We start from the raw sequence: 144179 nt of genomic DNA on the forward strand, positions 1-144179 counted from the left end.
TATAATCGATGGAGTAGGCAGGATCAGAAGCCAGCGCCTGAGTGTGATGGCAGTCTGTTGTGATGTAGGTTAATGAGTATGCAAGTGTAGAAGGATTGTGTTAATGCTGTGTGTGTGTCTGTCTGTGTGTGTGGGGGGGGAGGGATTGAGAGAAAGAGAGAGAGAGAGAGCGCATGCTGGCATTGTGTGGATCCTTGGGCATCTTGAAGAAACGTTTTGGGCCTTTGGGCATGGCTACCTGGAGAATTTGGGAATGTCTTGAGGACGGATGGTGTGGCTAGGTAGAGGCTGATGTGCTCCGCTGGCTCAGCCAGTCCTTCGACTCCCCGGATCCCGACCCTGAGTCAGCCCTGGCAGATGTGATATCATATGTATCAGCACCGTTTTGAGCCTCAAGGTGTTTCTGCCCGAGGGTAGACTGTACCCAGAACAGCGCAGGCAGGTCCGGGACCGGAGATGAGTCTGTGTCACCCATGCTGGGGACAAGCAGTAAATGGTGCCCCAGTGGCCATCAACCTGGGAACAATCCAAAAGGAATGCGGGGCTGGGGCACGTGGGCACAACCACACTCACATTCTTCTTAGTTTATTAGTTTTCAACACAGCTAATTCCTTCTACAACAAGAGTTTGTATTCATTTTACATTTGTGGTCATCTCAAAGTCTGATGGCATCAATGCAGATATTAGCATCAGCCACCATAATGCACAAAAATAGGTTTTTCACCTTGTACAGAGAAGTAGGAAGTCCATTAAATTTTACCTTAACCAAGGGGTGGGGGGAGAAAGCAAACTAACAGATATAATTAGACCACCTCCAACAGAAAGCCACACATAGAGACCCAATATATATATATATATGTATATATAATATGTATAGATATTTATAGATATCTCATCTTAAAGAACACACCAAAAAACCCAAGAAAAGTTGCAGCAACTATCTACAGTAAAAAGGATTATTTCTATTAGCTTTTCAAACATTCACATTTAATGTTCAAAGGAAGCACACGGGAGAAGACAGCGGGGAACAAAGCATACTGGCAATCTCTAGCACGGTTATGAAGATGGCTTAACGTTATTTAAACCAGACTGTGTGTAAAGTGGAACTGTGTAAAGTGTGTGCTTGCTAACGCACACACATGTGCACACAAACCTTGGCTCTCCTAAAACACTGGGAGAGGCCAGGGATCCGAGGCCCTTCCATTTTCACTACCGTCTCCTGTCTCCCCTAACTCTTGGTGGTTTGTGCGATCTGATCTTCCCTGTAACTTCCTTGGGCTTGAGCTCAAGGTTTTATCTCCTGTTTCTGCTTCCCTCCTGCTAAGGGAGGCCTCAGGCCGCCAGCTTCAGCATCTGGGAAAGAATCTGCTCGCAACTGTGCCCAAGGGTGGCAGCTCCATCAGAAACCACTCGTTTGCCATTCCTGTGTCCGTGGCACAAGCCATCCACCGGGACCAACTCTAGGAGTTTGGGATGACATGTGGGGTCATGACCTCAGGAGCTTGGGCCAGCTGTAGACAGATGTCACAGATCTCCCTATCTCTAGCTGGGAAAAATTACTATCTTGTGCAAGATATCTGGTCAGCATATCCCTCCTGATGCCTTTCTAGGAGAGGACAAACTTTAGGAGGATCCACTTGGTTTAAGAAGGAGTCTCTCTACTGTACACCAATGCTGGCCTCTTTGCTTCCTGGACCCCATCTCCTACCCCCGTGGAATCCTAGTCAGTGCCTTTTCAATCTCTGGATAATATAGGGAAGGCGAGCCTTCCAGATTGGGAAAAGAATGTGGTACATACTCAGCAAAGACTGAATGGCATTTCCCTTAGGGACACCTGACCCAAAGCTGATCATCAGGCAGGTGATGGAAGACTGTTCATGGGGAATCCTTCCCTCAAGACTCTTTCCCCCTAATCATGGTATGTCCTAGGCAAAAGAATGATCTTTTCAGAGCTTGATGTTCTCTGACATTACAACCCCTCTACATATGACCTTATGCCCATTTCAACAAAGGGACTCACATGGGAATGAGCTTTCCTACTAGAACTAAGGGGAATCAGACATGATGATTGATGGATGCGGCAGCACCAACCTAGCCCAAAAGAAAACTAGGGGAAAGGGAAGGCAAGAGACAGAGAAGGCTCAAGGGAGAAAGACCCCCTCAGGGGGAGGATCTGTCTGGTCTCTGTAGGTAGAGCTGCCTCCAGCCCACTTCCTCCTCCTCCTCCTGGCATTGGAAGCACTCCCATCAGTCCTGAAACTCTTGGCACCCTTCCCACAGACAAGCCAGGCCTCTGAAGACTGTTTCTTATCCGATTAATTGCTACAGGTCTACTGATCCCAATCCCCTTTTGGGGCAGAAATGAAACTTCCATGTCTTATCCTGGGACCCATCTGTCCAGGTCATAAACTACTGCTGTGCTAGCAAAGCACCAAGTCCACAGTGGAGCCTGCCAACAGAGCCCAGCAACCTCTAGGGAGAGGGTCCTGGGGCCACCCTTCCCATGGTGCCCTTAGGTGGAAAGAGGGTGGGGAGGTGCAATTCAAACTTTGGGTTGTTATTGATTGTCATATATGCAACGACTTAAAAATATATCTATCTATGTATCTAGAAGTGTATGGGAGAGACGTAAATGCTCCTGGGCTCTTTGCTGATGACTTTGGGTGACGGATCAGTAACTGTCTCCTCTCAGAACACCTCTCTGCTGCTGATTCATTCCAGGCTCTTTGGGCCAGTGCCTTTCCCAAGTAGGGAGAGATTTCCCCTTTTCTGCTCAGCACCTTGGAGACCCCTAACACTGCCCCGGGGTGGGCTAACAGTTCAACAATCTCACTTCCAGTTGAGAAAAAGTCTAGGATTGGGGGCAGTGGGGGGAGGGGAAAGGGAACAAAGGGGCAAAAGGAAGTGACTTTGCTAAGCTTTCTCCCACATCTACAGACCCTTCGTGAAAAGTTTTACTGATGTGTGACCAGAACCTGGCCAGGGAAATGGATCTTAGCATAGCTCAGCAAACCAGGGCTGTGGGATGTTTCCCTAAACTCCTGGATCCAATGTCCAAGCAGATTGGGGAGGAAGGCCCCCCATCTTGTGCCTGACTTCCTCACCTGGGGGGCGGACATTTGTGGGCTGGGTGAAGGGGCAAAGTCCTCAGGTGGGACCATCTCCACCCAAAGAATGGGTCTGGCTTCCCCCAGGGGGAGGAAGGAGAGGTTCCCTACCTGGGAGGGGATGACAAATAGGGTCACTAAACTCCCTGAACACTTTGGAGACTGCTGGGCTGTGGTTTTTTCTAAGGTGGTTCTCCTCCTTCTTGGAATATTTATCTTTTCTCTTTTTTTTCCTTTTTTTTTTTAAAAAAATGAAACAAAACAAAAGAAGTAAATCCCTCTTCCCTCCCCCCCCAAATAAAACCAAGAAAGTGTGGGCAGGCGCACAGGTACGGCAGTTGGATGGTGATTCGATGATGATGGGGAAGTGTGAGGTGTCTCCAGGGTGGTAGTGGGGCCTCAGCAGGATACCTCCATGGTGGGGTTGATCTGCCCCAGGGTCTCGCTGCTCTCCGAGTGGGTGCAGGCCCGGGGCCGAGAGCCATCTACAGAGCTGGCGCTGGTCAGGGAGGCAGTACGGGACCGGGCCAGACGGGTCATGCTGGCTGATGGCACTGTGGAAAATGGGTGAACAGAGGCAGGGGAGAGAGAGAGGAGGGTGGGGGAAGGGGGAGAGAGAGAGGGAAAGAGAGAGAGAGAGAGAGGGAGGAGAGAGACAGAGACAATGGGAATGAGAGAAAAGAGGGAGGAGAGAAAGAGGAAAGGGGGATAAAGAGGAGAAGGTAGGGGAGAGAGAAAGGGAGAAACAGAAAAAAGGAGGGAGAGGAGGGAGGCGGGGAGAGAGAGAGAGAGAGAAACAGGGCAGCATTAGGCCTGGGAGGCAGGGGCCAGGAGACCAGTGGGTGGGAGCACACAGCACACAAGCAAAGCAGCCAGCAGCAAGTTCCTGCTTCATCAGCTGTCTGAGGAGCCAGGTCCTTCTCCAGGCCACTGGACCCCGTTGGAGGGCAGTGTTCTCAGCTCACTCACTAGGCTGGGAGCATGCGGTAAGAGGGAGGGAGGACTGCCAAGCTAATGTAGCTGAGGGGGGGCACGGTGCTCGGGCACAGCGTGGCCAGCTCACACAGGGGCTCACCTCAGCATCGACGTTGATGCCCTTCAAGGGCGGCTAGTGGAGTAGAGAACGGTCTGGGGATAAATTGGGGGAGGAAGTCCAATGTAGGGGATCAGGGATGGTCTAGTCATGCATTGATGAGTCTCAGTGTACCAGATTAGCTCAGAACCCCACTAGGACGTGCTGGATTCAAGACCATGTCTGTACAAGGAGGGGAGGTGGTGCTTTCTCGGACCCTGCCTTTAGAGGAGCTCATCCAAAGCTCTTCTGTTTGAAGACTACAGGAGCAGACAGTGGAGGGTGCAGAGTAGGGAGGACCCCCACCTCAAAAGCCCCAAAGGGAGAACCTGAGATCTTGAGAATTCAGACTGCATTGACTGCTAACCCATCCAGAGCTCGGAGGCCTGAGAAGCACGAACAGACTCAGACCGTCTTGTACCTCATCTATCCATAGAAAATTTCTGCTTAAAGAGCGTCTGGGCTGGACGGCATGTACAGGGGTCAAGACCCTCTATACCCAACCAGGTGCAGCCCCTCCTGCCTTCACTGACTACGCTCCCTGGTTTTGAATTCTCAGGCTCTAGAACACGAATTACTCCAGAGGTAGAAATCGGGTGACCGAGCTCAGGCTTTCCCCTGATTCCCGGCGTCAGGGGTCACTCCTTGGGGCAGGTGGACAGCGAGCTACCAAGCAGCTAAGGATCCAAACCAGAGCGAATAGAACTTTCCTGCAATGATGCATATAGAAAGGGGATGGAGGAAAGGGTGGGGGAGGGGGGGTCCATGCAGCAGGTGGGTGGGGGCGAGAAGAGGTGACAAACGTGAAGGGGATACCTGCGCCTCCACTCAGCCTTCGGTCCTTCAAGTATGCAACTAAGAGAGAAGATAAGAGAGCAAGAGAAGGGGCGGGGGGAAGGGGGATAGAAAACATGGGTTGAAGAATTCTGTCTCCCCAGGGCAGGGGGAGTCAATGTCACAGCAAAGACACAGAGACAGAGAGAGGAAGGCACGGATGGAGAGCAGCTTAGGACATGCAGGAGATTCTGCCCTTCCCCCAAGCCCTGGGGGCTGAGACCACTCAGACACAGCCAGCCCCTGGAAGGGCCAGGCCTTCAGCAGGAAAGTCTCTGGCCACAGAACCCTGGTGAAAGCCAGTGACTATACATCCTAGCCAGCAAACATCATTCAACTCCCATCCAGAGCAGGGCAGGGGACACTGCCCATCCAGCCTCCTAGACCCTCCCTGGCCAGATTCAACGGGAGCTCCTTGTTCATCCTCTCGTTCCTTCAGCAAACACTGTGAGCCCTCAGTGGTACCCGGCCCGTCCAGCGGGCTATGTTTCTCCTTTCCCCTTGGCCCCATCTCTTTGCTTTTTTGTGACCAATGCAGTTCATCTTGAACAAAGCAGCCTGGTCAAGTGGGCAGGTGGGGAACTCAGACACCTGAATTCTAGATCCCTGTATTGTGATCTCATTAGTCACTTTCCATCTGCCGGCTGGTCTCTGAGGATACAGGCACCAAGCTAGCAGATTACTGGGGCCTGGTTTCAACATGGGTGTTCTCCTGAGGGAAAACGTTTGGGCAGAAGTCTGGAGGGCTCTGGCTGGACTGAGGTACATGAGCACCTTGGAGGAGATGGGCTTGTGTGTGAATGCAGAGGGGCCTCCATGTAGGGCATCCCTAGGACAGGGGGTGAAGGTGGGGCATAGATTCCATGATTCTGAGTTTCTGTCATAGTAAACTCCAGAGCATGCTGGCATGCTGACATGCTGGTGTGTGTGTGTGTGTGTGCGCGTGCATCTGCGCACACATGCCAAGGGGCACATTGTATGCTATGTGGTGGTGATAGAGGTTTGAGGGGAAAGACTGCATGTCCCAGTAGGTATGTCACTAGGACTACCACACTTCTTTCCTACCTTGTAGTGGGAGCCAGGGACAGGTAGGCAGGAAGAGGGCAGCATGGGACCACTGCCTTCCAATCTGGGCTTCTGAATAAGCTAAACCACTGCCATGATTATTTCTCCAATGGACACAATACCGAAACCATCCTACTGCCTTTCCCCTCACTTCCAGCCCTGCCCCCTTGGTACATTTGGTCACAGGCAACAAACCAGGAATAGGTCAAGGACCCTAGGATCCCTCCACAGCCTTTTTCTGGTTTCCTGAACAACATTGACATAACCCACCTGGGAGCAGGACCTGCCTTCAAGGGTCTGATTCAGTCAATCCACAGTTGTTCACCCAGGAAATGGATCATTTAATGCCATGGGCCCAGACCTAGGACCTGGATGGCAAAGACTGTTGCATTAGGACTATCTTTATCAAGTCCTGCCCACTTGTCTGGTTCCTTCCCCAGAACAGAAAGGAACAAACTTTGGGGTTGTACACCCTACGGAAAACAAGGCAGATAATCGCCTGGGCTGCCAAGGTCACCACGTGGTTTCCAAGAGCTTGGGACCCAACTGTTTCCAGTTCTTCACCCTACAATGCAGCGTACCAAAGGTAAATGGTCCCCTCTTCTCCCTCCACCCCCAGGCCATGGGATGCACACCTCCCTAGGGGTGTCTCACCCTTCAAAGCCTATACACCTTGCTGTGCAATGGAAACATGGCTGTTGTCTCGTGATGTACAAATGCATTCTGGGTAATCATGATGGGCTCTTTCAGCCGAGGCTAATGGTGAGGTCGCCAAAGACCTGCTTCCTGTGAGGGAGCCATTGAGATGGCCCACCAGGCTCACTTACGCTTGTCCACATGCATGTCCCTTCTAACACGGCACAGATTTGCACGATTAACTATGGCACAGAGCTTCTCCAAAGTCAGACACCTGCATGGACCCCTGCCCTTCATTCTGTCACTCCATGGACCCCTATGCTTCCTCTCCCCCAACTTGGCTCTCGGGTATCGCTGTTGCCCACCTCAGCCTTACTGGCTGAGCTGTCTCTATGGGGTTGGTACTTACTGTAGCCCATGCCTTGAAGGAAGTACTTAAAGGCTTCAGTCAGTTTCCCAGGCTGTAGGAGAGGAAGAGAGGAATGCATCAGCCAAAAGCCAGGAGAGGATCCATTTCATGGGGTCCCTGCCCTGACCCTTCCGCCAAAGGAGGGACAGACCGGCCACCTTCGGCTGTGCTGACTGATGGCTTAGGGAGGGGAAGGTGCCCTGGGAAAGGACTTGACATGTGCATCTTCTGGAGGAAGGAACTCACCTGTGTGACCTGGGGAAGTCCACCAGAGTCAGCCATCTGTAGAGGGAAGCAGCAGAAAATGAGATAAGGGTCTCCTGTTCCACTGAGTGCCAAGGCTTTGGCATCCTTGTTTCAATGGCAAACTACCTTCTACCTCTCTATGATAATAATAGCTGAACTTATATAGCATTCTAAAGTTTAAAAACCCCTTTATATATATTATCTCACTTGATCCTAATCCCTTTGTAAGGTAGGTGGGGCAAATATTATAAATCCTCTTAATTAGGGGGGACCTGGGGCCCAGAGCAGTCTTAAGATCATGGCTTTAGGGTCGGGAGGGATTTCAAAGGTCACAGAATCCAGTCCTCTCATTTAGCATGGGCCCATACTGCTAGTAAACCTCAGAGGCCAGATTCGAACCCAAGTCCAACTTTCACATTTCAAGTGATTTGAACGCAAGCTCTGCACTTTCCATAATAAGTGTGCGTGCGTCCATATATGCACGGGCACACACATGTGTAGGGGCTCAAGTCTTACGGTTCTGTCCGTGTGTTTTTGAGTTAGTGCTAAGACACCATCCAAACCATTCAGATGAGATCCCTATGTGTGTCCCTGAGACCTGAAAAGAGGAGCCATCAGAGAAGTGTTACCTTCAGGAAGGTGGTATTGGTTGGGTCCAGCTTGGAGTTACACTCGACCTGGGGAGAAGAGCAACAGTTTCAGGCTGTTAGAAAGTCTAATGAGACGTCCAGCTGGATGTCAGCCCCAGGTAGCCTCCTCCTGCTCTCTAGGAATGACACAACAGCTGGCATTTATATGAGGTTTGCCACATGCTTTCTTTACATATGTTATTGCATTTGAATCTCCTATATTTCTGTGAGGCAGGTGCTATGGTTATCCCCATTTTATTGATGGGGAAACTGAGGTAAACAGAGGTTAAGTGACTTGCCCAGGACCATACTTGGGACAAGTTTCTGAGGTGGGATTTGAACTCAGGTGTTCTGGTCTCCACTGGGTCACCTAGCTGTGTCAGGTTAACCCCTGAGGCTGGCTATGGTGAATTACCTCTGGGGAGGAGGGGAGAGGAGTACCAGCCTTGGTTTCCCTAGGGCTGTAAAGTTCACAGGTTCTCTTCCTTTCAATATGCCTCTGAAGGAAGTTGAGAAAGGCTCACCAAGCTTTATTTTTCAGAAGAGCCAGAATCTGAACCTGGGTCTCTCTGTCTTCCACGTACAGCATTCTACCCACTGTAACACACTGCTGTTCTGGGGATGGGAGGCGGTGCCCTCCTTCAAGGGTCACTTGGGTTGGGAGCAGGGTCACTCTCCCAACATGCCCCACCAAGAAGCAGGTGGGAAAGGAGGCCATTTAAGCTCTGAGAGGACCTTTTGACAAATTCTGATATCTATCCCTGAACCAGCTTCAGCTAACACACATTCACTTCCAGTTAACCTATTACCAGGATGCGTTGATGGCCAGCTAGAAGCAAAAGTGAGACCCCAGGCCTGAGAAAAGGAAGGAAGGAAGGAAGGAAGGAAAGAAGGGAGGGAGAGAGGGAGGAAGGAAGGAGGGAGGGAGGGAAGGAAGGAAGGAAAGAAGGAAGGAAGAAAGAAGGAAGGGAAGGAGGACAGAGGGAGGGAGGGAGGAAGGGAAGAAGGAAGGAAGGATGGAAGGAAGGAAGGAAGGAGGGAGGAAAGGAGGGAAGGAAGGAAGGAAGGAAGGAAGGAAGGAAGGAAGGAAGGAAGGAAGGAAGGAAGGAGGGAAGGAAGGAGGTGGAAGAGCATCAGAGACTACACACAGGAGCCACAGTCTGGCTTTTTGCCTGGCCTAGAGATACCTGGGTACACCTGAGGCTGAGGGGGGATGGGAGTGGGAAGGGTAGAAGCTTGATACCAAGTTGCCACACTGGACAACAAAGGTGCTGTTGTCTGGGCCAGAGAGAGACACAGGGTGGGGAACAATGACCCAAGAAGTGAGGGTGGGGAAGGGCTCTTGGGGCTTGGCCCTCAAGGGGGAACAGGCAGAAAGAAAGGTCAGGGGTGGCAGGGGTACACAGTGCTCAGGATGACAGGGCGGGGTCTCAGGAATATTTACAGGAGAAGCCTCTGAAAATGTCTGAACATGACATGGGCCAGACAGTGCCTCCTATCCCAGCCTCTCCCAAGTGGATCCAGGCCTCAGTGTGCCCCAGAGAGATGAGCTGCAGACCATAACTGTACGACCTGTGTTCAGAGGCAGGTGGTATGTTTCCTTAGGACTCATTAGCCTAAAAAGCCCACAGTTGAACACAGGGTTCAAACCTTGGGATGCAGGATGCATCCTCCTTGCTGGCCTTGTGCCAGGGCCTGATCTGATTTCTCTGGGTCCCTCCCACTAGGTGGGTTTGACGTTAGTGCCATACTCACCACCCCATCCTCTGCAGGTGCATTGTCCCCGACCACAAGCATCACTGGGCAGCTGAAACACAAAAGGGAGGGAAAAAAGAGTAGTAGAAGGCCTTCGAGGACTGGGTAGGGGCTGGAGCTGGGCACAGGGAGCAGAGGCAGGGCCACTCACCGAAGGGTCTTGGCATTGGGGACTGTCCCGGGGCGGTTTATGTCCAGATCTCTGCGGCTAAGCAAGGAGAGAATAAATGGAAGAAAAGGGTGAAAGGGATGCTCCTAAGGCCATAGGCAGGGCATTGCTGAGCCTGCCCCAGGACTGCGTTTCTGAACATGGCACACAGCCATCCCCATGGCTTTGGTTGGGGAGGGGTCAGATTCCTACAGTTTAGAGCTAGACGAGTTCACAGGGACCTCCAGGACTGTACCTGGGGCCCCCAGAACAAGTATCCGCTCCCTAAGAACTCACCTAACAATTAGGTTCTTCTGTGTGAAGACCTCCAGGGACAGCCAACCAACCAATCCCCAAAGCCGTTTGTTCTCCAGTTGTTAGCAAGTTTTGTCCTAAGCTTAAATTCCCTCCTTTTCAGTATCTACCCATTGCTCCTGCTTCTACACTCTGGGCAATTAACAAGTCCAGTCCCCTCCCCCACATTGGCCCTTCAGATCCTTGACTCAAGTCCTCCCCAAAGCCTCTTCTCCAGGCTTCTAGCCATTAGCCAGTCCCTTCAATCAGAGCTCACAGAACACAGTCTCGAGGACATTGGCCATCCTGCTTGAACCCTTCCAGACAATCCCTGCTGTTATTGACATCCATTCTAAAATTCAGTGGCCAGAACCGGACACAACAGGGCAGAATGTTGTGGGTCCATCACTGCCCTAGACTTGAACATCATGCTTCTCTTGACACCACCAAAGATAGTCCTAGCTCCTGGGGGCTGCTACATCACACTGTTGTGTTGAGCTTTACAGGCCACTAACACCCCCACATCTTTCTCCATACTTGAACCAAAGTGTAAGACTTTGCATTTGTTCCTATTAAATTTCATCTTATCAGACTCAGCCTGCCGTTTTAGCTTTTCTAGCTCTCTTTGGACCCAGACTGCTATCAACATATTTGCTATCTCCCCTAGCATTTTGCTTAGAACCTGCAAATTTGATAAACATGCTATCTGTATCTGAGTCACCGATGGGAAATGTCAATGGGGGAAGAGCCAATGAACAGATTTCTAGAGTGCTCCACTGGAGACCCCTTTTCCCAAGCTGACATTGGGCCATTAATCTGTGGCTACTCCTTGGGTGCTGACATTCAGCCAGTTTCAAATGCGCCAAACTGTGAAATGGACTAGTCTCCATATCACCCGCCATCTTACTTCCAAGTTTATCTAGTCCAACACCACCATTTCATAGAGAAAGAAAGTGACTTATCCTATGAACTGGCTCCAGTGCTCGTTCCATTAAATTTCATTGCCTTTTAGGGAGGTGAGACAGAAGCAGATGATTGGGGCTAGCCACATTTTAAACAGCTTTCAACTGAGCCACGGAAATCTCAGAAGAAACCCTTCAGTACATTGCAAAACTTCCAGCCTTTGGGGCCAGCGTTCCTGCACCCAGCCAGGGGACACCATCAAGCTGATCATGTTTGCCCCTTAACTTAGTGTGTCCAAGTGGGGCAGGGCAGAGCAGGGGACACCAAGTTTCAAGCTAAGAAATAGGCTAGCCCATGACATGGGCAAGGTAAGTACTCCATCTCTCTATCCAAGCAGGGGCAGCTCTGTTCTGTCCTTAGATGAGACCTGACTTCAGGGGGGGTCCTGCCCTGACTCTAAAGTTGGGGGGTAGAGAGCCCAGCAGCAGCCCTGGTGGGGTAGGATCGACCACATGGCCAAGCTGTACCAACCCCAGCTCCTTCTGAGTCTGAAGAGTCAGAACAGAGCTCAGTGGGGGAGGGAATGTGTTGGGATGGGGGTAGAGATGGATGGGGATGAGCACAGGGGTTGGGGTGTGGATGGGAGCAGAGGATAGGCATGGGGAAGGATAGGGATAGTGGTAGGGATGGGGTAGGAGGTGAGGAAAGGGCTGAGGTGGGGGAGGGGAGTGGGTAGAAGAACCCCCACATGCGGCCTCAGTCCCACTCCCATCACACCTGTTGTACATGTTCCAGAAGAGCTGAAGGTTGAACTGATTCACCGTGCTGCTGATCTGTTGCCGGTAGCTTTGCACCAACTCTGTGTTGTTCACCAGCTCCTCCTGGGCCCCCGGAGAAATGGACAAGAGTGATTGGGGGTGGCGGCTGGAGAGGCATGTGGCTCTAGCCTCAAGGTCCCCAAATGGAGAGTTCCAGCTCTGGCTCTCAGAGCCATTTGTGTGTGTGTGTGTGTGTGTGTGTGTGTGTGTGTGTGTGTGTGTGTGTGTGTTATTGGTGTTTATAAAACACTAGCCTACAGAAATTGTTTTTAAAGAAAAAATAAAGCTCCAGCCCTCTGCCAACTGTCTTCTGGATGTTCCTGGGTTCCTAGAAAAGGGGTTTAGTTCAGGGATGAGAGGGAGGAGCAGGAGAGAGAGCTCAGAGAAGCAAGGGGCCATGAGAACTCTTCACACACACACAGACCCCGAGGTCAGTCCATCCTTCACCCTGCCCCCCTCCATGCCCCATCCAAGCAGTACAGCCAAGTAGAGAATGCCAAGTTCCCCAGAGCAGAACTCGGGCAAAGGGCTCGGCACACAGGAGGTACTTAACCGGTGTCTGCTAAATTGGACCCAGCAATTTAAGGCTCATTCCTCGTAATTCCCACTTGTAGGTGCACTTGAGACTTCTCATCTAAGATCTCCCAAGACCTTCTCCCTTCTGCCTCTGCTTCCCTAGCTTCCTGCAAGTCTCGCTAAAGTCCCACCTCCTACTCCTTAATCTTAGTGCCTTTCCTCAGAGGTTCCCTCAGTTCAGCCTGTATTTATCTTCTCTGAATAGGGGGTGTCTGCAGGCTGTCTTCCTGGTCAGACTGTGGGCTCAAGAGCAGGGATAAGATGGTTTGTTTTTTGTCATTTTTTTTTTTGTATCCCCAGCACTTAGCAAATGCCTGGCATATAGTAGGTACTTAATAAATGCTCGCTCTCATGGCTTGACTCAGAGCACTGTTTATAAAGTGCCATAACTTTCTCTTGGATGATATGGAAACCTTGGGCAGGTCTTAGTGAGGTTGGTGGGCAACTTGGCGGTGAGGAGAGGAGGTGAAATCTGGCCTTGGGAAGATCTGAGTGTAAGACTTGGGGGTCCTGGCTCACAGTCTAGCAACACACCTGTCAGTCAGTGCGGGGCTAGGTGGTGCCATGGGTAGAACGCTAGGCCTGGAGTCAGGAAGCCTGAGTTTAAATCCAGCCTAGCTCTGAGACTCTGGGTAAGTTACTCAGCCTCAGTCTGCTGTGGTTTCCTCACCTGTAAAGCCACGATAACAACAGCACCTACTTCCCAGGGCTGTCGTGACGATCAATTGACATCCTATTTGTAAAGTGCCTGGCACACAGTAGGTGCTTAATAAATGCTTGTTTCTTTTCTTTCCTTCCTTCCTCCTTCCCTTCCCTTGGAGGATGGCTGGGTGCCAGAGTAGGCCCTGTTTCCAGGCCCTGGAATTCCCCCAGATCCCTACAAAATCCCTGATCCCAGCCCTGAGGGGAGCAAATGGACATTAGACCTTTCCCTTACCTGGCTGAACAGGTGAGAAAGAACGGTGTCGGGTAAAGTGCTTGTCAAGCCTGAGAGCTGAAAGTCAAGAGAGGCAGCAGGAGGGTGAGTAGCCAAGGGAGAGGACAATGCCCACCTCGTTCTTTGCCCTCCTCCTCCTCCTCCACCGTCCCAACCCCACTTCTCACCTTGGTGGCTGCCCAGTCAATCCATCCTTTGCCATTGGGGTCAATGTTCATGAGCACCAGGCCCTCTACAAGGTCAGGGAAGATCAGCTGTAGACAGAAAAGGGAGGGATGGGTGGTGGTGGTTAGGGGCCCCCTTCAAGAAGGGGCAGCTGGGGGTTGAGGTCTCTAATGAATACATGAGGGTGAATGCCAGGGTATGCCCAGTTCCAGTCTGTTCCCAGTCAATATTGACCGTGGAGGGACCAGTCAGGAGATACAAGGTCCCTCTTGGATCTTGCCACTGCCTGGCTGTGACTGATTTCTTCAAACCTCAGTTTCCCCATTCATAGAACTGGGTTAAAAATCTTTTTCCCACTACACTAGGTTGTGATAAGGTGAAATGACAGATGTGAAAAGGGCAGTGTAAACAGAAGGTGTGATTAGTGTGAAGAAGAAGGTGGTGATAATGACGGTAGGTAGCAACATCAGGAGGCGTCAGGAGAGCAAAACGGGCTGCCTCACTCTGGGAGGGGAGGATAGCCAGGAGGTTCTGCTCTACCCGCTCCTTCCCAAGGGTCTCAGGTACTCACAGCAAACTTGGCCAGGACATAGGCTCCAGCTCCAACCCCAATGCCAATCACGTACTTGAACCTGAAGGGGACCATGGCAGTAAGTGTCCAAATGAGACCAGGGAGTACTTCCATAGCACTCTGGGACTAGGGGCCCCTGGAGCTGCAGCTGGGGGCCCATCCCTCAGGCTCTGACAGCGAAGCCCACACCCTCCCCTCCCTGCACCCCCAGGCGTACGCAGCAGCAACAGCTGCCTGAGACAGAGGGACTCACCCAAAGTGTTGGATCACGCTGGGGACCATAGCGGCCAGCTGCTCCATCGAGGGAAACTGATACCTGGGGGATACAGAGCAAAAGCAGACATCAGTGGGGGGAATGTGGAGGGAGACTGGGATGGAAGGTGGGACCTGGCTAGGCAGGGTGGGCCTCCTCACACCCTCCCACCCCTCAGCTTGATGGTGGAGGTCATACATTTTATACCCACTGGGAGGAGGGGGAGGGGGGAGGAGAGGGAAGAGGAGGGGAAGGAGAAGGGGGAGGAGGAGGAAGAGGAAGAGGAGAAGGAGGAAGAAGATGAGGAGGAGGAGAAAGAGGAGAGGGAGGAGAAGGAGGAGGGGGAGGAAGCAGAGGGGGAAGAGGAAGAGAAGGAGGAAGAAGATGAGGAGAAACAGGAAGGGGAGGAGGAAGAGGTTGGTGCTCCTGAAGTCTGGCCCACTGGGAAGCTGCCCTTGAGGGCTTTGGGTGGGTGGGGGAATCTCTTTACACTGATTTACAATTTCTACCCCGACTACCTCCAGGTGTCTGTCTAGGCAGCACGTGGCAGGCTGAAGGGCACTAGATCTGCTGAACTCCCCCTCCCACCTGAATGCTCACCCCTTGCTTGGACCAGGCAGATGGGAAGGTGCCGCTCACATTGGGGGGTGAGGTGGGCAGGAGGAGTACATACCCCTGAGGGAACTGCGATGCCCCTGCCTGCTGCCCGGGGGCATCCACGTGGCACACCACAAAGTGCTTGGTGATCTCCTGCATGTCTTCAAAGTTGAAGAAAGCATTGAAGCAGAGTTTGTCTGGAAAGAGGCAGGGAGGTTCTTGGTGGGATGAAGTGGGGGGGGGGGGCCTCTAGGAGGTTACTAAGGCCCCTCCCTGCCCCTTCAGTTCAATAAACATTTATTATGTGCCAGGGGTGACAGCTAGACTGTGGTGGGTGTTTGCAGAGTCATCCCAGCCCAGGAGGCCCTGCCACCAGAGTCCTGGCCCTGGTCTCACCTTCCCAATCCTCCTTTATCCTCTCTGACTTTACCTGCCAAATCTACCCCCCTTCCCCGCCCCCATTCCTAGTCTCATACCCAGGATCGAAGGTTTGGACCTGAAATGGTCATCAGCGGTCTGGGGCCAACTCCAGTTGAGGAAACAGATCCAAGGCCCCACAGGTAGTAAGTGTCAGGGTCAGGATTTGAACCAAGAGTCTCTGACTCTAAGGGTTGGAAGTGACCTCAGGGGCTCAGCTAGTCCAACTCACACCTGAATAACAACCCTTCTATAACGTAATCAACAAGGTCTCCCCCTTGAAGACCTCAGGTGGAGGGGAGCTCCCTCCCTCCCAAGGCAGCCAATGCCCCTCCTGGACAGGGCAGACCGTGGCTTCATGATGGGGAGGAGGCGTCCAGGCTCCTCTCCTCCTCACTTCTGGCCCCTCTCAGCTTTCTCTTATCTGCTTTGACTGTTCCCCAAACTTCCTTACTCCTACCATTGCCTCCTCCTCAGACTTGAACCTCAGAATAATCCTATGCTGGTCTGAACTTTGAATGCAAGGAAATGAATAATAAAAACCATGAAAGCTCCTAGTATTTTATGTGGTTGTCAGGCCGTTTCAGTCTGACCCTTCGTCACCCTGCTTGGGGTTTTCTTGGCAAAGATCCTGGAGTGCTTCGCCATTTCCTTCTCCAGCTCATTTTACAGATGATGAAACTGAGGCAAACAGGGTGCACTGATTTGTCCAGGGTCATGCAGCTAGTAAGTGTCTGAGGCTAGATTTGAACTCAGATCTTTCTGAAGTCCAGCACTATCCGCTGAACTGCCTAGCTGACTCAGCGAGAAGCCAGAGTCCTTTACCAAGGCTACCAGCGGCAAAGCAACAGGACCCAGAAAAGTCCAAAGTCTGGGAAAAAAACTCAGTGTGAGGTGGGGGGTGGGGTGAGGGAAGAAGAGATGATGGGCTATTGAAGGGTCTCAGAAGATGATGAAGAAAGGACATTGAAGGGTAGAGAAGGAAAAATGGCGTGGCTGGTAGGGAAAGCACATAGGGGAGAATGAGGAGATGCCTCAGGAATTGTGAGCTGATCCTCAGTAAAGACACCTTATCAAGAAAGAGCCCAATTGGAAGATTTGTATTAACTGATGTGGAGCCAAGAGGTAGGAAGTCCTCTCCCACCCTCCTCCCATGCTGAAGATCTTGAAACTTCAGAAGGGCACTTTTTGCATTTGTTGGGGCAAGTCCTGTGAAGGTCCAAGTTGGCCCAGGGAAGGCGGGAGGTGGGAGGTGGGAGGTCCCTCCAACTCTGAGATTCCGGCGGCATTTTGATGAAAAGGCAGCATTGTGGAGAGAGCACTGTGGAGCTGGAGCCACTGAGAGACCAGGGTTCAGCTTCAACTTTTAGCATGAGCTGTGAGACTATGGACAAATCACTAACCTCTCGCCTCAGTTCCTTCATCTGTTTGAGTGGGGATAAGAATCCCTGTAGTACCCTGCCTTGTTGGGTCAGTGTGATGGTTAAATGAGGTCATGGGTAAAAAGTGCTTTGCAAACCTGAAAGCACTGTATAAGTGTCAGGGATTAGCATAAGTTTTAATTAATCTTTGGGAAACAAAAGGAGCTCAATGTCCTTCAGAATATGATATACTCAAGCTCAACCACCCACTTCCAGAGATGTTATGAAGGTGAAAGGGAACACTGTAGATGTCCCTTCCTGGTTTTATTTCCCTCCAACCGATTGTAAAGCTGGGAAAGAACTCCGAGATCATCTGGCCTAACACTCTCATTTTGCAGATGGGTAAACTGAGGCCCAGGAGAGAGATGAAACTGAACCAAAGCCAGAGACTTTTACTGCAGGGGCAGAAGACAGCTTCTACTTACGGTTGAGCCCCACATCATGGTAGGTGAGGATGGCAGGGCGATTTCCCTTAGGAGAGCCCCGAATCACCACATGGAGAAGGCCATATGGGGTCTCTATGTCATGTTCCTAGAAAACAAAGAGACAGTTACAATTCATCCAAGCATCACACTGCACCCAAATGACTAACCTTAACCCTGTTCTTCAAGTCTTTATATTTTTCCTAAACTTTTCTTAAATTAGGTTAATAAGTAACTATTTATTAACCCAAACCAGTTTCCCAATGTACAAATTTTTCAATTTAAAAACAATATTTTTATATCTGTACATGTACATATGTGTGTGTGCATATGTACACCATTATCTATAATCATACATGTTATTGTTGCTCTCAATGCTATCCTCAGGGATCCATCTTAGGGAGGGGATCACTGGGTCAAAGGGCACAAATGGCTGCCTAGCTCTCCCCTCACAATGCCAGATTGCTTTCAAATTTGCACCAATCTGCAGCCCTGTTGACAATGCTTGTGTCTTCATAGGCAGCAATGAATCTTAGAATTTTAAATTGAAATCAGTGGGCAGAGGGTGGAATCTCAAAGTTGTTGTTTTCTACTTCTCTGATGATCAGCATTTTTTTAAAAGTAGTTACTGATGACTTGTGCTCTTTTTTTGAGAACTGCCTGCTTGTGACTTTTGACCACTCAATCCGCTGGGGAATGGATCTGACCCTTATAAATCTACACCAGTTCCTTATAGCCACAGGTTTTAGAATCTCATCAGAAATAGTTATGGAAAACCCTTTTCTTCCCAATCCTTTTCTCTCCTTTTTATGTCGATGCATTGTTTGTTTTTTTTTTTGTTGCATAAAAACTTGAAGGCAGCTAGGTGGTCCAGCCTGGCCTGAAATCAAGAAGACCAGAGTTCAAATCTAGACTCAGATACTTCCTAATTGTGTGCTCCCAGGTAAGTCATTTAACCTGTTTGCCTCAGTTTCCTCAATTGGAAAGTGGGGACAGCAATAGCACCCAACTCTCAGGGTTGTTGTGAGGGTTAAATGAGGTAACATTGGTAGGAGTGCTCGCCGCAGTGCTTGGCACATGCTAAGTGCCGTACAACTACCTATTCCCTTCCCTATTAGAAAAAATAACCAGATTCATCTATTTTACTCATCTACAGTTCCCTGCCCCAACTCGAGGTGTGAGCGTGGCCCCAAGCAGAAAGAGGAAAAGCCTCCCATTCCAGACCACAGCTTGCAGTCGTGGAAGAAAACACCGTCTACCTGGCCACGGATCCGAGTGCCAAGCGAAGTTTTCCATTTCTCATCCAAATAGCGTCAGACCCTGCCGGAGCAGCAGCTTCTAGGGACCCAGAAGGCAAATGAGCCATAAACTCAGGGAAGCCGGCCAGAGCAGGATTGTTCCAGGAGGAGCAAACGCATTTGGAAGAAAAAGACCCTCTTCCCTCGGCTGTGACTGCACTAAGGGCTGGGTCATCTCCTCCTCCCCTGGTCCTTTGCCCATCCTTCATGCTTCATTTCCTCTCCACTCCTCTCTCCAGTATCACTACCATCGATATAAGCCAAGGCTCCACCACCCATCCCTGTGTCTACCGGACCAGCTTCTTGACCAGCTTCCCTTTGTCTCTAGCCCTCCAGTCTGTGCCCCTGTAGTTGTTGGGTTGGTTTTCTTGAAGTTTCACTCACACCAAATTACTTCCCTGCTCAGAAATCTTCACCATCTCTTAATCGCCTGCCAAATAAAGCCCAGACTTCTTAGATAAGAGTTTGAACCCGGGGGCTGCGAACTTGGTTTAAAAAATGTTTTGGTAACTAGATCTCAATACAACTGGTTTTGTTTATAATCCCACATATGTGATTTTGTGCATTTAAATACACGATTCTGAGAAGGGGTCCCTGGGCTTCATCAGACTGACTACCCAAGGGAGTCCATGGCACAAACAAGGGGAAGACCCTCTGTATTTACACTGACACTCAACACTGTCTACAACGATCCTAATCTAACTTTCTCTCATTATCTCCTGTCTCCTTTCACACATCTGTACTCCAGCCAAATGGAACTACTCATAATTTCCCCCAACTGGTCCCATGCTGGGTGGTCTCTGTATAGATTCCTGTGCCTAGAATGTGCCCCCTCCCCTATATCTGATTGTCAATGTATTCTTCAAGGTTCAATTCCAAAAGCCACCTCCTCCAGGAAGGTTCCTCCCTCTCACCACCGCTTATAAACATTTATTAAGTTTCTTTCATGGTCCCTTCTTCCAGGTGTGGGAGCTTCCTCTGTCAACGTTTCCAGGCCCAGTCCCCAGATCGATCCGTGTGAACAATGGCCACAGCCGACCTTGGCAGCGGCTCCAGCTTGGGCAGTGACGTCAATGAGAGCACATCAGGCTGCAGCTGCCGCACCAGGGCACCTGGGCAGAAAACAGGCCGGAGCAGCACCCCGCCAGAGCATCTTCCCCTGGAGCCGGTACAAAGCTTGCAGACAAACAGATGACACCCGAGGACTCAGGCCCCCTCCTGGCACCGCAGGGAAGTGTCAATGAGGCCACCGCCTGAGTCACCACATCCCCCCTCCTCCCTCCTCCTGCCTGCTCCATGGACTGCAGGGTCTGGGGGGCTCAGGAGTTAGAACATCCAGCCCAGCCGACTCATCCTACAGATGATGGAGCTGCAACCCAGAGAGGCCAGACCTTGCCCACGGCCACACGGCTAGACCCCCTATATCCACATCAAGGGTTCTCTCCACTGTGCCGTTTCTCATTCCATAGAGGAAGAAAGGGGGGCTGAGAGCACACATCAGACCCAGGTGTCTGGGTTGCCAGGCTCTGAGCCTGGGGGGAGGAGGCCAGGGGGAGGTGCTCCAGGCCTGGGGCTCGGGGTACTTGATGCCCTGGGTATGAGGCTGGGCAGGACTAAGTTGCTACAGTCCTCTGCCCCAGAAGTCTTTCTTACTCACAAACAAAGGTTGTTCTAAGATGCCCTTGGGGGTCCCAGCCTTTGTGTGAGAGAACGAAGCTCTTAGGAGCAAGGGTCCCAGGCTATGGCAGGGGAGGACCTGGTGGGACTTACCAAAGAGGAGACTTCATATTCCCTTTCTCAACATTGCCTATGGGGCAATGCTAAGAGGGCACATTTCCCCCAAACATCCCGTCTGAAGGGGAATATAGAGGTCATGCGTCTCTAACTCATATTACAGATGAGGAAGCCCAGGCTCATAAAGGGCAGGTGACTTTTCCAAAGTCACACAGCTCACATGGGGCAGAATCAGGGCTTAAACCTAAATCCTCTGATTTCAAATCATGAGCACCAAGCATTCCTGGGAGGGAAGGGAGGGGGCGAGTTAGTGGGAGGATGGGATGAGGGTTCTGTGAACCTCCTTTGTCACATGGGAGAGGAATCAAGGAGGCTGGATCCTGCCTGGGACCATCAATCAGGTCCTGGGCTCCCTCCGTCCAGTCCAGCCCAACTCCTTCTCTTCTCCCCAGTCCTGTCGCTCCCATACCTTCTGCTGTCTCCCCCTCCTTCCTAGGTTTTTCCAAAGACCTTACCCCTGCCCCCAGCCTCCAAAAAATGCCAAGGTTAGCTATTATCTTTCCACTCTTCTAAGTCATCTCTCTTGATACTGCCTGGTTCTTTAGTGCTAACCTTGTCCCCGGGGCATCCTGTCTAGACTGCCTCCAAGGTGTTGCCTGAGGTTGGAACACCACTGTCCCACAAGGGAGCAAAGCACATATCAGGGCACTGAGGGGTGGGGAGGCCTTTCCTATGGAGCTACACGAGAGCCAGCCCCATGTAGCCAGAGCCTTTCTCAATGACCTTGGCTGGCTATGTCAGCTCTCTCTTTGTCCGGTGGCTTCTCTGCCAAGTACTTCCTGCCTCCTCTTTCCTTCCCAAGATGGCGGTGCAGGATGGGGTCATGGCCCTCTTCTGACTCAGAGCAGAAGGACCGAATCTCAGAGTTAGAAGGTCCACCAGAGGTCATTTTGTACATTCCAGGCGTGTTGCCCCTCAGGCCTCAGAGCATTAGGGACCTACCTCTGTCCTCTCATAGACACCAGAGGTCCCATCCAGGCCACAGCCCCAAGGAAAGCAGGAGCAGAAGTAACCATATTGTCCACAGTGACCAGGATGAGGACTCTGGGCTCCCTCTAGCCTCCCCTCTTCACTCAGGCCCCTCCCTGTCCCTGACATCTGGCTTACAGCACACCTCTGAACCTGGATGAAGAAAATATTTCTTTATTCCACACAACTGGACTCCTTTGCAAGCCTTTATACCTTGAAGAATGTGGTTCTGAGAAAGGGTCCTTGGGCTTCACCCCAGAGGAAGAAAGAGGACAGTGGAGTGAAAAAGGGCAACTTGGTATAGTGGAAAGCCCTAAGTTCAAATCCCACCCTGCTCCTGGGTGTGCGGCCTCAGGAAAATCACTTCTCATTTATCAAAGGAAGGGAGTGGGCGCCTGTGATGACTCCACTGGGCTCACTCCTCATCAGCATCTCAGAACTGGAAAGGATCTCCTGGCCATTCCGTCCAACCACCTAGTACTTGCCTGGGAGCTCCCTCAGACTCTCCCTGACAAGTGGTCACAGCCTTGCCTTGGAGGCTCCCACCGCGGCTCCCTAGCTGCAGCCTGCCCAGGGCCCCAGGCACTCAGGGGGCAGAATGCTCTCCTTTTGCTAGGGGTGAGGACAGTTGGTGGAAACAATCGCCGCCCTGCCCCAGCAGCTGCCCGCACAGGCTCCAGTGGCCGGGCTGCTCCCATTGGCTCCTGGTGATGTCAGAGCCCTGCCTCCTCCCCAGTGACTGCCTGTCCTCCTCCTGGCGGGCAAATGATTCTGTTGTGTTCTGCACTGAAACTATGGTGGGCGTGACATCTTCTCTCCCAGGCTTTTGACAGCCCCTGCCAGGCTCTGGGATTCCTGTCTAGAGTCTGGGGGAGGAGGGAAGGCTGGGTGAGGTCCCTCCCCTTGCTTTCCCAGCTGGCCCAGTCTCTCCTCTCCTCTCCTCTGGCTCTTGACCTTGAGAGGCGTCCTAGCCTCCCGGGCTCCGTGAGTGAGCCTGCCCCTCTCTAAGCGAGCGTCCTGGAGGACAGACACATCTTGTGCTCTTTACATCCCCAAGTGATGAAGAAGAGGTGGGAGAAGATACATGTGGTTTAGGCAGCCAGGCCAACCAGGCCTAAGGGGAACAGAAGGGAGGAGAGGTGAGGTCAGAGCCATTGCCATTAATAATTCAAGCCAACCCCACCCAGCTGCAGACAGGGAGGGAGCATCTCTGCAGCTGGCACAGACGTCTATCCCTTGAGACATCCAATGTCTCCCCTTCAGGCTGCAAAGAACTGATGAGGCCTGGGCAGGGAGTAGTAGAAGCCCTCTCCCCGAAGGACAGCCACAGTGGCTGTGTGGGGGAAGGGGCACAAACATCCTCCCCCCATGATGTACCCACAGAATACAGCCAGTCTAGCACATGCCACACTGTGAGGTTCCAGCCTTTCCACCTAGGGCTGAGGGTTCTCTATGTCCTTCTCTGCCCTTGTCCTCTAGGTGCTTAATGGCAAAAGGGATGCGCCTGTTCCTTGCTTTCTGCAGACCCCACTGTACCACCCTCTGCCTCATATACCCACCAACCCCTCAACCCCTATGGTCCCAAGACCCCACATCCTGAAGAGGGGACAGAGAACTCTTGCTCCTGGCCAGAAGGCAAGGGTGGTGGTGGAGACCCAGCCTGGTGCCCTTCACACATACACATACATACACATACACATACATACACACACACACACACACACACACACACACACACACACCAGAAAGCTGTTTTCCACATCACCTTACAGGGAAACATCAGCCACAATTTGCCAGTCATCTACCCTGGGATGTCAGGAGGCCACCAGGCAGACTGCCAGTTGGCGAGCCCCGCTACCCATGCCAGTGTCCCATGCCCTCTGGTTTCACCTCCAGACAATGCACATGGATGGGTAGATGTACCCCCTTCCCACCATAGCAGCAGGAGTGGCTTCTTACAGCAAAACAGACAGCTGGGCTTTCCTGCCCACTGCAGTGTCTGCAGCCCCTGCTTGGGGGGTGGGGTGGGAGACAGACTGGAGGGCAGAGTAACATGCAAAGAATTCATGAAAAGAGGAAATTGGCAACACCTCCCCCTTTTCCCCCAATACACACACACACACACACCCCTGCATCATCTATTCAGGGCCTTGTGATCTGAGAGACAAATTACATACAGCTGTGGGGACAAACATGGGCAGACTTCTGTCTCTGTCTCACACAAACACACAGATCGAGGATTTCTCTGGGGACGCTTCCTTCACCCTCACCCCCTAACAACTCTTTTCCCTGGGGTTGATCATACCGAGCATCCTGCCCTCCCACCCTATGCCACGATTGCTTGGGGTGTCTCTGGCTCAGACCGCTCTACTGCTTGGGTGGAGAATGGCCCGTCCATCCCAGACAGTAAACTGCCCTGGGCGATTGGGACCCGACTGGCGTTGGCTGCTGGCTGCATCAGCCCCCCTCACCCCCCGCCCCAACCTCATCTCCAAGAGGTTTGCTCAGCTCTGGGTGGGCGGCCGATGTACCTACCCCATCCCAACACTCCGGCATCTTGCAGAGTCTGTGCTGGGGCCGGTCCCTCGGGAGGACCCTGAGAAGAGGTGATGCTAAATGCCTTAGTCACTGGCAGCCCCAGCAGGAGTGCTCGGCTCAGATGGGGCAGGATTGGCAGCTCTGCAGTACAGGGCCGTCCTCTCTGCGTGTGATTTATACACCAGCTCCAGCCCCCGACTTAACCCCTCCCCCTTCTCGGCCTGGCAGAGATGGGGGGATGCAGTCACTTGCTGAGATGGAGGCCGAGAGCTCCCTGATTGGCTGGTTAGAGAATTATTCACACTCCTATTGGCTCAAACCATCCTCTCTTTCCAAGGTCTTTTTTTTTTCCTTCTTTCGTTGAAAAAAAAAATAATCATTGCTGATATTTTCTTCCTCCTCCATCTTTCTTCCTCCCACAACACATATGAACCAACTCAGCCATCCCTAGGGCATCGACGCAGATGGACATGCATGTGCTCACTGCCTCCCTATTCACCAGAACACATACTGAACACAGACATATCCCACATAGAAAGAAGCAGAGCAAGCCTAGGCACCTAGAGGAAAACTCCCCAGAGCCAGCCCGGTACCCACGGAGCAGCAGAGGAGACCCGCTCTGTACCTGGGTCTTGGACATACAAAGTCCATCCGGACCAAGGCTGCTTTCCCTTGCTACCTCCCTACCATGCCCAAGCCAGCCTCTGCCTCCCCAGAAAAGGGAACATCCTGCGGGCCTAAAGAGATGGGCATCCTGCATCACAGAGGCCATCCCAGAATCACGAGGGTTTTTTTCCCCACTTAAATTCAACAAACATTTACTAAGGGCAGACTAAATAGAAAGACCTCTGTGATAAACTGAGGGCACAAAGATGAGACGAGATATAGCCCCTGCCCGTAACGAGCCTCCATAGTAGGAGAGGGAGGATCTGATGAGACAGATCATCAGAGAGGGTAAAATAGAGGCATTAAGAGAGGAGAGCCAGGAAGGCTTCCTGGAAAGGGGGCCCTGGAAAGAGAGGAAGGATTTCAGGGCATTAAAAACCTTGCTGAGCTTGATTTTGGAGTGAGTCAAGGACCACAGAAAGGTCGGCCACACCTGTATCTCAGGCTCCCACTTGGGAGGGGGCAGGATCGGGAGTAGGGGCAGAGAACGCCTTTCCCATGTTCTAATGGCCACAGACTGGGCATGGCTGGTGTGGCCCCAGCTGATGCTCTGGGCCTGGGCATCCTGTCCTTCCAAATGAAGGGCTTCTACGGGCCAAGACAACTGGTTACCACGAAACCTCCCTCTGCCCTAGTCCACCCACAAAGTGGGTGAAGGCGGCCCAGGGTCAAGAGGGATCAGGCAGGAGAGAAGAAAACCACCGCCCTTTCTCCTTTGGCCTTCTTGAGAAGAAACCTAGAATCAGAGGAAGGAACTTTCAACCAGAACAGGGTCAGCCCCAGAGGGCTCAAAGGATAGCACGGGGAAATCAAGGAAGGCTTCCTGGAAAAGGGAGCCCTGAAGGAGAGGACAGATTTCAAGGGGAATGATGTGGGGCTCCATCCTTGTCACTCACTACCTGTGGGACCTAGGGCCTCAGCTTCCTCATCCATAAAACGGGAGGAGAGGGTTAGAGTGGGTGGCCTCTAAGGTCCCTTCCAGCTTCAGGCCCCTGAGCTCATTTCCCAGGTAACTGGGCTCTTCCTGGGGAGGCAGCAAGTCTGGGAGCCCAGCTCACAATGCGGCTGTGAGAACTGGACAAGCCACTCCTGTTTCTGTGCCTCAGCTTCCCTCTTTGTTCCATTTACACTGTATATGTCTTGTACATACGTAGTTATTCGCATGCTCTCACCCTCTTAGAACACAAGGTCGTCACTGGGTAGGGACCATTCTTTTTCCTTTCTTTCTATCGCCAGCCCTTAGAATGGTGCCTGGCACATAGTAGGCACTTAATAGATGCTTGTTGACTTGTAAATAAGGAGGTTGGACAAGATATGGGGTTCTTCACCCGGAGGCCATGAACTTCTTTTTAAAAAACATTTGGATAATATAATTCCATAGAATTGGCTTCCTTCGTACTCCTCTGTATTTGACTTTATGCATTTAAAAGCATGATTCTGAGCAGGAGCTCAGGAGCTTCACCAGTCAAACGAGTCTGTGACCCAGACAAGGTTACGGACCCATAGACTGGAGGTCTCTGGGGCACTTTCCAGCTCTGCCATTCGGGGCACCTGGGATGGGTGGCGTGGGCCATCTCTGGTTCTCACCCTTCTTTCTCTTCTATCAGGCAGCCCAGGGGTCTTGGGGAGGCCGGGGGTGAGGAGGTCCAAAGAAGCCCTGCTAAAGGCTTAAGACCACTAAGGATGATTCCTAGACACCCAAGGACCAGGTGAGGGGATGCCAGAGGATGAGGGGGATTCAGTGCGTGCAGGGGAGAGAAGGAGGGGATCCGGAGCGGGGTGGAGGGGCAGAGACCTGATGAAGGGAGGGGAGGAAGGGGAGGGGAGGAGCGAAGAGGCTGAGCCCTGGCTAGTGCTCATCCCTGGAGAGGCGCCACCCTCCCTTCCACCTGATTGCACTGCCGCATTGGCTCCCAGGTTCTCAGGTGCCCTTCCTCCAGGAATCCCCCCCTCCCATCCCGGGCTGCAGACAAGCTCCGCGGTAGCCATCCACCCAGTGTGTCTGCTGACGTCTGGACCGCTCCTCCGGCAGGGAATGCAGATCTCCCAGCTGCCAGCCGCCAGGACGCAGTTCAGAGGCGCCTGGGGCTTCCGGCTCACCCCCATTTCGGAAGCGCAGGGCGTTAAGTTGGGGCAGATTGGTGGGGCTCAGATGCTGCCTGCTCAGCTTTGGGGAGAATCCAGACCCTTTCCTGTCTTCTGCTCTTCCACAGAGCTGGGAAGGGTTGGCACACAGGCAGGTGCCAGGTAGAAGGAAAATCCGTGGGATCCATTTTCTCCCTCCCTTGTCTTCTCCTCCTTCCTACCCTGAAGGGATCAGGTCCGGGCTTCCCCAAAGCCCAGCCTGCCCCTGGCACCCACGCCCACCACTTACAGAAAACTCTGCAATGCCCGCTGCACCCTCCAGCCTAGATCTGAGGTTGCTCCTATGTCCTGCCTGCAAGGACACGCTCCCTAGGACCAAGACTGGAAATGCAGTGGAGCAGAGAGGAAACAACCTGAACTCAGGGGAGACCTGGGTTCCAACCTTGGCTCTGACACTGGCTGTGTGACCCTAGGCAAGTCACTTTCCCACTTGAGGCCTCAGTTTCCCTACCTGTAAAATGGGCACACTAGAACGAAACTAAGATGTCTCGCAGGGTCCTGGAAACAGCGCCTGTGGCTGGGGGAGCCGGGTCAGCCTGAATTCTAGCAGCTGGACCGACCTGCCTAAACGGCAGAAATGTCCTCATCCAGGGCTGCCACGGGGGATCCCACCATGGAGAAAGCCCCGCAAGACACTAAGCTGTAACAATGAGGACTGCCTTGGTCTCTGCCATGAAGAAAGGTTCGTGGTGAGGATCCCTTTCTGGTGGACAAGGGAAAGGAGTAAGCAGTCATTAAGCACCTACTGTGTACCAGGCATTGTGCTAAGCGCTTTATAAATAGTTTCTGATCTTGTAAGGTGGGTGCCATTGTCATCCCTATTTTTACAGGTGAGTAAACTGAGGCACACAGGTGTGGTGACTCACTCAGGGTCACACAGCCGGGAAGGATCTGAGGTTGGATGTGGTCCTTCCTCCTTGGCTCCAGCTGCAGATTTGGTTCTCATTCAGGCCATGGCCTCCCTTGAGGTCATGCCAGGACCATGAATCAGAAATCTGAAGAGCTAGCTGGAAGGCAAAGCATCTGGAAAGGCCCTGATTCGGAGCCCGAGGTCCTGGGTTTGAATCTTGCCTGGGCATCTTACCACCTGCATGGCAGTCTTTGTCCCTATTCTGGGCCTCAGTTTCTCTTCTCAGTTTTAGATAAATGGGTTGGACTGGACAACCTCCAAGGTCCCTGACAGCACCACGACCCTTAGTGCTGGGGAACGACATCAAGGATCATTCTCTCCAGTGCACACATGAGCGCACACACACGCACGCGCACACACACACACACACACACACACCACGACACTCTCACTATTTTGTGTCCTGCTCTAGCTCTAAACAACCATGAGCATGGAACCAGGGGGATAAATAACTACCTTCCCATATCCTGCCCCCTCCCCACCACCACCAAGCACAGACAAGCACTGCTAGGTCTTAGCTTAGCAGATAGAAAGGCAGGCTTGGAGTCAGGAACTCCTGAGTTCGAATCCAGCCTCAGACACTTGCTAGCAGTGTGGCCCTGGGTCAGTCATTTCAGCTTCAGCTTCCTCATTTGTAAAGTGGGGATAACAATAGAACCTCTCTCCCAAGGTTGGATTAGCCCTAACGTGACCCCAACTCACCAAATTCATCTGGGACCAAGGTGACCACCTTTCTGGCACAGGGTTGGCCTTCCCTCTGTGGCTTCTCCCCAATTTACCCTATCTGCGGCTTGTTTGTATAGAGGAGTTGGCTTGTTATCTCCCCCATGAAACCATAAGCCCCTTGAGAACAGGATCTGTCTTTTCCCTTTCTCTGTATCCCTGGTGCTCAGTACAGTGCTTGGCACACAGTAGGCCCTTCATAAATGTGTGATGACCGGCTGACCAGAGGGTGGTGAGCCCTTGGCCACAATCCTTTTTTTTTTTGGAGGGGGGGGGCAGGGCAATTGGGGTTAAGTGCCTTGCCCAAGGTCACATAGCTAGTAAGTGTGTCAAGTGTCTGAGGCTGAATTTGAACTCAGGTCCTCCTGACTCCAGGACCAGTGCTCTACTCACTGCGCCACCTAGCTGTTCTCCTGGCCTCAATCCTAAGGCTGGGTGAGCTACACTAGTTATTGGCATCCAGGTCCCCCCTGGAGGCCCTTGTCTCTGGGCCAGAGGTCCTCAGTCTCAAGGAGGCCGGATGCGGAAGAACAGGGCTCTTGCTGCTGGGCCGCCATGTTATCTGTGACTCAAGGCTTTTATGACGGTGGAAGGAGCCCATGGTTGCTGAGTCTTTCCTAGGGAAGGTAAAGGACTGGCCCAGCTCTACACCTTCTGCAGCAACTCCCCCTGAGGTTGCGGCCACCCGCACACTCTGCTTTGGTTTACCCTTTTCTGAAATGGACCACGGTGATGGGTCAAAGGCACTCGAGACTTCAGAAGGCAGAGTGGATTAATTGCTGAGCCCCCAGTTTCTACCTTCAGCCAGGAGTCATTAGTACAAAGCTCAGTCTGTGTGCCCACCCCAGCCAGAGATGCAGAAGACGACTCAGACTTGGCCCACTGCCTGGCTTGACATCTCTGGGTGGAGCTGAGGAGCCACTCAGTGGAGGGAGAAATCCCTGACACCATGCCAACGTGACTCACCGTGCCAGGGCCAGTGGGTCCCCTGGGCCCCTCTGGCTGCACATCACCTGTTCCCGACAGGTCTCTGAGGTCAGAGTTGTATCCTTATGCTTGTCCTGGGGCTCCTACCCTCCTCTGATGCTGGCCCAGGCCTGGGCCCTTGGATCCCAGAGGCTAGAACAGGCCAGGGGAGGAGGTCTTTGGGCCATGGCATCCCTCCTTCCTGAGGACCGGGAGTCCATGGTTTGGTAGAACAGGCAGCATCGCCCTAAGCTTTTAGTGGCTCCAGGGGCAGAAATCCAAATACCATCTCTATCTCCTAGACTAATTTTCAGAAACCTGCTTTTGGGGTGTGTGTGTGTGTGTGTGTGTGTGTGTGTGTGTGTATCTCCCCCAAGGGTGGAAAAAAGAGCCTTAGATTTGGAGTCGAAAGAGAATTGACTGCTAATTCTGCTCCTTAGGCAAATACTCAAAACTCTCCAGGCCTTGGTTTTCCCATCTGGGGTCCCTTCTACCTCATGAATCTATGGTTGGTTTTCACACAGTAGATTCAACCTATTGTCAGGAGCTCTATCCCCCCAGTTCTCCAACCAGTGATGGAAAAAGACCCTCTTGGTCACCTTACTGCTGAGCCACAAGAAAGTGGCTTCTTCTCGTGACCTCAAGGGCACAGCCAAAAAACCCATCTCACCTCCAAGATGGCAGCTCATGGACCCACCAAATAAGCTTCAAGCATCCTAGGATGAACTGCTGCACTCATTCTATCCATCTACCTTAGAAATCTACAGCACTGAACTGGAGTGTGCTTCACAGTAATAATCCTTAAAAATTTTGGCCTTCTTCAGGTCCTCAGAACCACCTCTCAGAGGCACTGTTTGCTCCCCCTTTTCTCTGGGGAAAAAAAGTTAGCCATGGCCTGGGTAACCAGTTACTCTTATGTCTATGTTTTTTTTCCCCCAAAAGTTCCCTTTCATGTTTTTCAGGACAGATTGAACTCTATGGGGAGGTGCATTAAAATACTCACCATGAGTTGCTGTCTGACTTTCCTTTAGACCACCTGGAAGACTTTCAGGAACCCTAGACCCACTGCTTTAGAAAACACCATTCCTACGCTCCCAAGTCCCATGAAGCTGCATCGGCTTCTCTGGTCCACGGTGACCTCACACTAAGAACCTTTCTCATCCTGCTTTTGGTGTACAGAGAAGACACGTGGCCAGGGCATATGGGGAAGGAGGCCATCAGGAATGACGGGGCTGAAATTGCTGAGCTGGCAGGAAGGATCTTTCTCCAAATGCTTAAATAATACATCTTATTAGTCAGAATGTTCATGCCAGGTTGGGCTCACAGCCAGCTCCTTTCAAACTCCCGAGCTCTGTAGGCAGGAGGTCCAGGTGGGCTGTGCTTAGAAACTGATGGAATCAGCAGTGTTTGCATTAAAGGCATCCATCACGGGGCCTGGGCTTCCGAGCTGGGGGTGGTGGGAGGGAGGTCAGAGTGTGCCTGTCACTTTTCTGAATCTAAGTCCCTCAGGATGGGGGCTTTCTCCCTTTTGTACTGGTGTCTCTGGTACCCAACCCAGTGCCTGGCACATGCTTGCTGAATGACTGATGACTGATTTTTCACTAACCCAACTTTCTTCAGAAGCCACCTGCTTTCCCTTCCTTTTTACCAAGGACATACTCTCCTAGTACACACCCCAACAGTATCTCACGTGCCTCAAGTATGGATACAACAGCACTCTCCTCTGAGTGCTACTTATTATAGACAAAAAATCACAGCATCTCTACCATCTCTTCCTGACATCTGACCAAGTCCTCTCCTCCCCCCACCCCCAGCCCCCTGCCCCACTCTCTTGTGGCTGCCACTAACTTTTTACTAATTTCCAATTCCCCCTTTGGTTATGATAGTGTTTATATGTCAGCTTCAGGTTTGCAAAGCCCGGTACATATAGCATCTCATTTGATCCTGATAGCAACCCTGGGAGGTCAGTGCTAGCATCATTCCCATTTTCTATTGGATAAAACTGAGGCAAACAGGTTAAGGGACTTCCCCAAGGTCACACAGCCAGTCAGGGCCTGAGGCAGGATTCGAGGCGAGGACTTTCTGACTCCTGGTCCAACATTCTATCTTGTGACTCTGTATATACATGTATAGGCTTGGCCTTAAAACATGCAGAACACTTACACATGTGATCTCATCTCATCCTTCCGACGACCCAGGGAACGGGGGCTGTTATTTATGCATTTTACAGACGAGGCACGGTGAGTGAACAGTTAAGTGACGCGCCCAAGGTCACAGAGCCGGGAAGTGTCTGAGCCCTGCCCTATGATCGATCTGCGTGTGTTTAGAACGGACTGAAAAGATCAGCACAAGGGGAGGTGGGGGCCGGGCTGGGGGTCAGTGGAGAGGTGACATGGAGGCCCACATACTTCTTGGGTCATCCTAGGCAAGCTGCTCCCTCTCTGGGACTCAGATCTGTAAACTAAGGGGTTCCCACTGTTCTAACAGTCTGTGGATCTGCATCCCCTGCCAGCCTTGATCCACCATGAACATGCAGCAAGGTCTATAATCTTTTAAGCCACCAAGCCTTGAGATAGCTTGTTGCCTGGGTACAGGGCTCATTGGTCCTTCAGGAGCACAGGTGCCTGACAGTCCCTGTTCCCCTGGGGCCCACACCCCCACTGTACCCCAGCAAATCCCTGGGACAAGCCCAGTGCCAAATCAAGGACGTGCAGGTCTGGCCTAGGTGTGTGAAATCATGCTAGTGCTAATCCACAAAGCTGGGAAGAAAATGTCAAGGTATATGGGCTCCCTCTTCCCCCTCCCCTTTCCCTTATCCAAATCTGGGCTTGCTTAACCCTTTGGGGTGGTGATATTTGGGTGTTTCTCTCCCCTTGGCATCCCTCAGATGGAGGAGCCCAGGAAGAGCCTCACCCTAATTTAAGGACTCCTTTGGCAGCTTGGGTCAGGGCACCCCAAGCTGGGAGCCCCTCATGCCCATGGTGGGCAGGGTCACTGGAGTGGGGGGATGCACCAGGTAGATTGCAGGCCTCCTTTGTGGACAGAGGCTGGGCAAATACAGAGCAAACGTGCAGAGGCCCAGAGATGAATCATGGGTGTACTCCGGACTGGAGGTCGTCCCTGTCCAGTGGAGAACCAGACTGGGGAGAAGGGTAGAATCATATTGTGAAGGAGGGGGAAAAATCCCCTAAATCTTTTCAGGGTTAGCAGATAATCTGTCATCAAACTAAGGAGGCCAGGGTTGCCAAGACAACAGCTGCCATAGAAACAGCAGCTATTTCTGAAAGTCAGCCTGGTTTTCATTGGTGCTTCAGACAACAGCAGGGCTCCCCCACCTCTCAGTGTGCCATCTCTCTCCCCTCCACCGGAGGCATCCACACCTCTCTCTCCTTGCCTCCTCCTGCCCTTCTCTGTCTGAGAAAGACTAATGGCCTAGCTACCTGACAAGGGCATCCTTCCCCACTCCTCCTGTGGAAGAGAGGGCCCAAAGGGCTGAGCTACCTCCCAATCTGGGCAGCTTGGATCAGAGTCTGCCACCTTAGGCTCTACCACTCTTAGCTAGGAGCCCCCTGCTCCTCCATCCCTAAGCCCACAGTGGGTAGGGTCCTCAGGAAGGCCGTAGCCCTCCTTTGTGGACAGAGCCCGGACCACTTGCCCATCCCTTCCCTTCCTCTTGACATTCCCAGGCTTTGCTTGAGAAGTCTATGCCACCCCACCAACCTGGAATGAGAGCAATATTAAGAGATGCCTCCCTCTGGGTGGCCCTACCTTCCAGTCCGTGTCCACAGCTGAGAGGAAGGCATCAGAGTTCTCCTGGAGAGATAACAAACAGAAGGATAGGACATTAAGGCTCATGCTGACCTGGGTCACCCAAAGAGGGGTGGGTCCCTTCCCTCAAACTTGGGGTGATACTGAGGCCCCTAGGTGGCCTAGTAGATAGAGCCCGAGTTCAAATCCTGCAATGTGCCCCCAGACGAGCCCATTAAACTCTGTCAGCCAGTTTCCTCACCTATAAAGTGGGGATAATATTAGCATCGACCTCACAAAGCTGCTCGGAAGATGGTGTGGGTTAACCTATATTGAGCTCTCAGAAAACCTTAAAGCACCGTATAAACGCTAGCCAAGGGAACCTCCTTCTGGCTCGAATGGGGCCGATTCCATCCCTTGTCCCAGGCTGTGTGCCAAGGCAAGCTAACTCAGAGGGCTCCTTCCCCGGTGCCTTCTGGGGACAATGGGGCCCTCACGGAACGTGGGAACTGACATTAGAAAGTCTTGAGGTTGAATCCAGACTCACTATGTGACTCTGAATAAATTATTTAACCTCTGTTTGCCTCAATTTACTCATCTGTGAAATGCGGACTTTCCTCCCAGAATGGTTGTGAGGATCAGATGTCTAACGCTAGCTATCCTCTTCATTATTATCCATGGTATCCTTCCTTCCCTTCCTCAGTTTACCCTCTAGAACTAGACATTCAGCTCTGGGGCTAGGTTGGGGAGGAAAGAAGTCCAGCCTGGAAGCCCTGTAAGTCACCTCAGAAAAACATGTTTCTTCAATTGATTTGAGAGGGAAGGGGGAATGGAGAATCATTAGGAGGGAGGATAAGACCAGCCATGGCCCTGAAACCCTGCGGAGCTGACTCAGAGGGAGAGGCCTCTGCCATGTGTGCGAGCTCCCAAGAGCCAAAGAGACAACACGGGCAAAGCTCTCTGTAAACCTTGGTGGGTACATGACTCTAGAAATTCTAGGAACCTTCATTCTGGCCTTGGGGCCCTGTATTGGGATGTGCTCTGGGCTGGAACTGGCCTCCAGAAAGGGGAACATGTGTACAAAGGATTCAGCACCTCGGACAGTGGAAAACCTGGGGAGGGAAGTGGGGAAGGGGCACAGGGCAAACGTGAGCATGGGGCCTAAGGGCCAGGGATGGCAGAGCTCCACGGCCAGCCCTAGAGACCTAGACCATGAAGGACAAAGATGGTGGCTCCTCTGGGATCCCCAGTAATAGGGAGCTGAGGCCTCAGCACAGAGATGCTTTGGTGAGTGTCCTTTCCAGACTGACAGGGTGACCCCCCACTGGGAGGGATGGTTACCACCCTAGATGAGAGTCAGGTACCGAGGGTAGGTCAATGGGCTGCTGGAGCAGAGGGGAGCCTAACAGAACTCTAGGAGGGAGAGATGTCAAGTCTGGCACTTGGGCACAAAAACAGAATTGCCCTCACTGGTACAGGGGAGGCGGAGTCTGAAAAGGGCTGGGGGCTTTAGGCATGTCAGGCTGCGCTAAGACTGGCAGAGCTTCCAGGAGGATGGAGGTGGGAACTCCCCTGGCCTCTGCCCTCATCAGACCCCACTGTGCTCACTTTGGGGTGCCCCAGTTTAAGAAGGATGCAGCTGGGCTGGAGGTCCAGAGGAAGTCCAGAGTCCAGAGGAAGTCCAAAGGATGGCAAGAGGCCTTGAATGCATGTCACCTGAGGACTGGCTGAAGAAAAGGGTCTGTTTATCCTAGAGAAGACTTGGGGGTGTGGGGGGCATAGTAGCAGTCTTCTAAGGCTGCCCCGCGGAAGAGGAATCAGTCTTGCCCTGAACTAGGCCAGAGCAATGGGTGGACATTGCATTTAGGATTGACAAGATACTTCTTAACCATCTGGGTGGGCCCAAAGTAGAATAGGTTGCCTAGAGTGGTGACAGGGTCCCTCTCCTGGGAGATCCCTCAGGCAGGCAGGCTGGAGGGGCACTTGTTCTCCATCCTCACCTCCCCCTCTTGGCTTCCCTGGTTCACTTTGAGACTTGGCCCAAAGCCCATCTCAGCGCTCTCTCAGCCTGCCTCTCCATCAGCTGTCTCTTGTATGTACCTAGTTCTTTACATACTGTCTCCCCTATTATAGGGTGAGGGCAGGGGTCACTTTCACATCTTTGTATCTCTAGCACTTTGCATAGTGCTTGGCACATAGAAAGTGCTTAATGTGTGCTTGCTGGCTGACTGAGTGCTGCTCTGCAACCTCTGCAAGATGCTGTCAGGCTTGCCAGGCCTTGGACTCTAAAGGGGAGAGATGGACCGAGTGACTTAGCTGTTGGGAGAGAGGATCTCTGCCCCCCTGCTTCCTGACCCAGAAGTGCCCTTGCCCCCCAACACCCCAGGACCCAAAGGAACTATGTTGGTGATGGCTGGTGGCCCAAGTGCCACCCCAAAAGCAGCCCTGCCCATGGCCAGCTGGGAGAGAACAGGGCGGTGGCACCGGTATCAACAGTCACAAAAACTCAGCTTCAAACACTACCTCAAACACGTACTAGCTGTGTGACCCTGGAGGACCAAGTCACTTCACCTCCCTGGGCCTCTGTTTTCTTATCTGTAAGACGGAGGGGTTGGCTTGGACAGCCCCTAAGGTCTCTTCGTGGGATGCCATGATCCTTCACACTGGTATCAAGATCTTTGCTCAGATGAGGGCTGTGAGGATCGGGGGAGGATTCAGTTAGTTAAGGATGAGCCGACCATCTGAGACAACTCAGACATCCTGCCTGCTCTAACCAGGGACCTGGGTTATACACAATGAAAAACAACCACTAGCCCTCACGCATTTATTAAGCACCAATTAGGTGTCCCATTTCCTGATTTGTCAAATGAGAGGGTTGAACTAGGAGGTTTCTCCACCTGAGAAAGAAGAAATAAAGGAGAGTGCAGCACTTTGGCTTAGGGTAGGAGGAGGGGGAAGGTGGCTCATAGGACTTCAGCAAAATCCATGAACATGACCGGCACCCAGCTGGGTTCCCTTTGATCCGCTAGGCCAGAGAAGAGGGAAGCAAAGTCGAAACATCTAGAAACTTCAGGCACAAGAATGCAAACAACAGCAAAGTTAGGATGAAAAATCCTGCCCACAGAGTACAGCTGGCCATGGCCTCCGAGCACAGGGCAGTGACGGCCAAAAGCAGTCTGAGGGGGACTGTCTTAGGTCAGCAAAGATGATCAAGGAGCTGGAGGGGTCTCAAAGAGGAAAAACTGGGAGGAAGAGAGAAACCGAGAAAGAGAAGGGGGAAAGAGGAGGAGGAGGAGAGAGAGAGGTTAGATAAAGAGAGGAGGGGGCAGAAAATGAGAGAAGAGAGATGAAGAGGAGGAAGAGGGGGACAGACAAAGAGAGGGTAAAGAGATGGGAGGGAAGAGAGAGAGAAAGAGAAGGGGAGAGAGAGAGGGAGGGAGACAGAGAGAGAGAGGGTGGATAAAGAGGAGGGGGCAGAAAACGAGAGAAGAGAGAGGAAGAGGAGGAAGAGGGGGACAGACAAAGAGAGGGTAAAGAGATGAGAGGGGAGGGAAAAGAGAGAGAGAAAGAGAAGGGGAGAGAGAGAGGGAGGGAGAGAGAGAGAGAGAGGGTGGATAAAGAGGAGGGGGCAGAAAATGAGAGAAGAGAGAGGAAGAGGAGGAAGAGGGGGACAGACAAAGAGAGGGTAAAGAGATGGGAGGGAAGAGAGAGAGAAAGAGAAGGGGAGAGAGAGAGGCAGGGAGAGAGAGAGGAGGAGGGAGGAGAGAGAGAGAAGGAGGAGGAAGAGAGAGAGAGAGGGTGGATAAAGAGGAGGGGGCAGAAAATGAGAGAAGAGAGATGAAGAGGAGGAAGAGGGGGACAGACAAAGAGAGGGTAAAGAGATGGGAGGGAAGAGAGAGAGAAAGAGAAGGGGAGAGAGAGAGGGAGGGAGACAGAGAGAGAGGGTGGATAAAGAGGAGGGGGCAGAAAACGAGAGAAGAGAAAGGAAGAGGAGGAAGAGGGGGACAGACAAAGAGAGGGTAAAGAGATGAGAGGGGAGGGAAAAGAGAGAGAAAGAGAAGGGGAGAGAGAGAGGGAGGGAGAGAGAGAGAGAGAGGGTGGATAAAGAGGAGGGGGCAGAAAATGAGAGAAGAGAGATGAAGAAGAGGAGGAAGAGGGGGACAGACAAAGAGAGGGTAAAGAGATGGGAGGGAAGAGAGAGAGAAAGAGAAGGGGAGAGAGAGAGGGAGGGAGAGAGAGAAGAAGGAGGAGGAAGAGAGAGAGAGAGGGTGGATAAAGAGAGGAGGGGGCAGAAAAAGAGAGAAGAGAGATGAAGAAGAGGAAGAGAGGAAGAGACAAAGAGAGGCTAAAGAGATGAGGGGAGGGGAGAGAGAAAGAGAAGGGGAGAGAGGGAGGGGGAGAGAGAGACAAGGAGGGAGGGAGAGAGGGAGAGAGAGAGAAAAGAAGAAGGAGGAGGAGGAGGAGATAAAGAGAAGGTGAAAGGAGGAAGGGACAGAAAAAGAGAGAAGAGAGATGAAGAGGAGAGGACAGAGAGAGGGAGCAAAGAGAGGAGAGGGGAGTGAGAGAGAGAAAAGTGGGGAGGGGAGGGGGTCCTTTTCTTTTGAAACTTGGAGAGGTCTAAAACATTCAATATTCTCCCTAGGATAAGTGCACTGTCAAGATGAGTAGGAATGATTAGGCTCAGAAAACATGGCATTGCCCTGGGCACAAAAATTCCTGGTGATAGCTCTTAACTCCCAGGTCCAGGGTGCTGTGAGTGGCCAGCTGTGCAACCATGTAGAAAGTACTTAACTTCTCTGAGAACCAGTCTTCTCTTTAAATCAGGGAGCTGGGACTGAGGGCCTCTGAGGTTCCTTCTAGCACTAAATCTATCAACCTGAGCTATTTAAAAGAAAAAAAAGAGGAAATTAAAAGAAGAGTAGGCCCATAAGATACAGAGCTGTAGGGGGTATTGATGATCAATACCCCCTAGCCTAGCCCCACTCCATGTAACAGAGGAGGTAGCTGAGGTCTAGAGAGGGAAGTGAATTGTCTAATGGAACTTAAACAGGATTTGAACCCAAGTCCTCTGACTCCAAATCTAGTGTTGTTTCTGAGACATCACCAAGTGACAGAATCTAAGAGTTGGAAGGAACCTTCAGAGCCTCCTAGAGGCTCCTTACCTAATGGACTCTGAGGCCCACCCATCTGGACCCTTTATGTAATGAGGCTCCTCACCACCTGTGCTGTCTCCTCCCCCAGAGCTTCCCTAAGAGTTAGGCATTCTCTCATGAGTGGTGCTCTCCCTCAGGTGACAGTCTTTCAAATATCTGAAGATGCCCCTACTGCATCTCCCTCCCCTCAATCCTTTCTTCCTAAAATGTTGTTCCCAAACTGAGCACAAAATTCTAGGTGTTGTCTGACTATGACAGAATACACAGGGCTGTGTGGCACATAGTAGGTACTTTAAAAATGCTTGTTGACTGATTGTTCCCTTTATCCTTCTGGACACTACGCTCCTCTTAATTCGGTCTAAGAGCCTGTTGGTATTGTTGGCCACCATTTTCCTCTGCTGACTCATTGAGTTGGCAGCCATTAAAATCTCAACATCTTTTTCCACATCACTATTTTTTTGCATACCTCCTGTGCCCCATGCTGGCCTTAGCCATACGAATGGGCTATTACTGTGTTAGAAGAGCAATGAGACTCACAGAGGCAGCAAAGTAATGGGGTGTGGGGTAGAAGGAACCCTAGAAGGGGGTGGGGGTGGGGGCGGGGGCAGGAGACCTGGACTCTAGTCCCAACTCGACCACCAAGTAAATCCCATGTGTGGCCTCAGGTAAATCACTTGCCATCTCTAGTTCTCTGTTTTTTCACCTGTTAAATAAAGGAATTGGACCGGATTCTTTCCAAGGTCTCTTTTGGCTCTAAGATCCAAGGCTAGCCCGTTTGGATCTTTTATGTAAGAAGGCATGGATGAAAGATGTGGATTGAATGATACATCCCAATGTTGAAAAGTTTGTTCATTTTTGGATGAAGAGGCTAGATACCCTCCATAAATAAATGTCCTCTGCTTCCTTACTGTGGCATGGACATGTTCCTGGCTCCTCAGAGGCCATGTGCCACTGATGCATTCCAGGATGCTATTGGTATGCAAAAGGAAATATCTTTTAAGAACAAAGAACCCTGGTAGGTCTTACCAAGCTACATCAGTCTCAAGTCCACACCTGGAGGCAGATTAGGCCAGAGAAACGTGACAGCATTGTCTAGTGGCAAGGACCCTGGATTTGAAGTCAAGACCCGAGTTCAGACCCTGTGTCTGCTATTTCCTAATCACATGACCTTGGGAATCATCATTTCCATGCTCTCCGTTTCAGCTTCCTCTTCTGTAAAAGGAAGAGGCTGTGGTGGCCTGAACAGGCTTCCTTCTTGGTCTCAGTTCTATGACAGACGATCTCACACTCCAAGAAATATGGAGATCTGGGCCGGCGGAGGGAGTGCAATCTCCACACCAATGGAACTGCAGACCTCTCAATGTGTCAAGTATCTAGAAAGCTGTCAAGGTTCCCTGACCTTTAGCTTCTCACCAAGTACATTTGAGGAATGGAAAGAAGGGAGAAGAAGCGAGCCGAACTGGTGTGATCCATTTACCAGAAAAGTTTGCTATTATGGGATATCAAAGAAGTGAGACGCAATTCTTTTTCATCTGATGTGAAGGGTCACCGTGAACTCTGAAGGATGGGAGGAGACAAACAGAGGCCCGGGGTTTGATCTAACCCAGAAATAGCCCAACGTGGGGAAGAACGCTGATAAGAAGAGTAACCAAGACGTGAAGAGATTCCCCCTTTGGGGGATATTCGGGATTGGAGGAAGATGCCAGGGGAAAAAAACACAGAAAGGGGCAGCTAGGTGGCCCAGTGGATAGAGCACTAGCCCTGGACTCAGGAGGACCTGAGTTCAAATGCTGCTTACTAGCTGTGTGACCCTGGGCAAGTCACTTAACCCTTATTGCCTTGCCAAAAAAGAAAAAGAAAAAAAACCCACAAAAAAATCAAAAAGGAATGAAAGAAATAAGAACTAGTTTAGGCGAACCGAGCTGGCATTTAGGATAGATCAGAGATTTAAGAGCTGGCAGGAGCCTGAGACAAAGGTTGAAGTGACTTGCTCAGGGTCACACAAGCTAGTAAGCATCTCAAGCAGGATTGGAACCCAGCCCAGCATTCTGTCCACTAGACCATGTTGCTAGGAGCACGCTTAGGGGAATATATTACCTAAAGGAAGAGAGATGAAGACAGTTGAGAGGGGGACAGTGGGAGGGGAGAGAACTAAGGTCTGGAAAAGAAAGGAGAGACAAGCAAGAAAGACGAATTAACTGTTAACACATTATGAGTCAGCAAATGACTTATTATGGCATCAACCCCTCCTCCATCCAAGGAAGAATGATAACAACAGGTTTTAGGGGATAGGAGGTTATTTCCCAGGTTTGTTGAAAGAAAATTAAGACTGGAGAGAAATAAGGTGAGACTTTGGGTTACCTCCTAGAAGGCCACGCTACTGAGCAGCAAACTCCAGAATGTGCAGGAAAATCAGCCCCTTGCTGCAGTTAAACAGGCCCTGGGCTAAGATCCGGAGCACCCGTACTCTGCCACGAATTTACTGTGTGATCTTGGGCAAGTCATGTTCTTCCCCCCAGCCCAAGTTTACTCCTGTGGGATACGAGGGGATTGGACCAAGAGATCTTCAAGGTCGGGTCGCAGGATTCTAACCGCTCAAGAAACAGTCTTTGGCTCTTGGAGAAGTGTTCCTAGATCACATGGGCTCAGCCCTGAATTTTATACTGAAGGCCACTAGAGGGAGGAGGAATGGAAAATAACTGAGCTTGGGGAAAAGCAGTCGCTTCCTAGGCCCCATGGGCTTCTGAGTTTAGCAGAAAGGGAAGAGGGTGAGTCTCAGGAACGAAAGGACCCAAGTGCCAGGCTGCAAAAATGCTTGTGTGGGTGGTGATGGGGGTGGCTGGCCCAATAACGCGTGCAGGGGACCCCAACTTTACCACAAAAGAAGGAGAAAGCGGGGCAGCAGAACCAAAGAGGAAGAAGGGAAGGGGTCCAGTTGTTCAGCAAGTTTGGCTCAAGGGTAGGTAACTGACAGGGGAGAGCCTAATCCTTGGTCTGAGACAATGCAGCGGAGTGGACCGCCGTAGACCTTGCAGAAACCATCCTCAGGCTTGGCCCAGCCGTGCCTCCAATCCATCAGGGGACCGAAGGGATGGAGGACACACGGAGGGTGAAGCAAAGATGTCACCCAGCCTTCTGCCCCTGCGCACTGATGACAGAAACCAGGATAAATCGGAAACTAGAGATTTAAGGCCAATGTAGTTAGTAGTGCTGTCAACGCTAAAGAAGGAACAGCCAGCCACAGCAGGAAAGGACAAACTAGGAGCTAATCGAAGACTTGGGATCCCTCTAATAAAGGAGCTCGTTATATATTTACCTAAGGGGCAGAGCCTTGATTATAAGCTAGGCCAGGGGTGGGGAACCTTCATTCTGGAGGCCACATGTGGCTTTCTAGGTCCTTGGGTGTAGCCTTTTCACTGCGTCCAAATTTTACAGAACAAATCCTTTTATTAAGGGGATTTGTTCTGTGAAGTTTAGATTCAGTTGAAGGGCTGCACTTGAGGACCTAGAGGGCCACATGTGGCCTTGACGCTGTAGATTCCCCACCCCTTGGCTGGGCAATACTATTAGCAACTGAATTTGGGTTTTCATTTCACTTCCTGTTTGGATTCCTGGCATTTTACTGCTTTCTTGGAGCTACCCCCTTGCCCTCCAAACACTCTTTTTTTGCTTCCTCATACATAATTATCCTCCCCGGAGAAACCACAAGCTCAAGGTAACCAGAGCACCGATTTACCCCAAAGCCAAGCTAGTCTTTCAAGAGGTAGGCAGGGAGGTTGACAGGGACCCTCAATACAAAAAAAAGTCTCTGGCTCCTCACCCCTGGACCACGAATCAATGTCAAAATTGCTCGTTTGTGATTCATTCCTTTGGGTTCTATGTGCTAAGCCCTGAGCAAGAGAGGTGTGAATGTCCAGGCTGGAGTCCAGTTCTAGAGACCACATCTTAGCTAAGGGGGCCCGTGACAAGCTAGAGCCAGTCTGTGAGACAGAAGCCAGGATGGTGAGCAACAAGAAATCATGCCAAAAAAGGATCACCAAAGGATGGGGAGGCTTGACTCCAGATTTAGGGGGCTGGACACGATCCCTATTCTTTGGAGCATTTGAAGGAAGATCATATGGAAGAGAGAGAGCAGATATTCTCCTTGGCCCCAGAAGGATCACAGGGTCGAAGTTGTAGGGGGATGGATTTCAGCTTAAAAAGTGGAATGGTCTGACTCAGGAGGACATGAGGTTCAGATCATAGGAGATCATCAATGGAGACTATACATAGATTTAGGGCTGGGGTTGGGGCAAAGGGGTACCTTAGAGGCCATCAAGTCCACCCCCTTCGTTTTTACAGATGAAGAAACTAAGATGCAGAGAAATTAAGTGACTTGCCCAGGGCCACACAACTATCAGGTGTCTCAGGATTTATACTGGCTCAGTTGGGCCTGAAGTCAGGAAGACCTGAGTTCAAATCTGACCTCAGACACTTACTAGTTGTGTGACTCTGGGCAAGTCACTTCACCCTGTTTGCCTCAGTTTCCTCATCTATAAAATGAGCTGGAGAAAGAAATGGCGAAGCATTCTAGCATCTTTCCCAAGAAAACTCCCAGTGGGGTCAGATATGACTGAAATGACTGAATAACAATAATTCCATGGCTCGAGGTCCAATGCCTACATGCTTCAGGCTGGGGTTGGACTAGCTGACTTCTCCCACTTCTTCTGAGGTTCAATCATTCTACACGTTAAACAATGTCTCTCCAGGTGTCTTTAAAAAAAAACAAACAACCCAACAACCCACCGAAAACCTTTAAAGTGTTATAACACACTATCTCACAAAGACCCACAGAATGTAAGATCTGGGAAGGGACCTCATAAATGAGGATAGCAGAAAGAGCATTAGCCCTAGAATCAAAGAAACTGGTTCAAATTTTGCCTCTGATGCTTGGGGACCATGGACAAGGCTTTTAGCTTTTGTAAGCCTTATATGCAGAAAATGAGGCATGGACACCACATCTATCAGATTGGCTAACATGACAAAACAGGAAAATGATAAATGTTGGAGAAGATGTGGGAAAATTGGAAGACTAATGCCTTGTTGGTGGAGTTGTGAACTGATCCAACCATTCTGGAGAGTAATTTGGAACTATGCCCAAAGAGCTATAAAACTGCGCAGACTCTTTGACCCAGCAATACCACTTCTAGGTCTGTATCCCAAAGAGATCATAAAAATGGGAAAAGGACCCACATGTACAAAAATATTTATAGCAGTTCCTTTTGTGGTGGCAAAGAGTTGGAACTTGAGGGGATGCCCACCAATTAGGGAAAGGCTGAACAAGTTATGGTATATGAATGTAATGGAACACTATTATGCTATAAGAAATGATGAACAGGCAGACTTCAGAGAAACTTGGAAAGACTTATATGAACTGATGCTGAGTGAGGGGAAAAGAACCGCAGAACCAGGAGAACATTGTACACAGTAACAGCCACGGTGTGCGATGACTAACTTTCATAGACTTGGCTCTTCTCAGCAATTCAAGGACCTAAGACAACTCCAAAAGACTCATGATGGCAAATGCTTTTCACATCCAGAGAAAGAACTATGGCATCTGAATGCAGATGGAAGCATACTATTCGCCCTCTTTTGTCTTTTGTTGTTTTGTTTTGTTTCTTCTTTCTTGTGGTTCCTCCCATTGGTTTTAATTCTTTACAACATGACTAATGTAAAATATGTTTAATACGAATGTATACGTAGAGCCTATGTCAGATAGCACTCCATCTTGGTGAAGGTGGAAGGGAGGGAGGGGGAGAAAATTGAAAACTCAAAAGCTTATGGAAGTGAATGTTGAAAACTAAAATTAAATATATTTTTTAAATGAGGCACAGGAGGTGGGTGGGCTCTGAGGGCCCCTCTAGATCAGTGAGTCTAATATATACATATCAGCTAGTCTAACCAGATGTGGAAGGTAAAGTCCAGATTTGGCAAATGACTTGTTAACTTAGCATGAATGAATTATTGGGTCATTTTCCTTCTTGAAAGGAGGGATTTAGGAGTACTTGGGTAAAGACAGAAGGACAATTTTTGAAAGGGGGATGTGGGGGGCCATGGAGGGGTTGGAGAAGGGGGTAGGGACCTGAATCTTCTTTCCTTAACTAAGCAGGTGAAGGGGAGCTGGAGTTTCTTTCTCTGGCCACATGATGTCACTAGCGCTGCTTGGGAGCTCACCCAGGGGAGGTGGGGAGTGGGTGGGGCCTAAGTGGCAGCCCCTAGGAGGAACTCACCAGCTCAGTGTCTTGACCTCGGAGCAGCGGCTTCTCTTCAGTGAATCGCAGCTCATGGAGCCCAGCCATGGTCACCTCCTGGAGCAGCAGCCCTGAGAGAGGACAGAGAAGCATCTTGGTTAGGAAACAGAGAAGAGCCAGAGAGGGAGACCAAAGGGAAAACTGTTGGGTCAAGAACTCATGGAAGGGACCAGCCCTGGCTTTGGGCCTCTTTACCCAGAATCAGCTGGGAAACTGGGATCCAGTGTCCCCAGGGCTTTCTCCATTAGCTACTTTCTCTTGCATTCTAATGAGGGAGATGAGGTGTGAATCACATACATGAGATGCAGATTTCTTTAGAGGAGAAAGTTCCTGTGGCTAAGGGACTAGGAAAGACCTTTCAATGCTTAACTCAGACATTGAGCCCCACCTGGAGCTCCCCGAGACCTTCCTGAACCCTTTCCTTCTTGGGTTCACAGATCTGCTGCACCCTGTCAATAATCTCTACCTCTTCCCTGAATCTCTGGAGCTAATCCTGGTGCTCACCCTTCTGCCCCTCCAGAATGGGTCTTCTGGATTTTGTTTTTCATTAGTGAAAAGATAACACGCAAAGCCTGTATCAAAGAAAACTGACTCCTAAGCTGGTTGGCACCTGAACGCTTCTGCATAATCTCTAAGGTTCCCCAGCCAGGCCCAGCCCAGCTCATGATCCTCTCTGGGCTTGGAGCCCTGGGACAGCCTGTGATGTAGAGGGGAGGAGGGAAAAAGCCAGCAGGACGGTTTATATATTCAGTCACTAAACATTTATTAAGCACATACTATGTGCCAGGCGCTGGGATAAATGCATTCATTCAGGTGGAAATTTAAGGAGCTGGGATGGTCATGCTACAGGCCCAGAGTCAACATAAAGGGTTGTGGGATGGTCCCAGAACCTACAAATAGGTATTTATTGAGTATTTACTATGTGGTACCAAGGGCTGGGGTTGGGGTCGGGGATGATACAGGAGTGCAAAGCCTTCATGCCTGCCCTCAATGAGGGAATTATGCACGTAGAAAGACGAGGTTAACCCATGTAAACAGAGCAATGAGAGAGGATAGTTAATGCTAGACTGTGTGTCCCTGTTACAGACGTTGGGAGCCAGTCAGGAACAGTCAGGGAAGGCCGAAGGAAGAAAGCAGGGCACTGCAGCTGGGGTGTGAGGGAGTGAGGATCGTCAGAGTGGCCCAGGGGCCAGGGGAGAAGGCATTCCAGGAGCAGGGAGCTGGGGCAAAGGTGAGGAGGAGGGAAGGGGAACGAGAGGGAAGCATTCGGCTTCGATGGAATACAGTCTGTCAGTCAGTCAGTCATTCAACAAACTTTAGTAACCACTTATTATGCACCAGAAACAGAGCTGAGCACTGAGGATACCAGGAAGGGCAAAAAACAGTCTCTGCCTGTCTTCAGGGAACTCACAGTCTAACGGGGAAGACAACATGTACATAAATAGGTACCTAGAAAATAAATGCAGAGTAGATAGAAAGTCACTGTAGATAGGAAGGCCTAGGAGCTGGGGAGCCTACGGAAGGCCTCTTGGAGGTGCTGGCACTGGTTCTATGAATATGGAGTTCTTAATCCAGGTCTGCTCAATCTTATCTTATCTTTCCTTCCTTCCTCTTTCCTTCTTCCTTCCTTCCTTCCTTTTTTCCTTCCTTCCTTTCTCTCTCTTTCTTTCCCTTTCTTCTTCCTCTCTCCCTTTTCTTTCTTTCCTTCTTTCTTTCTTCCTTCCTCTTTCTTTCTTTCCTTCCTTCCTTCTTTCTTTCTTTTCTTTCTTTCCTGTCCTCCCTCCCTTCCTTCCCTTCCATTTCCTTTCTTTCCCTCCCTTCCTCCCTCATTTGCTTTTCTTTGTTTTTCTTCCTTCCTTTTTCTTCTTCCCTCCTTCATTTTTCTTATTTGATCAATCAATAAACATTTATTAAGTGCCTACTACATGCCAGGCATTGTGCTAAGAAGAGGGGGATTAAAAAAAGAGGCAAAAGAAGGTCCCTGCCTTCAAGGAGATTACAGTCTAATAGGGGAGACAACATGCAAATATATAAACAAGCTACATACAGGATAAATAGGAAACAATTAACAGAGGGAAGGCATCCTTCCTCCCTCTCTCCCTCCCTCCCTTCCTCGCTTCCTCTTTTTTAAAAGAACACCTTGCACTTTCTGGATAGAAGTCTGCATAGATAACATGGACCAGTAGATTAATGCTATGTCAGATGACTAGATGGTCAAACACTGGTAGACTAACATTCCACTTCTGGCTAGAATGGAGCTCAATGATCCCTCTGGGGCAGTGATGGTGCAGAGGATGATGGGAATGTTCATTTTGACTTTGCACATAACTACAAGTCTTTCTCTGGCTGATCTTCCTCTCTCCATGAGGTCAAAGTGAATGACACGCTGCTATTTTTTACTACTTCTCATGAATCATCAGTCACCCTAAGTGACTGGCTGAAAAGGCCTGGCAAGGCCGGTCCATTTACTTCTGTTGTTTTTTTTAAAATTACTAAGAGCCAGCAGGGTATGGACCATAGAATTGGAAATGGGCCTCTGTCCGTTCAGGCCCAAACCTACTTTCCAAGTAGGTGGAATGTTCTGACGGGAGGTGGTGGGACTCCAAGAGAGAGTACATAATTCATAGGTCTCTCAGGAAGGCACATCTCTGACTTGACTCTTCTTGTCTCTGTAGGTCTAAGGGAGCCAGAAATGACTTTACTGAAAAAAAAAAAGCCTATCATAAGAAGGGATTTGAAAGAAGGAAATGAAGGAGCTTATTGGATTTCTAGTGAGTGGGAGAGGACATGTGTGTGTGAGGAAAGATTCTGGAGATACGCCGAACAGCTGGATCAGTGGGCAGGAAAGATTGTTCTAGCTGTGGCATATGAACTTACTGGACTGAATCTGCATTTTCAGTCCCAGCTGGGGCTGGAGGAAGGGCTGAGCAGCACTAAGGGACGGGCTGGGCTTACTGAGCCTTTGGGGAAAGGCCGTGCCTCTACAGTGAATCACAGGACCATCCATTTAGACAGAGGTAGCACAAACCATCTGGTCTAACCCTTTCATTTCACAGACAGGGAGACTGAAACCCAGAGAAAGGAACAAAGCCCTGTGGGTAGTTGATGGACGAGCCAGGATTTAGGCTTTGAAAGGACCCTGGAGGTCAGTCTTTAACTTGTTGTTCATTAAAAGCCATCTTTTTCTGGCCTCGTTTGCCTGTGGTGGGCACACGGACGCTTCTTCTCTCCTAGGCAGACAGCTTTGTCCATGCCAGCCAGCCCGAGGGAGTGATGGAAGAGAACAAACCCAGTCCTTAGCATGGTGCTTTGCACACAGTAGGCACTTAATAAATGTTTGTTGACTTGACAAACCAGCAGAAGAGTTGGGAATCTGTGAAATCTAGCCTTTAAAAAAAAGGCGTGATCCTATCAATCCTTTTCCAACCATACTGGGGATAGTGGGGGAGGGGAGGAGAATGATGCCTGGCATCAGAAAACCTGGCAAGACACTTTTCTCAGTCTTATTTTCTACCTCTGTAAATGAGAGGGTTAGGCTCTAGGATTTTTTTAAGCTCATTATTTTTTTCCCAATCAATAAGCATTTTAAATTCATCTGTCCCTCCTGCTATGTACCAACTGAAGGAAAAAAAAACCCAAACTTGATACCCAGCTCCCCAGACTATATGATCTGAGGTCATTTCAAGGTCACAATCTACGATGCCATGAATCCTGGTACTTATTAGTTTTATGCTCTAGCGAAGGTTACTTAATTTTTCAGGTGCTTTTTGGCAATAATATTTGCCTCTGGTCTTTTCTCATCAGAAGATCCTCATTTGAAAAACCTGGGCCTGCTAGGTGGGGCAGCTGGGCTTAGAATCTGGAAGACCTGAGTTCAAATTCAGCCTTAGACACTTACTGTCTGTGTGACCTTGGGCAAGTTACTTAACATCTGCTTGCCTCAGTTTCCTCCACTGTAAAATGTGGATAATAACAGCACCTTCCTCCCAGGGTTGTTGTTAAGGCTCAAATGAGATAGCATTTGTAAAGAGTTTAGCCCAGTGCCTGGCACACAGTAGAGGCTGTGTAAATGCTTACATGTAAGCATTCTTCCTTCCCTTGAAAAAAGTGAAACATTTATATTGAAAAGGCACTTTAGTGTGGTGGAGAGAGAGTTGGACCAGGGGTCAGGAAGACCTTGGCTCAAAAACCGCCTTTTACATGAGCTTCTTGACCATGGTCAAGTAATTTAACCTCTTTGACTGTTAGGCAACTCACTTAAGACTTTCAATCAATCAGTCAGTTTATAAGTTATAGATGGGTGATCTATGTCGGTGAAAGGGCCCCCACACTAATGTAACTCATTGACATAACCCTACTCTACCAGGCTATTGGGTGGAAAAGGGTTTTGTAAACCTTAAAGTGCTGTAAAAACACCAATCATTTATTAGTGATATTCTAAGAGATGTGAATGTGTACAGGACTTTAGTCTTTATAAAGTGAAGGCATCTATGGACAAAGCTAAGGGAGAGGTCCATGGGAGATCAGCCCTCCTGATCAATGTCCCCGCAAAGAGACGGAAGAAGGGTGGAGAGGACCCATGTCGGGTACAAGTAAGCTCCTCCATCTAGTACAGAGGAAGACAGCCAGGAGAGATGAAGGCAAGCAGGATCTTGGCTCCAGCCTGTTAGATTCGGGAAGCAGGGGCCTAGCCAGCCCTCATGGGTCACAGACAGGGCCAGGCAATGTAGACACACCCAGGGTATTCAAAGAGAGCTGAACTCAGAACCATGGTTGAAGACAAGGCCAGTACAAAAGGTAGGCATCCCAAGGGTTGGGGAAGGATGGGGGGCTAGGGGGTGGTGGCAGGGAACATGATGCTTTTAGTAGGCTAGAGACCAGCATGATCTCCGAGATCCATTTGGGGTCTTTCAGAGCTACAGCAGAGGATGTAACCAAACTCCTGGCTGGGGACTGTGAAAGAAGAGAACAGACAGCCTGAGGCCAGCATGGGAAGCCAGGAATTATGGTAGAAGTGGGGGTGGGCAGGGCTAATCCCAACTAGCCCCATCGAGAAGTGTAGCAGCAGGGGCATCCCCACTACAGAGGGGACAAGATCAAACAGTGTCTTCCCATCCCATCCAAGAGCATGGGAAGGGGCAGAGCCTGGCTCTGCCACAAAGTCTCAAATCAGGAACTAAGGCTGCAAATGTGAGTAAACAGAAGAAAATGGCAAATACATCAAAGGAGTACTGTGGGAAAGAGAAGCCCAAGAGGTAGACCCAGAGTGACTCCATAAGAACTATAAGCAGAAACTCAGAAAAAAAAAATAGGCTTGGCCTCAAGGACTATAAGGACAGCTGGAAAAAATGAAGCAAGAGGTAACCAATAATTGATATTATAAATGAAATTAGAGTTCAGGAGGAAAAAAATGGAAATACAATCAATATATTATAACAAAAGGGAGGAAACTTCACCCAAGAAATAGACTCCCTGAGAAACAAAATGGAGCAAATAGAAGGCAATGATTCTAGGAGACAAGAATATCATAACAGAATCAAAATACTAAAAATTTAAAATATATAATATAGTATTAAAACAATATAGAATATTATAATAATATAAAATATAATATACAATATAAAAATATAAAAGGTTTTGATCTACCATTACAAACAATTGACCTGGAAAAAAGATGCAGGAGAGATAATTTAAGAAACATTAACCAAAAAGAAAGCCAATAGACTATATTTTAACAAATCACAAAAGGGAACTGTCCACATCTATTAGTACCATAAGACAAAGTGAAAATTGGCGGCGGGGTGGGGGGGAGAAGGAATCCACTAGTCCTTTCCTGAAAGATACCACAAATTAGAAACAACCAGAGCAAATTCGGCTCTTCCAGGCCAAAGGAAAAAGTACTGTAAACTATCGGAAAGAAAGCAAGGGACCACAACCCGTTCAGCAGTTATTATAAAGGAGAGGAAATCCTGGAAGGCAATATTCCAAAAGGAAAAACTTACAACTGAGAATAACTTGTCCTTATGATCTTACTGGTGGAAAGACAGACCTTTAATAGAACAGAGGACATTCAGACACTCCTGAGGAAAAGACCAGTGCTAGGTACAACAGTTGAAATGCAAACACAGGCGACAAGAGAAACGTTGAAAAGGAAGTACATTTGAATAGCTAGAAGGGGCTAAATGATGCTGAATTGCTTTCATTTTAATGGGCCAAGTGCCTTTAACCTCTCCCCTCATAGGGGAACTTAAGAATGCTCCAGAAGACTGGGGAAGAAGGAAGTCCATCTTTAGGAGTTTTGCTGTGGGAAAGTCTCCCATCCATGGGGCAGGAGGTGCTCACTGCCTTCTGTGCACTCTTGTAAATCAGGGAGGACCAAACCCCCAGGGTGCTTTGAGGATGCTTTGATTCTTCGGCAGATTTACAGTTGCATGAATGTGGGCTCTCTTGCTGTAGATGAAGGTAGATTACCCATCTCTCCACATCCTGTGCTATTCTTCACATCTTCCCACAAACCATTTACAGAGTCTGCCCACCTCACTGGAGGCTGGCCTCTTGGTTTGATCATAGTTTCTTGGGTTGTCCTTCCATCATCCCTTTTTTTCTTACTACCTGACCATTTCCTTTCTTCAGCCATGTGTTTCCTTGATGATGTCATAAGGGTGGTTTTAGAAATGAAAAACAACAGGTCTCACATCAGGGTCATTCCTCCCCAATTACTACTGGTGGGAACCCTCCCTTCTGGCTCTTATACCACCCACATGGAGAGCCTGGCACCTGGGCCCACTCAAACTGCTCTGCCACCCTGGGGAACAGTCAGGCACCCCTGCTCTATCCTGGGGGCTTGGCCAAGCTCTTAATGTTCCCTGATGGTTTCCTTGGAAACTGGATAACACAATGCAGATGGGGCATATTTTTAGAAACCCATTCTCTCCCCTCTCCCACCCTTTCTGACATGTGGCTTTATGAAAAGCCATCACACATGAACACACCCACAGCAGAAAAGACAGCCTCTCCAGAGAGAAGGCAAGAGTTCCTTCCTTGTAAAACTCTCCCCCATGAGGACTTAGCTTTCGCTACCTGCCTCCTTCAACGCCCACTTCAAATAACCACCTGGTGATACAATACCAATCCCAACCCTGACCAATTCCATTATGTAACCACATTGGGGACTCTCTCCCAGGAGGGTGCTATAAAAAGTATAGAGAGTGGGCAGTGTCAAGACAGATGGCCCAGAATGGGGAAGATGAATGTTAGAAGAGAAAGCTCATTGGTAGGACCGTGGATGTCATAGGCCATGGGAGAATGGAAGTAGAGAAGGATCTGGTAGAGTTTCCATTGAGGGCTCTGAGAATGTAGAATGGAGTTCCCATGTTTGCCTGAGGGATGGTGGGGGCAGGGGTGTTCATGGTGGTGGCAGCGGATCTGCCAGAGGATGACTAAGAGTGTTCTCCTTAATGAAGTCACTGTGAAAGACCAATTTAACCATCAGGCCCAGTTCTGGGAACCACATTTTAGGGAGGATATTGATAAAATAATAAGAGAAGGGCTACCAGGATGGCAAGGAACCCGGAAACCATTCCACAGGAGGATCAATCCAATGAACAGGGGTGTTTAGCCTGAAGAAGAAAAAATGACTTGTGGAGGGTGAGGAGAATCCACGCTAGCTCTCTTAAAGTCAAATGTAAGATCCTTGGGGGCAGAGACTTTCATTTCTGCCTTTTTATCCCCAGGGCCTAGTGTGCGCCTGGCATATGTAGGCTCTTGCTAAGTACTTATCTCTTTATTCAAATATTTAAAGGGTTAGCATGTGGAAGAAGGATCTCCTTAGCCCTCTAGGACAGACTGAGGCAAACCACCAAAGTGGTTTGTACTTAGACAATCCTCCCTGCCAAAGTACAATGTGCTGCCTCAGGAGGTGGTGGGTTTTTCTTCATGGGGGTGGGGGAAGGTCTTCGAATGAATGAAAGGTTAGATAACCCACTTATTGGGACTATTGTCTGATACAAGTTAGACTAGACAAACTTTGAGGTCCTTTCCTGATTAGACAGTCTGGTATTCTACGGCCAAATATAAACTAAGTCATTATTACTCCAATTAGCTATGGTCAGCAAAGGGTTAATAAGCACAGATGAGTGCAAAGGGAAGCACCATTAGGTGTACCTAAGGCTGTTTCTGGTGGGAGTTCACTCCATTTCATCCCCTTCCCCGCCCCCCCACCTTACATCTCTTCTTCTACCTTTTTTCTTACTCTTCCACTCGCTTCTCATTTATTCATTCATTCTCTCATTTATTCAACAAACATTTATTAGGCACTCACCATACTGTGTCAAGGGAGATACAAAAGGATAGATGAGACACTGTTCTCACTAAGGAGCGTTCTGGACCATAAAGACCAAAGAGGTAGCCATAATACACACCTCTCCATGACAAGCAAATCAGGGAGTTCCAAAACAAGGGATTACATGAGCTGGGAGAGAGAAAATGGCAGCCAACAGTAGAGTTCAGGCTCGTGCAAAATTACCTGGAGGAAGCAGTGTTTGAAATGGACTCTAAAGGAGAGGTAGCTATTCCACAGGTGGAATGGGGAGGGAGGGCATTTCAGGCATGATGCACAGTGTGAACCAAAGCCCAGAGGTGGGAAAGGACAGGGGATCTTCAAGGAACATGAAGAAGTCTAGTTTGCTTAGAAGGAAGAGCATTGGGAGAGGAGAGGATAGTGGACATCTAGTAAAACCATCTCATCTTCCAGATGCCCAAACTGGGACCTATCGAGCTTCCATCATTTTCCTACAGTCACACAGCTGAGTGGTAAAGGTCGGATTATGTAGGCAAGGCAGGAAAAGTAGGGTGGCATCAGATTATGGAGGGCACTGAATGCCGGGCAAAGGAGTTTGACTTTTACCTGATGGCTAATAGGAAGACGTTGACGACTTTGGAGCTAGGACCAGTTCCCTCTGTAGGGTGTTCCAAAAGTCTTAGTGCACTTCAAGCTCAGCAAGGCTACAAATAAAGAAGGTCATTTGAAGGGCAAGGGATGCCATGACTCAGGAGGGAGATTAGCCAGCCTCTTAGTCAGGAAGACCTGAGTTTGAGTCCTTCCTGAGACACATCCAGGCCAGTCATTCTCTCTGGTCTCCAGGCAATTCTCCAAGACTGCAATGTGCAGAACAAGTGTCCATCGTCATTGGTACAATAACCCAATCCTGGGTCTGATGGGTGGATTGGAGTGAGAAGAATGAAAGTATGAAGACTGGTAAGGTGTCTACATTAAGACGGGCTAGACTGGCGAGAATGTGGAAGCAGGGAGAAAGGGAGGTGGAATTGATAACAACATTGGACATATGAGGAAGGAGGCAAAGATAACCTTAAAGATTCAAATCAGATAGACTGGGCAAATGGTGCGGCTTCTAAAAGGAAGGGGGAAGAGGAAGAGGTTCAGGAGGAAAAGGAAAAAAGGAGGGAAACGAGCACATACTAAGCACCTACTGTGTGCCAGGCGCTGTGCTAAGGGCTTTACAAATATGAACAATCCTGTGGGATAGGTGCTATTATGAGGAAGCTGAGGCTGAGAGAAGTTATGTGACTAGCCCAGAGTCACACAGCTAGTAAGTGTCAGAGGCTGAATTTGGACTTGGGAAAAGATCATAGGCTCAATGTGAGACTGGCAGGGACATCAAGTGATGATATTCTGGAAACAAGTGGAAGTCAGCTCTGGGGTTCAGAAGAGGGTCAGGGTTTGAGATGTTCATCTCGGAATCATCTACCCACAATTGGCAGCTGAAACCGTGGGAGTGAATGAGATTGTCAAGGGAGAGGACAGAGAACAGGGCCAGGGTCAGCGTTTCAGAGAACATGGTCATTAAGGGCTGGACAAGGATGCCAAGGACTGGAGGAAGGGATGGTGGGGGGGGGGGGCGGGAACCCAGAGATGGAGAAGCTCAGGCTGGGAACAGAAAGCTGTCAGGAGGCGCAGGATCCTATGGCAATGATTAATACCAAAATGCCCAACCCCAGGGTCAAGGCTGGGCCCTGAAGGAAGCACAACCCCAGTAGGAGGACTGTAGGTTTAGAGTTAAAAGGAATCTCTTTTATAGATAAAACTAGGGTTCAAAGGAGTCAGCTGACTTGTTCCAGGTCCCAGAGATGGTAAGTGGCAGAGCCAGGATTAGAACCCAGGCCCCCCAACTCTGATACAAATTGAAGTCTTGTTTTATAACACCACACAAGTGTGGGAGAGACAGACTGTGTGAAGAGGAATGGTTCAAAGGCCCAGGAGGTACAGTAACTGCCAAGAATAGATTGAATGTGAGTGGGAGAGTAAGAGAGCTGGGAGACTGTCTTTTCCAATTCTTTTCTCCTCTTCTATTATTTATTAAACATGTTTTATTATTTTTGTTGTTTTAAAATTTTATTGATACTTTCTCTTGTCAGTTTTTTTTGTACCAGACACGTTTCCCCACATTCTCTCCCTGTGTCCTAGAGAACCCTCCTTTCCTGTAAAGGAAAAGAATTAAGAAAGCAACAGAGTCTGATAGTGTTATGTACCATTCTGTCCCCAAAATCTACTAAAACAAGGGATTTTCCATTCCTTCTTCTTCTCCTCTCATCTCATCCTCCTCTGCTGAGCCTGCCAAACCCTAAAGCCCACCCATGGGTGCCATTGATGTACTCAGGGTGAAAGAGGTTGATGATTCCTTGCAGTAAAGTGTCAGACTACATAGGATTTATTGTCACTGTTCCGTTGTTTCAGTCATGTCCGACTCCTTGTGACCCCATGTGGGGTTTTCTTGGCAGAGATACTGGAGTTTCTCTATCCCATTTTATAGTTGAAGGCAAGCAGGGTTAAGTGACTTGCCCAAGGTCACACAGCTAGGAAGTGTCTGAGGCCGGATTTGAACTCAGGAAGAGGAGTCTTCCTGGCTCCAGGCCCAGTGCTCTAACCACTGTGTTACATAGAACCCATGCGTTAAGATAACGTAGGCCAAAGTTCTGCCACTAATTATCCACCCTTAGGAAAATGACAACCTCCCTGGCCCTTCAGTTGAGCAGGTACCTTATGGGGACCCCTTAAGGATGAACGACAGGATAGTATATTGAAGGACTCAGAGCTTCTTACTGCAGACATCCACAGGATGTAATTTCATCAGCAGAGGGCATTTCCTTTGTGGAAGCTCTCTCCACTGATGCAGACTGACAATAATTTCTCAACTTTGTAGTCTAAGAGTTAGTGGGGGGTGGGTAATGAGAAGCTGCTCCACTATCTGGTCCAGGGGGACAGACCCAGTTTGTGCTGGGGCAGGACTAGAACCCGGGTTTCCCCCACCTTATGGCCAGCTCTCTCCACATCAGGCTGCCTCTGATGATGGTGCGCCCAACATAAAGCTGTCCCAAGGATTCTGTCCAATGGTGATTTCTCCTTCTGTGTGGACCAAGCATGGCTGCTGTTGTCTACACCAGACAGCAGCTTTGGATGACACTCAGTTTGGCCTCCTCTTCACTATCTCATACCAATTTCCGACTGGTTGATGTGGGCAGGTTCTGCCTACCTGACCCTCTATGAACTCTACGACAGACAGCTTGTATATAACTCCATCTCCCATCCTGGGTCTTCACACGAACTATCCCCAAAGCCTGGGATTCCCCAGCTTCCTAGCCTCAGCCCAAATCCTAATTTCTCCTGGTCTCCCCCATCATGAACATCTTCCCTTCCCATCCAGTCAGCATATTTCTCTCCTATGTACCTAGTTGCCGACATATTGTCTCCATTAGAAGGCAAGCTGCTTGAGGATAGACACAGCTTTTAGTTGTTTGGTTTTGCCTTTCTTTGTATCTCTGGCCCTTAGCGCTGAGCCTGACCTATAGAGAAAGGCTTGGTGACTAACTCCAGTAACCACTCTGAGCTTTAGTCTTCTTATCTGGTGAACAGGGACGATGGCAAGGTGATTAAGTGAAATAACCCGGGCACAGAGCGCTTTGAAAGCCTTTATACGTGAATTGAGGGTTAGAGTCACTATCGTTTGGAGTGATTTGCCCTTGAGGGAGATATATCTAGCATGGCACTTAGTGTATAGTAAGCACGTTATAAATGTTTGGTAATTGATGGATGGACTCCCTGTTAAGCCTACACAAGCCCAGCTCTCCTAGAAATGCCTCTGCTCTCCTCACCCTAGTGGGGTGCACTGTCTGTGACTGTAGGAGGAAGGGAGGTCTCTGATCTCCTCACTGTCTCATTGGGGCATCTCACACAAAGACAGTCTCCTTTGGAGAAGTGGGTTTAAGAGCTCTGACCCATTTCGATGGGCTCGGTGCCTCCCCAGGAGCTTAGCTCTGAGAACCATGCTGGTGAAGGAAGGAGAGGGGCATGCTCCCTGAGTACTCACTGCCCAGAGCAGTGGTCAGCTCTCTTCCTAGTAAGGAAGGTGAGGATGCTCCTGGGGTGCTCCCAGATGATGTGGGTACCTCTGCTCCAAGAAGCTTTGGTGGATAATGAAGTCGGGGGATGCTGCTGGTGCCCAAACCTGAGGGGTGGATGGTTTCTCACACTACCAACTGTCTGACCACCAGGGGCCAGCAGCTCAACTGGCTATGAACCACAAGCGCTACTCAGAGGGACTCTTCTGTGGGAAACAGCCATGAGGCCTGGACTGCTGGCATGCCTTTATTGGGAAAGGTTTCCTCCTGCTCCTGCCTCTAAAATCCATTGTATCTATGTCCTCAGGTCTGATTCAGAGGCAGTGAGGCAGCTGGATGGTAATGGGGTGTGTGTGTGCGTATGTGTGTGTACATGTGTGAATGTGTGTATGTGCATGCACTTGTGTGACTGTGTGCATGTGCATGTGGTATGCATGTGTGTGTGTGTGGTATGTGTGCGTGTGCATGTGTGTACATGTGTGAATGTGTGTATGTGCGTGCACTTGTGTGACTGTGTGCGTGTGTGTGTGTGTGTGCGTAGAGGGCCAGGCTTGGAGGAGTGAGCCTAATTGCTGTTTCCTCGTCAGTAAAAACTCGATAATAAAAGCACCTCCCTCCCAGGATTGTTGAGAGAATCAAGTGAGGTGAACGTATGTATAGCACTTTGGAAACCTTAAAGGTCCTTTAGATTATGAGCTCCTTGAGGGCAGGGACTGTCTTCTGTCTCTTTTTTATCCCCCAGTACTTAGCATAGTGCCTGGCACACAGTAGGCGCTTAATATATGTTTATTGATTGATTAAAGGGACATACATATAAATGCTAGTTATCATTCTTACTAGTCTGCAAGTCTATTGCAGGTTGTCTTTTTTTTTTTACTCCTTGTTTACCATATAATTTTCCCTTTGTTCTCCTTCAGACTCTAAGTTCCAAGAGAGTTTTTGACCTCTTGCCTACAACTAGCATGGCACTCAGCACACAGTAGGTGCCAAATGTTTGTTGAATTGAATTTTCTCCTCACAACCATTCTATTCAATTTAATTCAATTCAACATTTATTAAGTGCCTACTATGTGCCAGGCACTGTGCTAAGCACTGGGGATACAAAAAGAGGCAAAAGAAAGTCTCTGCCTTCGAGGTCTTACAATCTAACAGGAAGACGATGTGCAAATACATGCAGAACAAGCTCTATATATCCTATGAGCTAGACGGATAGGGATGACTTTCCTCATTTGGCAGGTTCAGAGGGGTCATGGGACTTCCCAGGGTCACCCACAACTGACGAGCGCAAGGCCGAGTTCCCTGCTCCAAAGTGGTCACTGCCATGGTAGAAGTGGATGGGTCTGAAGGAAAGGGAGAAGCCCCACTGTCCCCTGCTGAGGGCTTCCCCCGAGCCTCTGGACGGGAACCAGAGAGAGAAGAACATGGAGGGGCCTTGGAAGCACCAACTGCCAGTTAACTGCCACATCCCTGACTGGGGGTAGGGAAAGCGAGAGGGGCCTGGAGCCCGGTCCTACCTCTTTTCAGGAGGGGGAAGGGACTCCTACTCATCTCGGAGCGGTGAAAGCCCAGGGATATGAGACGGCCGAAGCAGGCTGAAGCCATGGCCCTAAGCAGGGGAAGACCACCGAGCAACTCCAAGTGAAGGTTCTCTGTCTCCATGGAAACAGCCCAAGCACAGGCACTGGGGGATTGGCCTGATGACTGGTCAGGGGGCAGGAAGAGGGGCTCTCTTTTGCAAAGTCCCTTCCTTGGGTTCTCTCTTTTCAGTCTATCTGTGACACATCTAAGGATGCCAGGAGTTAACCATAGCCTGTGCCGAATGACTGTTCTTCCTTGGAGTCACCTCTGTCCGGCTGCCTCATTCTCACTCTGGCTGAAGGGACGTCAGCCCTGGGACTTCCAGGGACCCTAAACCTGCTTTGCAGGGGCCTCCCTGAGGTCTGGGTGGCCCTGTGGCCAGCAGGCCAATTCTCTGAAAACACTTCCTCAGATCCACAGAACATTATAGGGTCTGGAGCTAGAAGGGGATCCAAGGTGACCTGAGTCCAACATCCTCGTTATACAGATAAGGAAACTGAGGCCCAGAGGGCACAGGACTCTTCCCATGTCACACAGGAAATTTGTAGCAAGGACAGGATTTGAAACTAAATCCTTTGATTCTTGATCCACAATTCTCTTTCTACTAACACTTCTGTGATGCCTTCGAGAACCAGGAAATAGAGAAAGGGAAAGAGCCAGCTTTGGTTAAAATGATAGTTGTGAAATCCCATGATAGAGAAATCTGGGAAAATCTCTAATTCTACTTGAAATTTGATGCATAAAATACTGCTTTAATAAATGGGCCTGGGGCTTGGAAATTCTGGGACATTTTAAAGTGCTGAATTTTTGGATGGACCCTGCAAGACAATCTCTCTAGATGTGTGTATAAATTTTGTATTATGAATTATTACTGTATATAGTATATATATTTTATATTATAAATATACTATAAATTACACATTTTATATTATAAATTATTGTTTATATATTATATAAAATATACTTCAAACATAATATATACATCTATGTAAATATAAGTATATATAAATATATGTAGATATGAATATCTTTATATAAAAATTAATAACAGAATATCATGCTTTTTTGCTTTTCAAATACGAAGGGTCATCTCTGGATCACTCTCCTACATCTCACCTCTATCATTAGCTTACGACCTTTGGTAAGTTATTTAACCTTAGTTGTCTCATGTATAAAATGAAGGGTGTGTGTGTGTGTGTGTGTGTGTGTGTGTGTGTGTGTGTGTGTGTGTTTGTGGTCACACAAACGGACCAGGCTGCTGGTCCCTTCCTGTTCTATATCCATAGTGCTCCTGCCTCTGGCCTCTTTGTAAATCATCTCCTCCCATTCTTTGCCTTGATTCTAAATAGGTATGAACCTTTCCAACATTTCCTAGAATGTTAGCCTTTGAAGAGAATATCAGATGTTACTTAATTATAAGTCATTATTCTAGAGATTAGGAAAAGTACCATGGAAGAGCACAAATAAGTAAATAAATAAATAAATTTGGGTTCAAATTTCATCTCCCATAGCTTCAGTTTCCACATTTGTAAAATGAGATTGGACTAGATCAGGGGCTCTTGATCTTTTTTGTGTTCTGGACCCCTCTGGCAATCTGGGGACTCATAGGGACCCCTCCTCAGAATCAGATCTTTAAATGCATAAAATATACCAGTAAAAGGAAACCAATTATATTTTCCCATAATGATACCACTCCCCAGTCTGAGGCTCTGGATGCCAGAGGGAGAGGGGCCAGTCAGGAAGAGTAATGAGCTCCAGGTTTTACAGAAGGATTTCAGCATAGGCCTGGCCACCTCAGTGTCTCCACCGTGGCCCTACAAAGTGATCCATTTCAGGGATTCCTGGTGGGTGGGTTAATAATCCAACCCCTTTGGAAGGATGGCTGTCAACCTTGTGCCTATACCCACTAATGGGGGCACCAAATCCATCCCTCACAATTTGAAGGAGAGAATTGTTCTCCCTGCAGCGTCTGGATGTCTCCCAGGATACTTTTTAAGTGGCATCCTCCCAGCATGCTCTACTCCCTTTGAACCCTGCAAATAAGGGCAGGAATATATCACTGACTCATTTCTGCTCCCTTTCAGGATGCTGCAGATGCCCAGGCTGCTATGTGGCACCCTCTGGGGAGGGGCCCTCAGCATCATTAGGCATAAAATAGTGCACTCTAAAAACACATCCTCCCACTTCCCTACTAGACAGCTTCTCATCTGGCCACATGCATCCACGCTCTCCTCTTAAGACGTCTGGGGATTCCACCTGGGAGACAGAGAGGTATGATGGATGGAAACAGTGCTGTTTGCTTTACTAAAATGAATGCTTAGAAAAAAAATAATGAGGAAATTTTGCTTTGCAGGGCCTCAGAGAACAAAAAATCTTCATGCATGGCAAAATTCAAACACAGTCCACCTTTGACAGCCTAGACCAGTGGTGGGGAACCTGCGGCCTTGAGGCCATACATGGCCTTCTAGGTACTTGGGTGAGGCCTTTTCACCAAGTCCAATTTGATAGCCATTTATATACTCCCCAGGCTCAAAATTTCCCAATTCTCTCAACATACCTTCTTATGGCATGAACCAGGGGCCTCTCATCATATGGCTTCTCTCCAAGTTAGCAATGTCCTTCCTAATACATGGTGGTCAAACAGTCCCTGCCCTCAAGAAACTCACAATTTCATTAATGTTCACAGACCCTCTGAAATCTCTCTATGGCCTCATGTTAAGGATCCCTGCTTTTGCTGTTGTTCAGTCATATCCAACGTTCCATGACCCCATTTGGAGTTTTCTTGGCAAAGATACTGGAGTGTTCTGCCATTTCCTTCTCCAGCTCATCTGACAGATGAGGAAACTGAGGCAAACAAGGTTAAATGATTCTCTAGTTGGGACCTGAGCAGGGCATAGTACAATGGCACCATCATCTCCCTAGTCCCAGACGCTCTATCACTTTTACAGAACCTGAGTTTGCAGGAGCTGTCTTGGCTGCCATAATCATACCCTTGACTCCTACTGAATTTTCAACCCAATAAAGCTCCCAACAGTCATGCCTCCTTCATCTTACATAAAGTTGATTTTCAAGAGCCCAAGTATGAGTCTTTACATTCATTCCTATTAACTTCATCTTAGAACCAGTCCAATATTCCAATCTGGTAACATCTTTTTGAATCTCTCCCAGTTCTGTGTCATCTGCAGATGTGATAATCAGACCATTTAAGTCTTTATTTAAGTCACTGATAAAGCTAGGCAGCTCAGTGGATAGAGAGTACTAGACTTGGGAGTCAGGAAGACAGGAGTTCAAATCCTGCCTCAGACTAGTTGTGTGACCCTGGCCAAGTCACTTAACCCTCACTGCCTCAATTTCCTCATCTGTAAAATGTAAAATGTTTGGGAAGCTGGACCACCTCTACCTGCTGCTTGGAGACCCCGAAGGACCTCGTTATGCTGATCAGAAGCCTGGTCAAAACCAAAGACTGATGCAAGGAGTTTTCTTATAATTGTACATTTCAAGCAATCCATATGTCTCATCTGAAAACAGGCCCCATACTGATCAACCAGCTATTGTTTCCATGTTTCTTTGATTGTGTACAGATACTTGGGGGGAGTGGGGATAGGACGACACCTATTTTTCTGATTTCAGGGGATTACACCTGTTTGCTCTCTCCCTCCCAACTTAGAAAGTCATTAATCTTCCTTCCCATTAGAAATCGGATTACTTAATATTGTATTATTTCCTTTAAACTAACTGGTCATATTTGATTGTTTTTAATGTATAAAAGTCTGTCCATTCCTGTTTTGAGTGTCCAGCTCTAAGCTGAGAAAGGGGTCGGATCCCGATTTGTTGGGCAATTGGGCACGCATTGCTCAGTAAATCAATATGCTTAGAAGATTGAACCTTTGTTTCCTCCGTCATTTCATCTTTCACTTGCCACAAGGTGAAGGTTCAAGTGACTGGTGGGGTGGGGGTGGGGGTGAGGGTGGGACTGGGGAAGGGAATGCCTTCCCTTCAAATGCTGAAGTGGCATTTGAACAGAGTCTTGAAACAAGTCAGAGATATCTAGAGGCAGAGGTAAGAAGGAGGGCATTCCAGGCATGGGGCACAGCGAGTGCAAAAGAAGGGAGATGGGAGATGGATCGTCATGTGCAAGGAACAGCAAATAGAGCAGGGCAGCTGGACTGGAGAGTAATTGGAAGGTAGCAAAGCATTAGAAGACTAGAAAGGCAGAAAGGGATCAGGTTGTAAAAAAAGGCCTTAAATGTGAAATAGAGGATTTTATGTTTGATCCTGGAGGTAATAGGGAGCCATTGGAGTTTATTGAGCAGGAGGGTGAGTCAACAAAGTCAGTCAACAAAGATTTATTAAGCCATTTCTATGTACCAGATATTGTGCTATCAGGTCTGGAAATATAAAGGCAGGTGAAGACACAAGTTTTTGCTTTCAAGGAGCTCATATTCTAACGAGGAAGATAACATGCCAATAACCATGCACATCCACAGGGTGGCACGATGGATGGAGTCAGGAAGACCAGAGTTCAAATCCAGCCTAAGATACTTTACTAGCTGTGTGACCCTGGCTGAGTCACTTAACCTTGTTTGTCTCAGTTTCCTCATCTGTAAAATGAGCTGGAGAAGGAAATGGCAAACCACTCTAGAATCTTTGACAAGAAAACCATAAATGGTGTCACAGAGAGTTGAAAACGACTGAACAACAAGAAAAGCAGAGATTCTTAACATAGGATCCACAGAGAGATTTCAGAGGGTCTCTGAACATTAATTACATTGGAAGCTCCTTGAGGGCAGGGACCATTGTTTGCTTCTTTCTGTATCCCTAGTGCTTAGCACAGTGCCTGGCACATAGTAGGCACTTAATAAATGTTGATCGATTAAATGGAGAAAAGAATGACATTTTTAGTTTCATAACCTTTGAACCAAAATTTAGTGTTTTCTTCAATTATTAAAAACCATGATTAAAAACCAAGTTTCACCAGACAGACAGCCCCTGGCGCCAATGGAAGGTCATCCCAGAGGAAGGGAGCTGGTGGTGCGGCAATGAGGAGCCTGGGAAAGGCCTCTGGTAAAAGGTGGGACTGGGGCTGAGCTTTGAAGGAAGCCAAAAGGCTGAAGTAAGGAGGGAGGGTATGCCAGGCATGGGGGACAGCCAGTGCAAAGGGAAGGAGGTCAGAGATGGAGCTCATGTGTGGGGAACAGTAACAGGCCAAGGAGGCTGGGTCGTGGAACGAGTAGAATGTGGTATAAAAAAACCGGAAAGGTGGGAAGGGGCCATGTTGTGAAGGGCTCTAAATGCCAAATAGCAGAGTTTTATAGCTCACCTAGAGATAACAGAGCTATAGAGAAAGATAATTTCATATACTGCTTTGTATGATTAAAGAACAAAGCAGCTGCCTCAGTTTCTTCCTGGAAGCAGATGGGAATGCAAATCATACGTGATAAACGAGTACAGACCCTAAGGGTTATCGGGGTTCTTACAATAGCGTGGTGAGCTCAGGTGGTCAAGGAAAGCATCACAGAGATGATGAGACCTTGAGGGACTGGGAGGGATTAGGTACGTAGAGAATTGATGGGGAAGGCACAGCAAGCAGGAGGAACAGCTTGAGCAAAGGTGAAGAAGTAGAAACATAAAAAGAAGGTCTGTGGAGTAGCCAGTACTCTGGCTGGAAACAGATTGGCGTATACAGGAAGAAGGGGAGAAAAACCTGAAGGCTAGACTGATGCCAGACAGATGAGAACGGCCTTGAATGCCAACCCAAGGAGGGATTGATGGCTCTGGACCAGGGTTAGATGTGGTGAAAATGGCATTTTAGGGTATAATCTGACAGCAGTGTGAATATATTGAATATTTAATATTTTCACAGCAATGTGAATATTAGAGGCCCTAATCACTCCAGAATGGGGAGAGTCTGGAGGTTTTTATTTTCTAGACAGAACACAGAAATGAGGAAATAGCCTCGGTCACACAGCAGCCCAGGGACAGAGGCCAAGTCCCCAGAACGTGAGGCCGGTGTATTTGTTCTCCTTCTGGAGCACGGGGTTGTGCATCCACAATGGCGCACGTGCCTCGGCTCTCCTCCCCCTTGATAACAATGCCTCACGTTCTGTCGCTGCCAAAGCATTTTCCTCAAAATGACACTTGGAGGTAGGTGGTGCAAGAATGATTTTCATTTTACAGAAGAGGAAACTGAGTCACGGGCCACCGGTCACCAGGTGGCTGAATGTTGGAGCTGAGGAACGAGCCAGGGTCTCCTGGCTCCAAATCCGGAGTCCTTTCCCCGCGTACTCCACGGTCCCAAGCCTCAAACTTGGCTGGAAGAAAATTCAAATTCCAAAGCTGCCTTTTTCAGTCTGCCTCCTGCCCGTCTCCTTCCTCACCTCAGCCTCCTGGCTTCCTTCGAGGCTCAGCTCAAAGCTCACCTTTGACAGGAGGTCTCTCCTCATCTTCTGTGGTTGCCTTTCATTTATATTGTATGTGACAACACTCATAAGTAAGGATGATACACAGCGCTTTAAGGTGCGCCAAGTGCTTTTTATGGAGACTAACTCATTCCAGCCTCACAGAAACCCTGTGAAGGAGACATTATGTCCATTTTACAGATGAGGAAACTGAAGCACAGAGAGGTTAAGTGACTTGCCTAGGGTCACACAGCTAGTAAGTCCCTGAGGCAGGATTGGAACTCAGGTTTTCCTGACCCCAGGTTCTGGGCTCCATCCCACTGCATGGGTCCATCTTGTCTGTATGCAGCACTCTGCACGTTGTCTCTCCCATGAGAGTGTCATTTCTTAGAGGGCAAAGACTGATTTTGCTTTTCTTTGTAGCTCTAGCACTTAGCACAGTGTCTGGCAAACAGCAAAGCACTTAATAAATGCTTATCAAGCTGGCCAAACTGTAAGGAACTTCCTCTAGGAAGTTCAAAAATCTCTTTGATGCTTCACAGTTCTCCAGGCCAGCCTTGCCCAGGCATCCACTCCTCTTGGCTTTATCTAAACCTCGACACTCTTTGTCTAAGTTCCTCAGACACGTTTTCCCCCCAAAGTAGAGTATCTCTATAAATATATTTAGATAAAAACTCAAAAAATAAGGTAAAATGTATTTATTTAAAACTGAGTGGTCATTGCTACAATAACCTGCCACATTCCATTTTTTAAAAGCTGTTTTGAAAGAGGCCTCTGTTTTTATGTTGATCAGTTTTCAGGACATTTCTACTGTCAGTTGGACGCAATTATACATCCACACCTGTTCTGTCCTTGTCTTGTTTTGAGTATTTGCCTTACTTTGTATTCTCAGCCCTTAGACCAGTCCTTGGCACACTGAAGGTGCTTAATAAATGCTCACTGACTTGACAACAACCCCTCTGGTGGACCATGATGGGGGGAGGGCATGGTAGCATTACTTTCATCTTTTGGAAATGGCCAACGGCATGAAGCCTTTGGGCGAGAAGCAAAGTCACCTTGTAGGATACTGCTTGGCTCACCATCGAATGCTTCTCATGTCCCAAAGACTATACAAAAGTCTAGGACCCTTCGGGCTCTAAATCCCGTGTCCAGTGGCCTATGACTAGAGAGGTTTCTCAAAGTCACAGACCGTATTTTCTATTTTTTTTTAATCTCTTGCACCATAAGACCTTCAATAAAGGCTGACCCCCTCTCTCGCCTGAATGCCCTTCCATATATTTAAACTTACTTATCACAAAGTTCATGCTCCATCCTGGACTTCCAGGCACACAGCCCAGTGGTATGATCGTAATTCGTCTCCCTGGCTTTAACACCTCTGAGCTTCATCACAGTGGGAAACCACACCAGGTGTGGGAATCAGGAAAGGCCTGGCTATGCCCCTGGTTTAGCTACGAGACCCCAGTCAACACCATTTCCTTCTCTGGGAGTCAGTCCGTAAAATGGTGGCCTTGGACTAGATCAAGGGGTGGGGAACCTTCAGCCTCGAGGCTTAGGTGCGGCCTTTTGACTGAGTCCAAGTTTTACAGAACAAATCCTTTCATGAAGGGGATCTGTTCTGGGAAGTTTGGATTCCGTCAAAGGGCCACACGAGGACCTAGAGAGCCCCATGTGGCCTTGAGGCTGCAGGTTCCCCATCCCTGGACTAGATGGTTTCTCAGAGCCCTTCCCTGCTGCCCTTGGTTCAGATAGCCTGAGAAGCCATTCATGAGCCCAGTGGTAGTGTGGAATGGGCTGGCAGGGGCTGAAATGTTAGTATTTTTAAAAAACAAATTTCAGTTTGGGCAGCTCCCGTGTTTTTAGCTGGCAAAGTGAGCAGTCCCACTCAACACTTCCCAGATGCTCTCCCCATCTATTTATAGCCAGAGCCTCTAATCTCTTTAGAGAAGGAAAACCTACGTGCTTGGCTTGGCCTGGCCATGGCATGCCTCCTTCACCACCTCTCCCCAAAAGCCAAGGACATCTGAGTCAGCTTGCCCAAGGATACACGGACAGAAAGCATCTCGTGAGCTGCAGAGCCTGAGCTTCAAACTCTGGACCCTCCTAGTGTCTAAACTGCTACTCTATAGGCTCACCCACATTCCTCGGATTTTCCATTTTGTAGCCGACATCAGCCTGGCCAGAGACACCCCTCTCCCCATCCTCCTGCGGAGCCCAAAGAAAACCCTAAACCCCAAACTCCCCAAACCTCACTCAACGAAATACAGCTTTGTTTGCACATATGCTATTAACCCTTATTGGGGCTACCTTTTAAAAAGTGCTCGTCTGTGCTTTTAATGTGATTAATACTTTAAATATATTCAAGTAAATGTCAGCTTCTTGAGGGCAGGGACTGTCTCATTTTTCTCTTTGTAACCTCAGTGCCTAACTCAATGTCTGGCACATGGTAGGTGCTTAATATGTCTATGGATTGACTGATGGAAAAGAGTAACATACATTTTTGCATGGCTGGTGTCTTAGAGGGTGGCTGGGAGTGCAGTGGGCAGAGAGCGAGCCTGGGTCAGAAGGACCCGAGTTCAAATCTGGCATGACACTTACTAGCTGTGTGACCATGGGCAAATCGCTTAATCCTGTTTGCCTCAGTTTTTTCATCTGTAAAATGAGCTAGAAAAGGAAATGGCAAACCACTCTAGCATCTCTGCCAAGAAAACCCTAAATAGGGTCATGAAGAGTCAGACATGACTGAAAAATGACTGGACAGCAACAAAAGGGTCTCAGAGAGGCAAACATGGTGTAGTGAAGAGAGCAATGAATTTGGAGTCAGAGATCCTGAGTTCAAATCCTGCCTTTGCCACTCTCTGTGTGACCTCAGGAAAGTCACTTAAACTGAAAGGCAGTGTCGCATAGTGGATAGAGAACTACCCTTACAGGCAGGAAGAGCTGGATTCAAGTCTTACTTCTCATGCATGCCAGCTGTATGACTCAGGACAAGTGACTCAACCTCTGAGTGTTCCAGGCACCTTGGTAGGACCATACCTTGCTGATACCAGTGAAGTCGCCCTTCTGATCCCCATCTCTTTTTTAATGGGGTGACCAGATCACCGCTGGAGTACGGAGGACCTGAATTTAAATTCTGCCTCAGATCCTTCCCAGCTCTGTGGCCCTGGGCAAGTCTATCTCAACCTCTCAGCCTCAGTTTCCTTATCTGGAAAATGGGGAGAGAATGACAGCCTACACCTGCTAGGGTTCTGGGGAGGCTCAAATGAGATCACATACGCAAAGCACTTTGCAAACCTTACTACACTGTGCAAAGGCTAAATATAATTGCTATCAATCATCATATTATATTATATATTATGACATCTCAAAATGCCATATATGTTCTAGCTCTAAGATATTCCTGGTCTCTTCCAGATCTAAGTCTCATGACCCGTGATAACCCCATTGGACAACTTTGGGGGATTGCCAGAAACTGGTCCAACGTTGTTGGTGTTCAGTCATTTCAATCTTGTCATTTATTCACTGATTCATTTTTCAACCAATATTTATTGGGCGGAGGTTTTGTCTCAGGTACTATAGGGAAGGTGCCAAAAGTGTGAAAACATCTGGTCTGTGTCCTGGAGGATGCTGGGAAACACACCCAGACCCCACTCACTCATGGGCACAAGACGTGCTTGGAGATGACAAACCCAGCAGTGAAATAGTAGCCTCTGTAGGGACTGAAGCAGCGATCTTGGCCTTCAAAGCCCTATGTTCCTGTGCTACGCTGACTCACAAGGAAGCAGAGGGCTCAGAACCAGTCTGATCTCCCTGAGCAATATGGAGCATGGCCTCCATCAGCATTGGGTTTACCAATACTCAGGCTACTAGCATGCAGCGCCAACAGAAGGGTCCTGGCCATGTGATGATGGGCAAACCCCTCCCCCTCTCTGAGCCTTGGCTTTCTCATTTGCAAAGTGAGGGGGAGAGAACCATAGGATCGATCGATCCATCAATGAGCATCATTAAGTGCTAAGACACTGTGGGTATATGAAGAAAGTCAATAACATGTATAAATCATATATATATATATATATATATATATATATATATATGTCAGAACATTTAAGATAGAGAATCTTTGTTATTGTTCAGTCTCTTCATGACCCCATTGGGGGTTTTCTTGGCAGAGATACTGGAGTGGTTTGCCATTTCCTTCTCCAGCTCATTTTACAGATGGGGAAACTGAGGCAAATGGGTTAAGTGTCTGAGTTTGGGATTCCAACCCCAATACTCCATCTCCTGATTCACCTCCAGGTCTCCATAGTACAGATGCAGGACAGGGACAAAGGAGAGATTCAGATGTGAAATCTTCGAAGACGATTTGAGTGGAGTGTGTGAATGATTTCAGGTGTGTGTATGTGCCTGAGTGAAGAGCCAGAGGAGGCTTCATGGAGGAGGAAACATGTTAACTGAACCTTATAGGAAGAGAAGTATTCTAAAAGATGATGAGGAGGGAGTGTGAGTGTGTACGTACATGTGTATATATGTAATATGTATGGTCTCTGTGTACATACATGTATGTATATGTACACATCTTTACGCATAAAATACTATATATAGACATATTACATGGGTGTATATATGTGTGGCTGTACCTGTATAAACACACATATACGCATGTGTACAACACTATATGTATACACACATATATACACATTATATATGTGTGTACATGTATATATATGTATATATGTATGTGTGCATATACATATATTTTTTGCATGGGGGATGGTGTGCAATGAGCAGTGGCAGGAGGCGGCATTCTATTCTGAGCACAGGGAGCAGTGCGCAGTTCGGGGTGGGTGGAATGTAAAGTGTGTAGAGGCAAGCAGGGAGAATGGGGAGGATCTTAAACACCAAGTTAAGGAGAAGTGATTTTATCCTATAGAAGGCAGGGGTCACTGAAGATGTTAGAGCAGGGGAGTGTTGAGACCAGGCACACCACGAAGATTATTTTGACCGCTGGGGGAATGATGGGTTGACCAGGGAAGGCTAGGTGTCAGAAAGATCAGCTAAGAGGCAACAGTCCAGGTGATGAAGGTCTACAATGGGTGGCAGCCACGTGGGAAGAGAGCAGAGGAAAGGTACAGTAGATATTGTGGAGATGTAATTGATAGGACCCGGTGATCAACTAGGTGTGGAGCGGGATGGCCAGTGCAGAACTGAGTGGGGCTCCAGGACCTGGAACTTCGGTGCCTGCTTGTACCATGCTCAGACTATCGATTGAAATAGGGAAGGCAAGAGATGAGGCAAATGTGAGAGGAGGGTACTTTTTCTAGTTTTTTTAAAATACGATTTCCAGCAAAAAATCATTATTTTTCTGTCTTGACTTTGGAGTCCTTAGCACATGACTCACACGATTTGGAGATGGATGGAAACTTAGAGAATATCTGGTCCAATCCTCTCCCTTCACTGATAAAAGAGACCAAGTCTCAGAGAAATTAAATGATTTGTCCAGGTTACACACATAGTTAAATAATTAACCTGGGGTTTGAATCCAGGCCTTCTGACCCCAAATCCAGTGTTCTCTCCAACCTTAACTGCCTAGAAAAAATTTAATTGCATTTTAAAAAAAACCACACAATTTTTCCCCCTTAACCTAGAGTTTCAAAATAGCCCAGTCCCAAACATCCCAGGTCCCAACCAAATATGGCTTGGATACTGTTTATGAGGCTGCCCAGGGCTCCACACTCTGTCTCCAGGGGAGGAATCACGGAAGCTAAAATGGAGTCTGTGTTCCAAACAAACCCTGGGAAAGCAGGTTTATTAGCACATGTCAAGCTCATTTTAAAAATATTTCCAGCTGTCTGTCCATAGGTTCCCAGGGGACCACTGTTGTTCAGTCATTTAAGTTCTGTCCAACTCTTCGTGACCCCACTTGGGGTTTTCTTGGCAGAGATATTGGAGTGGTTTGTCATTTCCTTCTTCAGCTCATTTCATGAGGAAACTGAAGCAAACAGGGATAAGTGAGTTGCCCAGGGTTCCACAGCTAGTACATGTCTGAATTCAGCTCTTCCTGACTCCCAGGCCCACACTCCATCCACTGCATCACCTAAGCTGCTCCAAGTGACCATTATGGAACCCCAAATCTGCCATTCTTGAGTTCTTGTGCTCAAGTAGCGAGAATTTGTTTGTCACCATTTCCTGGCCCCAAACTGGCTGGTGGCCTCTGAAGTCCACCCAGCTCTGATTCCACGAGCCTCTAAGCCTCCAGGGCTAGAATCAATGTCTCACGTTTCCTACCACCATCAAGGATGATAATTCCCCAGACCATCACTGTAACTCCCAAGCTAGCCTCGGTTTCTAACCACTGAAAAGAGTATTAGGGCCCAAGAAAAGAAGCACGAATTCTCCAACATTTCCTTCTGCTCAAAAGTTCACCGGAGTATCAAAGACCCAAAGGTTTAGACTTCCAAGAGTGGCTGTCCACTGGGAAATGATGCTACACTAGGCATATAGTTTCTATTGGTTAGCCAAGCAGGGACATTCACAGAGCAAGTATCTGGGGGTGAGGAGAGGGCAGTAGAAGGGTGGGGGCTAGCCTTACTCTTAAGTAACCCACAGCTATCTTTCAGAACTTTGCCTTATCATAAACAGATCTGTCCCTAAGATGCCAGTCTCCAGAGTAAGCCAGAGGTGGGATAGTGTAAAAGAGGGAGGATCATAGAGAGTCAGGAACAAAGGGTGGTGTGCAGTGGAATTCCTTTATGATATTAATTGGGTGACACCAGGCTTTGCTAGTATTTCTGTTTCTGAACACAGAGTTTAACCAGCATTCTGTGGGAAGCTGGGTGGTTGGGCTATCACCGCTAACTCAGATGAAGCCTCAGGCAGCTTTTCTGGCTCTAGAAAGAAATGCTCATCTCTGACCAGAGTTTTAAAGCTGGAAGTGTTCTCAGAGGTCATCCAGTTCAATCCCTTCATTTTATAGAATGAAGAGGTTAAGTGACTTCTCCAAGGTCACACAGGTAGTAAGTAGGAAAGCTAGGATTCAAACCCGGGTCCTGACTCTAAACCTAGGACACTTCCCACTATAACGCTGTGCCTTAACGACCCTCCCTGATTGGGCCAGAACAACCCAAACTCTCTGGTACCACCTGCCTCCCATCAGGTGTCCAAGGCCCTGCATGTGACAATTGGGTATGCTGGGGCAAGTAGGCTTGTGGTAAGACTGGCTACCTTTAAATCCTGGTTCTGATGCTTATGAGTTCTGTAGCCAAGGATGAGTTATTTCACTCACCTCTCAGAGCCTCGGTTAACTCATATGCAAAACTGGAATGATAAGAGTTGTACCGTCTTACCTACAAGAGTTGGTATTGAGGAACTGCCCTGTAATCCTTCAACGTGACATAGAAATAAACATAAGCTGGCACTATTAACAGGGGCTCAGCCTTCCACCTCACTGCAGCGGCAGCACATAGTCAGGATGGTAGAGGCCAAAATGCTGCTACCCCAAGGACAATCCAATGGAAAAAGCACTGGGTTTGAATCCCAGCTTGTCTGTTTACTGTGGCAGAGGCCAAGAACAAATCATTTTCCCTGACTCAGTTTCCTCAATTGAAAAATGAGGATGTTGCATGAGATGATCACTTAGATCCCTTCCAACCCCAAATACAAAAGGATGAAGAAAAAAGAAATGGCGGCTAAACCTTGGGCCGCTTGCCTGCTACAGACTGGGCATGCAGAAAGGCCAGCAGAGGACAGCCAGCTTATCTCGGTGGTGGTGTTCGGTCATGTTCAACTCTTGGTGACCCCAGGGACCAGAGCATGCTGGGCCAGGCCCTTCTGTCCTCCACTATCTCTTGAGGTCTATCCAAGTTCATGTGTATTGTTTCCTTAAAGCACTTAACACATGTTAACTCACTCTGTCCTCAAAACAACCCTGGGAGGTACAAGCTATTCTCACAACCCATTTAATAAACAAGGAAATGGAGGCAGAGGTGAAGTTCTCGCTCAAGGTCACACAGCTCGTACATGTCTGAGGCCACATTTGAAACGTAGGTCTCCCTGACTCCAGGCCCAGTACTCTATCCATTGGATCTCCTGGTTGACTTTATCCCAAATAACCCATGTGAAGCACATGCCCACTGTGCCCAGAGCTGACTGGACTCTGGCCAGTAATGTGAGAAGTTGGAGGGAAGAAAAGTGTTAAGGACAAAGAAGCAGAGACTGGTCAGAGCCATTAGAACATGGACAGAGAGAAAGAAAGAGTGGAGGGGGAGGGAGAGAGAGAAAAAAGGGAGGGGTGGAAGGAGAGAGAAAAAAGGAGGAAGAGAGAGACAGAGAGAGGGAGAAAAGGGGGGAAATGGGGAGAGAGGAGGAGAAAGGGGAGAGAGAGAAAAAAAGGGAGGAGGAGGGAGAGGGAGGGAACGAGAGAGAAAAATGGGGGGAGAGACAGAGAGGGAGAAAAGGGAGAAGGGGGGAAACTGGGGAGGGAGGAGGGGAAAGGGGAGAGAGAGGAAGGAAGAGAGGGGAGGAGAAAGAAGGACGAGGGAGGGAGACACAGAAAGGGGGGAAGAGAGATAAAGACAGAGGAAACAGAGGGAGAGAGACAGAAAGAAGGATAGGGAAAGGGGAAGAGAGAGACAGAGATACGCAGAGGGAGAGAGAGGAGGGAAGGGGGAGTGGGGTGGGAGAGGAGGGGGAATAGAGGGAGGAGGGGGAAGAGAGACACAGATACAGAAAGAGAGAGAGAAACAGAAAAGGGGGGGAAAGAGAGGTAGAGAGAAGGAAGAGGGGGAAGAGAGAGATGCATACAGAGAGAAGAGGGTGAGGGGAGGGAGAGAGAGAAGGAAAGAGAGAAAGGGAGGGGGAGGGAGAAGGGGAGGGGGAGAGGGAGTGTGCCCAGGCTCCCGTTCTGTAAGTATTAAGCGGACAAGTGCCCAAGCAACAGTACTCTTATCAGTTTATGTGGCATATACAGTAACATAGCATATCCCTGTAATAACACTAACTGAAGGTTAAATTACATTCCTCAACAAATATGATAAAAAGCTAGATAAAGCCCAATTGGCACCTAGAGTATGTAATAAGGCAGAGCACGGTTCTGTAGTATCTGAAAGGCTGACAAAGTCCCTTGTGTTTACCAGCCTAGGAGACAGACATTACTATCTCCCATTTTACAGATGAGGAAACTGAGGCTCAGAGTTCCTAGATCAGAGTTAGGAGGGACCTTAGAGCCTAGCTGGACCTCCCTCACTTTACAAATGAAGAAACTGAGGCCCAGAAAGGTCGCCAACGTTACAAAAGTGCTAAGAGGCAGAGGTGAGATTTGCAGTGACATGCCCAGGGTCACCCAGAGCTGGAACTCCAACCGAGGCTCCCTGATTTCTGGCCCAGTGTCCTTTCCGCTGAACCACTCAGACCACTGTATCTACATTTAATGTCAAAAGCAGCCTTAGGGGTCCTCTAATCTCACCTCCTCATTTTACAGAAGCAGCAGCAGCAGGGGCCAAGAGAAGTTAAATGAGTTGTCCAGCATTACCCAGATATTTCGTGTCCAAGTCAGGATTCAAACTCAGGTCCTTGGACTCCAAAAACCAACTTTCCTTCTCCCATACTGCTACACAATCCATTAGAATGCAAGCCCCTTGAGGGCAAGGATTATTTTTGCTTTTGTCCTGGTACCAGGGGCAGTTTGTTGGTTGAAAAATCTCTCTCTTCATGTTTGTCCTCTCTCACAGCAGACAGATAAAAGGGTGCCATTAGGCTTTGTATCTCATAAAGATACTTACCAGAAGCACACAACGAATTTTAGAGACATATCTCACCACCACCCTCCCATTAATGAGGAAAGAAAGAAATATAGCTAGGTCCCCATTACTGGGAATAATGAATACCCTGAAGTGGTCAAATGTATTCAATTTTGTACTGTTTGAAGTCACAACTATGTAAAATGTGGTAATTGGTTCCAGCCCAATAGAAATATGCAGTGTAAATTCTAATAATGTGAACACTTCAGGGGAATTATTATTCACACTATTCAGGACCTAGTTGTACTTTTTGGATCCCTAAACTAGAATAGGGACCCAGGAGCTCTGACTCCCAGTACAGTGGTTTTAAAAATAAGCAGAGGGTCCTTCTCCCTCCAGTCGCTACAATCCAATACTGATAACGCTTGTGTTTGGGACACAAAGTATTAATTCTTGAAAATGGAATAGCCTGCAATTGACAAGCGGACCATCAGAATGTCCTTCTCCATTGATGACCGCAGTTCCAAGAACACTGCCTTGCTCATCTTTGGAAAGCCCCAGGGCTCCCCTTCCCAGTCCTCCTGCCTTTGAGTATCACCGGAAAACCAGAGAAATTGCTCACAAACCTTCTTTCATTCAATGAGAAGAGAAGGGATGTGAGATTGGAGAAACAAGTGGTGGGGAGATTGGTTGGTGAAAGGAGGAAGGAAGGCCCAACTAGCAAACTCCTTTAGTTTCAAAAGGGACAGGACTGCTTGAGCTTCTCTCATTTTGGAATTTCGTGTGTGTGTGTGTGTGTGTGTGTGTGTGTGTGTGTGTGTGTGTGTGACGGGGCAATGCCAGGGTTCTCAGTGTTCAAGTGATCTTTTCTCTGTTCCCTCCCTCCCCAAGTCTTCCTAGCTTGCTTGTTTACACTCCCTTTAATTTCAATATCCACAGAATCCTTCCTCATCTGGGTGGGGGGTAGAAGAGGAGAAAGGGCACCAGAACAGGTGTCTTTACTATTTCTGTCCTCATGGGAGGACCAGTATCAGCAATCAAAACCCTTAGAGCTGCTAAAGGTCCTGGAGGTTTTTGTCTGTTTGGGTGTCTCTAGCCTGGCCACTAGGTTTTTGGGTTTATAGTCTTAGGCTAGGGGGCATACATGTGTATGTATCTGGGGGAGGGGACCAGTAGGCTCCTGTCGGGGGGGTGGCATGTGAAATCCCTCAATTGACAGGGCCTAACAATCACATCACTGGTCATGCCCACCAAGTCACTCACTCCCATAGCCAACAAATCCTGGTTCCCCAGGAGTTATTCAGATTCTGCTCACAGGAAGAAACTTTTTGCTGGAGGAAGATAGTGGTCCGGATATTATTTGTAAAGTCATTTGCAAAACTTTAAAGCACTAGATAAAGACTACCTATGGAAAGGGCTCAGAACCCAGAAGCCTCTGGGGGAGAAGTGGGACAGGTAATGTAGGTCCTAGGACAGAATTCTAAAAGTAACCTGAGTGTCAGAGACATCGGATCCTAAGTTTTCAAGGATCTGACTAGCCAGGGGCCAGTGGTGGATCTTTTTCCGTCTTGGCTCTTCCATGTTGGTGATAGAGGAGTCAGGAAGACCTAAAGTCAAATCCTGCCTCAGACACTGACTTAGCTGTGTGATGCTGGGCTAACCACTTAATTCCTCATATGTAAAGAGGGGATAATACTATATCCCCGGGTTTTTGTGAGCAGCAGTATTACTAGATAATATATTCACTATATTTATTATTGCTGTTATTTTTACGTGCACACATACTGGAGCATAAGGTTCCTCAGGGATAAAGACGATTTCATTTTTCACTTTGGTATCCACAGTTCTTTTGTGGCAGCCGCTTAATAACGGAACAAGTCAAGTCCTGGGGACTACAGAGTTAATCTGCCCCAACTCCTGGCTACTATTGCGGTCAGAGAATGACCTTTCAGCTAGTTATCAGCCTTCATTTCCCCAATCTCTCCTCCTTACCGCCCCCAACCTTAGAGTAAATATAACACACTTTCCCCCCTCCCCTTCTCTCTTCTCCCCCCACCCCCAACCCAAAGCACACTAGCCTTTATACATTAAGGGCCAGCCGGCACCTAGGACAGGGCGCCTAGGACAGGGCTTGTCTGGTCACGGAACCAACCTTTGCTAGGACGCTACTGAGTGAAACTAGCAAGTCCGCTGGGAAAGTAATTAACAACCTTTCCAATCCCCTGAAAGAGACCACAGTTAGGGTCAATAAGAAATTAAACACACACACACACACACACACACGCCCCGAACTGTAACATTTACCTGTTAACAACTCTATCTTATGTCCCAGGACCTTCATCTCTGCCTTCCCTGCCCACAACAGGTGCCCAAAAGCTTCAGGGGCAAAGCTACAGAGGAAAGCCAGCGGAGACAGAAGGAGAGACGCCTCGGGCAGCCTGGCAGCGAGGAAGGAGGGAGCGAGCAGCAGTGCCCAGCGATGCCCAGCGGTGCCCAGCCCGAGGCGAGGCGGCAGGCACAGCCGGGAGCGCCGCGAGCGAGGAGCGAGTGAAGCTGGCTGCCTCACTAGTCAATGCAGATAAGTAGCCGCCTCGTGGGCTTTCCAAAAAGAATCCGCCAATCGCAAGAATGCGAACCCACAAAAGGCGGCTGTAACCTGGCCCAGTAGATGGGGTGAACTGGGGGGAGGAGGGGGGTGGGGTTGAAGACTAAACAACCTCAGCTGCAGCCGGGGAAACCAACCCCCGCACCCTCCCCACCCGAAACAAAGGAGGAGACTTCTCTTGAGAGTCCTGTCCCTGGCGTCGGCACCCGAGGAGCAGCCGCGCGTGGCGTCCGCACAATGTCACCCGGCAAACCCGAGCCAGAGCCGGCCCCACCCCGCCCCCGTCGCCACCGCCCCCAAACCAGATGGGTGCCTTCTCTCCAGGAGAACAATAGCAGGGGAGGGGTGTGGTGTGGGGCTGGGGAGATGGGCGAGCTAAAGAGAGAGCGCTAAGGAGATGCTAGCCCCGTCGGGCTAGTGCGGGTGGGCGCGCGGGGCTGGGGTGAGGGGCTAGAGCCCTCCGGCTGACAAGACGAGTCACACACTCGGCGGCGGGAAAGCTCTCAGCCTACTGGCTGGGCGGTGCTAACATACGGGGCCGCGGGAGGGAGATCGGGGAGGGCGAGGCAGGGCTGGGCATCTCCTCCCGAGGTCTAAGACGGAGGGGAGGGATTCATTGCCGGGGATCCGAGTTTCCCTAGGAAAGGAGGAGGAAACCGGGGTGTGCGAGTGGGGATTCTGGAGGGAGGAAGGGGGGACAGCCACAGACTTACCCGCTCACTGCCCTCCTCCTCGCAGGTGCCAGCCCACTAGGGGAGCCCCCCGGTCCCCGCTCTTGGAGGTTCCCTTTCTTCCCTAGGGTTAGGGGCGAGGGTGGAGCAATCCAGGTGTGTGCGGGGGCCGCAGCTGACCAGGGGGTTGGAGGGCGCAGGGGCAGAGTCTGGTCTGGACGCCCCCGGGGCTGTCAGGGGCTCTCGGAGCCTCCTCAGGCTGCTCCGGTGCTAGGCGGGCTCGGGGAAGGCTTGGGGCCTGGGGGAGAGAGGCGGCTACGTGGCCGGTTTAAATGGGGGCTGCACCACTGCGTCAGGGTGGGGAGGGGGCAGGGGAGAAGGAGGCTCCCCAGGCTACGGACTAATCAAATGCGGCCGCCAGCGGGGCAACCCTGGGTCACAGGAACCCAAATCCGAGACCCCCCCCCCCTTCCCACCCCTTTTTCATTCCCCTCCCCTCCTGGCCATACTCCTCCCCGAGCTGGAGACTGCTGGGATATTTGCCTTTAGACACGGCAAGGGGAGGGGTCTCGTCTCCCTTCCTCGTCCCTGATCTGGGCGTTTCGGGGCTGTCTGCTCCCTGCCCCAGCCTGGCCCGCCCTTCTGATCCCCGGGGAGCAGCCTGCGGGTGCCGTCGGATAGTCTTGGGAGGGACGCCCACGCCTGCTGTCTTTGTTTAGAAGCCCAGGGTGGGCGGGGGTGGATGAGTCTTACTGGATGGTTGGAGGCTAGGACCCACCCCCCAGATCCTGCCCTCCCCGGCGGCTCCTCTCCTCTCCATGGAGTATGCTGAGGGGGTGGAAGGTCCTGAAAAAAGGGAACGGGGGTGGGAGTGGGGGCGGGGGATGGGGTCCCAAAGGGGACCCACGTCCTTTCAGCCTTTGTTTCAGGCCATTAGGGTTTTCCTTGGTGATTTATTTCTTCCGGGGATGGAAAGATTCTTCAGGGGTGTCCTCATCCCCAAAGGCTCTCCTAGGGGTGGGGCTGGGGGCTGTTTCAAGGCCTTGGAGTCATTTTTATAGAGATATGATGGGGGAAAACACTCACTCACCATCACTTTTACTCTGAGCTCACCCTTTTTCAAAGTGTCAGTCAGTCCTTGCCTAAAAGCCTGGGAAAAGCCCCGTCCAGAGAACCGATGTTCTTGTGATTCGGAGAAAGGGGGAATCGCTAAAGCGATTCAGGGAGCCGTTCTAGATGGGAGGCGGCTCCCGCACGCAGAAGGTCCAACTCCTGAGCTCCCTGGAGTGGCCGCCCATCTGCCTCCGGCTAACTCCGGGCGAAATGAACACAGCTGTCTTTGTTTCCAGGGCCTGACTTTCCCATCAGCGTCCGGGCTCCCGGCCCTCGGCGAAGTTTGTTGTACTGTCTGGCCAAATGATAGTGAAGTTAACGCCAAGATACCACTATCCGCCGCTCGCGGCCTGAAATCAGTTCAGCCCTCACATGTCACAACAAACACGGCATGCTGTCTCTTAATTTATCAGGCGTTCTCATTAAAAACAACACCACGTGATGGGCAAGAAAGGTAGGCTCTTAGCCCGCACCCGGGCTCTATTTAGAAGCTCTTTCCACAGTCTTCAGGCCCCCCCAGTATTTCCCAGGCATTAAGGCGACTATTTAACCTCCCGGCAAAAAAGCGCTTCAGCTTCATTGTGCGTTTGAGTCTCTACTACTGTAGGGACTTTGGGCAATTTCATACTTTTATTTATCTTTAAAAAATTCTTATTGTAGTACTGAATAAACATCCTTGGCAAGGTCAGACTCTTCCTCAGACTCACTGGAGGCACTGCTGTGCTAAATTGTTTTCCAAGGAAACATAATAACACTAATAATGAAAATGATGTGTGTCTGTGTGTGTGTGTGTGTGTGTGTGTGTGTGTGTGTGTGTGTGTGTGTGTGAAGAATCCGGCTTTGTTTGCTTTCTCGTAATCTAGCAGACCGGACCAGTTCACCCATTCACCTACTCCTCACAGGTTTGTGGAGAATGTTATAAATTTGCACTAAGGACCTCTGGGACACTCCCCAAATTGCAGGTTTCAAAAGTGGAATTTAAAATTTTTTTTGTTTATTTCACTAAATATTTTCCAACTACCTGTAAAAAAAATTAACATTCATTTGAAAAATTTTTGAAGTTTCATGCTAGAAAATATGATCTACATCCAGAGAAAGAACTATGGAGTCTGAACGCAGATCGAAGCAGACTATTTTCACCTTTTTTTTGTTTTGTTTTTTCTTTCTCTTGATTTTTTCCCTTTTGTTCTGATTCTTCTTGTACAACATGACTAATGTGGAAATATGTTTAATATGATTGCACATGTGTAACCTATATCAGATGCTTGCCATCTTGGGGAGGGAGGGAGAAAATGTTTGGAACTCAAAATCTTATAAAAGTGAATATTGAAAACTCTCTTTACATGTAATTGGAAAAAAAAAACCAAAATACTATTTAAAACTTTTTTTGAGTCCCAAATTTTCTTCCTTTCTTCTCCTTGAGAAGGCAAGCAACTTGCTATCAGTTATACATGTGAAGTCATGCAAGATGTATTTCCACATTAGCCATAATGCAAAAGAAAACGCACATACACGTACACACGCATGAACAAGCAAGAAAAATAAAATGTAAAAAAAAAAATGCATCAATCTGCAAAGATAGAGCTTTAAAAAAAACCACCCAGAATACTGCCAAGGAGCTTTTTGGTACAGTGGAATAGTTGGACTTGGAATAACTCGCCCCAGTCAAGGCTGACCCTGGATAGTGCCATTGGCTGACCTGGACTGTCTCCCACTCTTGAGGCTTCAGTGAGTAGTGCCCTGGGCAGAAAGAAAGCCATTATTAATTGATGTCTTTCCAATAGTCCGAGTTAATGACTTTTCTTCTGCTGTCCTGGATGTTCTCCTTTGAAATATGAGGACGAGGAGGAGTTGTAGATCCTTTGGGGAAGGTTTTCTTTTGTTTTCACTGGCAAGTAATAGCAAAGGAAAAACAGCCCTAGTCAGAAGGCCAAGTTCTTGGCTAGTACTTCACGGCCAGAAGGCTCAGCCTACTCTGGCTTCTGATTGCTGTTGTTCGTCCTTCACAAGGGTGATGCCTGGAGGTCACATTCCTCTATTTCTTAAACTGTAGAATGAAGTGGAAGAAGCTGGACAACTTTGGAGCTGGACTGGTCCTCACAGATACTCTGGTTCTGGGCTGGTCCATGAACTTATTTTGTTATTTCTTAATATGTTGTTGACTATTTCACTTTAATTGGTTTCCTTTTTAATCCTATGCATTTAATTTTAGACATTAAAAAAACTTCCCTGCACTGCTAAAGGACTCTATAACTCAAAAATATTAAGAATCTTTTTTTCTAGTCTGCCCCCCTCCATTTGAGAGATGAGGAAACTGAGGCCCGGAATATTGGTGACCTGCCTAGGGGTCACAGATAGTAAGTGGCAAACTGGTATCCCTATTCAGGTATGCCTACTTCAAATCCATTGGTCATTCCTATTCACCATAGGCTTCAAGCTGGTGATCCAAGAAAGTAAACTCAAAGGTTTACTGGTAGTAAGAAAAATTTCACTAGGATGAAATATGAAAGCTCTGTATTGAAATTCACTTTTCTCTCACTAGTCCCAACTGAGGCCTCTAGGACCAAGGTGACTATAGGCCTTGTGCCCAGACCAACATGCCATGACTACTTTGTGATTATGGGCATGACAAATGCACGGGCACCCCTGCCCATCTTCTCAAACCCTTTGAGTTTGAGGCAATATCTCAACAGGAAAAATAAGCTTTTATTGAGTATTTACTGTATACCAGACATGGCACCATCTGGTTTGGAGATACATGAAAAGGCAACAACCAGAAGAGTGTGGACTGAGAAAAGGCCAGTGGATTTGGCCATTCGTGGGTGAGAGAGCAGTTTCTCTTGAATACTGAGATCACAAGCCAGGTTGAAAAGGGTTTAGAAGAAAGTAAGAGGAGAAATATAAGCCCCTAGTACAGACAACTTTCTCAAGTATGGCATAGAAAGGGAGGAGAGCAAAATAGTAAGTACCCTGCCAATATAAAGGGACCATACCTCCTTTTGATGAAAATATTAGCCAATGGTGCCTTTCAAGTTTCTGCCTTTTATTTACTCAAGTGAAAAACAAAAGACTTCAGAATCAATGTGGTGATGCAATGCTAACCCATAGTCAGGTTCAGGTAAGTCATTTCACTCTCCCCACTCAACTTATCATAAGTCCATTTAGAACTGGAAGGGACCTTAAGAGCCATCTAGTCCAACTCCTTTATTTTGCAGAGAAGACAACAGGTTGAAAGAGGTTAGTAACTTGCCCGGGGTCACATAGCTAGTAAGTAACTGAGGCAGGATTCAGGTCTTTCTGACTCTAATGGTCCATCCATTGCATTACCTAACTATCCAAGGTCAGAAGTGCAGTCCGGTGAATGTATGGCTTCAGAAGAGTCAACCTCTTTGCAGAATTACCTGGATACCTTTCAGGGGATGAAACTTGTGTCCTTAGCGCTGTCCAAGTACTGATCAGCTGAGCTAGTCAAACCAGCTGTCTCCATGCTGTGCCTTCTGCTCTCTTCTCCTTCCCACTTTGGATTCACCCCTGAAAACTTCCTCTCCTTTCACCCATTTTCCAACAGTTCTTGTCTTCCTCATTTAGAATATAAGTTCCCTGAGGGCAAGGAATGACTGGCTTGTACTTGTATCCACAATGCTTAGCCATGTGTCTGGCACATGGTAAGTGTTTAGTAGTATATGATCTCTGTCTCTCTCTGTGTCTCTCTGATCATCTGTCTCTCCATATCTCTCTCTGTCTTTATGTCATCTTTCTGTCTATCTGCTTGTGCATTTATCAGTCTATCTATCTGTTCTATCTAACTGTCTGTCTGTATATGTGTTTATCTGTCTGTCTTTCTGTTTCTGTCTGTCCGTACATGTCTGTCTTTCTGTCTATCTATCCATTTGTCTGTCTTTTTGTCTGCTTATTTATCTGTATGTATACATCTGTCTATCCATCTTTCCCTCTGTCTTTCTGTTTCTGTCTATCCATACATCTATCTTTCTGTCTATCTGTCTAGTCATCCAACTGTCTGTCTGTCTACCCATCCATCGGCCTCTCTGTCTGTCTTTCTGTCTGTCTCTCTATCCATCTACCTGTCTTTCTGTCTGTGTATCTGCCTGCCTGTCTATTTGTTGGTTTGTGTGTCTATCTGTCTACCTTCCTTCCTCTCTGTCTTTCTGTCAATCTAGCTATGTCTTTTCTTTTGCAGGGGGGAAGGCAGGGCAATTGAGGTTAAGTGACTTGCCCAAGCTCACACAACTTGTAAGGGTATCAAGTGTCTGAGGCCAAATTTGAACTCAGGTCCTTCTGACTCTAGGGCCAGTGCTCTACTCACTGCACCACCTAGATGCCCCCAATCTAGCCATCTCTTTGTCTTTCTGACTCTCTGTCTGTTTACCTATCTAACCATCTATCTGTCTATCAGACAAGAATCTGTAACAGTGAAAGACTGTTGCTTTCATTTCTATTTCTAGGTCTTCGGCTCAATTGGGATCAGCCTCTTCTTCTCCTGGCTTATGTTTGACCATGTTTTGTGTATCTCCTTCAGTTTTATAATGTAGAAAACCTCTCCTTTCATGCCAATAGCTAGTCCTTTTTTTCCCGACAAGGGCAGGCTCTCACTATTTTTTCTGTCCCAGTTAAAGGAATTGCCCCCTCTCTGCTCTTCCCCTTTTAAGATATAGAATCAAAGATTTAGAGTTATATGGGGGTCTTCAGGGACATCTAGTCCAACAATCTCATTCAAGAGTTAAGGAAACTTAAAGAACGTGAGATGCTGAGAAGCTAGCCCAATGTCATATCCTGTCTTACACTTCTCTTGGAGGTCTTTAAAAACAAGATCACTTCTCCTGTTGGAAGTGCATGAAGGCAAGAAGATGGTTCTCATGCCTTTTTAGGTTCCTTCCTATCATAGCATCATAGATTTAGAGCTGGAACCCCTCATTTTACAGATGGGGAAACTGAGACTCGGCAAGGTTAAGTAACTTGCCAAGGGCCAACGGCTCATAAATGTTAGAGGTGGGATCTGAACCCAGGTCCACTTCACACCAGATCTAATCCCAGCCCACCTTGCCTCTCTCCTGTGAATCTTCCTTCCCCTGAACCCTTTACTGTTCTATTCAAAGCTTTGACCTTCCCCAACCCACCTACCCCCACCATTCTGGCCTCAGTGACTCTTAACTACTCCCCTCTCCCAAACTCTTATCCTTCACCCCCTTCCCCACCTCCAGAGGATAGAAAGAAATCACCGAGTACAGGCGCGGTTGTGACAACACCATCTGCTTGAACCATCCCTGTATCAACTTTGCACCTGTTTCAGCTCTTTTCGGTGTCATTCTTAATGTGATTGACAGCCTCCCCTCCCCCATCGTCATGACTAAGCAGTGAGTGTCTTCCAGGAGAGCCAGGCTGTGCTCTTTCAGGGGGAGATCCCTTGGAGACCATGGGGAAAAGATACAGAGAATGCATCCATCAAATGTCAGAGCTAGCTAAGAACTTAGGAGTCATAGAGCTCATTTCTCATTTTACAAAGGGGGAAACTAAGACCCAGAAAAAGGGATTGCCCAAGATCACATGGGGAGTTGGGTCTAGGACCCAAGTCTCCTCACCCCCCAGTCTAGCATTCTTTCCACCACACTCAGGATGATCATACCCTAGACATGCAACCATACATCAGAAAGATGAAGAAAGTGAAATAATTTCATAAAGGGGATGAAATTCTTTGCCACGGGAGTCCATAGCCATGTTCCTCAGTCTTTGACTGAATTGCAGGAATTTGAACTCATCAGTTGATTCCTCTGCCCTGGTTTTATGCCTGTAAAATGGGGATAATTACATGTCATCTTTTCCCAGTGAAAAGGATTTCATAAATAAGACTCTGTCATGTCTCCACACTACTTGCCAGGGAGATGGAAGAGGAGCAGATAAAAAGAAAGCGTGGGTATCACTGTTTGAATGGTCCACTTGTTCCCTCTCCATGCCACTGCCAGCCCCTATGACTGCAACATCAACAAGCCTTGCTCCTCATACTCAACTTGGTGGCACAGTGGATAGAGTGCTAGACTTAGAATCAGGAGGACCTGAATTCAAATCCTGTCTCAGACACTTAACCAGTTGTGTGACCCTGGGCAAATCATGTAATTTCTCTCAAGCTCAGTTTCCTTATATATAAAATGGGATAATAAAAGCACCAGTCTCACAGGGATGCTACTAGGATAAAATGAGATCGGATTTATAAACTGCTTTGTAAACTTTAAAGAGCTATGTAAATGCTAGTTGTTAGCTTTATTATCATGAGAACGTTGGAGATCACAGTGGGCATCTGATTTGAGATCAGCTGTGGCCGTCATTAGTGCCACGTCCATAGTTTAACATCATGAAACTGATCTCATTGAAGTGTATTAAATGGTACTCATAGATTCTTAGGGTTAGAAGGGAACCCAGAGCATGAAAATCTTCTATAATATCCTTGGCAAGTGGCTGTCCAACCTCAACCTAAAGATAGAGTGATGGGGTGGGGAGAGAAGAAATGGCATGAAGTCTGTGTTGACTCTTTCCATTCTAGGACACACTTGTTGTTAGAAAGCTGTTCTTTATGTAGCCCTACCTGGTTGCTACTAAATAGCAGAGAGAGAGAGAGAGAGAGAGAGAGAAGGCTAGTAATTTGAATACAGAATGGAAGACATCCCTAGAAATCTTATGAGGTTCAAATGAGATTATGAATATTTTTGTTGTTGCTAGTGAGTGTCTGAGGCCAGATTTGAACTCAGGTATTCCTGATTCCAGGCCTGGAGCTTCATCCGCTGTGCCACCTAGCTGCCCACCATATAAATACCTGTTATTATGATTGCTGTTACTGTTTTTAGCCTCCAGTTGCCAGGCCTCCAATCTGATGATGACTTAATTCTCTGAGCTTTCTACTGTATTCCTCTTCCTCATTTTGGATTTCTCTGCCTTCTCCACCATGGCTCCAGTAAACTTATCATTGGGAAATCTCTCATCTTACAAAATACAATCAACCTTGTTACTCCCACCTGGTCAGTGCCCTCTCCCCCTCTGACTGGAGAGTGGAGCCATGAATGTCTCCATTTAAAGAAGAGAATAGGACTGATGTCTCATTTCCCACCTGGCTTCACTCATATTGGACCATCCCCTCCCCCCACTTTTCAGCCTTCTTTTACATGTTTCCTTCCACCGTGGCCATTAGATCGCAAGCTCCTTGAGGACAGATACTGTCTTTCTTTTTTGGGTGTTTCTTCAGTGCTTAGCACATAGTAGGTGCTTAATAAATGTTTATTGACTATGGACTCCGGATGAGCTTAAGCAATGCTTTTAGAGCCATACCGGGGTGTACTGGTAAATGTTTAACAAAGAGCAGGGAAGTATAAAATTTTTAATTTTATTATTAATACTGTCTTAAGTCTAGACAATCAAAACAGTAAATCAAGCCCTGATTTGTAGCACTAGCCAATTTCTGAGGTGTCAATACTCTCATTAAAAATTTAACACTCAAGTCTGAAAGCTGAGTAGAGCTGGTTCCAGCATATCCCTGGATATCTCCCTCTCCTTTCCCCTCCAACCACAGACATGTGGAGAAAGCTGACCCCCCATTAACCCTTTGATTCTCAGCCCCTGTACTCCCAGATAGTGCTGTAAGCATGAGCATCTTAACTGAGGTCATTCTTTCTTTGGTGGATCTAAGATTTCATCTCACTTTTAAGTCCCAACACTCCCAAATCCATATGACTTCCTCCAATTTCTGTTTTATTGTTGTTTTGATAAATGTTTGCTAATTATCCATGATTATCTTTTGTGTGATCAGCATTTGGTGGGAGGGGAATTCAACAGGCAAAGATTAAGCTAACTGCTCCCTTCCTGTTCTCCTGGAATGACCAGGGAAAATGGCTTTTATCCTGACCCCCCAAAGAGGATCATACCCCTAGTCTGTAAATATATGAAATAGATAGAATTCTAGCTTAATACCCACCCTGCATGTAGGGTCATGATTATCTTCTTACTTCTACAAAGACAGAAACCACAGTTTCTCTTGGAATAGGGGCATCTAGACTTACCTAGATATATCTTGCTGTTGGACCCAGATGGCTCCAGAAGAGAAAATGAGACTGGTGACTTTGCACAGCCCTCCCTCACTTAAATCCAATTCACTTGCATGTCATGGCATCACCTCCCTGATGTCATGGTCCTCTTCAAGAATGAAGGACAAACAACAACAACAAATATCCATACCACATGTGCCTGAGTCCCTGTGGCCTGGTTCAATCAGTCACAAACCTTGTTGTTACCTGCTCCTAAAGGAAGAGGATTGAACTAGTCAGAAAGGCTGCTTGGCAGCCCAGCCCATTGGAAAGTGTGTTGGGTCTGGAGTCAGAAGAACTGGATTCAAATTTTGCCTGTGCCTTATTAACTACATGATTTTGGGCAAGTCAGGTGAGTTTTCTCATGTGTGAAAGGATGGGGTCAGACCAGATCACCTCTAGGGTCCCTTCTATTTCTGGGTCTATGATCCTGAGATTCTCTCTCCTTCGAAGAAAATTTGGAAGGAAAAATCCAACATATCAATCTTTCCCAAAGTCACCAAAGTCATTTGACTAGGAGGGAATGGCTTGGGCCCTATGGAGACCCTTCCTTATTTCTAACAATTTAATGTTCCAAGAAAGCCCAGAGCTCCAGATGCGTTCTCTGCTTGTACCTGAGCTAACCCCATTCTCTGAGTCGGTGTGGACACAATGATGCTCTCTGGGAAGTCCCTTCATTCTCTTTTCCCTCAGGGCTTGGACTTGGGTTGAGAGTGTGCTAGGGAAGGGGCAGGAATGATGGGTTCCCTGGACTTCAGCTAAGCATACAACGAGTTCGTTCTTTTTTCAGGCCACCCCATTACAACTGTAAATTGCTCTGGGCACACGATGAGCCTGTTCTCTTTAACAGATACTCATCAGCCCCAAGGCTTGTTAAGGTCTCCCAAGGAATTGCTCTGGTGGGGAGACAATCTGTTCTTTGAACACACTTGAGCTCCCCGTTAGTAATTCCCAGAATCGGCTGTGTTCTTCCTGTTATACTTCAAGTGATTTGGCCAAGAGCCTCTTCAAAGGCCTGAATGGGGGAGATCAGAGGCTGCCATTTTACAGATTATGTCTCCTGATATACTTCCCATCAGCAGCTTACTCAGGCCCAGGAAAGTATTAAAAGTAAAGCGGAACCTCTTAATGCCTTGAATGGCTACATGGAGCAGGACCCAGGACCTGAGTGTGTTTAGAGCTTTGGTTGTGTGGTACTAGCTAGGGATCAGACGACAAAGATCTCAAGTGAATCTAGGATTTCATTGTTGTGGTTGTGCCTTCCCACTGTGCTGATCCTTCCCATGCCTGAATCTTATCCAGGTCCTCCCATGAGTCTCCTACAGAGGATCCACCCAATGCGCTGGGGCCCTTCTTCACTTTCCCTGGAGATCTCAAAGATATGAATGGAGCACATAGGTTATCCATAAGTCCTTGGTCTTGCTACGTGACAAGTCCATGATGATCTCCCTCACTTCCATTCTTCTTCAAAGTTCCCTATTTTTTTGTGTGGCAGTATGTTCACATCTACCAGGAGCCACTCTTTCACCTTCTGTATGATACTCATTTTTATTTCTGCAGGCCTTGTGGGATACCATGACTCACAGTTAGACAACAACACTGGCAGAGTATTGGGTATTAAAAAGATGGGACTTTATTCAAAATACAACTGTATATATACAGTTGAATATATGTAAACTATATGTATGTGTGTGTCTATTTTGTTGTTGAATTGTTTAAGTCATGTCCAACTCTTTGTGACCCCATTTGGGGTTTTCTTGGCAAAGACACTGGATTGATTTACCATTTCCTTCTCCAGCTCATTTTACAGATGGGAAAACTGAGGCAAATGGGGTTAAGTGACTTGCTAGGGTCACACAGCTAGTAAATGAGGCCATATTTGAACTTAGGAAGATGAGTCTTCCTGGCTCCAGGCTTGGTGCTCTATCTACTGCATACCACTTAGCTGCCCCATATATAGATATAGATACATACATATATATATATATATATATACACATACATGTGTATCTATCTATCTTTCCATCTATCTATCTATCTATCTATCTATCTCTGTCTATGTCTCCTTTCATTCCCCAGTAGACAAGGATACAAGGATATAAGCAGGCAATTTTCAAAAGAAGAAATCAATACTATCAACAACCATGCGAAAAAAATGAGCTAAATCATTAATCTTATAGAAATGCAAGTTAAAGTAACTCTGAGGTTCTATCTCACACTTATCAGATTTGCAACGATGATCAAAGAGGAAAATGACAAATGTTGGCGGGGCTGTAGGAAAACAGGTACACTAGGATACTCTTGGTGCGGGTGGGATTTGATTCAGCTATTAAGGGAAGTAATCTGGAACAATGCCCCCCAAATTACTAAAATGTACATATATCTTTTGATTCAGATGTACCATTGCAAGGCCTATATCCCTAAAGAAATAAAAAAAGAGGGGAAGGTTCTATATATACAAAAATATTTATAGTAGCTCTTTGTGTGGTAACAAAAGAATAGGAAATAAAAGGGGTGTCTGGAGAAAGGCTAAACAAGTTATGGTATATGATGGTGATGGAATACTACCGTGCTGTAAGAAATGATGAGCAGTTTGATTTTAGGAAAATATGGAAAGACTTGCATGAAAAAATGAAGAGCAAAATGAGCAGAACTGAGAGAACATTGTATACACTACCAACAATATTGTTCAAAGAATAATTGTGAACAAATAAGCAATTCTGAGTATTATAAGAACTCAAATCAACTACAAATGACCGATGAAGGAAGATGCTATCTACCTTTAGAGAAAGAACCAACAAATAGAAATATGCATAATATGCTTTTACACACACACACATTTATACATGCGCATACACACATATGTCTGTGTTAAATGGTAACCTTCTCTAGTGTGGGGTGGGGAGGAAGGGAACTTAAAATGTACAACAAAAAAAAGAAAATTTAAAAAAGAAATTAAAGTGGTGTCCTGTTGGGGAATGGCTAAACAAAGTGTGGTACATGGATGTAATGAACTATTATTGTGCCATAAGACATGATGAATTGGACAGTTTCAGAGGAAGTCATGAAACCTCTAATGAATGGATGTGGAAGGAAGTGAGCAGAATTAGGAGAACCAATTTATCCAAGATAACAAAATCATACAATAAAATAACTTTGAACGGCTTGAAAATGCCAATCAGCATAATCATAAAACACGAGTCCAAAAGAATGAAGATGAAAGATACCATTTACCTCCCAAAGAGAGAGGTGAGGAACTGGACTGATATATTTAAGTGTTTTGGACATGGCCAATGTGAGAATTTGTTTTGCTGGGCTATATAGCTATCGAGGGCTTTATTTTTCAGGTTTTAAAATTTTGCTCAATGCAGGGGGAGAGTGAGAATAGATTAATTTTTTTTTAAAAAGGAAGTCTATGCATATACAAATACATGCATATATAATACAACACTGCACATGTGTGTGTGTGTATGTTTGTGTGTGTGTGTGTGTGTAAGCACATCGAGGACTATGATGTTAGAGTTCAAGAGTGGAGGCTTTATTATCCTAGATGATGAAAAAAGTCTTTGCAGATTTTATCTATTCTTCTGTTTTTTGTCATCCATTTTTGTCCTTAAAAATCCCTTTGCTTTTTAATTGGGCTTCTCACCAGGATTATTTTAAGTTGATTTTTTTTTTCCTTTACTGCTTCTCTCTCTTGTATGTGATATTTCCCATAACCTTCCATCATCATTCCTTAAGATTTTACCAACAAGTTTATTTTCCAAGCTGGTTGTTGTTCTTGGCTACCATATCTCTATATGTGGCAAATAAGTCAAATGTCTACTGACCTATGTGTTTTTAGGCTCTTTTGGTCTCTTTCCTAGGGAAATTGACTTATATCAGTTAAACCTCTATATAGAATTATTTTAGTATGTGTTTATGCCCTTTATTTCATCTATATCCTATCTTTCATCATCACTATTCTGTTTGAATAGGTCAGGGGGCAGTTATGCGGTGCAGTGGATAGAGTGCCTGGGCCTGGGATCAGGAAGACCTGAATTCAAATTTCACCACAGGCACCTACTAGCTGTGTGAACTCTGGGGAATTTACTGAACCTTGTTTACCTCAGTTTCCTCATCTGTAAAATGAGCTGGAAAAGGAAATGGCAAACCTCTCCAGTGTTTTTACCAAGAAAACCTCAAAATGGGGGTCACAAAGAGTTGGATGTGACTGAACAACAACAGCAAATTGTTTCAATGGCACTCTATGTCCTTTTGCTCATTTCTATTCTTTCTTCTAGCTTCTTTGCTCAAAAAAATCAGTGTTCTGGCTCTGCACAGACAGCTGATTCAGGAATAACTTCTACATTATTAGTGAGTCATTTCCTGTCTCTTAAAATGCAATTAATTTCATTTTGGGGGACAATGTTATTCACCATTCACCATATTCATTGACTGCCAATTCTTCTCTTGACTAATGCATTCATGACATAGGAGTAATCCTAAAAGCTAGCATTTTAAAAACACTTTAAGGCTTGCAAAGCACTTTATACTTTGGTCTTCCTGACTCCAGGTCCATCTAATGAAAGATGTGAGGCCTCAAGTTCAGGTTCAACCCTTTCATTTTATATTTGAGGAAACTGAGGCACAGAAAACTTAAATACCTTGCCCAAGGTTGCCCTGCTAGTGAGTGGCTGAGCTGGAATTCTAATCCAGTCCTACCTGACTCCAAGTCCAGTGCTCTAACTGCTAGGCCATGATAACATCTTCCAAATTTTCCTGTTGGCAGATGATATTGGACTGATTAGATCAAACACCAGAACACTGCAGAGCTGCCTTAATAAGATCCATAATCAAGAGTTCAGCTTGACTAGTCACATAGGAAAAACCAAGTGGATGAAAAAGGCCTTTTGGCCTGACTGTGATATGCAGTTGGATGGAAACCCATAGAGTTGGTCCATTGGTATGTATACCTTGGACAGATACTGAAGATGGACACTGAACTTGGTTGAGAACTGTATAGAGGACAGCAGCCCCTGAAGTGCACTTAAGAAATTATGGGTGCTTTTAGTGACTCCTAGATTTTTCTCTGCCATAAAAATCCATCTTTTAAATACTATTGTTCTTCCAATGATCCTATATCAACATGCATTTGCTAGGTACTTACTATGTGTCAGACGCCATGCTGACAAAAACACAGTTTCTGCCCTCAAGGAGCTTACCGTCTAATGGGGGAGACAACATGCAAACAACCATGTATAAACAAGCCATAGAATACCACAGTCTTTGGAGAATCAAAGCGTGGGCCACTCAGAGGGTGCAGGAGAGGTGTATGGAGGGGTCAAATGGGCTGTAGTTGGTCACTAACAGAGGAAAGCAAACCTAAGTAGCACCATGGATAGCACTGAAGGGATGTACAACTAGGAAAGGGAAAGGTCATATAGTGAGAGGAAAGGATAACCACACAATACCTGGCACCCAGTAAGCACTTCACAAAAGCTTATTGAGGAACTGATCAATAACAGAAAACAAATAGACAACCATTGTGCTCCACTGATACCCATAGAATCGTAAAAAAAAAAAAAAAAACCAAACTGGAGTGTTTCAGTTATACATCTTTCTCCTCCTCCACTGGGGGTGGATTTATGGGAGGACATGGACAAGAATTGCTCTGTCAGTCAGTCAATTAGCATTTATGAAGCACCTACTATGTGCCAGGCACTGTGCTAAGCACTGGGATACAAAGAAAAGCCAAATATGGGTCCTGCCCTGGAGCTCACAGTCTAGTGGGAGGACAAGGCATGGAGAGCTTTCAGTCTGTACCATTGGAGGCATGACCCATAGCACTAAGATTGCAGTAGTAGAGGCAGCTGGGTTGTACAGTGTATAGAGCACTGGATGTGGAGTCAGTAGGATATGAGTTCAAATCCTGCTTCAGATACTTGCTGACTCAGATACTCAAATTCAGCCTCAGTCACTTACTAGCTGTGTGGCCAATTTCCTCAACTGTAAAATGGGGATATAATAGCACCCACCTTGCAGGGTTGCTGTGAGGATCAAATGAGATGATACCTGCAAACCTTAATGAGCTGTGTAAATGTTTGCTGTCATCTATTAGATCTATTAGATACATCAAAGTATAACAACAATGACAGCTAATGTTCATCTTGGACGAAGAACAAACGTTATCTCATTTGACCCTCACAACAACCCAGTGAGGTTGCTACTATTACTATCCCAATTTTATAATTGAAGAAACTAAGGCAGACAGAGATTAAGTGACTTGGCCAGGGTCACGTAACTAGTATGTTTTTGAGGAGGAAGGAAGGAAAGAAAGGAGGAAAGAAGGAAAGAAGGGAGGAAGGAAGGAAGGAAGGAAAGAAGGGAGGAAGGAAGGAAGGAAAGAAAGGAGGAAGGAAGGAAGGAGGGAGGAAGGGGAGAAGGAAGGATTATTAAGCACTTACAATGTGCTGGGTGCTGTGCTAAGCCCTGAAGATACAAATACAAGCCTTCTTGAGGGAAGGCAACATATCAAAAGGATCCAAGAAGCGAGGGTGGGGAGAGAAAGGTGTGGGGATATGGCCTAGAAGTCTAAAAAGTGAGGGACAGGGCCAAGGGGAGAGTGAGGGCAGGCCAAACTGAGCTCTTCCATAAAATGGAGGCTCCAGGAGGAACCCACCAGTGGGAGTCAGGTCATGGACCTTATGCAAGAACATTCTAGCTGAGAAGGCCAAAAGGGTAGTGTTTCAGGGCAAGGAGATCCCAGGCACTGAGGGCAGTTCCACAGTGGGGGGAAGGCAAGGTTCTGAAGGTCACAAAGAGAGGGACAGGTTGGGCAGCTATAGGGAGGATAGGCTGAAGTGGAGAGGGACTTGAGTCAGGAAAACCAGTTCTAAGGCTATTTCAATCATCCTGGAGAGAGAGAAAGGATCACAACTGGGGTATTGGTTGTGTGAGTAAAGAAGAACAGAGGCATGCTGGGGCCTTTATAGAGGAAGAAATGACAAGGTTTGGCACCTGATTAGATATATGGGGCTAATGATCTGAGCAGAGTTGAGGATTCAGGAATTATTTGTTCAACAAGTATTTTCAGACTCCTTCCACATGCCAGGCACTGTGCAAGATGGTGGGGGGTGGGGAAGATACAAACAAACAAATAAATAATAAACAAATGAATGAATGAATTAACCAATTCCTATTTTCAAGGATGAACCAATCCCTACTTCACAACTGAAGTTGTTATCTGTGATCTGTGAGTGACTGGAAGAACCTGTGTGTGCCCCCAACAGCACTAGAGAAGGCTCTATCAAGTGCAGGTTCATAAGATTTAGGATTTAAAGGAGCCCTAAAGATCTTCTGGTCCAACCTCCTCCTCTTACCAATGGGGAAACTGAGGACCAGAGAGACATGCCCAAGGTCACACAAGTGATAAGTAATAGTGCCAAGATTTGAATCCAGGTCCCCTGACTCCCACTCCGATGTCCTTTCCACTATAATATGTTTCCTCTTAGCTCCTTGTTATTTGCTCTGCTTTATTAAAGCAGGTTTGAAGGTGGGAAGGATTGAGGTGTTTGGCGGAGGGAGGGGATTCTCTTTTCACCTTCTCTCCATGAAGCTCTCTCTGGCATTTTCAGGCTCTCACCAGGCCCATCTCCAATCTCTCGTCCCTTGCTGGCCACCTGCCCTGAACAAAATCCTGCTCAGCAACAGCACGAATCTATTTTACTGGGCAGAGAGTCACAGAAATCAGATTCTGAGAGCAAGACAGAGGGCATGAGAGTGTTTTGGGCCCAAGCCTCTATTTCCCTGGTTATCTTCAATATTATTTTGAGGGCCGATCGATAGCAATAAAAACCAAAATCTTTTGGCATTAAAGGTAGATGATTCTGTCCCTTAGGGCACATAAGCCATAAAGACGCTACTTGAAGGTCCACGGGATGCAACCCAGACTCGGGCTCAGAGATGACTAGGCAAAGCCAGACGCAGCCCAAACATAATTTAGTTCTTATGTTGGCTGGCATTGACGTTGTCCCTTAGGAGGAGGGGAGGGCTCCCAGTGTGGGGGCGGGGGAGGAGAGGACTGAAATGGCCCCAGGTGAGTCAGGATTTAGTCATAAGATTGGAGCTCACTCCATCGATTTAGCAGTGCCGACTTTAAACTTCTGTCCATGGTACTCGGATATGGCTGCCAAGGGGGAAAAGAGGGGACAATAACTGTGCCTTTGTGCTCCTGGGGACCAGCAATGGTGACACCAAGGGGTGAGAGGCAGGGGCTCAAGGAGGAAGATGATCTGCCCAGCTGACAAGGAAGCACAGCTCTCTGATCCTTAACCAGCCTCACCCTCCAAGATGCCTTGCACTTGACCCCACTTTATCGAGGGTCCCCTGCAGTGACATCTATGCTGCCTGCCCAAGGGCGTGACTTTATTCTGCCCACTCTGAATCATGCCAGGGGCCATGGGATTCTCCCAGCCTCCCTGTGCCTCCTCCAGGGTCCACAGGTGTCCCAGCTCTCCAAGCAAAGACTCTCTCATAGACTTCCTCCCAAAAGCAGTGTCATCATGACAACTGATTCAATTCCCCAAACATTTACCGATCAGGGCACTGTGCTGCGTGCTGGAGACAGGAGGGTAAATATAATAATAGCTTGCCTTTACAGAGTGACTTAAGATCTGCAAAGTAGTTTTCATACATTATCACATTTGATCCTCAAAACATCTCTGAGAAGTAGGTGCTATTATTATCATACCTACTTTGTGTATGAGGAAACTGAGGCACAGAAAGGTTAGATGACGTGCCCAGAGTCACAAAGCTAGTAAGTGTCCATGGCAAGATTTGAACTTGGGTCTTCCTGAATCTTCTGGCTCCAAATCTGGCACTTTATCCACTATGGTAAAAACACCATAGCCCTTGTATATCGTGAGCCAGTCAATGAACATCTATTAAGTGCCTACTATATATCAGGCACTGTGCTAAGCATTTGGAGTTGGTGGCACAAAGAAAGGCAAAAATCAATTCCTGCCCTTACAAAAGAACTTACAATCAAATGGAGTTATAGTCTTCTAGGGAACCCACTACTCCAGGTGTGGCCTGATGGTTCAATTTCAGTTTAAGATCTGTGATTCTGTCAGCACAAATCTCAGAGATTCATACAGATGTGGGGGGGAGAAGGGGGAACAGGGGGAAGAGGAGGAGGAGGGGGGAGAGAGAGAGAGAGGAGATGAGGAGAGAAAAGAGAAGGAGAGAGAAAAAGGGAGGAGAGAGAGAGAAAGAGGAGAGAAAGAGAGGGGGAGAGGGGAGGGGTGGGGCTCAGCTTATCTGGTCTTCATCAAGAGAGGCACAGCTTTCAGGAATACAGAGGTGATGATCCCACTGTACTCTGCCCTGATCAGACCACACCTGGAGTTGTCTGTTCTGGCCATCAAGGTTTAGGAAGGACATTGCCCAGCTGGAGTATCAGGAAGAGGGCACCCAGGATGTGGAGGGCAACGAGGACGTGAAGGGCCTCCAGTCTATGCCATATGAAGATCAATTTAAGGAACTAGGCAGTTCTGGCTAGAAGAGACTCCTTAGGGAGGACACCATAGCTGTCTTCAGGCATTGGAAGGGTTGTCAGTTGAAGGGATATGAGATTTGTTCCACTTGCCCTAGAGTGCATGACAAGGAAGCATGGGTGGCAGCCGTAAAAAGCCAGCTTTAGTCTTGATATAGGAAAATCCCTTCCTAGCAATGAGAACAATCCAGAAGGAGAACGGCTACCTAGGAAGCCATGAGTTCCCACTCAGTGCAGTTCTTTAAGTGGAGGGCTGATGGCCATTTACTGGCTGTATCATGGAGGTGATTTCTTTTGGGTTTGAGTTGGACTGTCATTAATAGCTGACTTTACCCAAGCCATTTAAAGGTTTGCAAAGCACTTGTATCATCTCATTTGATTCTCACTGCAACACATAACAACTCCTTGCACAGGAGGTGCTATTATCATTCTCATTTTACAGACGGAGAAACTGAGGCTGAGAACCTTACCCAGGGAAACACAGCTAATAAGTGCCTGAGGCTGGATTTGAACTCAACTCTCCAAGCCCCAGGCTGTCTCCACTACACCACCTAGCTGCCTCTGTGGACAGTTATGCGTGTGATGGCTCAGGTCACAAGCATTTATGAAGCACCTAATATATACCAGGAATTGTGCTAATACGAAGAGAAGCAGAAGTCTGGTTCCTGCCCTCAAAGAGCCTATGTTCTAAAGGGAGAGACACGGACATCTACCAGAGATATATGGTGCAAGCGGAAGGTCACCTCAGACTGGGATGGATGTGCATGGGTGTGAGGGAGAGAGCTCTGTCTCTGACCAGGCTACAAAGGCATGAGGGTTATAAAAATTCTGAGGCTTTCACACAAGTCTGAACTCTCCTACTTTTTCTGGCATCTTTGTAGTTTTGTTCAGCATTTCCAGCTTTGCATGAGGATGGTGATGACCATGATAATAATAATAACCAACGTTTGCTTCGTGCCAGGCACTGTGCCAACGCTTTACATGTATTATCTCATTTGAGGTAGGGACTGTAATTATCCCTATTTTACGGATGAGAAAACTGAGGCAAACAGAGGTGAAGTGACTTACCCAGGGTCATACAGGTAGGAAGTGTTTTTCCATCGGGATATTGACTTGCCTATTCCACAAATTAACAAGAAAGGGCATATTCCTTCAGGCCTTTCTTTTGGCCATTCTCCCCAATCCAGCTAGGCCAATTTCTTGCTCTCCCTCTTTGTCCTGTGCTAACCTAATCTTCTGCAGCATAGCCACATGCCTCTTGTGGGCCTGGTTTTCCTGGGGCCTGACCCAGAGATAGGCATCCTGTGCTGGGGAAAGCGATTCTCCCCCCTAGATCGTCCAAGGCCAAACTATTTCTCTTATTGAAGAAAACAGAAGGAGAAGGGGAGAAAGGAGCATTACCAGCCAGCCTCCCAGTTGGACTGGGCAGAGGAAATACTGGCAAAGGCCAAAGGATAGGAGGCGCAGAATCCCTAGGTTGAGTCATCAGCCCTAGCTCTGACTCACTGTGTAACCTTGAGGAAGGATCTGTCAATGTTGTTCTTGGTAGGGCAGTGGAATCACCCTCCTGATGACTTTCTCCAATTGAATAGAGGCAGAGGTAAGAGGCTCAATTCTTCCTCCAGGCTGCCAGAACCTAAGCATTTTAGGACTGTGCCATGGTAAATTCAGAGCTGGAAGGTACCTTAGAGACCACTGAATTCTTTATTTTTTTCTGTGTGTTGGACCCCTTGGGCAGTCTGGTGAACCTATGGACTCCTCAGAATCATGTTTTTGAATGCACCAAATAAAACCCACAAATTATATATATTTATAAAATATATATATATGTACATATATGTCCACGGGCTCCAGGTTGAGAACTCCTGCTCTCGTACAATCCCTTTATTTTACAGATGGGGAAGATGAGGCTCGTAGAGAGGCAGTCGATCGCCCAAGGTTACAGAGGGGGTTTGCCTCTTAGTCCTCTGTGGGGGTGGGTGGTGGGGGTGAAGATGATCACCTTGTTCAAAATTACAGTGGGCACTTGCAACTGAGGCTGCACCCAGTGACTCATGGGACAACCTACCTTTACTTCACTTTTCTAGGGTTAGAGATAATGGTCTACAATGCTGGAAATCCAGGTCATTTGTGATATGTGAGGGTCATCCTTTCTTCTTTTGAGGGAATCACCCAAGATATTGGTAAAGAGAAAGGGCCCCAAATTAGGAAACAGAACACCAAATGCTGGTTCTCTCACTTATTACTTGGGTGACCTTGGCCAAGGCACTTAATTCTCTGGGCCTCAGTTTCCTCTTCCTCTTTAAAATTAGGGGATTTGGGGCAGCTAGGTGGTGCAGTGGATAGGGCACCATCCCTGGAGTCAGGAGGACCTGAGTTCAAATCCAACACCTACTAGCCATGTGACCCTGGGCAAGTCACTTAACCCTGATTGCCTCCCCCGCTCCACAAAAAAAAAGAAGAAAAGAAAAAAAGGAAAGAGAAAGTGAGGAGACTAGATGACGTCTAAAGTCTTTTCCAATTCTAAATTCTCTGACTCCAGCTGAGCCTGGTGCATAATATGGGCTTAATAAATGTTGATTAATTGATTGGTTAATGATGACCTTGAACACAGAAGAGTTTGTGTGTATGTTAGTCAGTCAAGGAGCATTTGTTAAGCACTCACTATGTTCTAGACAGTCTAGAGATTCAAAGAAAGGCAACAGCTAAGATTATTTCCAAAGGATTTTGAAATTTTTTCATGGGATAATAGTATATATATATTTATATTATAGCTACAAAGTGTTCTACCTGCATTATCTCAAGTAATGGATTAATTCTCAACCCAGATCTTCAAGCCTATTGGATATGGCTGGGAGACGATTGTTGGAACTCAGGCTGTCCCCAGTGCTCTCTGCCATCCCTTCCCCCTCTGTGCATCCTCTGATTCTGTGATTCGTCTGACTCTCACCATGATCCTATGAGTCTGACAAAGCAAGGATCATTGACCTTTGCCAGATGGGGAAGCCGTTCTGCAGAGGATCAAGGATCTGCCCAGGGTCAGCGAGCTAAAGAGTGGCGGAGCCAGGACTCAAACCCAACTACCCCACAATGCACCTGAGTGCCTAGTATGAAGCATTGGCACTTCATACATATCTACTGAACGAATGGTGAACTCTCCAATGTGCTGGGAGATGTTGGTCAGTCCACAAACATTACGAAGCACCTATTATAGGTCAGGCACTCTTCTAAAGGGCTGGAAATACAAAGAAAGGAGGACACAAGCCCTGCCCTCAAGGAGTTCACATTCTAAACGGGGGGGAGTAATGTACAAATTACTACATATATGTATATACACACACATACACACAAGATGGATACAGAGTAGATGGAAAACAATCTTAGAGGAAATTATACACATTGGAAAAAAGACAATAAAAGAACATCTCAGGAGGAGGGGAAATTGAGTTATGATCTATTCTGCTTTGTAAAGGAAGATGATGTAGGCATATAAAGGGTGTCCCAAAAGTCTTAGTGCAGATTTAAGCTTTTATAGCTTACAATTGCACTGAGACTTTGGGGACACTCTGTAAATTGATTTTTTTTCCCTGATAGAAAGTGTCCCTCCCAGGGACAGTCCCTTGTGACTGGTGACATGTAGTTTGATTGACTGGGCCACCACAGGACTGAACCCATGGCCCTAGCCCCATCAGCCCTGACCCACTAAGCTAATCGTTCATAGACATTCTCTTGGCACTACCAAAGATGGAGTCCTCTCGGCTGTTTTGTTGTGCAGTTTATGGCTTCTATATATCCTGCTTTCCTTCCTCAGGCTGCCTTGTTTGGGGACTATGACTTCCTGTGAAAGTACCTTCCATTTCCTCTGTGTCTGTCTTGCATGTACGTAGATAGCTTTTGTGTGTTGTCCTCTCGAGGAGAAAGAGACCGTGATTTTGCCTTTCTTGGTATCCCCACCGCTTAGCACAGTGTCTGGCACACATAGTAAATGCCGACTAATGCTTGTTGACTGGCTGTGGGTGAAAGGATTCACATGAACCACCCGAGGCATTCACATGGCGTCAGATATATGGTACATCAACACAGGAGTTCACATCCACAAGAAAGGCAGAAAGGCAAAGGGTGTAGTGGGAAGAACACTCAATTTGGAATCAGAAGACCTGGGACTTCTGCCACTTCCCGCTTGTTGGTCTTTACGCATATCCCTTAACCTCTGACCCTCGGTTTCCTCATCTGTAAAATGAGGGATTAGAACTAGATGACTCTAAGGTCATTTTCAGCTCTTAATCCATGATCTATGACCCAACCATGAGTTCTTTCTCCCTAAAGGAGAATCAGAGAAAAGGGCTTACATTTAGAGAAGAGTGGATTTATGACACTAATCTATTCTAGCGTAGATGGACAAGCAAAAGAATCCTTTGGGGGCTGCTCTCAGTCAGTAATTGTGTGTCCTGTGGAGAGGCTCTGAATTCATAGGGTAACACTTTTCAAATTCTTCCTTTGGTTCCAGACTGTAATTTTTCTTCAGTGACTCTGAACAACTGAATCAGAAATGTCCAGTGGCAGAGAAACAACCCCTTGATGTAATGTTATGATCCTTTCCCAAAATGATCAGATGCATTTGACTCATGGTAGCTCCTAAATCCAGGGTCAGACTGCCCCGGAGGGCACAGCTCCTCTGTGCTACTTTTCCCCTTTCCAAGGTGGGAAAATGGATTCTAAGGCATTAAGGGATGTCATGAAATCTTACATTCAGAGCTGGTAAGAGGGATGCTGGCACCAGCTGAAACTGACTCTGACTGGGAGAGACTTGTTAAATATTCAGTGTAAGCATTTACACCTTGGAAACTGGCAAACTCTACAAATCAAGGCTCGGTTGATTGTTTTGTTAATTGTCTTGACTTAAGAAACTGAAGGAAGAAATGTTATTAAAGAAAATGATAATAATCTAAATTAAATTAAAAAGTACATCATGGGTGCTTTCCCCCAAGCTGGTTGTTAAACATTTAACAGTACAGCACTGGCCTGAGAGATTAGTCCAAAAGCACAGACCTTATCATACCATTCCCAAGCTTAAGGACCTTCACAGGCTCCCAATTGCCTCTAAAACACAAACTCTGCAGCAGTTCCTTTTACAAAGAAGGAAACTAAGGCTCTGCCATGGAAAGTGACTTGTCCAAGGCCACCCAGGTAGTTAGTGGCAGAGCTGAGACTTAAGATCCCCTCCCCCTCCCAGTACACTATTCCTTCCACAAGATCATGTTCTCAGGGAGAAGAAAGGAATTTAATTCTTGAGACTTGTCTCCCAATCCCCTTTTGGGAAGTACCAAGTGTTTGAAACCTTTTGAGATATTACTGAATTGTTGATGAAAGTACAAGGATATGCATTTATCCAACTAGATTGTGTCTAGAGCCATGATTGCTTTGGTGGTGATATCAACTCAAAAAATCCATGGAATTATGTGATGACTTCAATCCAGACTATGGTCTTCAAGAACTCAATGATTGTCTTACATAACTGGTCCAATGTTTCTTCCACTTCCCTGCAAAGCTGTGCAGGACTCATTGAGGAATTCCAACCTCAAAAGAGGAAAAAACCCCACTTCATGGCATGGTAGTGATCTGAGAAATTGGCAGCAGTGGTCTCACTGCACCGTGAATGAATGTTTGCAAAATTTGGAGAAAAAAAAACGATCTCTGCGATACTAATAGATTTTTTAAAAAATGTATCTTGGCTACCAATCAAAACAGATGTATGTATAGATATCACCTAAAGCTGGTCCTAAGCTTCTAGATCATCAAGGAGACATGTTTTCCTGTGATGAAGGCTGGAACCTTGAGGAGACATTTTCCCTTTGTTTGCTTCCTAACTCTGCTGCTCAAGATAGACTATATCATCTAGCCTGGCTCCCTGCCTCAGTTTACCCATCTGCAACTTGCACTTAGGTCACTAACTCCCTCTTTAGGTGGTGTGAGGGTTAAGTGAGAGTGGTGTTTATACAAATTCTTTCACATTAGAAAAGAAAGTTTTTTTTAAATGTGCCAAGTATGTACACAGCTGAACCTTAATGAACTCAAAGCCACTTGTTGGGAGACGGCGAGGGGGGGATGAAGTAGCAGAAAAATGAAATTTCAATTAACTGAGTTTGAGATAAACCACATGCACTTCATTCACTTGTGCAGTTAATATAACAGATGACTGAGACCACTCCTGCCAATTTCTCAGATCACTACAATGCCATAAAACGGGTTTTTTCCTTCTTCGAGGTTGGAATTCTTCAATGATTCCTGCAAGGCTTTGCAGGGAAATGGAAGGAACATTGGACCAGTTGATAAGACACTTGGATTCTTGTCCCAGAGTCACCATTTACTCACTTTATGCATAGGAATTTACTGGGAGAAAATGTACCTTGTGAAATATACCAATGGACACAACCATAAGAAAATCATCTGAGGTGGAATCATAGAATGTCAAAATTGGGAGGGATGTTATGAGGTTTAGCTCAGTCCCTTCAGGAAATAGTCCCTAATGAGGTGAGGGGACATGCCCAAGGTCAGAGAGGGAGTGACGGAGAAATCTTGCCCACCCCCATGCGAGGTGGCTTTTGAGTCATTCAGCCCCAAACCCATCCCTCCTCCAAATTCCCTTATGATCGGGCTGCCATTATCCTAGTCAGCCACATTGGCAGACTTAGAAGTATCCTCAACTTCACTCTCCTTTAAACTCCACCTCATGTTCAATCAGTTTCTATATCTTGTCCATGTTAATTTAACCTGTGTCCCTCACATCCATCCATTTACGCAGCCAGCCCCTCCAATTCAGACCCTCACCATCTCTCACCTCAATAGCTTCTGAGCTGGTCTCCCTTCTTCTAGTTTCTCCCCTCTCCTAGCCATCTTCCAGAGAGCCATCCAAAGATTTCTCCTACAGCACAGTGATCATGTCGCTTCTCCCCTGACCAAGAATCATCCATGGCTTCCCATTGCCTCAGGGGGGATGCACACACTCCACAGTTTGTTATTTAAAGTTCTCCCCCATCTGAATCTGGCTCCACTTTCCAGACTTAGGTCTCTTCACATCGTTTTACCTCTACATTCCAATGAATACTAACCTTATTGTTTGCTGAACCAGAGCATTCCATTTCCTGGGGCTGCTCCTTCTCACAAGCTGCATCCCCCTTAAGCCCATGCCTGTAATTCACTCCTTCCTCTGCTCTTTATACACAGTAGGCCCTTAATAAATGCTCAGGAAATTAAGTTGAACCAAATTTCAAGTTTTAATTTGACGTCCCAAGGAGTTTCCTCCTTTGGGGAAGAGACGGTGCTGACTGAATTGCATGAATGTCTGGTCTATTTGACAGATAGAGCTGTTTTTGTTATTCTTAAAAAAAAAGTTCTATACAAGTGTGTGCTTGCGTGTGTGTATGTATATGTATGGGTGTATATACATATAAAATGTATATATAATTATGTGTATATACACATATATACACATATACATTATGTGTATATATACATATACATACATATACACATACATATGTACAAATATATACATATCCATACATACACACATACATATGTACAAATATATATATGTATATATATGTGTGTGTGTATATATCTATATCTATCTATCTATCTATATATATATATAATTGATGCCTTGTGTTTTTCTACCAGAGTCTTCTTCCAGGCTGAACTCTTCCTTGTAACAAACAGAAACAAAGACAACCAGTACAGTGGCTCCGTCTGACAAAGCACACCGTAATCTGGGTCAGTCTTCCTCTACCTCTCTGTCATGGAGGAGGAGGCAGTAATCAGCTATTCTCAAACATACATTGGTCTCTGGAAGCCTGACTATCATGAGTCACTTAATTAGGCGCTGGTCACTCTTGAGGTTTCTGATCAAATTGAGTTTCCAGAGCTGCCAGCTTCAGACTAGATCTCCTAGGAGAGATAACAGCCCCAAGGCAACACCAATCCTAAGGCCACAACACCCACACAAACACACAGCTCTGGCGCATCACCATACGCATACATGTTCGTCAGATTGTTGACTCGATTAAACTGTGATAATGAGGCCGAGGTCATGGGGTTTGGGCTACGACCTTGCTTGTCAGCTTTGCCCAGGGACAGCCATAGACTGTACCCCATCGTGGCCAGCTATCCCACAAATGCAGGTTGTGGGGCATGAGGAAGGGTCAGGGGAGGAAGGATGGATGATTCAACATTGATCCCATCCCTGCTAACCGGAAGGACAACTCCAGCCTGCTCCAACTGGGGAGTGGGGAGACAGGGAGGGAGAGGAGAAATCGCTCTAGGCGGAGAGTCCAAAGACCCGAGCCTCAGTCTCAGGCCTATAACCCTGGACAAGGCACAACCTCCGGGAGCCTCCGCTACTTGATTTCTTCCTCTGCGAAATGATTATAACAATACTTGTATTATCTACCTCACATGGTATTTATGGGAATCGCGGATCCTAACTTATATGATCATGGTAGCCGCCATTTACGTAGCACTTCAGGGCTGACAAATATTGCCTCGTTTGATCTTCCCCTGGGGTACAGGAGCCATTTTTATTTCTCCCGTTTTGCAGATGAGGAAACTGAGGTTTAGAGATGTTAAGAGACTTGCCCAGGGTCACTTAGATAAACATCGGAGATAAATTTTGGACTCAGGTCTTCCTAACCCAAGTTCAACATCCTACCCACCGTACTTGCATAAGACACTTTGTAACTGTCTAAGGCAATACAAGCACTGGCCATCACTTGTCCCTTTATTAATGTCATCCCCACGGAAAAAAGACAATGGATTTATAGTCAGCAGATTAGAACATTTCCTCTCTTGTCAGTATTTTCTAGTCCTTGAAGATGCTCGATGCTCTCTTCATATAGATAATGTACGTTGTCTGTGCACGCGAGTATGGATATGTGTGTGTGTGTGATTGTTCTAAAGGGTTGTAATATGTTTGGATATTTATTGGGTAGTATGCGTGGTAAAAAAAACAAGTTGTGTGTGTATATGTATATATAGAAAACATACATACATACATATATATTTAAACCTTTGTTTCTTGTTACCACAGATACTGCTCAGCACTCAAATTACAACCGTTCAGAACAATTACATACATACATACATACAGTCATCTAATTATATATGTATAAATGTAATATGCGATATACATGTGGGTTATATATACACAAATATATACATATATGTTCACACAAACACAATATATGTACATACACCCATAGACATATCTAGCTAGCTAACTAGCTATCTGTCACATTTGGTTTTTTGCTACCACAGACACTACTCAACAAACACCCAAATTACAACCCTTCCAAACAATTACATGCACACAAATATACATACATTCATATATCATATATATGAAGAAAGCATGGAGCAAGAAACAAATGTTTATTTATATATATATATGTGTGTGTGTGTTTCATATATTATATATAAATATTATATATATACAATTTTTTTGTTACCAATACCCAAACAATTTACAACCCTTCCAAACAATTATATATGTATAAATGTAATATGTGAAATATGTGTGGGTTATACATTGCATATATACACATACATATATACACGTATGTGTGCACAAATATAATAAACATTCATGCATACATATGCATATCTATCACATTTTTTTGTTACCCCAGATCCTACCCAGCAAACATTCAAATAGATTCCAAGTCCTCAGAACAATCCAGTGAAAACACCCCAGAGAACACTTGCCAGCACCCGTCAGTTTCCGCTTTGGGACTATCAGCTTTTAATGGGCAGAACGTGGTGTTTAGTTTTGGTTGCTTGGTGTCACTGCTGTCCGTTGCCTTTACCTGAGTCTTGTTGCCCTTTGGTGTTTATTTATTTGATCATTGTGGCCATTGTGTGTGTTGTCCATTTGGTTCTGCTTTTGGCCATCTTAAGCCTTGGCACCCTTCACTTCCCCACCTCCACACATTTGTTCACACTGTTCTTTATGCCTTGAGTGACCTCCTCATCTCCTGCCTGCTCTGCCTGGTGAATTCGTACTCATCCTTTCAAGGACAGCTCAGGTGGGAGCTCGTCCAGGGAGTCTTTGCTAATCTTTCCCTCCCCTCGTTGTTAATAATAGCATTCTATTTTCATTTCTCTCATATGTTTAACATATATTACAATTATCTGTTTTCATTAATAATGGATTGGGATAGGGTCTAGAACTTATAGGTATAGAGAACCTCTGGGAGTGGAAATTTCCTCTACCAACATGTCAGCACCTTCTCTGCAATTCATCATCTTAGAGCAGTGGTTCGCACATTTTTGGTCTCAGGATCATTAAAAAATTATTGAGGACCCCCCTGAACTTTTGTTAATGTTAATGTTAATACTATATTAGATATCTAATGTATCAGATACTAAAACAACTTAGCATTATTATGAAAATCATTTTATTTATATGGGTTATATGTACTTATTAGGCATTTACTATATTAGATATTAAAATATCTTAGTGGTATTATGGATATGCTTTTGACCTTATGGACCCCTCAAAGGGTTTAAGGAACTCCTGGGGGCTCTGGGCCACAATTTGAGAACCACTGTCTTAGAGAGTTCATCAAAGTCCTGAGAGACTAATGACTTGCCCAGGGTCATTCAGCTGGCATGGGTCAGAGGTAGGACTTGAAATTACAGACCATTTTACAAGATTACCTCCTTTGATCCTCATAACAATCCTATGAGGTATGAGATATTATTATTCCATTTTACAGATGTGAAAATGAAGTTTGCAGAAGTTAAGTGACAGCTCAGGGAGCACTGCGCCTAGATAAGTTCAGATCTGGCTTCAGACAATTACTACATATGGGACCAGAGGCAAGTCACTTAAATGCCATCTGCTTCAGTTTCCTCATTGGTAACATGGGGATGATTGCACCTACCTTGCATGGTTGTTGTGAGGCTCAAACGAGATAATAATTGTAAAGGGCTTAGCACAATGCCTGGCACAGAGTAGGTACTATGTAAATATTAGCCATCGTCATCATCACCACCACCACCACCATCATCACCACCACCACCACTACCACCACCACCATCATTATCACCACCACCACCACCACCAGCACCACCACCATCATCATCACCACCACCACCACCACCATCATCATCATCACCACCACCACTACCACCACCACCATCATCATCACCACCACCATCATCATAATCATCACCACCACCACCACCGTTGTCATCATCATCATCATCATCATCATCATCATCACCATCGTCATCATCATCACAATGACACAGCTAGTAAGTATCAAAGGTGAGATTCAGTCCCAAGCCCCTCCTAACTCTATACATCACCTTTTCCATTGCATTACAAAGACTCTGCTCCCCAATCTCAAACACCACTCTGTGCTTGGCTAAGCATCTAAAAAATGTATGCCCTTCTTCATATGTATGGTGGGCCTCATATTGCTTGCCTTCTCAATGAGTGGGGGAGGGGTTTCAGGGAGGAAGAGAACTTAGAATCTAAAATTTAAAATGAATGTTAAAAAACCAAGACAAAAATAAAACAACCCTCTCAAAAGTGTACATCATTGATCACAACATAACAAGTACAAATGATTCAACATAAGCTCCCTACCCAAGACAGAGGCATGGCCAGCCTTATGCTGGGAAATGTTTCACAACCAAGTCTCCAAGAAAAAATAATATACGTACAACACACTTTTATGTTTAGTCAGCATTATTAACATTCCTCCATCACTTTCTTCAATCTAGGCAATCAACAAAACAATAAATCAGTCCTTGATTTGTAGCATTTGCTGCTAGGTAGTGCAATGGATAGAGTGCTGCATCTGGAGTCAAGAAGACCTGAGTTCACATTCATACTCAGACACTTACTAGCTGTGTGACCCTGGACAAGTCAAATAACCCTGTTTGCCTCAGTTTCTTCATCTGTAAAATAAGCTGGATAAGGAAATGTCTTTGCCAAGAAGACCCCAAAGTGGGTCATGAAGAGTCCAACACAACTGGAAAACAACAATTGAAGTATAAATGCCCACCCTGAAAATTGAACAATCAGCTCTCATGAGCTGGTCTGAGCTGGCCCCAGGACAGCCCTGGACATGACTGTTAAATTGTATCCCTCTCCCAACATGCTCCATACTCAGGTAATTCATGAAAATTGATTGAGTTACTCTGAGTGGAATTATCCTTTCCTAGGGAGTTTTAGTCTGGAGGTCTGTTGTTCATACATCCTCTTGGCTGCTTTTGTCTGGTTAAATCTTGTTCTGTTATTTCTTGACAAAAGAATCACAGAGTATGACTATCTGCCCCAAGGTCCCTGGAGTGCCTTCCTGAGCCTTGGTGGTCACAATCCTTGTGATCCAGGGTCATCTGTGAATTTCATTAACATATTTCTCTTACTCTTTCTTCTAGTTCATCAGCGAAGGATATGCTCAGCAATACAGATTTAATTAACTCTTCCTTTTTCTTCCCAAGATACCTCTCCCAACTTCAATCCTGTTTTCCTAATCTCCATTTTTTATGTCTCATAAGTCCATTCCCAGTAGCAGTGACTGCACTCAAATTTTAGTCATTTGGAATTAATTTTCAAAATGAAGTTTTATGAAGCACTCCAACAGAAGCTTTTTTGAAATGCGACTCTGATAATGTGACATTTGTTCCCCTTGGATAACTGACTAATTCTGTTTGTGAAGAATGGAGGCTGGTCTTCAAAGCTTGTTCTGCCTGTCACTCCTGGTTTCACTGTTGGTGTTTTCTAGTATCATTTCCTCCTGTGAACATGTATGCACATGCAGGGTCCTACTCTAATGACTCATGCTGTGGAGGTGACCCTCTTGTGAACATGCATACACAGGCAGGGTCTTACTCTACTGCTCCATCATGCCATGGAGGTGACCCTCCTATGAACACCCATACACAGGCAGGCTCCTACTCTAATGCTTCATCATGCCAGGGAGGTGACCCTCCTATGAACACCCATACACAGGCAGGCTCCTACTCTAATGCTTCATCATGCCAGGGAGGTGACCCTCCTATGAACACCCATACACAGGCAGGCTCCTACTCTAATGCTTCATCATGCCAGGGAGGTGACCCTCCTATGAATACCCACACACAGGCAGGCTCCTACTCTAATGCTTCATCATGACAGGGAGGTGACCCCAGTTCTGTAAAGCTATGCTGACAGAGAATAAACTCTGACAGATTCCACTCTGCTAGCATAATTATCATAATCACAACGGCAACAACAGTATTAACTGACATTTATATAGTGGCCAGACATTTGCAAGGAATTTTGAATTCATTATCTCACTTGAGATGATGGAAAGCTTTGAGTATACTCAGAGAACCGACTACGTCTGCCTTCTGAAGGCCCCATCCATTACCTGTAGGGCCGCCACTGGGCAATGCATTCTTTGGCCAAGGCAATCCACGAACCAAAGTCAAATGCAAAATGGTTCTCAGTCCTATGCAGGCTCCCTTCCATCTCTGCAGCAATGGCAGCAGAGGGCCACAGAGGCAAAAGGGGCTAAGAATCACAGCTTAGTACTGTATGTGATCTATTTTTGTTATTATTGTTGAGTCATTTTAGTTGTGCCTGACTCTTCATGACTCCATTTGGGATTTTCTTGGCGAAGACACTGGAGTGGTTTGTCATTTCCTTATCCAGCTCATATTACAGATGAAGAAACTGAGGCCAAAAGGGTTAAGTGAGTGTTGTTCATACATCCTCTTGGCTGCTTTTGTCTGGTTAAATCTCATTTTGTTATTTCTTGACAAAAGAATCATAGAGTATGACTGTCTGCCCCAAGGTCCCCGGAGTGCCTTCCTGAGCCTTGGTGGTCCAGTCACACAACTAGTAAGTGTCTGAGGCTGGATTTGAACTCAGGTCTTCCTAACTCCAGGACCAGCACGCTATCCATTGAACCACCTAGCTGCCTTATGCAATGTACATGCACATATGTGAGGAGATATGTACTATATCTATATATGTCCATCATGTATATGTACCGACTACTATAAGTTCATGTAGTTTTTATTATTTATTTTAACATTCTTTTAAAAAGTTTTGAGTTCCAAATTACATATATATATATACATATATATATACTATAAAATAATTATGCTATAACTGATATCAAAATGCTTACTTTCTCAATGGGTGAGGGAGGGGAGAGAAGGAGAGAGAATCTGGAACTCAAAATTAAAATAAAAAGGTTAAAATAAATCAAAAAGCTATACATTAAATTAAAGTAGTTGTTGGTACATGATGTGTACATATTAACATAGCTAGACATACTTAGAGTGTATATCCACACATGCATGCACATGCACACACAGTTGCATATATACATGTACCCACACATGTTAGAAGTATAATGCGTATCAAGTGAAGCATGATATGTATACATATATGTATTATTCATATCCAGAAAGATGTGAAAAGGGAAATATGTTTCCTCATGAAAAATGTTTCCTGCTCTAAAGGAGACTGCCTGGTGCCCAGTTCAAATCAAAGAAGGATTTCCTGTGAATGGCGTAGGCCTTAAAGCAGATGTTCTTAACCTTTCAGATGTCATGGATCCCTTTGGCCACATCTGGTGAAGCCCACAGACCCCTTCTCAGAATAGTGGTTTTAAATACAGAAAATAAAACATATAGGACTACAAAGGAAACTGATTATGTTGAAATATAATTATCAAAATATTTTTTAAAAACCAGTTCATAGAATCAGAAGGATGTGTAGGAGATGACACCTGTGCCATGTTTTGAAGGGTGCTAAAGACTCTGTGAGGTAGAGTTGGGGGGGGGAATGAATTGCACATCAGGAGGATCTCTTGTATTCATGGCTATCTGGTTTTTTAGGCATGATTTTCATGATTTCACTGATTAAAGAGAGGGGCCAAAGGGAGTAAGAATTGGTTCTTGCAACTGGAGTACATTAAAATGGAAGGTGGAGATGCAGTGACATTTATTTGTATATTTGGTAATTTGATTTGTTGCTAATGGTATGACATCTGGCTCTTCATTGCTTTCTTAAAGGGATGATAGAAAAATATTAATAAATTAAAATTGGAATGAAGTCTGTCATGATTACTAAAAGGCTAATTTACTGTTCTACTTTTCAATATCTCTCAATAATAAGGAGAATAAAGAAGAACACACACGACTAGCATACAGAAGAGGTCCTAGAAATATGCCTGTTGGAGCAGAAAGGAGGAAGCAGGTAAAAAAAAGAATTTAACATTTGTTACAAACACAAATAAGAAATGTTATAAGATGTACCTTTAGAATATTGGATGCACTTTCACTGAGTTAAAAAGAAAATACAATCTGCAAAAGTTGTTTTATTAATTATTTATTGAGTCAATAACAAGTACCTTTTTCACTCTTGTCCACAGAACCAATAATGGGACTTTCCCAGCATCCTTCAGGACAGCAGCTCATTTCTCATCTGGTCACCTCCTTCACTTGTGTACCTTGGAGGCAACCCAGACCCATTTATACAAGGTGTTCCTAAAGTCTGGACACATAGGCAAAAATGCATATTTTTAAGAAATGAAATGAATGAAATTTTCAACAACATTTTATTTAATTGGAATATTAACAAATAATGTCTTGAACATGATTTCCATCATCTGTGATGCAAAAGTTGATGTGCTTTGCAAGATTCATGTGAACTCGATGTAATAACTCCACATTGCCATCGATTTTTAGCACATTCACTCCTTATGCATTCAGTCAAGTGTGTTGCATCTGTGATTTTCATTGAGTACACTTTCTCCTTTAGCATACCCCAGAAAAAGCAGTCAAGGGGACCAAGGTCTGTTAATATTCCAAATATTTCAAAATATGCATTTTTCCTATGTGTCCAGACTTTAGGGACACCCTGGGTATTGGTTGGGATTAGCAGTGGAGCACCGATGGACAGTAGGAGCCAAGTTTGAAAGATCAATAGCTTTGCCACTTATTGAACAAGTATCTTCATTCCTCTGTTCCTCAGTCTCCTATTCAGGGAATGAGAATGGCCTCTCCTCCAGCAGCACTTTAAGGGATAAATCATATAAAATGACAGGTTAAATATGGAGAGGTAGGGTGGCATAGGGATAGAGGGCTAGCTTTGGAATCAAGAAGACCTAGGTTCAAGCCCTATCTCTGACCCAAGATCCTAGGGTGAGGGATTTAGAACTGGAAGGGATGTTAGAGGCCATCACATTTTACAGATGAGGAAACTGAGACTAAGAGGGTTTAAGTGGCTTGTCCAGGGTCATAGAGTGAATAAGTCACTGAGGCAGGTTTTGAACTCAAGTCTTCTTTACTGACTCCAAGTTCAGTGCTCTATCCCCCTGAACCACATAGCAACAAGACCCTGGGTAAGTCACTTACCATTTTAGTCCCCAGGCAAATTCTCTAAAACTATAAATTACAGACCAGTGGCTGATATGCATAGGGAGTTTCCACACCTGGAGTTCTCCACATGGATGAAATCACCAGGTCCAAAACTAAATTAAATCTGAGGAGAGGCAGTAGGAGGAAGTGGCAATATCACTGGAACTGGATTTGAATCGAAGCTCTAGCATTCTTGGCCAAGTCACCTTGGACAAGTCATCTTCTCCCCTCTCCCCCCAGCCTGTTTCTTCATCTCTAAAATCCCACTTCCCTGGTTGTTATGAGGAAAACGTTTTATAAGTCACAGAGCCTGTGTGTCTGTGCCATTAACGCATGAGCTACAGCATCAGTGTGGTAGGTCTCAAGGTGACAGTTACAAAATGCACATTCATATGGGTTGGCTTTCGATCCCTTTAACAGCCTCTTCTGATGGAAGCCTGAAGGGCACACGAAAAAGTCTACTTTCTCAAAGTCATTTGTCATTGCACAGAATTATTCCAACAGAGAACCAAAGGGCCAAAGCAGATGGAAAAAAGGAGGAAAACTTTTTCAAAATTGTCCACAGTGGACAAGCAGGACCAGAGATTCAGAGAGGGAAGGGACTTCACATCTAGCTCCCAAATTTGCAGATGAGGAAACTGAGTCCAAGAGAAGTAAAGTGACTTATTGAAGGTCACATAGAGAGTAAGTGACTGAGGCAGTATTTGAACTCAGATGATATCTGTCTATTATATCTCTGCTAACCAAAAGCAATGAGAGTTGGGGCTCCCTCCCCCTGCCCTCTTTGTCAGGCCCTTTTTCTCCAGAAATCTCTCCTCCCCTGGGATCTTGGCCTCCATTTGGAGTCCTTCCTAGCTTCCCTCCATCAATTCTCCATACTGAGGGAATTTTCTTTGGATCATATGGGAGGGGTTTTCATCAATCAAGGGGCATAGATTGGCTTTCTGGCTGTTCTTGTTGTTCAGTCAATCAGTTGTGTCCAATTCTCCGTGACCCCATTTGGGGTTTTCTTGGCAAAGATACCAGAGTGCTTTGCCATTTCCTTCTCCAGCTTATTTTACAGATGAGGAAACTGAGACAAATAAGATTAAGTGACTTGCCCAGGGTCACGTACCTAGTAAGTGTCTGAGACTGGATTTGAACTCAAGTCCTCCTGACTCCATGCCCAACACTCTATCCACTGTGCCACTTAGTTACCCCCTGTCTGGCTCTAGGTGACTCGTAAAGTGCTCTGATTTGGTCCCAGGTACCTGGCTTAGCCTCATCCAAGGTTTCCTTTGATTCAGAATCAGCTCTTAAAATGAAAAAGAGGTATTTTGGTGAGTTTGTGAACTAAGTTTCCAATTGCCTGTAATTTGGAAAGTTCTGGTGAGATCACACTGAAAGGTGGATGCTGTCATGTGCCCCCAACATAGGCAAATTCTCACCATTCCTATCCTGTCATTGGGTCTGCACCTCTTGACATAAGACGGTATTTGCTGTTGCTGCCTAGTACCTTGGAATGGCAGGACTAAACCAATCCCATCTCCTTGATAGCCCCTGGTATGGGGCCAGGCACTTAGCAGGCTTTCAACTACTGTCTCTCTACTAAATTGAAGTCTCTGTCTATGAACTATTCTTATGCAAAGGCTAAATCAGAGCACATCTCAAGTCAAATGATTGAATCTTCAAAGGCCCACAGATCTAGAAGGAATCTCAGAAGCCAGATAGTCCACTCCCCTCATTTAATAGAGGAGAAACTGAGGCCAGGGACCCTAAATGATTTCCCCAGGGGGACATAGTGTACACCAGAGGGGACATTTGAACCCCCTTCCTCTGCTTCCAGAGCTGGTACTCTTTCCCTTCGCCACCAATCTCCCGATACAGGAGAAACCCTAGAGGTATCATAACTCAACTTCTTCCTTTTATCGAGGAGGAGACGAGGCCTACAGAGGTTCCATGTCTCACTCAAAGTCACATATGAAGCAGTAATGAGCGTAGTGAGCCGAGAGCTAAGCCCGAGTCCTCTGCCTCCAAATATGAAGAACTGAGAGATGTATGGTGTATGTGTGTGTGTGTGTGTGTGTGTGTGTGTGTGTGTGTGTGTGTGCATGTGTGTGTGAGTTAACCCCTTTCCTTCTTCCTTGTTTCTATGACGAAGTCTTTGGGGGCAGGGGTGGAGTGGGAGTGGTTATATGAACTTTAGTGTGATGAAGTAAGCAGAAACAGGGAGACCATATATAAATGGCGGAAATAATGAAAACAGAAGAACAAACAAATAAAAAGAAACAGAATGTTGGTCCTGGAAGAGTGGGGAAAATGTACTTTATTTCCTTCACTGCAGAGACAGGGAGTGATGGGAGGCAGTACATTATTCGTTTTATTGAGCCTTTTTCTTTCTTAGTTCATCTTTATTGCAAAGGATTGTTTGATGGGGAGGAGAGAGATAAATTTGGAAATGAAATGTATTATAAAAGTAAATCAGGAAAAGTAATCCATCAATAACCATTCATTAAGCACATACTATGTGCTGGGTGCTGTGTTAGGTGCTGGGGGAACAAAAAGAGGCAGAAGACAGTAAATGCCAACTGTGGCGTAGGGCACCGGGCTTCAAAGTTCATCAGAGTGCCTGCCTTCGTGGAGCTTTGCCTCTGAGGTACTCGGCTTAGCTTCACCCAAGGTTTCCTTTGAAGGCAGGGGTAGATGAGTGGAGTGGGCAGACTGTCAGACCTGGAGTAAGGATGACCATGGTTTGACTCCATCACCTCACACTTGCAAGTTACATGACCAGGATCCCACAGAAGACTCTCTGAGCCTTGGTTTCCGTATCGTCCCAATATGGTGACGATAACATTCGAAGGACCTGGTGATTAGCGAACTCTCAAAGTCATTCCTTGGTGGTGGCGGGGGGGGGGGGTGCGGTTCTTTATTTTATGGCTTCATGGCGTTATCTCATTTCCCAGACCTTTTCACATCCATTGCCTTAGACCCTCTTCATAGCGACCCTGATAGGACAGTCGGGTATATGTTTTTATCCCCTCAGACACCTAACCTTTCTCATTCTCAGTTTCCTTGTCTGTAAAACGGGCACAGTAATAGAACCTACCTCACAGAGTTATTGTTAGGATCCAATGAGATAACACATAGAAAACTCATCGTAAACCTTAGAGTGCTATGGAAGTGCTGGCTATCATTATTATCTATTATGCCCATTTGGCTGACAGGAATACTGAGGCGCAGAGCAGGTAAGTGGTCACATAGCAGAATCACTGCTGAAGCCAGGACTAGAATTTGAGTCTTCTGACTCTCGGTCCTAGTTTTGTTGTTATACCTCGTTCCATTTTTAGAGTCATTTTGTGAGTATGATTGGGATTCTAGAGCATGGTTTGAGGTCCCTGAAGTTCGAAGACTGCAACTTTCTTAGCGACGGCTTTCTAAAACAAAAGTGACTTTCTTCAAACTTGGGAAGAGCAGAAGTGGCTATTGCTACCTGTACCTGAGATTGACAGGGACAGGGACAAGGCCAAGGCCCCCGGTGCCATCTTTGGAAGTCAGATAGTGTAAACAGTAGACATTTCCATAGCCCTCCAGAGTTACAAAGCGCTCTGCAGACAGCATGTACCGTTTGAGCCCCACGACAACCTGATGAGGTATGTCCTACAAGTATTTTATGTTTTTGGGCTTGAAGCTGTGATTTCATTGGCATAGTGATCTCCCACTGAGGAGGCTCCCTCTACCAATCAGGTCAGCAACAGTTCTTCAAATAATAACAGTAATAATGGCTAGTATTTACGAAGTGCCTACTATGTGCCAGGCACTGTGCCAATTATAAATATGATCTCATTTGAGTATTACAAGAACCCTGGGAGGTTAGTGATATTATTGCCCCCATGACACAGTTGAATAAACTGAGACAAATAGAGGTTAAGTGACTTGCCCAGGGTCACACAGTTAGCGAGTGTCTGAAGCTGGATTCAAACTCGTCTTCCTGACTCCAAGTGTAGTACTCTGTTAGCTGTATCCCCAGCTGCCAACTTTAGGTTTTGGAGAGTTACCTGAGACACTGATAGCTTAAATGACTTGTCTGGGGTCACATAGCCAGTATGAATCACAGGTGGAACTTGAAACCAGGTCTTCTTAACCTCAGGATTAGCTGGCTGGCTCTGATATTATGCTTTTTCAGTTGTTTTTAGTGCTGTCCCACTCTTCGTGACCCCATTTTGGAATTTCTTGGCAGAGATACTGAAGGGGTTTGCCATTTCCTTCTCCAGCTCATATTACAAATGAGGAAACTGAGGCAAAGAGGGTTAAGTGACTTGCCCAGGGTCACAAAGTTAGTAAGTGTCTGAGACCAGATTTAGACTCAGGAAGATGAGTCTTCCTGACTCCAGGCCTGCTGCATGATATTGTGGTACAAGTATTCAAATCCCTGCTCTATAGATAAGGAAACCAGTCTAGGAGATTGGACTAAGGTCAAGGCAAAGTAGGACTTAAGTCTTTTGATTCCAAAAGTCCAGCGCTCTTTCCATCTGGAGCTTTTATGCAGTGACCCAAGGACTGACCTGGGCTTCTTGGGCTTTTTCAGAACCAGAATGGGGAGAGGGAGTGGTCACAGTACTAAGCCCCTCAAAGTCACCTTGTGGCCTCACGCCCTGAACATCTGCTCCCCGCACGGAGGTCTCCTGGATCAATGCTCCCTAAGGAGCTATTGCTTCTCTTGCTCCTTCCCTCTCCAACAGCCTCTCAATGTACCATGTGCCTCAGCAGGAAGGCAGCCAACTGTCCTGTGTCGTTTCTACACCTCTCCCAGAAAGAGCTGCCTGGAATTTTCCATCCTGGCAGCAGCAACTTTCCCCAAACCAAACCAATGAATTAGGGATTCTTCTGTTTAATGGATTTGGTTCTTATTCAAGATCCTTTTCTTTTAAGCTTTTAATTCATTCATTCCACTTTTCATGTTCCTCTTGGTTCGAGTTATTAAAGTCATGATTCAAAGGGTCTCATTGCTTGATCCTATAGAAGAAAAAGGGACAAAAGAATCCCATAAGACCCCTGGATTTCACTATTTAGTATGCGCCCTGTGCTCTCCGAATAGCCTGACCCCTCGATCTGCTTTGTTTTAGGCGGCTCACCATGCCATGGCTTGACAGAAATCCATGGACAAGCCACACAAAGGCGCTCTCCTCTCTGAAGTTTAATTCCCACATTAGAGCTAACATGGCTTTGGCTGGGCCTCCATTTCATGGAGATGAAGAGCGATGCCTGCTAGCCCCAGGTCCCATCAACCACCATTGACAACAATCACAAGAGCCCCAGACTCTCAGAGTTGAAAGGAGCTTTAGAGGTCAACCAGTCCAACCCCGTGCCTGATACACACTTCCAGATTCTTTAGGAGTGGGGTGCCTTGTCATGACAAGGAAAGAGAAGCAACCCACGTTCAGCCATAACCATCACTGACCCTCAAGTCTGAGGAAAGTCTCTGGCTAGTTCTGAGTGGGATTCTGAGATGTCAGATGTGACCCGCCATCATAGGCATGTGCCTATGGAAGTGTCATATATTGTATACAGCTAAAGTGAGGTCTGGATTACTATGAAATAATACGGATATATTTATAACTCTATGTATTGATCTTTGCATATTCGTGATAAAGATTTGATTCTCTCTCTCTGTCTCTGTCGCTTTTAGTGGAAGGAGAAGGGGTTGGGGTAGCTTTTCTTCACCCCCTCCCCCCCAAAAAAAAAAGAAGAGAAAAGAAGGAAGACCAGAAGGAATCACAGACAAGCAGAACAATTTTGAAAGTTACACGTTGAATTTATTATGTACTTAAAAAGAAAAGCAAGTCCTTTTAAATAGAGATTTACAGTTTCACATACAATTTTCTAACATACTACAGTGTGTGTGGAATTGCTTATTTTATTTATGTGTAAGTCTGAGAATAAATAAAATTTTAATTTATATTTTAAAAAGCATCTCCATAGAATAAGTAAATTCTGTTGAGGCAACTCAGAGGCAAAGTGGATAGATATGCTGTTGGACTTGCAGTCAGGAGACCTGAATTCAAATCCCGCCTTAGGTACTTGCCTGTAGGGTGACCCTGGGCAAGTCACTTGACCTCTCTCGGCCTCAGTTTCTTTATCTGTAAAATTGGGATAATAAAAGTACCTGTCTCCCAGGGTTGTTGTGAAGATCCAATGAAGTAATGTACGTCAAGTGCTTTGCAAACCTTACAATGCTATCTAAATGTCAGTAGCTTTTATGATTAATAATACAATACGTTTGCATAGCATGATACAATTTATAAAGTACTTCCAGATCCATTATCTTATTGGTAATTCACAATAAATCTGGGAACTTAGCAGAGGCCGTATTCTTATTCCTATTTTATACATGAGGAATCTCGGACTCAGATGAGTTGTCCAACCAAGGTCACTGAAACTATTCAGTAGGGGAACTGGTCTTCTGATCTGAGGCCAAGGTCTTCTGATCTGAGTCGTTCCTCGGTGTTCTTTTCCACACAATGTGCTGCTGCCTTAACGATGCAATAAAAAGACACATTCTGAACCTTAGCCACGTTACATGTCGAGATGCTCTAAGAAACTAATCTGACCATTAACCAGATAAATAAGAGGGGGCCGACTTTGTGAGCACACACCGAATATGCCATTTCAGAATCAGAAGGGACCTTAGAGATACTGGCACAGGACTGCCTAACATGGCTCACGGGCATCAAAGAAGGTACTGGGCTCAATGAGCAAAGCAGAATTGCAGCAGGTCAAACGAAAGGTGAAATGCGCAAATTTAGAGACATCTCCACCCCAAATGTTCACATGGACTATGTGTGCCCAGCCTGTGGTAAAGTCTCCCAAGCTCATATTGTTCTGATTAGCCACGGTCAGACATGCTGTACTTGACCCTAATATGGTGATGCCATCTTGGTCCTCTTCCAGCACCAAAGACAACAACGAAGAGAGCGTCCAGTCTAATCCAGACCTGACCAGGACTCCCGTCCTGGATGTCACAAGAAGGACGTCACAAGTCAGGCTTAAGCTTGCGTAGGTGAACCACTCATGAGAGATTTCTCTAAAAGACTTAGCAGGATGTAGTAGATTATTTTTTGTATGAGAAAATGTGGGTCCAAATCCTGACTCTGGCCCTTAGACAGTTCCATCACCTAACCATAGAGGGAATCAGTCTTCAGTTTCCTCCTCTGTAAAATGATAAAAATGGTACCAGAAGATCCCAGGGGTCCTTTCCAATTTTAATATTCTGTGATTTTTAACATCATGTGAAAAGTCAAAACTTTCTTTGGATGAGAAAGAATTGGGATCATTTTAGGTTCCTTATCACTGAACAGATGAGTTCAGGTTCCCAAACCAATGAGTATGTCTGTGAACGGAATGCAATGAGGCTACTAAAATGGTGATTTTCTTCACTCAGAAGGCAGTGGATTTATGAGGTTTCTTCTAGGAAGATATTGTGATGTAGAGAGCCAGAGACCAAGGGAATGACCTGCTTCTCTGAGCTTGCTTGTCTCTTAGACACAGGGATTATCAATTTACCTTTTCAACCCATCAGCCTTCTCTCCCTCACTTACCCTTTCAATGGACACAGAACGCTTTCTTTCTTGATTTGTTAATGAGATGATTGTCACTGCCCTAGAACTTGTCTCCTCTGAGATCTGCTACTTTCCAAACTAGGCTGGAGGATGGGGGTGCAGAGGAGAGAAGAATAGGGCTGGGCCATGCATGTCTTGTCTCCTACAAAAAGCCCATCAATCCAGCAGCTGCTGGGGTGACTCTGCCCCCAATATGTTCCTCATTCCATATCACCACCAGCCCCAGCCTGGATCTCCCCTCCAGCTACATCAGTCAGCATGAGCTGTGATGGTGGGAACAGTGCCCTTCTTGGTGGTCTCAGGTGGCTCAGGGTACAGTCTTGAGAACTCAGCGGGAGACCCAGGTTTTGTTAATGACCTGGGGCAATTCCCCTCCCCTTCTCTGGGTCCCTATCTCTCCATCTGTCCAAAGGAGACCAGTAATTCAAGTCAGTCAGTCAACAACCATTTATTAAGCAATTACTGTGTGCCAGGCACTGTACTAAGTGCTGGGGTTATAAAGACAGGAAAAAAATATTCACCACCAAACTTTTTGTCTTCACATCAAATGACAGCAAGCTTATGGAGATGGATGAGATACTGTGGTGCATCCAGTGCATTGAGCTTTCCAGAAAAGAGAGGTGCTGGATAAGGAGAGATAGTGGAAGCTTTCAGTCATCCAGAAGGGTCAGATGGTTGGGATTAACCAAATAGTCTAGTTGCCAAATAAATCACAGACAGATGATGTCCAGTTTCTAGAGGGTCTCCATCATCTAGATGACTCCAATTTACTCTCTAGCTTTATTTCATATTAGCCCACTTTAAAGCCTCTTAAGTTCCAACTAAACTCATCTACTCATCATTGCAAGGCAATGTGGCAAGTTTTTGTCTCAGTGTTTCTCTCTCTCTGTCTCTGTCTCTGTCTCTCCCTCCCTCCTCCCTTCCCCCCCTTTCCTCCCCTCTCGGTCTCTCTCTCTCTCTCTGTCTCTCTCTCTCTGTCTCTATTTCCCTCCCTTCTCTCTGTCTCTGTCTCTCTCTTCCTCCCTCTCTCCCTCCCTCCCTCCCTTCCCACCCGTCCCTCTGTCTCTGTCTCTGTCTCTCTCTCTCTCTCTCTCGCTCTCTCTCTCTGTCTCTTTCTCTCCCTCCCTCCCTTCCCCCCCTTTCCTCCCCTCTCAGTCTCTCTCTGTCTCTCGGTCTCTCTCTGTCTCTATTTCCCTCCCTTCTCTCTGTCTCTGTCTCTCTCTCTCTCAAATGCACTTCCTTCTCCCCTCTGCCTGTCATCACCCTGATCTTCCTTCAAGGCTCAGTTCAGATGCCACTTTTTCTGCAAAACCTTCCCAAAACTTCCCTGTTAGTGTTTTCTCCCTTGTATGTATTTATCTGTCTGCATGTTATAATCAGCCCTCTTGATCAAGTATAGTATAAGCTCCCTGAGGACAGGACTCATTTTTTTTTGCATGCTCAGCCTTAACACAGTGCCTAACACATAGTAGGTGTCTGATATAAGCTTGTTCATTGGTTGATTTACAGGAGTCCTGTCTAATCCCTCTCTGTCTCTTGTCTTTGCCTCTGCCTCAGTTTCTCCCTCTCCAGTGCTATTGAACTCATACAAAATGCTTTCCTTGCAGCACGTCTGGGAGCCAGGTAGTGTAAGCAATGTCATCCCTCTTTTACAGATAAAGAAACTGAGGCCAGGAAAGATAAAGTAACTGAAAGCTTATAACATTTCTCCTTGCTCCAAATCCAGTGCCCTTCTGATCTGACCATCCATTAGCTCCAGGAATGTTGAGTAATGGACTCCTTGTTGCTTTGAGGACTCTCTCTCTCTCTCTCTCTCTCTCTCTCTGATGAATTTCCATGACTCGGCATCATGCCTTTTAAGAAGCAGGCTCTCCAGCTTCTTTATGGGGGAGGGGGAGGAATTGCACCAGCTCCTTTGTTACCCAAATAAGCCTTACTATGCAGTAGCTTGGATTATGTTACGTGTTAAATCATCAGCTTTCTACTCTGTTTGAAAAAGGGGGTAGCACAGCTGGAGTACTGCTGCATTCAGCTCAAGGACATTGATAAACTGGAGAGCTCTAAAAGAAGGTACCTAGGATGGTAAAAGGCCTTGAGTCCATGTCATATGAAAGGTAGGTGAAAGGACTGGGGATTTTTAACTGCAAAAGACAAGACTGGGCAGGGGGAAAGGCATATTGTTGTTTTGTATCCAACTTTTTAGGACCCTATTTGGGATTTTCTTGGCAAAGATACTGGAGTGGTTTGCCATTATTTCCTTCTCCAGCTTATTTTACAGATGAGGAAACTGAGGCAAACAGGGTTGAGTGACTTTCCCAGGGTCACACAGCTAGGAAGTATCTGAGGCTGGATTTGACTTCAGGAAGATAAGTCTTCCTGATTCCAGGCCCAGTGCTCTATCCAGTGCACCACCTAGCTGCCCCAGAAGCATAATAGCCAACCTCAAATATCTGGAGGCCTGTCACATGGAAGAGGGATTAGTTTTTCTCTTCTCGGACCTAGAGTGAAGAACTGGGAGGAATAGGTGGGAACTGCAAAGAGGAGGACAGGCTCGATGTCAGGGAAGCTTTCCAACAATTAGTGGTAAGTGATGGCCCTGGAGACAAGGCCTCTCCCCTCCCTGGGAGTGTTCAAGGTAGGATATTTACTTGTTGTAAAGGGGATTCTTATTCTGGTATCAAGAGGGCCAAATGGCCTCTGAGGTCCTGCCTGGCTCTCAGCGTTTATGCTCTTCACAGGACCACCAATAGCACCCAAAACATCCTGAGTGTGGCATCACGAAGTACTGGTGCAGCCTTTTGTTACACTATGGGAGAAGTCTGAAACACAGGTGTGATCCTTGCTCCTGAGCCCCAGCATTAAGAATAGAGTTTTATAACCTTTCTAAAATGATGTAAGGGTGGGAAACACCCACTGCAATTAATGTAACCACAGAAAGCCCTGACAGCTCCATCAATTAATTAATCCATCAACCAAAACTATAATCTAGGTTTGAATAAGTCCTTAATTAATTTAAAAGGAATCATTGGGTAAAGGTAGATGACACCTGCCTCACAGAAAACAGCTCGTGATTGACTGAAAGATTTGGAGACACTTTTGAGTCTTTGTATAACCCAGAAAGTTAGTTCACAGAATTACAGGGTTCATTTGTCGTTGGCAAGCCAATCTAGTGGTGGAAGAATTCCAGGCAAGCCTCTGAGAGGAAATCATTCTCTTTCTCCCCCTCCCCACCCCCCACTGGCAACTAGAGTTGGTAGTAGAGTCCACCAAAGCTGGTAGCAGTGGCCAACCACAGAGAAAGCACCAGCAGGTAGATGGGGAGTGTCACCAAAAGATGGTGGCAGTTTCAGGGTTGGAGACCCCTTGTGATGGAGAGAAGCAGACTCTACAAAGAGCCCAGCAGAAAGCTATTCTTAGAGGGAGTCAATTAGTCAGTCAGTCAACTATTAAGAGTCTACTATGTACCAGGCATTGTGCTATGGGTAACATCATGTAAACTCTATAAAGAAGAGGGAAAACAATCCAGGAGCCAGGAGCTGTGAGGCACCCCTTTACCACATTTTCTACTCTAAATTTGAACGTACTCTCCCCAGGAACCTTGAATGCACAAGGGGATTATGTGCCTCTAGTTTAAAGATAATGTTTTATACCAACTGTTCTCATTACAGTGCCTTAATAAATACCATTGTTAAAAGTCAATTAGTGCCATTGGCTGTTAATCAATGAAAAGCACACTGGTGGGGACTTATGAGTTAGAATACTAGAGACCCCAGCCCCTCAGGGTTAGCCCTAGAACCTTGAGGAAAATAGTTGTCAGCCGATTTCTGGGGTCCTGAATGAGTAAAGCATTGACTAAACAGCCTACTATGTGAAAAGCTGGGTATGCACGTAGAAAAATAAGATAGCCTCTACTCTGAAGGAGTTCACATTCTAATAGGGGAGACAACACATATGGAAAGTTTCCACTGTGAGTCAAATGGAAAAGTCCCATGGTTCTTAGTGGCAAAGCAGATGTTAATGCCTCTTCTAATGACCGGGCCTGCCAATGCAATGGAAAGTAAGGCACTACGAAGAAAATCTGGCACCCGCTGCTAGGGGAGCCCTTTCAGACCAGCCTATGGGAGATTTTTTTGTTTTCCTATTGGCCATGACGCAGAATCACATAATCTTGGGGTCTGAAGGAACCTGGCCGACAAGGCTCTGTGAGAGGTTAAGCCGGATGGCAACAGATGACCTGTTGTCTCTGAATACACTTCCACGGGAAAAATCTCTGCTTTGTATTGGTGGGTTACCAGCCAATCGTTTTGCACAAAGCCTTTTTTTTTTAAGTATCTATGCCTTCAGATTTTTTTTTCTGTATTTGCATTTTTTTATCTGTGTGTCTGTTGTTTCCCCCAGAAAAATGTGAACTTCCCAAAGGCACGGGCTGTCTTTGCATTCTCAGTGCCTAGTACAGTGTCTGGCACAGAGTAGATAATTACTGAATTGAATTAAATCCATAGCTCACGATAACAGATTCTCCTTCTGAAGGAAAAAATAACTCCCTGTAACACCAAACCACTAGGCTGTCTTGTAAGAGACAGCTCGCACAGAAAGAAAACACCATCCGACTCTCACCAGCATCCTCATTACCAATTTGTATCTGCATGATAAAAGGCTTGTTTTTGAGAGTGTGGGGAGCCCTCCCAGGTGAAGACTCACTTGATCGGCTTGCTTGAACTGAAGTGGGAGGGTAATGGAAATGTGAGAAATGCAAGCCCGCTGCCAGGTCTGAAAGCTACCGCCCAGCTTTGAAGTGGGAAGGATTGTTGGCTGTTAGCCCAAACTGAGGACGAGTCCCTGAAGCTATCGATGCTAATCCACTTTGGAGAGCTCCCCACAAGGGCAACGGGGACGGCGGCGTGAATGACTTTCTAAGGAAAGATGAGATGAAAAGAAAGGAAACAAAGCTACTAAATTATTAGGCAGCTAGTGTCAGAGCAGATCAAAACCCTTCACTGGAGAGCCCGCTGGTTCCTCTCCATAGTCACCCCGGTGGGCGAGCAGAAGCATCCTCGTGTTACAGAGAGAAGTATCACTTAGCCTCATGGGCTTTCGAGTTGGGAGGGATCCTAAGCAATCACCCGGTTCAACTCCCTCATCTTACAACTGAGGAAACTGAGGCCGGGAGACGCTGAGTGGTTGCCTCAAGGGAGTGAGTATTAGAATTAGAATCTGGATGCCAGAAGTCACTCTAATATTTTCATGACAGGTCATTTACTGTTCCTTATCCAAGGTCATTCATCACACACACACAAATCACCTCCAGAGACAGGAGCCAGACACTGGCCAAGAAGATGAAGTGGGTTCTGAGAAAGATTTTGGAAAGCTGGAGAAGAAATTCTGGTTCCATTATTCATTTGCAGGATGGGAATTTCAAGTGCAGAGTTGGAAGGCACCAACTGGAGGTCATTTTGGCCAGGGGTTCTTAGACTGGCGTCTGTGAACTTGTTTTCTATGAAACCTGGACTAAACAACCTTCCAGCTCTTCATTTGAAGTTCCTGTCCTGCAGATGAATAATTAAATACACACACACACACACACACACAGAGAGAGAGAGAGAGAGAGAGAGAGAGAGAGAAAAGAGAGAGAGAAAGAGAGAGAGAGAGAGAGAGAGAGATGTGTGTGTGTTAGAGTTGCTTTTCTATGTAAGTCCTATGTGTTTTACTTTTAACATATTATTCTGACACTACCAAGGGGATCCATGCCAACAAAGAAATTGAAGAGCCCATCATCTGGTCCAACCACTTCATTTTACAGAAGAAGAAACTGATGTTTAGAGACATGGCTATCAAATGGCAGAGCCATTCTTCTGACCTTTCTCATTCCAAATCTAATGTGCTTTTCCTCATAGTATGCTGTTTCTCCTATTTTTTTTAAATTAAACTTACCAGACAACTATTGACTCAAGGTGACTGGTATACCCCAAGTTGAAATGTTAGCACCTTCAGTCAGTCATCCTTGCCTTCTCTCCTCCATATGTAATCTTGGGAGGAAAAATGAGCTAAGTACTGTATAAAGTGCTCTGAGTTCTTCACTGAATTGGACTACTTAAACCCAGGACAATATCCCCAGCCTGGTCTAAGCTGGTCCACAGCCATGACCTTGGGACCTGGTGGGTCCAATACATTCAAGTTGCGATGGATTTAACATCACAATCTATTCTGCCTTCTCTATTTCCTCAAGCATAAGTAAATTAAATAGGGTGGGGTAGGGGGGGAACACTCAAGGAACACTCTGTGGAAACAAGGTAAGCTTTATCTTGGGTCTAGTCAATTTTATGTCTTGTGACGACAGTATTCTGAGCAAAGTTAAACATACCTGTATTTAAGGCCAGAGAGAAGGCTAGAGGTGCCACACTGGCTCCTTGGCTGGAGCAGTTGCTTAAATTAGAGTTTTCTAAAGGCATGTTCTCTAAAATAGCTGTATACTTGTTTGTACATCATTTACAACAATAAAATGACAGTAACATAGCATTCTAATGTTTGCAAAGTATTTTACATACACGGTCTCATTTGTGCCTCACAATCTTTATCCCAGTTTTAAATACAAGGACTCTGAGGCTCACAGATGTCAAGAGTCCCTGCTCTTATAGCTAGGAAAGAAAGATCAGGGGAGGGATTTTAACTTCTGTCTTTCTGACTCTAAAACCAGTGCGCCATCCACCATACACACTGATGCATCAGTTGCTGAATCTCTTTCTTTAAACATCACCAAAGTGTGCTCTAGCTTGAACCTTAAGAAATTTCCTTTTAGCAAGATGTGAGGCTTAAATGGAAGCCCCTATGTGACATAGTATCAGGAACTAGTCTATCACAAGATAAATGATCTATCTCACATTAAAAGGAAACACAACAGACCAAAACAATTTGGTATTGTAAGGAGGCTAGAATGTCCAGGGATTACAGCCCTGGTCTGGTAGCCTGGAGTCAAGGGATCTTCTAGACCCACTGAAGTATAAGATGATGGGAAATTCTCTTCTAATTTCTTCAGGTCAGTTTCTCCACTTATCAAAGTCTTCAATTTGGACTCTGGGTTAAAGGCCTATCTTGACAATCCTTTGGTGAGAATTTATCTCCCTGTTTTTATCTGACCTGATATTCATGTTCAGAGGCTTACTAGGGGAGCTATCAACCAAACCACCATTTCACTCTTCAAAAGGGGGAGGAAACAACAAAGGGAATTGGTGCTCTGAACTTGATTTTGATCAATGAGAAGACATTGATTGCTGATGCAGAAATGACGAGAAACTTGGAAAAAAGGGAATAGTCCTTCTTGCCAATAGTAAAAGAAAGAAAAGCTGAGTGTAGTCTAAGAGAATCACATAAGATTGGGGGAGAATGGATTTCAAATAATTCAGACAGGGTGGTATAAAGGGTAGAGCACTTAACCTTTCTGGGTTTCCTCTACTGTAAAGTGGAGATGAAAATAGCACTTGCCTTCCAGGATGGTAGTAAGGATTCAGTGAGGTAGTGTGAAGTACTTTATAAATCTTAAAGTACAATATAATTGTAAGCTTATTGCTATCCCATTATCTGAAGTCCTACAGAGGAAACCGGGATTGGAAGCCTCTCAAGAATGAAATTCTAAGAATACAAATGCAGCTAATTCCTACAGGAAGGAACGAGTGAGTTGTCTAAAAAAAATATGTTGTTACATAGGGAATTAACTCATTGATCAGCCTAAATTTTAAAAAGAAATGTAGAGAAGATGGAAATAGTTGTAGCTTCTGGGACCACTCCCAATTTTCACTTACATTCACAGCTTGAAGTCTCCAGAGAGTAGAGACTACTACTAAGAGACTAAGGTAACTTTGAGAGTCTGGGTTTTCTAGCATTGTCACTTATGAGCCCCCGCTGATGTGCTTCTATTAACAATGAGCCAGTAGATTTAGTTAGCTTTTTAATAAAAGCATTGACTAAGGTGGCATAGTAAGAACAGTTGGTACAAAACATTCCCCCCAAACCCAGGCACTCTCTCTAACAAATACAGAGTCTGTGGGAGAATAGCTCATAACTTAGAGTTCAATGGTAGAAAGCCATACATAGAGAGATCACGTATGGCAAAGGGGTAATGTCTTGAGAAAAAAAAGAATACTAAAACATTTATACAGCCCTTATTATATACCAAGTAGTGGACTAAGCATTGGGGTTACAAAATTTATAGAAAATAGATAGAAATTTAACTTTAGAGCACAGTCTGTTAATCTGAGGTACACAGATTTCCAAGGAGTTCATGGATAGATTTCAGGATGTTTATGAACTTAGATGCAAAAAAAAAAATACATCTTTATTTCTTTTCATCTCTAACTGAAATTTAGCATTTCTTTTGATTGTTTAAACACATTGTTCTGAGAAGGAGTTCATGGGCTTGGCTTCTTTGCCCATGGTGAACCCAAAGGTTAAGAACCCTCTCTTAGAGGAAGGGCACTAACAGATGGAACCTAGAATAGAACCTGAAAAGGGAAACATGTAGTTCAAATCATTATGACTCAGCTAACTCAGGTCAATACAATAATCCTTACCAGCTCAACTTTTAAAAAAACAATCTGCCAAAGTCTTGAGCTTTTTGGCCATGTGGGCAGAAATATTTGCAGATGTCTGTGCTGATGAAGCCAAAGTGGGTTTTCAGTGGCCACGAAAATCTGAAAGAACCTGCATCTTCACTAAGTGTAGGAGCCTGGTGGATTTTTGTTGTTGTTTTGTTTTCTTTTGACGTTGGTACAATCTGTCTTTTGTCAATTCCACATCAGGGTAACAGATGAAGAGCAAGTTCTGGGGCCAGCATCAATGGCTCTTTTCTGAAAACATTGCTGGGGGAGGCCAGGGTGGGGGTGGGGCACGGAAATGCCTCTGCTATCCTCTCCCTGCCTTAGTTATCTTTTATACTTGGTACAGAACATTCTTAGCTAATTGGTTGTGTGCCTTTGATGACATCAGGGGGATTAAGGGAGATTTCTTTTATCTGCCTGGGAGCTGGGCTTTCTGAGCTCATCCAGTAAGAAGTGTTTTTGTTGTTATTGTCACTGTCGTGCTCTTTTCCTTTGGCCAAGTCCCTTATGTTATTAGGAGGCAGCTCAAGACTGGCTTATGAGCCTTTCTCTAGGGTGGGGCTGTGGATTCAACAGCCTTTTAAATGTGAGAAGCAGCTTCTCCTGCTAATTGCTCCTTAAATGATCCTTTCACTGGATTCAATTCCATTCCAATTTCTATTTCTAGCAGCATGTATCATTTTGGCCCATGAGGACTTTTTTTCTTTTTTTTCCTTTTAGACTCTCTTTAATTTTTTTTTGTTTTTTTTCTTCTTTTTATGAATTTATTTTTTATTTTTAGTTTACAATGCTCAGTTTCACAAGTTTTTGGGTTCCAAATTTTCTCTCCCCCCCTCTCCTTCCCTCTTCCCCCCCAAGATGGCATGTAATCTAATGGAGGTTCTACATATACCTTCACATTAAACTTATGTATGTAATAGTCCAGGTGTAAAGAAGAATTATAACCAATGGAATAAATCATGAGAAAGAAGAAATGAAACCAAAAAAGAAGGAAAAAATGAGAGTAAATAGTTTGCCCCAATCTGCATTCAGACTCCATAATTCTTTCTCTGGATGTGCATAGCTTTTTCCATCATGAGTCGTTTGGAGCTGTCTTTGAACCTTGCATTAATGAGAGGAGCCAAGTCTATCAAAGTTAGTCCTTACAGATTCCGTGTGTCTGTAAAGGTGTATAATGACCTCCTGGTTCTGCTCCCTTCACTCAGCATCAGTTCATATAGAACATTCCAGGTTAGAATGAAGTTCATCTGTTCCTCATTTCTTATAACACAATAGTATTCCATTATATTCATATACCACGATTTGTTTAGCTATTCCCCAATTGGGGTGCCCCAAGGCATTCCCTCGATTTCCAATTCTTTGCCACCACAAAAACAGCTGCTATAAATATTTTTGTACATACGGGTCCATTTCCCATTTGTATGATCTCTTTAGGATATAGCCCTAGAAGTGGTATTGCTGGGTCAAAGGGTATGCACATTTTTATAGCCCTTTGGGCATAGTTCCAAATTGCTCTCCAGAATGGCTGGATCAGTTCACAACTCCACCAGCAATGTTACAGTGTTCCAATTTTCCCACATCATCTCTAGCATTTATCATTTTCCTGTTTTGTCATGTTAGCCAATCTGACAGGAAAGATGTGGTCCCTAAGAGTTGTTTTGATTTGCATCTCTCTAATCAATAGTGATTTAGAGCATTTTTTCATATGCCTATAGATATCTTTAATTTTTTCCTCTGAAAACTGCCTGTTCATATCCTTTGACCATTTCTCAATTGGGGAATGACTTGTATTCCTATGAATTTGGTTCAGTCCATGAGGACTTTCTGTAGAGAAAAGAGGCATCTGGGGAGATGGTCCTATGGGCTCAAAGGTCACCCACTTTCCCAATACTCACCCATTCCCTCAATACAAGTTGCAGGTACTCACTTGTTAAATATTTAACAACTGTTGTTGTTGTTGTTCAGTCATTTTCAGCCATGCCTGACTCTTTGTGACCCCATTTGAGGCTTCTTGGCAAAGATACTGAAATAGTTTGCCATTTCCTTCTCCAGCTCATTTTACAAATGAGGAAACTGAGGAAATGACTTGCCCAGGGTCACACAGCTAGGAAGTATCTGAGGCCAGATTTGAACTCAGGAAGAGCAGTGCCACATCTGGCACTTTATCTGCTGCACTGCCTAGCTGCCCTATTTTATTTAATATCTCGTGAAACAGAAAAGACATTTGGTACCACTCATTCCCATGCCAATAGAAAGAATGACTTATTTTAATTGGTTATATTGATATCTCATGCTTTTATATCTCAGCCACGTCAAGAGTTATAATTGTCCTCCCTCTCCTCTGACTCCATACTAACCCTTGGTTATGAACCTTCCCTCGTAACAAAGAAAAACAGTTAAGCTAAAACACTAATATAGCGATCTTGTCTGATAATGTATAAACCATTCTGCCTAGGAGGCCCCTGCCTCTCTGCCTATAGGATTGAAGTCTAGTTCATCAGTAATGATAACAATTGCTAGAACTTATCTGGTGCTTCTCAGTTTGCCAGGCACTTTCCTGGAGTCATCTCCTAGCATCCTCATAGCCACCCTGGGAGGTATCATTAGCCATCCTCTGGGACCATTGTTGGTTTATCAGTTTCTCAAAGTTTAACTTCCTTTTTGAATGAATTGTTTGTTCATTGATGTTGTTGTGGTTATTACTTGTCTAATTTAACTTTGTATCCATCTATGCGAATCTTCCCGCATTACTCTGAATGGAAGCTCCTTGAAGACAGGGGCTGTTTCCTTTTTGTCTTTGCCGGTGCCTATCACAGTGCTTGGTACACAGTAGGTGCTTAATCAATGCTTATTGAATGAATTCCTCATATCTGTCATTTCTTATTATACCATAATATTTCAGATCTGAGAGCCCATATGGTGGGAGAGTTGCTTCGAGTCCTAATGCTCAGAAATATGATGACTCCTTGAATGAGGGCCAGGAGAGAAGGCGATGGAGAAGAAGGAGGTTACTGGTAATTGGAAAACATCACCAGCTCCGACAGTATTAACGTACCAAGAACTGACCCTTTGAGTTTTACAAAAATACTCTTCACAACACCTGTGTGAAGCAGATAGTAAAATTATGACTAGCTCTATTTTGCAGATGAGAAAACAGTCTTGGAGACACAAAAAGGCTGCCCTAGTGTCAGACAACTAGTAAATGACTCAATCTTGACTCCAGGACTCTCTGCCCCCTTGGCTCCTGATGCCTTCTGGGGGGTCCAGCTAGGCCTTCCTGGCTTCAGTGATACACTTTCCTAAATGCCTCCAGGACACAGAACGATCCATGCCATGTGCTTTCTATATGGATTAGTCAGTCAGTCAGTAAATAAATGACCATTTATTCAGTACTTACTATGAGCCAAACATTATAATAAGTGATGGATATATAATGGAAGGCACAAAATTCTTTCTCTGCCTTCAAGGAACTCTAATTCTACTGAGGGAGAAAGCATGTTATTAACTCAGGACATAAAGAACATACACAGAGTGGATGGAAGAAATCTCAGAGGGAAGGCCTTGGGAAGGGTGTCATGTAGATTGAAGGATTGGAGCTGAGGCTTGAAGGAGGCCAGGGAAGGTGGCAGGGCAGCCCAGACATGGGGCAGGTCCAGAAAGGCTCAGAGCTAGGAGGTGGGACCCATAACCTGGCCATACTGACACGAAATCCTTGCTGCACTAGACAGAATCACAAATTTGGTCCCTGGCCATTAGAACGGGCAGATTCATGGCTGGGCTGGGCAGGGGTGAGTGTAAGTCCAACAAGGAAAAGGAGGCTAACCTCTTTCTTGTGTATGGTCACTTCTCCAGGGAAGCTGAGAGGCTTGGCTAGGCTCCTGGGTGATCGATGAGATTTGGGGGCTGGATGCATTTACCCTTAACTTGTCATTCCCTCGTAGGAGGGGCCCAGGCTCTGCTCACCAGCCCCATCTGGTTATGGGACAAAGAGTGATGAGGCATCTGTTTCTGAGAAGTCTCTCTGCAATAGGAAGGTGCCTGGTGGGAAAATGACCATTATTTCCATACTAATGCCTATGTCCACGCAAGAGTCTGGGATGATGCCCCAGGGTCAGTGAAACTCAGACAGCATTCAAGTCTGTGGACGTGAGCAGGCCTGGCTGGCCAGTCTGCTTTTCTCAGCCCCACTAATGTTGAAGTCTATGACATCAGATATTTTTACCTAGCCAGATTCGCTAGGCCTCTCTTGGAATAAAAGCTATTCTGGCAATACTGACTCTTCAGCTGGTGCTACAAAAAATCTGCCCTTTATTAACTCCTATTAATTATTAACAGCTCTCCTCCACCCCCGTTTTTAACACTCAGGTGAATATGGAAACAACCACCTACCTGCTTGCTAGAGAAGAGCAAGAATTTATGTGAAGTCAATGAGAAAGAATGCTGATTCCACTTATTTACTCTCATTTAATGTCCATGGAGAAATTCAAGCTGGCAGAAACTGTGTGACAATGGACAGATATTTTTGCACTTTCAGAAAAAATTATGGACATAAATAACTTCACAAAGCAAACAGCGAGTGAACATTAACCTCTAAATGTAGTGTCCCAGAAGTCTTAGCTACTGCTATTATCTTCTTTATATGCATTGCATTTTCTGCTTAATCTCACTTCAAATATGCATGCCTGTGTCCTGAAATAGTCCGTGCACCCTTGGGACTATAAAGAACTTCAGAGCACGCTATAGAGTATGTGTCTGTAGGCACATTACTTCCCTTCTCAGGCCTCAGCTTCTACATCTGTAAAATGGAAGTGGGCCTCTAGGCCCTAGGTACTAGTACCTAGGGCCTGCCCACTAGGTACTAGGTAATCTCATAGGCCCTTCCTGTTCTATGACTCAAGAAAGTTCTATTCCATCCTGTATGTTTCTTTTCCTTTTTTCCCCATTCAATTCTTTTAAAAATTTATTTTGTTTTCAACATTGATTTTTTGTGCCTGGAAAGCATTGTAATATTATTTTGTTTTTTTCCAATTCCATGTAAAGATAGTTTTCAACATTCACTTTTGTAAAATTTTGAATTCCAAATTTTCTCCCTCCCTAAGACAGCAAGCGATCTGATATAAGTTATACATGTACAATTATGTTAAACATATTTCCACATTAATCAACATTGATTTTTTAAAAATTGAGTTCAAAATTCTCTCCCTCCTTTCAGCTCCTCCCCTACCCATTGAGAAGGCAAACACTGACATCTGTTTTACATGTGAAGACACATAAAACATATTTCCGTGGTAGTCAAGTTGCACCCCCAAAAGTAAGAAAAATAAAGTAAAAAAGTATGCTTGAATCTGCACTCAAAGTTCATTGGTTTGCTCTTTGGAGGTGGACCCACTTTTCATCATGGCTCTTTTGGAATTACCTTGGATCACTGTGTTGATTAGAATAACTAAGTCATTCACAGGTGATCACCATACAATGTTGCTGCTACTGTGTGCAATGTTCTCCTGGTTCTGCTCACTTCACTCAGCATCAGTTCATGTCTTCCCAGGTTTTTCTGAAACATCCTCCTCTTCATTCTTATAGAACAATAGTATTACATCAATCATCTGTACATTTTTAAAAATTAATTAATTAATTAATTTTTAGTTTGCGACATTAACTTTTATAAGATTTTGAGTTCTAAATTTTTCCCCTTCCTCCTCTCCCCCCGCTCCAAGATGGCATGCAATCTGATATAGGCTATACATGTACAATCATATTAAATACATTCCCACATTAGTCGTGTTGTGAAAGAAGAATCAGAACAAAATGGAAAAACCACGAGAAAGAAAAAAACAAAAAACAACAAAAAAAGTGAAAACGGTATGCTTTGATCTGCATTTAGACTCCATAGTTCTTTCTCAGATGTGGATAGCATTTTCCATCTTTAGTCTTTTGGAATTGTCTTAAATCTTTGCATTGCTGGGAAGAGCTAAGTATCAAAAGTTGGTCATTACACAATGTTGCTGTTACCATGTACAATGTTTTCCTGGTTCTGCTCATTTCACTCAGAATCAGTTCATATAAGTCTTTCCAGGTTTTTCTGAAGTCCACCTGCTCCACATTTCTTAAAGCATGATAATATTACATTACATTCATATACCACAACTTGTTCAGCCACTCCCTAGTTGATGGGTATCCCCTCAATTTCCAATTCTTTGTCACCATAAAAAGTGCTGCTCTAAGTACATGTTGGTCCTTTTCCCTTTTTTATGATCTCTTTGGGTATATACTTATTTTCAAGGCCATTTAATGGCCTACTTACCCAAGCACAGGGTCAACTCTTTTACAACTAGGAAGTACCTCCGGAGGTCTAGTTCAGTGCCTGGCACATAGTAATTATCTAATAAATGCTTGTTGACTGACTGACTCTGAGGCCATCTTCTTACACTTGGACAGGAAGTATCCAATGCATTTTGGACATACAGTAGTCTCATAAATGTTGAAAGTGGAATTCCCTGTTTGACTCTAGGAGGCCTCTGTTTCCCAGAAAGAGACTCAGTTTTATGTAAAGGAAAATTCCTTTTTCCCTCAAGTTTCTGTGCTGAAGCTTATAGCTATATGGATAACCATCATCCCCATGGACACAGTGTATCCTTCTGATACATTTAGGTTACTTTGCCAAGTATCACCTTTGTCTTTTCAAGGCATGATTTCATCACTGTGGGAACTCCATTCATGCAGATTGCAACTCATCTCTAGCTTAAAGTTTTAGGTAATAGCCTGAAGCTCAGAGAGGTTGTGACTTGCTCATGGTCACATAGCTGGTGTCAGAGGTGGGATGTGAACTGGGATTCTTCTTGATTCTATTACACGATGCTGCTTCTCTTTTGTGAGATGTATAGTTATCACGTTATGGCCACCTCTAATGCAAGAGGCTAGGTCCTGAAGTCAGTGTGGGAGCCGAAAATGTTGAAGAGTCAAAACTCTCCCAGGTGAATAGCCTTTGACATGTTGGAACAATGTAGGTAAGGGAATTGACAACAGATTAGGCAAATTCTTATTTACTATCTGAAGCTCACTCAGAGGTATAATTAAATAGTCTCTCTCTCTCTCTTACTTCCTCTCTTTCTCTGTCTCTCTCTGTTCTGTCTCTTCTCTCTGTCTTTCTATCTGTCTGTCTGTCCCTCTGTCTCTGTCTCCATCTGTCTGTCTGTCTCTCTCTGTCTCTGTCTCTCTGTCTCTCCCTCTCTCTCTCTCTCTCTCTCTCTCTCTTTCTGTCTCTCTCTCTCTCTCTCTCTCTCTCTCTCTCTCTCTCTCTGTCTCTGTCTCTCTCTGTCTCTGTTTCTCTGTCTCTCTGTCTCTCTCTCTGTCTCTGTCTCTCTCTCTCTCTCTCTCCCTCTCTCTCTGTCTCTCTCTCTCATTAGCCCATATAGTTGAATTCTAGTGAGTCAGTAACAATCCTAGCCACCATCATGTAGTCCATTCAAGTCTGCAGAACCTCACATATTCCATGTGATCCTCACAACAACCTTCTGAGACAGGGGCTGTCATTATTCCCATTTTACAAATGACAAAACTGAGACTAAGGGAAATTAAGCGATACTTCCTACCCCTGGGTCACGCAGCTAGTTAATGTCTGACATTGGATTCAAACTCAGGTCTTCCTGACTCAAAGTCCAGCATATTCAAGCCCCCAGCTGCCCCCATGAAAGAATCCCGCTGTATTTGGGCACAGAACAGTGAAGAGATGCTTGAGTGACATAGTAAGTCAGTGGCAAACCCAAGATGAGGACCCAGATTCTCTGCTGCCCCCTTCCAACACACACACATTCAATAAACTCTACTGGTTTTCCAAAACATGGGCTGCTAGATGGCGCCATAGTGCATAGAGTGCTGGGCCTGGAGGCAGGAAGACACATCTTCATGAGTTCAAATCTGACCTTAGATACTTGTTAGCTGTGTGACCCTGGATAAGTCACTTAACCCTGTTTGCCTCAGTTTCCTCCTCTATAAAATGAGCTGGAGAAGGAAATGGCAAAACCACTCCGGTATCTCTGCCAAGAAACCCCAAATGGGGTCAATGAAGAGTCAGAAGTGACCGAAAATGAGTGAACAATAAACCACGCTTCTAAAAATATGACAAAGAATAGTGGAAGCAACAGATTCAAAAACAAAGACAACCCCTAAATGTTAGTAACTGAATTTAGTTCAACCACAAAAATGATAGGAATTGGCTCTGCTTTTAGAGCTTTCTAATTAGGTTGTCTGAGATGCAACATGGTGGGGATGGGAGTCAAAAGGGACCATAGAGTTCACTTAGTCCAACCTTCTCATTTTACAAACGGGGAAATTGAGATCCATAGAGATAAAGTGTCTTACCCAAGGTCATACATGAATTGGTAGCAGTCAGGACCATTCCATTCCTCCATATTCAATCAACAAGTATTTATTAAGTGGCTACTATGTACCAGGCATTGTTGGAAATGGGGATACTAATAGAAAGAATGAAAAAAATCCCTATTTGCAATGAGCTGACATCATAATGGGAGACACAACAAGCATGAATATAAAGTTAATAAATATAAATACATACAAGGTGGTTAAACACAACATGCTTTCGGAGGGAGAGAGGGCACTGGCAGGTGGAGAGATCAGGAAAGGTTTCATGCAGAAGGTGGTGCCTGAGCTGCATATCAAAGGAAAAGAAGGCCCTGTGAGGCAGAGGTGAGAGGAAGTGCATTCCAGGCCTGGGGAACGGCCAGTGCGAAAGAGTGGAAACAGGAGCTGGAATGTCATGTATGAGGAACAGAAAAAGGCTGGTTTGGCTGGACCACAAAGTGTGGGAGACAAATATTCCATGAGCCTGGAAAGATAAGTTGGGACCAGGTTATGAGATGATTTCAAGGCTAAGCAGAGGAACTTTTATTTTATCCTCAGGCAAAGGTCGCCACTGGAGTTGCTTGAAAAGGGGAATCAGATGGTTAGACCTGTGATGAAGGAAATTTACTTTCCCAGCAATGTGTAGGATGGACTGGAGAGATTTGAAGCTTTCAGTCATTTTTCAGTTGTGTCTAATTTTTCATGACCCCATTTGGGGTTTTCTTGGCAGGGATACCAGAGTAGTTTGCCATTTCCTTGTCCAGCTCATTTTACAGATGAGGAAACTGAGGCAAACAATGTTAAGTGGGTCACACAGCTAGCAAGCGTCTGAGGTCAGATTGGAACTCAGGAAGATGAGTCTTCCTAACTCCAGGCCCAGCACTCTATCCACTGTGCCACCTAGCTACCCCTGGGGTTTGTTTTTTGGTTATTTTTTTTGAGAGGGGAAGGCAGGGCAATTGGGGTTAAGTGACTTGCCCAAGGTCACACAGCTAGTACATGTGTCAAGTGTCTGAGGCCAGATTTGAACTCGGGTCCTCCTGACTCCAGGGCAGGTGCTTTACTCACTGCACCAGCTAGCTGCCCCTACCCCTGAGATTTGAAGCAGGGAGACCAATGAGGAGGTTGTTGTAATAACCTAGGTAAGAGGTGATGAGAGCCTGAACTAGTGGTAGTTGTCTTTTTTTCTTTGATCTCTTTACCACCTGGTGGTGGTATTGCTGGGTCAAAGCATGCAGTTTTATAGCCCTTTGGGCGTAGTTCCAAATTGTACTCTAGAATGGATGGATCAGTTCACAACTCCACCAACATTAGTGTCCCTATTTGCCATTTTCCTTTTCTGTCATGTTAGCCGATCCGCTAGGTGTGAGGCGGTAGCTCAGAGTTGAATATAGCACTTACTATGTGCCAAGCACGAGTGTTATTTCGATCCTCACAACAACCCTAAAATGTAGGTGTTAGTATTATCCCCATTTCATAGATGGGGAAACTAAGGTCAAGCGACTTGCTTGGGGTCACACATCTGGTGAGTGTCTGAGGCCAGATCTGAACCTGGCTCTTTCTAACTCTAGGCCCAGCACTCGATCCATTATGTCTCGTAGCTGCCCCATTATTTCAATGATATGATTGGCAACACTGACATTTTGTCAGAGAGGTGGCGTTGTACACTGGCTATAGAGTAAGAGGAGTTGACTTCAAATCCTACCTCTAATGCTTGTTACCTGAGTGACCTTGGGCAAGTCATTGAGCAAACTTGGGATTCCACTAGCAAGCTCTGCAGCTTCCTTTCAGCTCTGGGTGTGTGATCCTCACAAGAACCCTGGAAGGTAGCTACTATCTGTATTAGCACTCTCATTTTATAGGTGAGGAAACTGAGGCACAGTGGAAAAAATGCTAGATTTAGAGTCAGGGGACCTGGGTTTGAATCCTATTTCTGCAATTTGCTTCCTAGGTAACTTTGAGCAAATCACTTAATTCCTGTGCACCCTAGTGTTTTCATCTGTAAAATCAGAAGGTTGGCTTAGATAACCTCTGATGTCCCTTCTGTCATGAAGTCTAACGTCCTATAACTATTTAAACCTGTTCACTGATGTTTAGGATGTAAATAGTTTTTTAGTGTCAGTTTCTCTTTTTAAATACTACATTTTATGCAGGAAGCTGTAGCATGGTGGATAGAGAGATGGCTAGAGCCAAAGAGATCTGGGTCCAAGTCTCCCATTTTATAGTACCGGCTGGGTGCCTCTGGATAAGTCACTTAAACTTCCCAGTGACACCTCGCAGGCTTGCAGGTGCATATGTGAATTAGTAAAGGGAGTTCTCTACGCAGATGAAATCACAGATCTGGTTTCGAAAAATGTTATATCTTATATGCTGGCAAATACAATAGCATTTTTTACACCCAATGACAGCAACATGCCAATTTTAGCCAACAGGCAGCTGGTGCCCCCATGGGAGATGTAGGGGATGGGGTAGTGGGGATAGGAGGGGGAACAATGACACCCTTGGGCTTCCTCCTCCTCCTACACAGGACTGCCAGTCGGGCTGTCTCGCCTTTTCTCCAGAGAAAACCAGTGATGGGTCTCTGTGATACTGTTGATGTGTTTCCTCAGATGTGTGTCTACTGTTGTCTCAATATAGCCCATCTCAATTGAGATGATTGCTATTTACCATACAGCACTGCTCAGATTGATTCCAGACAGCCAGGAGGTTGCATTCATTCAGCTTCCCTCTCCTCCCTTGTGCTCTGACAGACTGTGAGCTTCTCGGGATCAAGAACTGTCTTTTGCCTTTCCTTGCACCCCCAGCACTTAACATAATGCTTGACACACAGTAGGCACTTAATAAATGTTTATCAACTGACTAAACGACTGCCTGTATGTTTTTGATCGCATGCAACAGAACACCAAGAAACCTCAGAGCTAAGCCTAGGACCCCCAAAACACTGCCCAATGCTAGATTTTCCAAAGGATAAAAATCAATACAAACAGTCAATCAATCAACAAACATTTAAGAACCCTACAATGTAGCAAGGGCAGCTAGGTGGCACAGTAGATAGAGCGCCAGGCCTGGAGTAAAGAGGACCTGAGTTCAAATCCAGAATTGGACACTAGCTGTGTGACCCTGGGCAAGTCACTTCATGCTATTTTCCTCAGTTTCCTCATTTGTAAAATGAGCTAGAGAAGGAAATGGCAAACTGCTCTAGTATCTCTGCCAAGAAAACCCCAAATGGAGTCATGATTTGAGAGAAGGGTACTAACAGCCAGTAGGAGGAACCAGAAGAGTTTTCTGTACTGTATAAGACAATACAGCAAACATTTATTAACTACCTACTTTGTGTAGAAATCTGTGCTAGAGAAATACAAAATTTAGCTACAATGGGGTCCTTCCCCTTAGAACTTACAGCCAAGTAGATAGATGACTTCCTGAAGTGAGTGTCAGAAGTAGCTAGAAGAAGTGGAGCCAAGATGGCAGAGTAAAGGCACGAACTTGCCTGGGCTCCTTCAAATTCCCCTCCAAACAATGTTAAAATAATGCTTCAAAATGGATTCTGAAGTGGTAGAACCAATAAAAGGATGGGATGAAACAACTTTCTAGCCCAAGACAACTTAGAAGGTTGGCAGGAAAGGTCTGTCTCACTGGGGCGGGAGTGGAGTCAAGGCAGCAGCAGAGCTTGAGGGTGACTGAATCAGGGGTAGTAGTGGTTTCTGGAGCCTTCAGCCCACAGATGGTAAGAGGGTCAGACAACTGGTCAGAAGGAGATTACAGGGGAGCACTGATTCTGTTTCATAGCCCATATGGAGTTCTGAGTCCCAGTTCCAGAGTGAGGAGAAGCATTAGCAGGAGTGAGGACCCCAGTAACAGTTCCAGGGTAGAAAATAATGCTTGTGCTTGCTCATAGACCAGAGCAGAGGTCAGAAGAGTAGTAAGCACATCTTTCCTTAGAGCATACCACCTTGGAAGAACCAAGAACTTACAGACCTCCCCCTTACCCCTCTCCGCAAACAAGCTCTAAAAATAGTAGCATGAAAAACTTGAAGTTTGGGATAGTGCCAAGGAATTTTAAAAATTAAAAAAGAGGTAGAGGAAAAATGGGGGAAAGAAATGGGAGTGATACAAGAAAATCATGAAAAAAGAGTCAACAGCTTGGTAAAAGAGGCACAAAAATTAACTGAGGAAAATAAATTCCTTAAAAATCTTAGAATTGGGCAAGTAGAAGCTAATGATTCCATGAGACATCAAGAAACAAAAAAATCAAAAGAATGAAAAAATGGGAAATATCTCATTGGAAAAAAATGACCCAGAAAACAGATCAAAGAGAAAACACCTAAGAATTATTGAAATACCTGAAAGCTATGATCAAAAAAGAGAGCCTAGACATCATCTTTCACAAAATTATCTAGGAAAACTGCCCTGATATCCTAGAACCAGAGGATAAAAGACAAATTGAAAGAATCCACTGATCACCTCCTGAAAAGGTCCCAAAATGAAAACTTTCAGGAATATTATAGCCAAATTCCAGAGCTCTCGGGTCAAGGAGAAAATATTTCAAGCAGCTAGAAAGAAACAATTTAAATATTATGGAACCACAATCATGGTAACACAAGATTTAGCAGCTTTTGCATTAAAAGACTGGAGGGCTTGGAATATGATATTCTGGAGGGCAAAGGAGCTAGGATTACAACCAAGGATCAGCAACACTGAATATAATCCATCTTGGGACAAAAGGACATTTAGTGAAACAGAAGACTTTCAAGCATTCTTGATGAAAAGACCAGAGCAGAACAGAAAATCTGACTTTCAAATTGTGCTCAAGGGAAGCACAAAAAGGTTAAACTGTTTGCATTCCTACCTGAGAAGATGACATTTGTAACTCCTAAAAACTTTATCATTTTTAGGATGGTTAGAATAAGTATATGTAGAGAGAGCCATGGGTGTGAGTTTACTGTGATGGGATGATATCACAAAAATAAATAAAGGCGTGAGAAAGAGGGATGCACTTGGAGCAGGGGGAAGGAAGAAGTAGAAGAGAGTAAATTATCTCACATGAAATAGGCAAAAAAGAGTTTTTACAGTGGCAGGGAAGATGGTGGGGGCACACAACACTTGAACCTTACTCTCATCAGAATTGACTCAAAGAGGGGGCAGAGCCAAGATGGTGGCTGGAAAGCAGGGACTTGCGTGAGCTCCCTGCCAGGTCCCTCCAAAAATCTATAAAAATTGCTCTGAACAAATTCTAGAAATGCAGAACCCACAAAATAGCAGAGGAAAGCAGGGATCTAGCCCAGGACAGCCTGGATGGTTGCTGGATAAGGTCTATTGCACACAGACGGAGGGGAGCAGAGTCCAGCGTGAGCAGCAGCAAGACCAACCAGACCAGGAGCTGGGCAGAACAGACCCTAGTACCCTGAATCAGTGAGCTGTGGCAGTTACAAGACTTCTCAACCCACAAACACCAAACACAACAGAGAAGGTTAGTGGGAAAAGCTGAGGGGGACAGAGTGAAAAGAGTTCATGGTTCAGCCACTGCCCCGGGAGTATCAGGGGTATCAGCTGCAGTTGCTTCTGGCCCCAGGCCCACCTGGTGGGAGGAATTAAGTGGCAGATCAGAGCAGGAGTGCAGAGCCTGGTTAAGATTTGGCAGTTCTTGGGGAAGGAGGAGTGCTGGTGTGGCAGAGCTGGCTGTATAGAAAAAGCTCTGAAATCAATGGCGCATCCCCTCAAGCTTCGAACAAAGTGCTCTTTACTCTACAAGCAGTCGTATCCCGATGAAAAACTCAAGGGTCAAGTAAGTTGACTGGGAACATGGCCAGGCAGCGAAAACAGATTCAGATTCAGTCTCAGACTTTGTAATCTTTCTTTGGTGACAAAGAAGACATACAGCCAGAAATCAACAAAGTCAAAAAGCCTACATCAAAAGCCTCCAAGAAAAACATGAACTAGTCTCAAGCCATGGAAGAGCTCAAAAAGGATTTGGAAAAGCAAGTTAGAGAAGTAGAAGAAAAATTGGGATGAGAAATGAGAATGATGTGAGAAAACCATGAAAAACAAGTCAGTGACTTGCTAAAGGAGACCCAAAAAAATACTGAAAAAATTATTGAAGAAAATAACACCTTAAAAAATAGATTAACTCAAATGGCAAAAGAGCTCCAAAAAACCAATGAGGAGAAGAATGCCTTGAAAGGCAGAATTAGCCAAAAGGAAAAGGAGGTCTAAAAGACCACTGAAGAAAATACTACCTTAAAAATTAGATTGGAGCAAGTGGAAGCTAGTGACTTTATGAGAAATCAAGATATTATAAAACAGAACCAAAGGAATGAAAAAGTGGGAGACAATGTGAAATATCTCATTGGAAAAACCACTGACCTGGAAAATAGATCCAGGAGAGAGAATTTAAAAATTATTGGACTACCTGAAAGACATGATCAAAAGAAGAGCCTAGATATCATCTTTCAAGAAATTATCAAGGAGAACTGCCCTGATATTCTAGAGCCAGAGGGTAAAATAAAAATTGAAAGAATCCACAGATTGCCTCCTAAAAAAGATCCCAAAAAGAAAACTCCTAGGAATATTGTCACCAAATTCCAGAGCTCCCAGATCAAGGAGAAAA

General features: G+C 46.2%; 1 protein-coding gene across 6 annotated transcripts; it reads right to left on the reverse strand.

Annotated features, from left to right (window-relative positions):
* Nucleotides 1-569: 569 nt before the first annotated feature.
* On the reverse strand, nt 570-79211 carry NDRG4 (NDRG family member 4). 6 transcript variants are annotated; one of them, XM_036753122.1, is made up of 18 exons: nt 76900-77046; nt 44454-44545; nt 33053-33097; nt 17279-17384; nt 15092-15212; nt 14419-14481; nt 14166-14226; nt 13597-13683; nt 13430-13486; nt 11876-11979; nt 9905-9961; nt 9754-9805; nt 7999-8046; nt 7370-7405; nt 7124-7175; nt 4996-5034; nt 4183-4235; nt 3574-3661 (listed from the first exon to the last, which is right to left on the reverse strand). In XM_036753122.1, exons 1-17 carry the CDS (start codon nt 76934-76936, stop codon nt 4216-4218), a joined length of 1077 nt encoding a protein of 358 aa, XP_036609017.1. In that variant the 5' UTR covers nt 76937-77046; the 3' UTR covers nt 3574-3661; nt 4183-4215. The 6 variants fall into 6 exon arrangements, with proteins under 6 accessions (XP_036609015.1, XP_036609014.1, XP_036609012.1 ...); XM_036753120.1 differs by lacking the exons at nt 4183-4235; nt 76900-77046 and adding an exon at nt 78962-79211 and having other exon boundaries at nt 570-3661; XM_036753119.1 differs by lacking the exons at nt 4183-4235; nt 76900-77046 and adding an exon at nt 77914-78306 and having other exon boundaries at nt 570-3661.
* Between the last annotated feature and the right edge of the window lie 64968 nt (nt 79212-144179).

This window comes from Trichosurus vulpecula, chromosome 3 (assembly GCF_011100635.1).
Source record: "Trichosurus vulpecula isolate mTriVul1 chromosome 3, mTriVul1.pri, whole genome shotgun sequence".
Lineage (NCBI taxonomy): Eukaryota > Metazoa > Chordata > Mammalia > Diprotodontia > Phalangeridae > Trichosurus > Trichosurus vulpecula.

Coding starts and splice junctions, on each gene's coding strand:
- NDRG4 (XM_036753117.1), bottom strand. CDS start 76,936: ATGAAGGTCCTGGGACATAAGATAGAGTTGTTAACAG. Junction 17,385..33,052: donor CTGTGGACACGGACTGGAAG/GTAGGGCCACCC, acceptor TTTGTTTTCTAG/GAACATGACATAGAGACCCC. Junction 7,406..7,998: donor CCAATACCACCTTCCTGAAG/GTAACACTTCTC, acceptor TTCCCTCTACAG/ATGGCTGACTCTGGTGGACT.